At 36.9% G+C, this 144,179-nt stretch overlaps 2 protein-coding genes across 10 annotated transcripts; one reads left to right on the top strand and one right to left on the bottom strand.

Annotated features, from left to right (window-relative positions):
* Positions 1-35,260: 35,260 nt before the first annotated feature.
* On the top strand, positions 35,261-128,575 carry LOC149797824 (galactosylceramide sulfotransferase-like). 8 transcript variants are annotated; one of them, XM_089962842.1, is made up of 3 exons: positions 35,261-35,576; positions 61,259-61,362; positions 126,814-128,575. In XM_089962842.1, the coding sequence occupies exons 2-3, from the start codon at positions 61,298-61,300 to the stop codon at positions 128,000-128,002; spliced, it is 1,254 nt and encodes a 417-aa protein (XP_089818968.1). In that variant the 5' UTR covers positions 35,261-35,576; positions 61,259-61,297; the 3' UTR covers positions 128,003-128,575. The 8 variants fall into 8 exon arrangements, with proteins under 8 accessions (XP_089818968.1, XP_089818964.1, XP_089818966.1 ...); XM_089962838.1 differs by lacking the exon at positions 126,814-128,575 and adding an exon at positions 63,198-68,298 and having other exon boundaries at positions 35,290-35,576; XM_089962840.1 differs by lacking the exon at positions 35,261-35,576 and adding an exon at positions 47,055-47,254.
* On the bottom strand, positions 108,363-119,213 carry LOC149797825 (uncharacterized). 2 transcript variants are annotated; one of them, XM_089962833.1, is made up of 3 exons: positions 118,985-119,213; positions 109,416-109,547; positions 108,363-109,185 (listed from the first exon to the last, which is right to left on the bottom strand). In XM_089962833.1, the coding sequence occupies exons 2-3, from the start codon at positions 109,519-109,521 to the stop codon at positions 108,980-108,982; spliced, it is 312 nt and encodes a 103-aa protein (XP_089818959.1). In that variant the 5' UTR covers positions 109,522-109,547; positions 118,985-119,213; the 3' UTR covers positions 108,363-108,979. The 2 variants fall into 2 exon arrangements, with proteins under 2 accessions (XP_089818959.1, XP_089818960.1); XM_089962834.1 differs by lacking the exon at positions 118,985-119,213 and having other exon boundaries at positions 109,416-109,641.
* Positions 128,576-144,179: the final 15,604 nt, after the last annotated feature.

Here is a 144,179-nt window from a genome sequence, read left to right as displayed (position 1 = left end):
AGTCATATTACGCTTCGCCACTGAAATCGTTTAGACAGATATATACGTAAATACCAATACGCTGAATGCAAAATAGGTTGTATCTCTTAATTTCACAACGATCTTAAGAGTGGAAAGTAAAGACTGAATTTTAGCCTCCAGGCTTTGATCATGCTTGTGATCTTGGCTGTGCTAACGTATTTGACAGTTTAAAGTTAGCTGTAACAGTGTCTGTTGGAAAGCAATTTATATTTTCTTCATGTCTTAATTTATTATAGTATTTATGAGTTTGCAGATATCAATACAAAATGAAACATGCAACGTTTTTCTCCATTCTGATCTATTTTTTGTTGTTGTAATTTGTTTACGATAGAGATAATGTCAACAAAAACACATATTACTGCTACTGTAACTTTAATTTTCAATGTTAAATATGAAAGCTAGGCAACATAAAGATATGGTTGAGATTACAGTTCGTAGCAGTGTATTTCTCAATGTTCTAAGAGCTTATGTATGTATGTATGTATGTATGTGTGTGTATGTATGTATGTATGTATGTATGTATGTATGTATTACAAATCAGACATCGTGCAAAATTTCTTTTTAGGACAAAAAATCATTTTACCTTAAAGTTTTCCAAATATTTTACATCAGTTTCCAACTTAAATTATGTCATGCACTCAAGAATTTCTACCAATAAAATGCTAGCTTTGCGTCTTATGTGGCACTGTAACATCTGCACTGCCCTGTGCTACAGAGTAAGATCATAAAATGGTTTTGTTGAATGAGCCATAGAAACTCATTTATGATACATAATTTATAAATCACACTCATCATTTTGCTTGGATTTCGGATTGTTTACATAACAGAACGCGGTGTGTAGTCGTGGGAGGTAATAGTTCCGACAATGCCCAAGTCTCTTTAAAATGTACGACATAAAACAGTTTTGAGCCAAATTACAGTTGTTCCTTACATCATGGACGGAATACAAAAACAAGAAATAAAGACATATCACTTTCGTTATCAACGTTAAACATTGTGAAGAAAGCACACAATCTTTTCAATGCTTTAGAATATCTTACAACATAATACAGTGAATATCACAAAGTTAGGTCCTGCACGCAGAGGCGTACGTAAAGTTTTGGCACCGTGGGCGGATCCTTCCGTTGGCACGTCCACAAATAATTGTAGAATGTAAGCACACATAAAAATATATTATGTTTGCAAGTAGATTTTTAAACAGTAAAGTAGTGTCATAAGCACAGGGCCGGCCTTAGGCCAATTGGACCCATTTGGCTCAATCGGGCCCAGCGCTCACAGAGGCCCCGCGCGTTAGCAATTTTGAAAAATATATCTATAGAGAGAAAGTAATTTTAAAGCGATGGAAAAGAATTGTAAGTTCAATATGCCCCGCCAAAATGATCCAAATCGGGCCCGCGTTTGCAAAGGCCGTTCCTGCATAAGCAAATTGGAAATAGTTTTTAATTTGGCGAACTTTTCATTTGGTTTGAAAACCTGTACTGGTATATCAGACTCTCCCTATGACCCTCCCCCCTTTTTTTTCTAACTGTCCCCCGGGGCTGACTGTCTCTCTCGTACCCCACTTAGTACGCCACTGCCTACACGTAATGATGACCTAATGGATAATGAACGAATTTTCAGATCAGAGAATCGAGGAATCGGATAAAAATGCTACGAGGTAAAAATCTTTCACACTGAGTATTTTATTATTTTAAGTTCAGTTAATTTTCTCAGAAGATATGCTTTATACCGCTTATGAATTAAAGCCTTAAATATCACAGAACAAAGAAGAAAGGAAAGATGGTCGTAAGAAGTTTAGGCAGAGGTTAAATTGGTACGATACCACCCCATCTTTGCTGGTGAATTTATCCATGTATGTCGCTCGCCTTTGCTGCCTATACAACAACCACCACCACCATATCAATAATGACAATAATAAGAACTGTAAGAATAATGACAATTAGAAAGAAATAAAAACACGGATTTCGTGGAATGCTGTGTCTCTTATGTTAATGGCTTTATGGGAGGAAAAAATCATATCATGGTACAAATTTAGGTAAAAATGTGACAAATATTTGACTTAAAAACCTGAACATATAACACTATGATTCCATCTAATGGCAACTTTATTAAGCATAGACTACTAGTAATATGCATTTTGTCCTTATAGATCGGTAAAATGCGATAGGCTTATTCATGTTTAGTCTCACGGAAAGGAAATTTATGTTTCATGCAATATTATGTGAACGATGGGCTTATGTTCACCAAGACGTTAATGTCTCATTTTTAACATTTGTAAACTGTATACCTTACATCATTTTAATCGCATTATTTTAAAATATTCGGATAAGTACAACATATTCTCCAAACTGCATGTCATAATGCTGGAAGAGAGACAGAGACAGAGAGACAGAGACAGAGAGAGAGTGACAGAGACAGAGAGAGAGAACTATACTAGTCCACATTATAGGAGTGAGTACCAGCCTTTACACGTCGTCTTCTGACAGTGAATATTTTATTATTTTATTATTTTATTGACTCTAGAAAGTCAATAAATAACTTTGAGAAGAACTTGTTTAAATCAGGTCAGCTCAGAATAAGGTCAGCATGGGAATATAATAAATAATTATAATCTTGAATGTTGGCACGCAAAACTATTATAGTCTTGCCAATGACCCAACCTAAACACTTCGTGATTTTCCTTCCAAAATCCATTTCAGAAATAGCTGGATGGAGTGATATAACGTAAATATGGGCGAATTGCTGAACAATGACGGACAACGCATACATATCGTCCTATATCCAAATGCATCATATTGGCAAATGTAATATTCAAAACTTATCTTTCTAAATCAAAATGCCAAAAGTTCGCTTAAATGTTTACATAAAATGAGATGTTGCTGTCACATCTTTTGTCAAAAAAAGATATATTTCTTATATTAATGATGAAACAAATGAACACCGCGGCGTATAAATTAAATCTCTTAAATGTACTTCTCTGGTCATTATTGATAAATCTATAGTATGGTCTTGTAATGTGCACGCAACTTCATGTACACAGCAAGAGGGGACAGAATGGAGGGGGATTACCGCCATGATTATATGCATGTATTTTCTAATCTTCCTTGATGTATTATTGTAAATGGATGCTTTCAAGTGCTTCTTTCATAATTCTATCAATGTATATTGTATTTGCATTGATTTAAATTGTACGTGGCAGTTTGCAAGTGCTACTTTCCTTTTTTATTATTGTCAAATGGCTGCTTGCAAGTGCTACATTCATAATTCTAGTCATGAATTTTCTATTCTTCTTTGATGTAAATGGCTGCTTGAAAGTGCCTAGATCTACTTTCCTTCTGTGTCTTTGTATCTTGCAATTTGCCAACTATTGAATTGATTCTGTAGTTTGTCGTATGGCAAATGCTATGTCAATTATTACACGTTTTAACATTCTATTTAGAAACTTGCTATATCCTAACTTACACAAATTGTACCTTCCAAAATCATGACTATAATGGTAGCATCAAGCACGTTGCAAGTTAGAATCAGGGAAGTTAGCATAAAATAATGCCTCATTATGACAACAGATGGTGCTGTGACACGTCAATTTCTTACAATACGACTACTCCCCTGACCCTAGCAACTAGAGGTTATACCACTTTACGGCATGTTTGGGCGTCTTATTTAAAATATCATTCAAATTAAATTACAGCAGCTGATGTCTCTGAGTATTAACATTCGGAACAGAGGTGGCCGCAGGTAGTTGTAGTTGTTGTTGTAGGGTTTTACGCCATTTTTCAGCACACGATAGGCTATACATGGCGGCCAGTATTAATGGTGGAGGAAGAACCCGGGAAATCCCCGAAAAGAACCACCGACCCTCGAGAAGCTACTGGCAAACTTTCTCACATACCCACATTGGCCGAATCCGAGACTCGAACCCACGCAGACAGAGGTGAGATGGCAGTGATCCGTAACGGAGAGCGCTTTAGACCACTCAGCCACTCATTTCTACCGCTACCAGTAACCAGTTTAATTTGTTTGTATTATTACTGCTACAGTACAGTACTAAAAGTGCTTGATACATTGGGATATCAAATTAATGTAGTAGTTAAAAAGGTCAATACAAATTTATACTTGTATCTTCTACACATGTGATTGTTTTCTGTTAGAAGAATAAGACACACCCCACATACTTTTCTTAAAAACTTGTAAAGTTTTTAAGGCTAGTCACAGCTCAGACTGTTGTATCATCCACCACCCCCACCACCCCACCACCACCACCCACATAAACATCTTCGTTTGTCTGTGATTTTATCATTATATTATCCTGCTTAAAATATAAGTTAATATTGTCATGACACAAAAAATATCTGCACAATACAACTATGAGATAAAGCAAAATAAATAAATAAAAACAATATGCAGTCCTATGTTTAACTTTTCATAGGAAATATAAGAGAATTTTTTTTTTAAACTTTAAACCGGCATTCATAAAAACAATATTGTTAGATGAATTAGTATGAAACAAAAATTATCTTACAGGTATGCAGCTATAAGGAACACATACCTGGATTGTCTTGTTACATTGTTCTTATAGATTTATTTGCCAATCCCTGTTGTTTTTCAGTTTCACATGAATAAAACATGAATGAAGACAAGCTTTTCACACAATCTGGCTTTTGGATTGGAATACACTCATCATTGGCAATTCAGAGGAATTAAAACTGTAAATTCTTGATTGGCCAAGACACATTACCTTTTGTATACCACATACATTTGTAAATTATGAATCAAGATCATTCAAGTTATGTTCCCTAGTGTCTGTTTTAAAAATGTATCCCCAAAAATGCTCACTTTTTGGAGAAGTTATTTTGCGGGCAATACAAAAAGTTGTTTGCACTTGCTATGAGCAAAAACAAAACATGAAAAGGATTATATTTTATTTGCTAATTTGTTAATTCTGATACTTTGGCCTTCACAAAACTATATTTATGAACCTGAGATGAAATTTTATATGTGGCCTCTTATCCATAATGTATGTGCCTTGGAACAATGGATAAGGTAAACTCCATAATTTAAATGTCTTAATCACTCAGCAGAGAGAGAGAGAGAGAGAGAGAGAGAGAGAGAGTCATATGTAAGTTAGTTTCTTCACATAATAATAGAAACCACTAGCCAATTTCTGACTGCAGTTGAAAGATATCCAAGCAGAAAGTAACAGCTACTTGATAAACATGCAAGTCATTTTAATGTGAGTTTTTTGGCCCCCAAGTACTATTCCTCAGAGAAGACACAAGACTGGGTTTTAGAAATTAAAGCCACAAAAGTACCAGTTTGTTACTTTGTGATAAATGGGTTCATTATGAGAAAATGGAGACAACTGATGTACCTGCTGGTGATGAGTGGTCAGTGAGCAATCAAATTGTTGTTCCTAAGCCATATAGGCAGGAAATGTATAGTCTAGCCCATAAAACCCCTTAAGTTGGTCATTTTGGTGACAGTAAGACTTATCACAAGATCCTGAATCATTTTTATTTGCCGAAAATTAAAAGTGATGTTTATAAGTACCTTAGATCTTGTCACGCTTGTCAAATGGTAGGAAATCCTAATCAGAAGATATATAAGGCATATCTGCAACCTATTCCTGCATTTGACCATTTGACAAGCCATTTAACAGAAAAATAATACATCGTCTGTTCTGTACCTAATACCAAGTCAAGTAACCAATACTTGTTGACCATAATGTGTGCGTCTTCAAGATTTCCATAGCCTATTCCTTTGAAGAATATTAAAGCAAAATCTGTTCTAAAAGTTTAGGCAATGTTTTTAACACTTGTTGGCCTCCCCAAATCTGTCCAGCAAATTGTATGTTTGATTATTTCCAACAACTTATGCATGAATTAGACATCCAACAGTGTAATTTTTCTGTATGTTACCCTGAAAGTAATGGGGCTAACTCAAGACTGTCTGGATACACTCTCACCTACCCAGGATACATGTATACCTTTATCTTGAATCAAACCTTAAAAAAGACAGTGATCTGTAAATTTCTACCCTGTATAATTATCGAGTAAGATCAGTAGAGTTTATTCTTTTGTTGATACTTGCTGAAGACTGTCCCAAAACACACTCATGCATACAATTACAATAACTTAATTAAATATGCAGTTTTGGTGTATTATCTCTCTCTCTCTCTCTCTCTCTCTCTCTCTCTCTAGATAATTCACTAAACTACTTTCATATTTGCAAAGAGCAGCACAATTAATAAGTCAGAATCATGCGCCACTACAGTCATATTTCAAAAATTCTTTAAAGATTTTTTAAAAAATCTTTAGCGTGACAAAGAGCAGATGAATAATTAGAATCTAAGGGTGCTATATTTATATTTTTAAAATTCTTGAACCAAATTATTAATTTTAATTAGCTTGATAATGGTAAGAATTACAGTAAATAAAAGTAAAATCTCCTGTACCATCTTTTGTCTCTGATTATTTCCACTTCTAGAGACAAAAGTGTTAAAGGATGCAAACCAGTTTTAAATCTGGCTTTTAGTTGTTTTCTTTTAATAAATACATTCAAAGGTTGAGGTTCTGTACATTAACAATGCAAATTAAGTATTGGAAAACAATCGTACACTAAATCTAATACTTCTAATCGCAAGTAAATATTTTTATCATGATACGGACATGATTTTTCAGTTTGATTATTTCGGTTTTTTCGACAAAATTTGTTCCAAAATGAAGATCGTGATAAGAATAAGAACACGCTTAATGCTTAATTTTTTAATGTCATTTTACCTATAATTTTTTATGTGCTATTGACGTTACTCTGAAATATTTTATTTTCGCGGGAGCTTATGCACAAGCGTATCACAGGAAAAGATAGACGTCTGTGAGGTGCATCAGAATGGGTGATGTACAAAACAATCCTTACAACCAGGGTTCATCTGATGAAAGCTCGTTAAGAAGAGTACGAGGGAAAATATCATTGACATTTCTGATCCTTACTTTGCTAAAATAACTAATGTTTCCAAAGTAAGAGAGATATCACCAAGAAGTAGATTTCTTAAAAATTGAGAAGGTAAATACTTAAGTGCATAAAAACTGGGGTTGAAAAAGATGGACCACCCTGATGTAGGTATGCGTTTTTGTTTTCGTAAGGTGCTTTAAATCAGTTAGATCTTCGCTTACGCTTTTAGAGATGATTAAAACATTGTTGCTAACGTACAGTTTAAAAAAAGGACTGAAAGAGTTATCGACACAAAATAATGTCGTAAATCTCATTGGGGAGCATTCATTATTTTTGGTAAAGGAAAAAACGTTAGAAATTTAGAGCGCCGTCTGTTGTCATAATGCCATGCTAATCTCTAGTATGCCATTATGACGACAGATGGCGACACGAGTTGGACAACAAAGACGATACTGATAAAACTTAGTATTTACATTGTTGCAAGGCCAAATCTGTATGAAAACAGCAGTTGCAATGTTGTAATTGTAAAGTTTGTAAACAGGATATACCAAACTTGTAATAACTTACACAGCGTTTGCCATACGACAAACTACAGAATCAGTTCAGTAGTTGCCAAATCGCAATATACAATGACGCAGAAGGAAAGTAGATCGAAAAACTTGGAAGCAACCATTTACAGCTTGGATCAATGGAAAATAGAAAATTCATGACTAGAATTATGAATGTAGCACTTGCAAGCAGTCATTTACAATAATGCAGAAGAAAAGTAGCACTTGCAAACTGCCACGTACAATTTGCATCAATGAAAATACAATACACATTGATAGAATTATGAAAGTAGCACTTGCAAGCAGCCATTTACAATAATGCATCAAGGAAGATTAGGAAATACACGCATATAATTATGGCGGTAATCCCCCTCCATAGGACAGGTGATATTTCTTTGACTAGGTATTTCGCTTCCAATTTGACAGATGTGTATATAATTTTCCGTGTGTATTGTCATCTGCTCCAAATTGTACTTATAATTAAAGTTTATGTTCGTTTACCTGCTTTAAATTAACAGAGCTCTCATGTTTTCAAAGTCTGTGGTTTTCGTTTTGAATCTGGTGGTGTATTTATTTTTCAGAAACTGGAAGGGTATATTTATTACGCGTTGCTGAAACGGACTTTCCACTAGTGTGAAGTATAAAGAAAATGAAATTCTTAATGACACATGCAGATGTGGACTGAAACCCAAATTACGATCACTGACAAGAGGTGTCAATGCCCTGACATATGAGGTTCTCACCTCTACCTGGATTGAAGGGTACGAGGCTCCAGTAGGAAAATAAAGATATTGATGGGGTCCATCTATATCCATTCTCGCACACCACATCAATAACGAGGGTAATGTAATCAGAACGTGATTATGCTTGCCATAAATGTATTTGTTGAAACAATCCAAATGCTCATTGGAATAGATTTGTCACGTAGACTTATTGTTTCACAGACAGTTCGATATCCATATCTTTTTATATGGAAGGTATGAAAACCAGTCTAGCATCAAAAAAGAATACATGGTGGCGTTAAAGCATAGCCACTTAGCGGATGTTCTAGCAAACTTAAACGTCGTTAAATCGAGTTATACCTGCATGAAATCGATATGAACATTATTTATTTTGTCAGAAATTGCGAGCATTCAATTAGATTCTGACACTCATTATGGAGAAGCAAAGTCGTACGATTTTACGCAAACTCTTGCCATGGCACGAACAAAATAGATAGCCAGAAAGTCCACAGGAGGAAAGGCTCCAGGGAAACAGTTAGCAACCAAGGCTGCTCGTAAGAGAAAAAGATTTGTATTTGATTGCATTTTGCTTATATTTTGTTTTGCATTTGCATTATTTTCACAACTTTTTTCAATACTACCTTTGACTTTGGGGGTCTATCTTTGCACCTTGTGTGATCAAAATACTGATTACATTCTGTTTATATTTTGTTCTGAATTTGCGTTATTTTCAGAACTTTTTTCATTATTACTTCTGATTTTGTTTGGAATTAGTGTTTAATTCAGGTAGATTAGTTATGCCGACTGTCTTGCAGTTTTTGCCTTTCGCTTTCTAATTTAATTGACATTGTAACAGTTTGGAATTACATACTGTTGGGGGGGGGGGGAAGGGCGAGTGGCCGAGTGGTCTAAAGCGCTCTCCGTTACGGATCACTGCCATCTCACCTCTGTCTGCGTGGGTCCGAGTCTCGGATTCGCCCAATGTGGGTATGTGAGAAAGCTTGCCAGTAGCTTCTCGAGGGTCGGTGGTTCTTTCCGGGGATTTCCCGGGTTCTTCCTCCACCATTAATACTGGCCGCCATGTATAGCCTATTGTGTGCTGAAAAATGGCTTTAAACCCTACAACAACAACATACTTGGGTTTTGGTGAACACACTAGCGTGAGACCCACTGAGTGAAATTCGTTTTCACTCAGTGAGCTCTACTTATACAAACCCAATTAAGGTAGAGATTAGTATTAGAAACATAGAGACATCTTTGTTTTTGTTGTTGTTGTGGGGTTTAACGCCATTTATCAGCACACGATAGGCTATACATGGCGGCCAGTATTAATGGTGGAGGAAGAACCCGGGAAAACCCCGGAAAGAACCACCGACCCTCGAGAAGCTACTGGCAAGCTTTCTCACATACCCACATTGGCTGAATCTTAGACTCGAACCGCCGCAGACAGAGGTGAGATGGCAGTGATCCGTAACGAAGAGCGCTTTAGACCACTCGGCCACTCGGGGCCCCTAGAGACGTCTTTAAAAACCCAAAGAGAATGGAATCAACATGTAAGTTATGTATAGAGGAGCGAAGCTAGAAAATGATTTTCATGTCAACTGAAAAAGGGAAATGGAAGAGAGATACTGGTAGCTTATTACCCAACAGGGTGCCATATGTTTGACATAAGGGCAGTTAACGACTGCCCGCGACAGTCCGACATAATTACGGCCATGAAATTGAAAGGGATTGACATAAGCATGATTGAGGGAATTCGGGGGGGGGGGGGGGAGGGCGGGGGAGACATAAGTACATTATCTACCCCAAAGATTTCGATACTGCCATACTGGAAGAAGTGGAAATAGAAATCAAATGATTCAAGGCGGTGGTACCAGGGATATTTTCATATCAGGGCTCCCTCTAGAGGTCTACAACCCAGTTCTAATAGAACACATGTTACATAAGTTTAAGGTTAACACAGAAGGACAAAAGATGGCAACAGTATGGGGATATCAACCCATAAAAAACAAGGGTTAGGATTGTTAACATCGCAAAAGAAGATACAACAAAGGTTCCAACTTTTTCTATGTACTAGGGTTTTTGGTAAATCATGGTACAATGATTGTGAGAAGGAAAGAGCCTGCGCTTGATGCAAATAAGTAGGACATGCGCCAAGAAACTGACAAAATCCCTACGTACCAAAAACTTATGCTAGCTCGGCAGCAGAAGCGCAAGAAGTCAATGAGGGGGAAATGGAAAATTATCCAGAAATATCAAATCAGATTACAGAGCCAACCCTAGGGACAAATATCCAAATCACTACGCCATCAATAATTCATACAACAGAGATCAATAGCACAAATGTGCATCAAAATGACTTTATGGGGGGCGAAGGACCTAGAGTGGAAAGATTTGGCCCCCCCCCCCCAACAAAAATAAAACATGTAAACCAGAGATTATGGAGTATGAGGAATGCAATATTGCAAAAAATCCATACTACCTACTTCAAATTGAGGACGAGAACCCCAATGAAAATTATGAAACAAATGAAGAAGGGCCGGTGGACCTGATAGGGTTAAAACCACTCACGTCAACACCGGCGCATAAAAAGAGGAAACACCATACTTCTTCTCTAAGCTCCTCCCTGGAAGAAGAGTTGAGCTTAGATGATTTCGGCCAAAATAGAATACAAAAGAAACTAATACCACCAGTACGGACGACAATAGAAACCGGAAAAATATGAAAAAACAAACAAACAAATGACATGGAAAATGAAAAGAGGAGACAATGAAAATGACATGAGAATGGGTCAGGACATAAACCTAGGAACGGACAATGAAGAGAGGAAACGACAAAACAAAAAATGAAACAAATATAGATGATGAACAGACATTGAGGAGATAACCGAGGAAGAAATACAAAAAATCAAAAGAGGCTCTGGAAATAGTCCAGAGCCCTACTAACATACAATACATAAATGTTATAAATTAAAACTTGAAATAATATTACATAAATATAAATAGTATAAGTAAAAGTGATGCGGCACCTAGTAAAGTGTAGACCCCAAAAAATGGAAGAAATAAACTTCCTAATTGCGACAATCAATAGCAATGGGATTGACAAAGATAAAGTAGACAAACTATCCAAAGAAATAAACTTAGATGTGATTTTGATACAAGAAACACATAATGATTTTATACCAGAACTGAAATCTCTATTAGAAAACAAATTAGATTCCATAGTTATCTGCAATGATTAAATAAATAAAGATACAAGAGGCGGAGTAGCAACAATCATACAAAATAAACAGGGCTTAAGCTGGGAACGTTTCGAGGAGGGGATTTTTTTTTAAAGGGCGATTATTACACATCAATATTTACAAGCGGCATATAATTAACATATATGTACCAGCAAATAGAAGTCAAAAACAAATATTTATCGAAAATCTTTTTAGATATCTACAGGATTACTCAATGGAGAACTTAATTTTAGGGGGAGATTTTAACTGGGTAAGACATGATATTGACAGAACAACTGAATTGACAGTGAAGGATACACATTTTAAAACGGAAATGACAAATTTAATAAATAAACACAAGCTAAGTGATATATATAGGAAACTAAATTTAATAAGACGGGATTACACTTTTGAATACAAACAGGGACAAGCCAGGAGTATTGATAAGTTTTATGGAATAAATTTTAATCCAATGATATACAAAAATGTAGAAATAACAAATTTTAAGTTGTCTGATCATACAATGGTTGTAATTGAACTAAAAATACAAAGTAGATGTAAATGGCGACCAGGACAGTGGAAAATAAATAAAATTTTAGATGAAGTTGAATTTATAAATATAGTTAAAATGAGATAGAAATTTTTATAAACGAAGAAACCATTGACATAATTAAGGAATGGGATATTTTAAAACAGACAATAAAAAAGAGAACCATACAATATTCAAACATAAGATCAGATAAATTAAAAAAGACAAGAACCAACTAAAAATAAATCTAAATAGATCAACAAATAAAGAAGAAAAGAAACAGCTGATAAGTAAGATAAAGGGAATAGAGGACGAGGAATATGAGGTGTGAACGATTAGAGCTGGTAAGTTTACTGAAATATACAAAAGAGCGCAAGGTTTATATAAACGGGAAGAATTGAGAGGGGGGAGAGATAAAAGTTTGGAAGAAATAAAAGTAAATAATGTTATTTATACAGAAAAATCGGAAATTTTAAACAGCATTTATTTAAACTATAGAGATTTATATACTTCACAATGTATTGAATATAATACAATAGACAACTATCTAAATAATATAGATTGTGAGATGATATCAACAGAACACAGAGACGTGCGTGATGATGTCATCTCAGACGAAGAAATAACGAACAACATTGCTACACTTACAAAAAGATTATCACCAGAGAAAGACGGACTTATCATGCAGTTCTACCAGAAATTCCACGGAGAGTTAAAGCCGATCCTAAATGCCTTGCATAACAATATCTTTTCAAGCAAAAAAATATGTCAAAATCAACGAGGGAGGGGATAATTACAATAATTTATAAAGGTAAAGGGTATAGTGATGGCATAAAAAACTGAAGACCAATATCATTGTTGAATAACAATTATAAAATCTCAAGTAGGATATTAACAAATAGAGTAAAGGGTGGCTTAGGTAAAATAATTAATATAAATCAAACTTGCGGGGGTAAAGGGAGGGATATTCAAAGTAATATTTTAAACATAAAAACTAATAGACTATATTAATGAAACAGGTACGAAGAGGTAATCTTGGACCGAGAAAAAGCCTTTGACCGATTAGAACACAAATAGATACAAAAATTATTAGATCAATTTGGTTTCGGAGATAATTTCCGAAAATGGACTGAAATCCTATACACAGGAATAACCTCATGTGACAGGTAAATGGGAAATGTACGAAAGAATTCGATAAATAACGATCTGTGAGACAAGGTTGCCCACTATCAATGTTATTATACGTAAAAGCAATTGAAATTCAAGGTCACAAAAAAGAAAAATAACCCAGAAATACAAGGTATACAAATTCCAAACTTTAAAGAGGAATTTAAAATGCTCCAGCATGCTGATGATTGTACGAGCTTTATAAGAAATACAAAAATCTTTTACACACTTAGAGGAAGAATTTGAAAATTTCGGTAAAGCGTCAGGCTAAAAATTAAATCATGATAAGACCGCAATTCTGAAAATGAGAAACTGGAGAGGAAATCATCCTGGGCTGTCTCCCCGCCTACTGACAGATACAATGAAAGCACTAGGGGTATACTTTGGAGAAAAAAAAGACATCAGTAGTATATGGGGCCACCCTAGCGACAATGGGAATTAGCATTACAGAACCCCTTGGGCCACTCTAGCGACAAGGGAAATTTAACATAGAGAAAAACCCTGGGTCACTCTAGCGACAAGGGGAATTGAACATGGAAAATGAACATGGGAATGTCACCTGGGGATCAGTGGGAATTAAACATTGGTAACGTCATAGGTTTATAGGGTCAAAACCTTTTATAGGGTGAAATGTATTTGTAGGGACAAAGGGTTGATAGGGACAAACATAGACATACAGAAACAAACAAATACACATTGAAACACACAGAAAAGAGGACAGAAATATTCTAAAGAAAGACTCACAGATAGAATAGAGACTCGATAAAGAAAAGTCTGTTGTATGTGTTCAAAACATTTATTCAAGTACATATATACATGGGCTCTCTGGCCTGTGCTTTGGTCTAAGCACTATCCATTAAATACATAAACATTTGAACATAAAAGAAACATATTTATGAGTTGTTTAGTTATTGACTCTAGTAAACTAATGTTTAAAATTAACGTTCACTCCTTTCTAAAATCACTTCATATGCAACGAATTTACATTAAATGTTCGTTTATAAGAAAAAGTTAAAAACAAAACAAGTAACAAACAATCAAATAAGAGAAAGTTCGTGTTTGTCTCTCTATCCGTTACACACGTTGTTTAAAATCTGGTCAGCTACCACTTGTGTCCCAGCATAGATGTTTCCGATCTCGTATTCCCTGTCAGTCGTAAATCTGCTGTTACGTCCATCGTGCTAGGTACACTTATCGGTAAGCAGATCAAGAGCAGTGATCGTCTTCTTCCCATGGAGGTACAACATAAGCCATATGAATAGTCACTTTTCCATCGGTGATGTCAAATTTTTCTCTCACCGACCGCACGTCTTCAATAGCCCTCAAAAGTTTGGAAGAAGTTATTTCTGCAGGTGTGCTAAATCCGAGACATACAGGCGAGTTCAAACTGTCGTGATACATAGATAGGCTCAAACGACCTTCATCTTTGACTTGGCAATGACATTTGAGTTCCTCTAACAGTGAGTCAAGTAGATCCGTAATGAAACCTGATACTTCCTCGGCTGGAACGTCAGACGCGAAGTCTTTAAATTTCACCGTGTAGGTGTAAGTTGTCGTTCTAAATTTTCTCGAGGTCGCTGTCTGGGTCATTTGGATGCTAAAATACTCCTTTAGGTCTATTGAATCCTTTCCCTTCTTGAACGCACTTTGCTGTGACGGTATGGTGGTGAAAGAGGTCAATGATGTTTGTTCCTTCTCTTTTTTCTTCTGCGTAGAGTTATTCATCTTTCTCGTCGCTTGTCCTCGCAATGAAGTGTCGTTCTTGGAAGTCGTCCCTTTTTATACTGGGTGATATCAGCATGTCCATAAGGTAAAGTTTTGTGGTCTGGAAGTTTCACTGGTTGCACGTAGTTTGTCATGGCATTAGTACATAACAACTAAGATGTGGTATTGCATTGGTGATGTGATCGTGAGGCATAGAATCACACCCGAGTTTCTCGTTGGACTTGAGTCTTACGCTCTATACTTGCTGTTTGAAAGGATTCATTTTTGTCGATTGGTCTTGGTAGTGACAATGAACTATTGGTCTTGGACGTTGTCCTTTTTTATATGCTGACCAATATCGATGTGACCGTACGGCAACGTAAAGTGATTGGGAAGTCTCACTCGCTTCTGGTACACGATTTGATAGATTTTTTCCAGGGGTCGACTGACGATGTGGTGAGTGGGTAAACGTACAATCTTGTTCGGTTGGTGAGTGGTCACTTTAAAGTTAACATCCTCTCCCGATTGCAAGGCTTCTTTCAATACCCCAAAGTTGACCACTCGACTGGTACGATAATTCAGAGTCAGTCCTTTCACTTTGCACTCCGTGTGCACTTCTCCTTGTTTGTCCCGGTATTGGTAGCCGTAATTTTTAGGACCGCCACTCGCGAAACTTAGAATCTTGTCGTCGGGGTGTTCGTCTGTCCAGGCTCCTAAACGGTTTTCTTCGATGTTAGGGTGTTGCTGACCCGGTCGATCGATGTAGATGCAACTGTCCGTGTCAAAGTACAGGACGCGTTCCCCTAACAGTTCTAAAGCTTCGTACAATTTTAAGCGAGCATGAGCTGTCACGTAAGCCGCAATGATGACATTTCCAAAAGGGTCGTCTTGTACAAAGTCCAGATCTTCTTCGTAATTGACTAAGATCAAATTCTCTCGAACGACGTCCACGTGTTTCATGTATTTGGTTTTGTCGTGAATCATCTGGAAGTAGCGGGAAGGTTCCGTCAAATATTCCGTCTTGGGTAAACACGGTCGTTGTGCCATTTTACCCCACAAGCAATTTAACATCACTTTGGCAAACGATCGCCTGCCTTCGTTTTTCTCGATGTGGTCTAAAGAGATGCCTTCTTGTTCATAGTATTTCTCTTTGAATTGTATTTGGTCTTCGGGAGTGTGACACCAGGAAGGATAGCCGCTGGCTTCTTGTTTCAGTTTCAGAAAGGCATCCACGTAGTCAGCGAAAATGCCTTTCTGACTGGGATCACCCTTGTGGTATTGTTGTGTCTTGGGAAAGTGGCAAATTTCGTACACTTCTAACAGTTGGTATCCCATGTCCAGAGCTTTGAACAATTCTACGCTGACCCAGGTTCCCGTCAAGGCACGTTCTTCCTGGGTGTGCTGACAAGGTTGGTCTTGGTTGCACGTTTCGGCACAAGTACGGCACAATGGAAACATCAGTTTGCCTTGACAATGGTGAGGTAAGACGGGATGGTATAGGTTCGTGGGTGGCAAAACTTTACACTTGATCAAGCCTTCGTATTGTCGAATGTTTTTCAGGTCGATGTGTTCCGTTAACAATTGCGGGTGCCCTACAGGAAAGCGACAATATTTGCACACGTAGGGATACAGCGAACACACGTCCAAGTATTTGATTTCTTCTCCTTTCTCTTCGTCGGCTTGGTACAGCAAACAGGTGGCATTGGTCCTTCCTCCGTACAAACTATCCCTCGGGTTCAGCGGGTCCATGAACTGGTAACTTTCCACGAGGCGTTTAAACTCGGGATCGGTTTTCATACGGTGATCGTACTCGTGTTCCCACATTTCCACCACTTGGTATCCTTCCTGTTCCAACTTTAGGCGCCGCTGACAAGTGTCCTGGTACAAGTCTTCCATGGTTCGTTGTAAAAACTGATTTTTAGTGCTACGATCAGGGTAACAGACGGGACATCCGTGAAATAAGCAACCGTTAAACTCGTACACGATCTTTGGGTTTTCTAAGTCCCAGCCATCTACCGAATACGTTCCGATGGTCTTTTCACCCCCTCCGTTGCGGGCATGCTGAATCCATTTGTTTTCCTTGTCGCACAATTAATGTAACCAACGTAGGGCTTTGACCGAGTATTGACGTTTGACAAAGTTGGTCGTTTGAGGGCTGATGACAGCCACGGTGTTTTCAGGCATGAATCGTTGTCGATACACTAAGGAACACGCTTTGGCAATGGTGCAAGCTTCTTTCAAAGGATCGACCCCTCCGTGTTCCATGAACAGTTCTCGAAATTTTCCACAGCAACGCCGTAAAATGTCCACGTCGGAACGACAATACTTTAGCATTTCTTCCTGAAAGTCGAAAGGGTCCGAGGCGTGAGCCTGGTACCAAGCGTAAAAAGCTTCTCGTTGTTCGGTACGCATGTTGTCGGGGTCGTAATAGTGAGCCTCAGGTAAATGGGGTAGAACGGCGTGTTGATTGGCTTCCGTATTGAAAAAGTGTGGAAAGTACCCTTTAGCCATTTCTGTCATTCCAAACGTTTTAGGCGTTCGACTCAAAGGCATGGCCAAATAGCTCATCGAATCTTTAAACTGTACTTGTCCCACTTGCATGAAAATGATTTTGGCTCCGTTCAAAGTCACTTTAGGACGTTCGGTGCCATGTTCCGTATAGTATCTGAGAAGAAACTGTCCATCGTATCCGGAGAAATTGTGAGCCATCACCGTGGCATGACGATGACAATCTCCGTAACGTTCGATGTCCTCTTGGCTCCACGTCTTGTCGATGGGGTCTAAGACCCATCGAGCGAAATCGGCTAGCGTGTTCGGTCCCCGAAAGATTTTTTCACGTCCTCCAGGAATCTTGCTGCAGTGAGGGCAATGACTGAAGATAGGTTCTTGAATGCACTTCTCGCACGCTCGATGAGCCACGCAGAAATTAGGAATGTGAATGCCAGTCTCTTGCATGCATTCGAAATCGAAAAAGATGAAATTGCTTTTCTTCTTGTGACCATCCTCTTTCTCTGGTTGGGGTTGTTATTTTTGCACGTAGCATTGGTGTTTCAAGTCCACGATGTGATGACAAATGTGACATTTTTTTTCCTTAACATACGTGTGCCTTGGTACTATTGGTACGTATGCCTTGTCCACACGTAGGGCACAATCTCAGGAGTTGACAAGCACATTTCTGCTGTGAACCTTGCGTCTTCAGATGTTGTTGGTAACAGGCAGGGCTGACAAACGTGCGCAGACAAGCAGGACAATGCAATGGTTTTTGCCCTTCGCTCAGACAGGGTGGAGAGGCCAAACATCCTCGGCATTTCGATCCACAATGTTTGTGTTGCTCTCGATTATTATAACCACGGTCACATTTCTCACAGTAATATCTGTATCCCAGGAATCCGGGGATGGCGGTAATGGTATCGAAATGTTCATCGTGATAATAGACATGAATGTATTTTCCGTCCTTAAAGTCTTGGCCTCGAAACAACAGAGGTCCGCGCACTTCTTGAGGGTGCACTTTCAAGGTGTATCGTGGAGCTAGGGCATCTTGCAATTTTTGCATCTCAGGAATGCCACAGGGTGTGTCTTTGGACAGTCCGGCTTGTTGTAACAGGAGTTCTGCTTCATTTCGTTGTTTGGCTCGATCGGATCGTTGAATAGTTTTCCAGGTTCTTTTCCATTCTACCGTGTCGTTCTTGTTGGCATAGGTTCGTCCCACCACGATGGCACGGGCTAAACACATCTGGTCTTGAGGGTTGTTAATTCGGACGAGACTTGTTTTGGTGTTGCGAAGGTCGTCCACCAATAAGACCTTTTTGCGTCCAGTCCCTTGAGGAGGAGAGACGTGGGCCATTTTCAGTGTGGCTTTACCATCGGTGATGTCAAACTGATCATTAGATTGTTGTACGTGTTGAATCTTGTCCATGACTTTGGAAGGGGTTAGTTCTGCGGGTCTGCTAAACTCGATCCAAACAGGGGATTTCAAGCTGTCGTGATCTATGGATAGTGTCAAGAAATCGGCTTCTTTGGGTTGACATTGTCGCTTTAGTGTGGTGAGCAAAGAATCCCACATCTCGGTGATAAACCCTTCTGCTTTTTCCAATGGTACGTCGGACTTGAAATCTTTAAACTTCACCGTGTAGGTGTAAGTCGTGGTTCTAAATTTTCTAGAGGGTCGCTTTTCCGTCTCTCGAATGTGATAGTACTTTTCAGGGTTAACTGGTGGACTTTGGTTTGGAGTGGGCTCTCTATGTCTGGTCGCAGACGTGGAAGGTGTTGGTTCAGGTTTGCTCATGTCTTCGTTTTGAGCGAACACTTCTTTTCGTGTGTGAGGCGATACGTCACTTCGCTGCCTCTTACGTTCTTCTTCTCTCTTACTGAAATCGTGCGATCGTTTCATCTCGATTGCTGATTCAGAAATGATTTAACCAAGTTCATTCTCTCCATATATACCCTCTCTACCTCTTGTTGTCACAATGACTTGGTATATTTCACAAGGGCAAGTGAAAGCCAAGCATATAGGAGCCCAACGACAGCGGTGCGTCTTAAACACCTCATGCATCTTGATGACCCTTCGATTCAAACCCTACCACGAAAGAAAAAAGTTGCAAGAAAAAACCCAGACAGTTGGTGTCTTCAAGAGAGCTAGAGACGCCGGCACTGTGTCGCTGGGACACGTACGTACTCCAGAAAACTACGCCTCTCGACAACGTTGTCTCCTTCTCTCAGTCACTTCTACTTTGTCGCTGAATACATTCTACCAACCCTGTTTTAACACACGTTTCTTCATCTGATATTTTTAAAAAATATACTAAACGTATTTTTAAAAGAACTATCCTTTTTCGACAGCAGTGACGGCGTCTCCTCCTGCTGTTACCACTGTTGCTGCACAAAGATGATCTTTCCTTAAGATCAAAATATGAGACAGAACAAGTAAGTTGTGAAGTTGAGCGGAGGTGTCTAAACAACAACTGTCAAGCCCCTATGTTCCATTTCTGTTTGTGATAATAATTTGTGATACTTCACATTTTCTAAAGTGGAAATCTTTACAAACCGTACAAAAGTTATATGACTTTGGCTTCTGACAGTTGTACAGACTCTTCACTTTATAAGTGTCACGAGAAAATAGTGTATCCAAGTTTTACCATTTTCCAAAACACCCACACACTTGCAACGTGACCAGAATCTGTACTTCTTTATTTGTGGATATCCAACAGACCCGTCCCAGCATATATAGCTGGTTAAGAACTGTAGGAATATCACCTCATTTTTTTCAGAAATATCAAAGCTTTTATGTGTATCTTCCCTGTTGCACCCTTTATTAGTGCTTAGGTATATTCCCTAAAAAACACAAACAATTTGGAACAAAGTTAAATTTTGAATTAAGGTTTCTCTCTGTTTATACATTTTTTTTCAAGTTGTTGGTACATGGCATATGACATCCAAATACTTTCTCAAACTGAGAGGCATTTCTACACATGTCATTGCCTTTGTTAAATTCGGTTTTGTTGGTTAGTCATCGTTAATCTTTAATTCTATTTTTATGATGTATTTCTTTTTTGCTAGAAGATTTAATTTATTTATGTTGTTTAGTCTGTTGCTGCAAAAAAGAAAATGCATGTATCTATAGCAAAGTGTTTAAGTTTGTTCAGTTTTTTATTTCAAGCTCTACAAAAGGTACCAAGTTTGTCTTGCAAGGGGATTGAAACTTTAAGTTACGCGGACGTGAAGGAAAACATACATTTGTTACTACAATTTGCTGTCTTTGTGTTCGTTCTAATCATGCTTGCCTTATATCTTTTTGTTTTAGGATCATATTTCTTCTGATGTTAATACATACATCAATGGATAGACAGCTTGGGTTATCATCCTTGAGGTTCACTGTACTTTTAGTTTCTTTACTTCATACAAACCCCAAAATCACTAGCTTGAAGGGAAAAAAAATAACAAAAAACTGACACCTGGTACTGTAACACATCTGTCTCTGTTGATGTGAGTGTGCTTGACAAAATGTTTGAGTAAGATTAAAAATGTTTGTCAGTTTCAAAACTCGAACCAGTACTGTGGCCGTTTAATATTTTCATGTGGCAAGAAGAAATGGTACAATACGCAACAAAGGGATTGTACATTTACACTCCAATCTGTCTGCACTGCAATGGTAACAACGCTCTTGCGTTGACATTATTTTGCCACACTACCTAAGAAAAAACAATTCATCACTCATCATAAACGATTTCATTGGCTATACATATTTTCTTACCGCTTTCGCTTCGAATTGACTTCAGTACCTTTTCGCACAGTGACAAGATCGGACTTGTTTTTTGCTTTTTTTTTTTATTCTGCGGCTGGTCGCTACATCACTTGCTCTGAATTTACAACCAAACATTGTGTTACGCATTGTAAGTGACTTCATTGGGCCAACCGATATTTTACACTTCTGTCTCTATTCATGTGAGTGTGCTTGTCAAAATGTTTGAGTAAGATTAAAAATGTTTGTCAGTTTCAAAACGCGAACCAGTACTGTGGCCGTTTAGTATTTGATCTGGCAAGAAGAAATGGTACAATACGCAATAAAGGGTTTGTACGTTTACACTCCAATCTGTCTGCACTGCAATGGTAACAACGCTCTTGCGTTGGCATTATTTTGCCACACTACCTAAGAAAAAAACAATGCATCACTCATCATAAACGATTTCATTGGCTATACATATGTTCTTACCGCTTTCGCTTCGAATTGACTTCAGTACCGTTTCGCACAGTGACAAGATCGGACGTGGTTTTTTTGTTTTTTATTCTGCGGCTGGTCGCTACTCTACTTGCCCTGAATTTACAACCAAACAATGTGTTGCACATTGTAAGTGACTTCATTGGTCAGTCGATATGTTCCACCGCCTTAGCTTCAGATTGGTTTCACTTGTTATTCCCACCGCGAGATGATCAGACGCGTTTTTCTGTACCTGACCATTAGTCACTTCACAAACAATAAAACTAACACAAATGATCACGCCATGGGCGACTCATGGAAATTATGTTAGTCATGTTACGAAATATATCACGACTTGTTTGGATGTACTTTTCTGTGGTCACTCTTTAATCACATGCGTCTTCAGTTCACTCTTGTGATATTTTTTAAAGGGTGTATTTTTTCTATGGATGTGATTGTTATGTTCTATATGTTCTTTTATGTTTTCAGTGATTTTACTTTATATCTGTATTTTAATTTAGATGTATAGACTATGTAGTCTGAAATAAAAAATTCTTATCTTATCTTATGTAAGTGGAATGAGTGTTTCTTTGAAACTTTCATAAGGAAAATATACCGTAAAAAAACAAACGTACGTGTCGTGATATTTTTAAAGTAGGAATACATGCTTTCTCTCTCTCTCTCTCTCTGTGGTTTTGATTTATACCCTAATGAAATATGTTCCCGTTTGAAGATACCTCTCCAAAATTGTGATCAGTGGTCACCATAATTACGCGAACTGTTCCGTTTGTCATCTTATTTTTTTCAAAAGTTTACACTCTAAAAAATTGTAGAACGATTTTTTTTCTTCCATCAGTAAATGTTTGGATAAAATAAAAGCTTGAGTTTGCACAATTCTGGTATCTTAACTTTATCCTATTTTGGAACTGCAACATGTCACGGAATTTTTTTTCTTCTAACATTAGATTTACAGTTTTTCAGAAAAAAAGACAATCACACGGCTTTTTCAAGAATGAAGCAAGCGACATTGCACTGTATAACCCTGCCTATGGTTAACTCTGAATTCTAAAGTCAAAACATGGGTTCAGGAAAAAATGTAACAATGTTCGTCTTAGGAGGATAGGAACATATTTCATTAGGGTATAAATCAAAACCACAGAGAGAGAGAGAGAGAGAGAGAGAGAGAGAGAAAGCATGTATTCCTACTTTAAAAATATCACGACACGTACGTTTGTTTTTTTACGGTATATTTTCCTTATGAAAGTTTCAAAGAAACACTCATTCCACTTACATAAGATAAGATAAGAATTTTTTATTTCAGACTACATAGTCTATACATCTAAATTAAAATACAGATATAAAGTAAAATCACTGAAAACATAAAAGAACATATAGAACATAACAATCACATCCATAGACAAAATACACCCTTTAAAAAATATCACAAGAGTGAACTGAAGACGCATGTGATTAAAGAGTGACCACAGAAAAGTACATCCAAACAAGTCGTGATATATTTCGTAACATGACTAACATAATTTCCATGAGTCGCCCATGGCGTGATCATTTGTGTGTTAGCTTTATTGTTTGTGAAGTGACTAATGGTCAGGTACAGAAAAACGCGTCTGATCATCTCGCGGTGGGAATAACAAGTGAAACCAATTTGAAGCTAAGGCGGTGAAACATATCGACTGACCAATGAAGTCACTTACAATGTGCAACACATTGTTTGGTTGTAAATTCAGGGCAAGTAGAGTAGCGACCAGCCGCACAATAAAAATATAAAAAAAACACGTCCGATCTTGTCACTGTGCGAAACGGTACTGAAGTCAATTCGAAGCGAAAGCGGTAAGAAAATATGTATAGCCAATGAAATCGTTTATGATGAGTGATGCATTGTTTTTTTCTTAGGTAGTGTGGCAAAATAATGCCAACGCAAGAGCGTTGTTACCATTGCAGTGCAGACAGATTGGAGAGTGTAAACGTACAAACCCTTTATTGCGTATTGTACCATTTCTTCTTGCCAGATCAAATACTAAACGGCCACAGTACTGGTTCGCGTTTTGAAACTGACAAACATTTTTAATCTTACTCAAACATTTTGACAAGCACACTCACATGAATAGAGACAGAAGTGTAAAATATCGGTTGGCCCAATGAAGTCACTTACAATGCGTAACACAATGTTTGGTTGTTAATTCAGAGCAAGTAATGTAGCGACCAGCCGCAGAATAAAAAAAAAAGCAAAAAACAAGTCCGATCTTGTCACTGTGCGAAAAGGTACTGAAGTCAATTCGAAGCGAAAGCGGTAAGAAAATATGTATAGCCAATGAAATCGTTTATGATGAGTGATGAATTGTTTTTTCTTAGGTAGTGTGGCAAAATAATGTCAACGCAAGAGCGTTGTTACCATTGCAGTGCAGACAGATTGGAGTGTAAATGTACAATCCCTTTGTTGCGTATTGTACCATTTCTTCTTGCCACATGAAAATATTAAACGGCCACAGTACTGGTTCGAGTTTTGAAACTGACAAACATTTTTAATCTTACTCAAACATTTTGTCAAGCACACTCACATCAACAGAGACAGATGTGTTACAGTACCAGGTGTCAGTTTTTTGTTATTTTTTTCCCTTCAAGCTAGTGATTTTGGGGTTTGTATGAAGTAAAGAAACTAAAAGTACAGTGAACCTCAAGGATGATAACCCAAGCTGTCTATCCATTGATGTATGTATTAACATCAGAAGAAATATGATCCTAAAACAAAAAGATATAAGGCAAGCATGATTAGAACGAACACAAAGACAGCAAATTGTAGTAACAAAGGTATGTTTTCCTTCACGTCCGCGTAACTTAAAGTTTCAATCCCCTTGCAAGACAAACTTGGTACCTTTTGTAGAGCTTGAAATAAAAAACTGAACAAACTTAAACACTTTGCTATAGATACATGCATTTTCTTTTTTGCAGCAACAGACTAAACAACATAAATAAATTAAATCTTCTAGCAAAAAAGAAATACATCATAAAAATAGAATTAAAGATTAACGATGACTAACCAACAAAACCGAATTTAACAAAGGCAATGACATGTGTAGAAATGCCTCTCAGTTTGAGAAAGTATTTGGATGTCATATGCCATGTACCAACAACTTGAAAAAAAATGTATAAACAGAGAGAAACCTTAATTCAAAATTTAACTTTGTTCCAAATTGTTTGTGTTTTTTAGGGAATATACCTAAGCACTAATAAAGGGTGCAACAGGGAAGATACACATAAAAGCTTTGATATTTCTGAAAAAAACGAGGTGATATTCCTACAGTTCTTAACCAGCTATATATGCTGGGACGGGTCTGTTGGATATCCACAAATAAAGAAGTACAAATTCTGGTCACGTTGCAAGTGTGTGGGTGTTTTGGAAAATGGTAAAACTTGGATACACTATTTTCTCGTGACACTTATAAAGTGAAGAGTCTGTACAACTGTCAGAAGCCAAAGTCATATAACTTTTGTACGGTTTGTAAAGATTTCCACTTTAGAAAATGTGAAGTATCACAAGTTATTATCACAAACAGAAATGGAACATAGGGGCTTGACGGATGTTGTTTAGACACCTCCGCTCAACTTCACAACTTACTTGTTCTGTCTCATATTTTGATCTTAAGGAAAGATCATCTTTGTGCAGCAACAGTGGTAACAGCAGGAGGAGACGCCGTCACTGCTGTCGAGAAAGGGTAGTTCTTTTAAAAATGCGTTTAGTATATTTTTTAAAAATATCAGATGAAGAAACGTGTGTTAAAACAGGGTTGGTAGAATGTATTCAGCGACAAAGTAGAAGTGACTGAGAGAAGGAGACAACGTTGTCGAGAGGCGTAGTTTTCTGGAGTACGTACGTGTCCCAGCGACACAGTGCCAGCGTCTCTAGCTCTCTTGAAGACACCAACTGTCTGGGTTTTTTCTTGCAACTTTTTTCTTTCGTGGTAGGGTTTGAATCGAAGGGTCATCAAGATGCATGAGGTGTTTAAGACGCACCGCTGTCGTTGGGCTCCTATATGCTTGGCTTTCACTTGCCCTTGTGAAATATACCAAGTCATTGTGACAACAAGAGGTAGAGAGGGTATATATGGAGAGAATGAACTTGGTTAAATCATTTCTGAATCAGCAATCGAGATGAAACGATCGCACGATTTCAGTGAGAGAGAAGAAGAACGTAAGAGGCAGCGAAGTGACGTATCGCCTCACACACGAAAAGAAGTGTTCGCTCAAAACGAAGACATGAGCAAACCTGAACCAACACCTTCCACGTCTGCGACCAGACATAGAGAGCCCACTCCAAACCAAAGTCCACCAGTTAACCCTGAAAAGTACTATCACATTCGAGAGACGGAAAAGCGACCCTCTAGAAAATTTAGAACCACGACTTACACCTACACGGTGAAGTTTAAAGATTTCAAGTCCGACGTACCATTGGAGAAAGCAGAAGGGTTTATCACCGAGATGTAGGATTCTTTGCTCACCACACTAAAGCGACAATGTCAACCCAAAGAAGCCGATTTCTTGACACTATCCATAGATCACGACAGCTTGAAATCCCCTGTTTGGATCGAGTTTAGCAGACCCGCAGAACTAACCCCTTCCAAAGTCATGGACAAGATTCAACACGTACAACAAACTAATGATCAGTTTGACATCACCGATGGTAAAGCCACACTGAAAATGGCCCACGTCTCTCCTCCTCAAGGGACTGGACGCAAAAAGGTCTTATTGGTGGACGACCTTCGCAACACCAAAACAAGTCTCGTCCGAATTAACAACCCTCAAGACCAGATGTGTTTAGCCCGTGCCATCGTGGTGGGACGAACCTATGCCAACAAGAACGACACGGTAGAATGGAAAAGAACCTGGAAAACTATTCAACGATCCGATCGAGCCAAACAACGAAATGAAGCAGAACTCCTGTTACAACAAGCCGGACTGTCCAAAGACACACCCTGTGGCATTCCTGAGATGCAAAAATTGCAAGATGCCCTAGCTCCACGATACACCTTGAAAGTGCACCCTCAAGAAGTGCGCGGACCTCTGTTGTTTCGAGGCCAAGACTTTAAGGACGGAAAATACATTCATGTCTATTATCACGATGAACATTTCGATACCATTACCGCCATCTCCGGATTTCTGGGATACAGATATTACTGTGAGAAATGTGACCGTGGTTATAATAATCGAGAGCAACACAAACATTGTGGATCGAAATGCCGAGGATGTTTGACCTCTCCACCCTGTCTGAGCGAAGGGCAAAAACCACTGCATTGTCCTGCTTGTCTGCGCATGTTTGTCAGCCCTGCCTGTTACCAACAACATCTGAAGACGCAAGGTTCACAGCAGAAATGTGCTTGTCAACTCCTGAGATTGTGCCCTACGTGTGGACAAGGCATACGTACCAATAGTACCAAGGCACACGTATGTTAAGGAAAAAAAATGTCACATTTGTCATCACATCGTGGACTTGAAACACCAATGCTACGTGCAAAAATAACAACCCCAACCAGAGAAAGAGGATGGTCACAAGAAGAAAAGCAATTTCATCTTTTTCGATTTCGAATGCATGCAAGAGACTGGCATTCACATTCCTAATTTCTGCGTGGCTCATCGAGCGTGCGAGAAGTGCATTCAAGAACCTATCTTCAGTCATTGCCCTCACTGCAGCAAGATTCCTGGAGGACGTGAAAAAATCTTTCGGGGACCGAACACGCTAGCCGATTTCGCTCGATGGGTCTTAGACCCCATCGACAAGACGTGGAGCCAAGAGGACATCGAACGTTACGGAGATTGTCATCGTCATGCCACGGTGATGGCTCACAATTTCTCCGGATACGATGGACAGTTTCTTCTCAGATACTATACGGAACATGGCACCGAACGTCCTAAAGTGACTTTGAACGGAGCCAAAATCATTTTCATGCAAGTGGGACAAGTACAGTTTAAAGATTCGATGAGCTATTTGGCCATGCCTTTGAGTCGAATGCCTAAAACGTTTGGAATGACAGAAATGGCTAAAGGGTACTTTCCACACTTTTTCAATACGGAAGCCAATCAACACGCCGTTCTACCCCATTTACCTGAGGCTCACTATTACGACCCCGACAACATGCGTACCGAACAACGAGAAGCTTTTTACGCTTGGTACCAGGCTCACGCCTCGGACCCTTTCGACTTTCAGGAAGAAATGCTAAAGTATTGTCGTTCCGACGTGGACATTTTACGGCGTTGCTGTGGAAAATTTCGAGAACTGTTCATGGAACACGGAGGGGTCGATCCTTTGAAAGAAGCTTGCACCATTGCCAAAGCGTGTTCCTTAGTGTATCGACAACGATTCATGCCTGAAAACACCGTGGCTGTCATCAGCCCTCAAACGACCAACTTTGTCAAACGTCAGTACTCGGTCAAAGCCCTACGTTGGTTACATTACTTGTGCGACAAGGAAAACAAATGGATTCAGCATGCCCGCAACGGAGGGGGTGAAAAGACCATCGGAACGTATTCGGTAGATGGCTGGGACTTAGAAAACCCAAAGATCGTGTACGAGTTTAACGGTTGCTTATTTCACGGATGTCCCGTCTGTTACCCTGATCGTAGCACTAAAAATCAGTTTTTACAACGAACCATGGAAGACTTGTACCAGGACACTTGTCAGCGCCGCCTAAAGTTGGAACAGGAAGGATACCAAGTGGTGGAAATGTGGGAACACGAGTACGATCACCGTATGAAAACCGATCCCGAGTTTAAACGCCTCGTGGAAAGTTACCAGTTCATGGACCCGCTGAACCCGAGGGATAGTTTGTACGGAGGAAGGACCAATGCCACCTGTTTGCTGTACCAAGCCGACGAAGAGAAAGGAGAAGAAATCAAATACTTGGACGTGTGTTCGCTGTATCCCTACGTGTGCAAATATTGTCGCTTTCCTGTAGGGCACCCGCAATTGTTAACGGAACACATCGACCTGAAAAACATTCGACAATACGAAGGCTTGATCAAGTGTAAAGTTTTGCCACCCACGAACCTATACCATCCCGTCTTACCTCACCATTGTCAAGGCAAACTGATGTTTCCATTGTGCCGTACTTGTGCCGAAACGTGCAACCAAGACCAACCTTGTCAGCACACCCAGGAAGAACGTGCCTTGACGGGAACCTGGGTCAGCGTAGAATTGTTCAAAGCTCTGGACATGGGATACCAACTGTTAGAAGTGTACGAAATTTGCCACTTTCCCAAGACACAACAATACCACAAGGGTGATCCCAGTCAGAAAGGCATTTTCGCTGACTACGTGGATGCCTTTCTGAAACTGAAACAAGAAGCCAGCGGCTATCCTTCCTGGTGTCACACTCCCGAAGACCAAATACAATTCAAAGAGAAATACTATGAACAAGAAGGCATCTCTTTAGACCACATCGAGAAAAACGAAGGCAGGCGATCGTTTGCCAAAGTGATGTTAAATTGCTTGTGGGGTAAAATGGCACAACGACCGTGTTTACCCAAGACGGAATATTTGACAGAACCTTCCCGCTACTTCCAGATGATTCACGACAAAACCAAATACATGAAACACGTGGACGTCGTTCGAGAGAATTTGATCTTAGTCAATTACGAAGAAGATCTGGACTTTGTACAAGACGACCCTTTTGGAAATGTCATCATTGCGGCTTACGTGACAGCTCATGCTCGCTTAAAATTGTACGAAGCTTTAGAACTGTTAGGGGAACGCGTCCTGTACTTTGACACGGACAGTTGCATCTACATCGATCGACCGGGTCAGCAACACCCTAACATCGAAGAAAACCGTTTAGGAGCCTGGACAGACGAACACCCCGACGACAAGATTCTAAGTTTCGCGAGTGGCGGTCCTAAAAATTACGGCTACCAATACCGGGACAAACAAGGAGAAGTGCACACGGAGTGCAAAGTGAAAGGACTGACTCTGAATTATCGTACCAGTCGAGTGGTCAACTTTGGGGTATTGAAAGAAGCCTTGCAATCGGGAGAGGATGTTAACTTTAAAGTGACCACTCACCAACCGAACAAGATTGTACGTTTACCCACTCACCACATCGTCAGTCGACCCCTGGAAAAAATCTATCAAATCGTGTACCAGAAGCGAGTGAGACTTCCCAATCACTTTACGTTGCCGTACGGTCACATCGATATTGGTCAGCATATAAAAAGGGACAACGTCCAAGACCAATAGTTCATTGTCACTACCAAGACCAATCGACAAAAATGAATCCTTTCAAACAGCAAGTATAGAGCGTAAGACTCAAGTCCAACGAGAAACTCGGGTGTGATTCTATGCCTCACGATCACATCACCAATGCAATACCACATCTTAGTTGTTATGTACTAATGCCATGACAAACTACGTGCAACCAGTGAAACTTCCAGACCACAAAACTTTACCTTATGGACATGCTGATATCACCCAGTATAAAAAGGGACGACTTCCAAGAACGACACTTCATTGCGAGGACAAGCGACGAGAAAGATGAATAACTCTACGCAGAAGAAAAAAGAGAAGGAACAAACATCATTGACCTCTTTCACCACCATACCGTCACAGCAAAGTGCGTTCAAGAAGGGAAAGGATTCAATAGACCTAAAGGAGTATTTTAGCATCCAAATGACCCAGACAGCGACCTCGAGAAAATTTAGAACGACAACTTACACCTACACGGTGAAATTTAAAGACTTCGCGTCTGACGTTCCAGCCGAGGAAGTATCAGGTTTCATTACGGATCTACTTGACTCACTGTTAGAGGAACTCAAATGTCATTGCCAAGTCAAAGATGAAGGTCGTTTGAGCCTATCTATGTATCACGACAGTTTGAACTCGCCTGTATGTCTCGGATTTAGCACACCTGCAGAAATAACTTCTTCCAAACTTTTGAGGGCTATTGAAGACGTGCGGTCGGTGAGAGAAAAATTTGACATCACCGATGGAAAAGTGACTATTCATATGGCATATGTTGTACCTCCATGGGAAGAAGACGATCACTGCTCTTGATCTGCTTACCGATAAGTGTACCTAGCACGATGGACGTAACAGCAGATTTACGACTGACAGGGAATACGAGATCGGAAACATCTATGCTGGGACACAAGTGGTAGCTGACCAGATTTTAAACAACGTGTGTAACGGATAGAGAGACAAACACGAACTTTCTCTTATTTGATTGTTTGTTACTTGTTTTGTTTTAACTTTTTCTTATAAACGAACATTTAATGTAAATTCGTTGCATATGAAGTGATTTTAGAAAGGAGTGAACGTTAATTTTAAACATTAGTTTACTAGAGTCAATAACTAAACAACTCATAAATATGTTTCTTTTATGTTCAAATGTTTATGTATTTAATGGATAGTGCTTAGACCAAAGCACAGGCCAGAGAGCCCATGTATATATGTACTTGAATAAATGTTTTAAACCCATACAACAGACTTTTCTTTATCGAGTCTCTATTCTATCTGTGAGTCTTTCTTTAGAATATTTCTGTCCTCTTTTCTGTGTTTCAATGTGTATTTGTTTGTTTCTGTATGTCTATGTTTGTCCCTATCAACCCTTTGTCCCTACAAATACATTTCACCCTATAAAAGGTTTTGACCCTATAAACCTATGACGTTACCAATGTTTAATTCCCACTGATCCCCAGGTGACATTCCCATGTTCATTTTCCATGTTCAATTCCCCTTGTCGCTAGAGTGACCCAGGGTTTTTCTCCATGTTAAATTTCCCTTGTCGCTAGAGTGGCCCAAGGGGTTCTGTAATGCTAATTCCCATTGTCGCTAGGGTGGCCCCATATACTACTGACATCATAGAAAACTACAAACACATAATCCAAAAACTCAGAGAAAATGAACAAATCTGGGCCCTAATCTCACTATGTATAATGGAGCGGGCCCAAGTGGCTAAAACATACTTGTATTCTAATATAAATTACATAATTAGATCCATTAATATGGAAAACAAAATTTTAAATAAGTTAGATAATGAAATTATTGACTATATTTGGAATTACAAGACCCATTATATAATCAAAGAGACTCTGTATATAGAGCAAAAAGTAGAGGGGGGTTGGGACTGCCAAGCCCCCTACTGCTAAAGCTATCAAATTTAATAAATAGAAGGAAAAACGTGCAACCCTGTACAGGGACAGCATGGGATGCACTATATATCTACTGTTTCGGCTTCACCATGAAGAACCGACCAGAGATATATAGAAATAATAAACTTATGAAGAAACTTGAAGTGCCAAGGAAATTGAAAAACATAAATGAAATACTTTTAAAATATAGAGATAAAACAGAGCTATGGCAACTTGATATAGGCAATGCGTATGAGTGGAGAGAAGATGTAACAAAAATAATAAGATGTAGAGTAGAAGAAAACAACTGGGGGATAAAATGGGAAAGAATTTGGGAAAACTGGGAGAAAGATAAGATCTGTCAAAATTCAAAGTATAATTTTTAAATATCTGCACAACGCCTAGTTCACAGGTGAAGAAGCTGTTAGACGTCGTATGAATATAATAACACCGAAATGTATATTATGGAAAGCAGCAAATTTTACAAAACTTCATACGATTGCCCAATGTGACCACAAAAAAAAAAGATTTATGTTGATAATGGAAATATGTAAGAAGTATAAATATCACAGAAACTATTTTATATATAGATATAAATTTTGAAAATAGGGCAGTTTTAAAAATATTTTACTATATTACCACAGTTATGCTATCATGTGGCCAGGTAACAAGAATAACAAAATAAATTTATTACGGATGTCTTTAAACATTGAATAATTAATATATTTTGTTTATATAACACCAAACCGGGGCGGGGGGAGAGAGAGATTGGGAGGGGGCTCTGGATTACCACCCACGTAGGGGTGTGTACCGTCAAGCACGGGATGGAACCTCAATTTCATCTCTCACCTCACGGAAGTTTTACTAAACATTAAACTAAATTATTTTTATATTACAAAGCAATGTGTTTTAAATACTTAGACAAACAACATGACATAGCATGATACTATACCAGTGGAGGAGGAGATGGGAAGAGGGCTCAGGTTTACCGCCCGCGTAGGGGTGTGTACCGTCAAGTGCGGGTTGGAGCCTCGGTCTCATCTCTCATCTCATGGGAACTGTCAAACAGAACGAACGGACAAACAAAAGACAGCCAGATTCAGCCATAATATTCTCCTCCAACCCGAGAAACACAGGATTACCAAATATTTCTTTCTTAAATAACTTATAGGGTCATATGGATGTCCTTTAAGTTTTTGTTTTGTTTTAGATTATACTTAAAAACTTTGAATAAAAGATATAAAATTGAAATACCTAATAAAATAATGGATAATATCATAAAACCCCGCTTTTGAACAATAAACGGAAGGGTTTTTAAATAAATTACCCCCCACCCACCGTTTTCTCCTCGACTTCCCCCTCCATAAATTTGTAGAAAAAGTATAGGGATACAGAGACCTGCATGTTGGATAAGTAAGAGACACAGACGTCGCAAGGCTATACCACACAGTGCCACTCGAAGTGGCCAGGCCTGCGAAAGAGCCTCAGAAAATCCATCATGCAAGAAACATAACATACAAATGAGGAATAGGAAATAGTACCATAGGGTATCTACTGAAATTGAAAGGGCAAATAGACCCCTGATATATCTAGCCAATAACAAACAATAGACTAGATGTACTAATCATGTTTTACAGACTTTGTCTTTACCTTTGGAAGAGAAATAATTTGACTCCGATACTTTCCTAACACACACACACACACACACACACACACACACACATATATATATATATATATATATATATATATATATATATATATATATATAGCACACATACAATATAGCAAATATTCGCATAGCAGACAGGACGTAGAGGACCTTGGCAAAGGTCACTAATACCAAACAAGGGAAACGACTCCGACTAGGATAAACTTTGATCAGACGAACAACCCTTTGGAGAACACTATGGGGAAAAAAAAATACCCCATCAAAAATTTGCTGATAATTTTTTGTAAATATTCTTTTATATAAAATAATACAAGCACATGCACTTTTGGGGAAAACACAAACACAAAAAACCCACTTATTTTGGAGGGAAATTGGGGGAGGGGGCATCTGTCTGGTGCCCCCCTCCCAAAGTGATTACTGCATGTACGAAATAAGGCTTTGAATGTGAAAAACGTAGTTCTACCTAAAAACCAGTGGAAATATTAAGCTGAAAGCTGGATTAAGTCAAAATGGAGGGAGAGGCCTGGCATTTAAAAATTGTATTCAAGCTTAATGTTCTAATGTTTTTAACACATAGTAAGAGTAAGATAAGTCACTCACTCAGGCACGCTCTAATAAGTTGACTTTAATATGCACATAAGCGCAACTAAGAGAGAGAGAGAGAGAGAGACAGAGAGAGAGACAGAGAGAGAGAGACAAGAGACAGAGACAAAGAGAGACACAGAGACACAGAGAGAGAGAGAGAGAGAGACAGAAACAGAGACACGCAGAGACAGACATACACGCAGAGACAGAGAGACATACACGCAGAGACACACACAGAGACACAGATAGAGACACACACACAGACACACAGAGAGAGACACACACAGAGACAGAGAGAGACACACACACAGACACGGAGAGAGAGACACGCATATATATATGAGAGAGAGAGAGAGAGAGGAGTCGATGACAGGAAGCAGGAGATGAGAGGCGTGTGTGTATGCTATGCCCTTGCTTACAAACAAAAATACAAGTCCAGTTGAAGTCAGGTAGGGACTAATTATCGCTCAAATGATCACCTGAAATATTAGATACTATGATGTTTGTTGCATGTGTGGAAAGATGTCAGGTATTTGACTGATATCGCACAAAACATGTATCTCATACATTGTTAAACAAAGTGTGCTCCTCTAGCTTTGAAGCCGCCGCTAATTCAAATGATTCATATGAATAACTAGATCAACAGATATAGCGAAATTCAGTTATGTGGCCTTGTTTTGAAGAGAATACAGCACAAATGAAGAATGAATATAGGAGAGATGTTACTAAGCACTCTGCAAAATAAAATAAGAGAGAATATATACTGTATCATATTCTCTCCTATTTTATTTTGCAGGTTGCTTAATAATATCTCTCCTTTTTTCATTCTTCATTTGTGCCACTGTATGTGCATCCCGTGATGCTGATGTAGCTAAGGTTTCAAACTTTTTAAGAGTACGATTTTTATCGAGATTTTGATTTCTGTTTTAAAGAATGTGCTTTTTATCCTGTTTTATGTGCTTTTTGGAAGCCATGCACCGATGTTACTAAGCACCCTGTAAAATGTAATAAGTCTTTGTTGTAGGTCAAGATACTGTTATCTCTGTACCCCCCCCCTCTCTCTCTCTCTCTCTCTCTCTCTCTCTTTTAAATGTAACTCAAAACAACATGTATTCCCTATATTTGGTAATATTACAACTACCCCCACCTCTCTCTCTCTCTCTCTCTCTCTCTCTCATACACACCCGTACATACAAAATCAATAAATTTCTTGTTTCTCTGTCTCTGAACCCATCTGTATTCTCTGCATAGAATGGCCCTTAATGCTTGTCAGGATTCACCGGATCGATGACGTACTGGTGGTAACAAGACGTACGAGGCATAGAAGTTGAAAAACAAATCCTTGGTGCTTCCATCAATCGATCCAGTCATGTACAAGTCAATATGCTGAGTTTGAGAAAGAAACGTGAATTATTTATGTTACATGAATCGTACAACAGTGTGATGCACGTTTGATGCCTCTAATCCAATACGAGTTATGTGGACCAGCCTTGCGCCATGGTTTGTACAAAACCACTCATTAAATGGACACAGTATTTAGGTTTTAGTAGCTGAGCTGATTGAATCTTCTCAAATTGCTTGAAAACCAATGGGTCGATGGAAACCTGATGCAGACCGAAAGAATAAACCTACGTAAGTATATATTCCTTTAAAAAAAATGAGAAATGGATTATAAATACAACTGTCAGGTCTGCAAGACATATATGGTACTGAGTACACGTCATACGTTTTTCCTCAGTTTTAATTTTTTTTTTATTTCCTGAGATCATTTGTACTATATTAGTAGTATTTGATTTTCAAAATTGTTTTTACAAGCAATGCCCAGTGACAAGAGTGTTGTCATAGCTCTACTGTTGGTTATGTTCATTTCCTTGCTTTTTGTCAGGGTTAGGTGTGATAGAGTACTTAGCAGTTGAACGTCTGGGACACATTGTTTCTCGTGATCATCGTGGAAAATAAATAGTCATGTACAAATTAAGTTGAGCGACATTACAGTATAGGGCACTGATAAACATCTCAAACAATATAATTTTCTTTTGAGCTTTTAACGGATAATTGATAATTAATTCTAATTTTGAGTTGTCACATGACTTCACCGTTATATATGTTAATGACACGTCATAATTTCTGGATATGTACCCAATGTGGTCAGAATGACTTATAAAGGGGTAACTAACGGGGGATGCCGACGTCATTTCGCTACATTATTCTTCAGTTTGGTTAAAAATAAGATCAGAATTTTTCATCATGTGAAAATAGAATCTTATATTTGAGTTAAATTAAAATCATGAACTCTGAATAATTTTGGTTTTGTGGATTTGTTAGTTTAACACCATTTTTCATCATACAAATACGGCTATGAATGGTAGCCAGTATATCATGTGGAAGAAAGACCCAGGAAAAACCCTAGGTGTGCCATCGACCAACGGGAAGCTGTTTTCTCACATACTCACAATGGCCGAGCCCGAGACTCGAACACACCAAATAGAGGTGAGTTGTCAGTGATCTGTAAAGGTGAGCGCCATAGACCACTCTGCCACCCTGGCCAGAATAATGAAGCGAAATGACTTAGGCTTCCTCCGTTAGGTAGCGCGAGCAAGGAGACAAGTAACCTCCATTGTAGTTATTATATTGTATTATATGGTACATGTATGACAGGTAAATTGTAGGCAACGATACGAGCCCCTGTTGCCAGTCCAGGGCGGCTGCCTTGGTGTGTCCTTTTGTCTTGAACCACGTGTTCTCTGTTATATAAGAGCTAATGAACCATTTATATCCTTTATATTAGCTAAAATAATTATCTTGATTGAAAAGAAAATAAATTTATCCTGGAATGAAACACACTCCCCACCTCCGCCCAATGGTTTGGAACCGAAACTAAACTTTCGTAGGTGGGGGTACTGGAATTTAATTTTTAAAACAAATCAGGCTCTTGCTTGACAGAAATATTCTTCTTCTGATTTATAGCACGAACTATATTCCACAATATCCATTGCATTAGGTAAAAAATAACTTATTTTAAGCCCAACGAAAATATTGTCCAGGCTCTAAAGAATTCCTACCCACCCACTCAAAAAAAGAGAAAACAACGACAAGAACTTAACTGTAAGCCCCTTAGTCCATTTGCATGTCTGCATCGTCAGATCGGCCCCTGTCGGCTACCGCTGTTTTGTAATTGAGGTAAGGCACTTTACTCAAGCTGTTACAGCACAGGATAATCATAAACTACAAATGTCCGTCTAGAAAAATCTTTGGGGACCTTGCATTTCTTTTATCGACTTTTTTCGTTGTAATAAGTAATTGCTCTCTTGATTATCAACTTGAAACGATGACATAGCTGATCATCACAAAGGTACAATATATCGTAAACACGCATATATTCGATAATTAACACAAAATAACAACAAATATATTGAATGTGTGATGTGATGTGATTTTGGATTTTAACATAGCTTTAACAATTTTTCAGTCATATTGCTACGATGTCTAGCACTGGGGCATCATGCCGCAGACATGTAGCATAATGTCCCACCCAGTCACATTATTCTGACACAAGGCCGACCAGTCCTAACACTAACCTCTTAATGCTGAGCGCCAAGCGAGGCAGCTGTTAGTACCATTTTTGTAAGTCTTTGGTATGATTCGGTCGGGGATCGAACCCACGACCTCCCGCATCCGAAGCAGACCCTCTAACCACTAGGTCACTGGAACATTTCACTTATTTCACCTTCTAAATATTGCGATGTTTCTTTTCGCCTTGAATGAGTGTCATAAAATAACATTATTTGTTGAACGGGGTTGGGGATCGTTTGTTTTACTTTTAGAAACAAATCCTTCTAATTAAATTATGTATTGATTTTGGGCAAGATACTGTTTCATTTATGTTAATCTATTATGAGATAACTAAATTATGATTGGAATAGATATTAGATTTTTCGAACCATATTCTAAAGAGAGAGAGAGAGAGGAATAACTTGAGCCTGTTTTTTAATGAATATTTTTCATTAGCACACATGCATAAATGTCATCTTTTATATAATTATCCTTCGATAAAATTATGAGAAATCAACTATAACGGGTACATTTAAGTATTATTATCCATTATGTATATAGATGCTACCTATATGCTCGGATATAGGGTTGTTATTCGATGTTGATTTACATTTTGTCAAAAATATGACATGATATGGAAATATTTTGTACTGTAAAGCAAAACCAACGACAAACACCGGTGTTATATATATATAGATTAAAGGAAGTTGTAGAAAGAACGTTTACCTAGATAACATTGGTCCTTGATAGGAAGTTGTAGAAAGAACGTTTTCATAGATAACATTGGTCCATGAATGGAAGTTGTAGAAAGAACGTTTACCTAGATAACATTGGTCCTTGATAGGAAGTTGTAGAAAGAACGTTTTCATAGATAACATTGGTCCTTGATAGGAAGTTGTAGAAAGAACGTTTTCATACATAACATTGGTCCATGAATGGAAGTTGTAGAAAGAACGTTTTCTTAGATAACATTGGTCCATGATAGGAAGTTGTAAACATGTTTACCTAGCACGAGTACAAGGCTAGTCTTTGATGCACCTAGACTAAGTTTTTCCGTTTGGAAATGTTTACATATTATTATGCCAAGAGAAAATGTGTATAAATATGGATTCCATAAACAAATAATTCATTCCTGCTTTATATCAGTCTTCAGATATAATTTGATCGGAATTAATTTTTTGAAATATTCATAACGTGCTCATTGGCCATCTTTTGATTATTGTAAACTCATTCAGCAAGTTCTTGACTACATCATTTTGTACATTATGACACTGAAGACTCATTCCGAACATTGCATATGTTTGAATGTGATAGAACATTTACGATTATTGTGAGATTTAATTCACAATACTGTTAAGTTTCTCTTTAATATTTCTTTGTAAAGTGCTTGTTGATTTTACTTAAATTGTTTGTTTCACTTCATTCACACATTTAAGGCCAAGAATCGTAACAGAAATTGGCGGCTCGTTCGGGATCTGAATTTCTTAAATACATTTCAGAGATATTTAAAAAAAGTTAAATTGATTTTTTTTCGGAAGTTTTATTGACGCTGGTAAAGAATTTAATTTCACACATTTGATAATTCTTTTGTGAAACTAGTAAGTTTTCACAATGTCATCTAATGTCTAGAACGTTGTGTCAAACCCTACGCAAGTTTGGTTATAATCTATTAACAGGACGACTTGCTTGAGCTTGACAGACATTATGATCCTTCTGAAGCAAAACATCTTTAAAGAAGGCAAGATATGTATAATATTTTGATTCAGTATTAGATGGGAAAGACAATTTTCGATGACAGCTCGTAGGGTTTCATTGGTATATGGCTTCATAGGAAATTTTATGAATTAGACGTTAAGTAAATTAGTTGGAATTGGAATTAAGAAAACTTCAACTTAAGACAGAAATAATGAAAATACAGATTGAGAGAGAGAGAGAGAGAGAGAGAGAGAGAGAGACTTGTATTTTTAACGTAGCTTTAACAATTTTTCAGTAATATCGCTACAATGTCTGCCGTGCGGCAATTTATAGTGATGTCTAGCGCAGAGGCTTCATGCCTCAGACATGTTGCATAATGTCCCACCCAGTCATATTATCCTGACACAAGGCCGACCAGTCCTATTACTAACCTCTTAATGCTGAGCGCCAAGCGAGGCAGCTGTTAGTACCATTTTTGTAAGCCTTTGTTATGACTCTGCTGGGGATCGAACCCACGACCTCCCGCATCCGCCACAGGAGCGGTTGATATATATATATATATATATATATATATATATATATATATATATATATATATATATATATGCAAATTCAGAGAGGGATAAAGTGGAGAAGGAAATGCAAATGAAAGCGCAGAGAAAAGATGCAACATAGATTGAAAGAATTAGATCTGGCAGACGGAGCATTCCACCCCACCCCATCCCATTACTCTTTTCAGAAAAAAAGAAGTTGATAAATACTTTTCTTCCCTTTGAGAAAATTACTGAGCACTTGAAACGGCCAAGTGAGTAGTGTACTGTATTGCGTAGTTATTGGCAAAGCACACGAAGTCTACACCTTACTGTGGATTTCACATTATGCTTATTATGATGTAGTTAATGAACATATCTCGAAGAGTTAGTATTTGGTACCCAACGAATATTGACAAAGCTAAAGGAATAGACAAGAAATTGGACAAATGAATGCCGAATTTGCAAAGGATAAGAAGCCAGTTATTTGATAGGTGGTGTACATCCAAGAATTCTGATAAAGAGTAACCTCAGACAGCTCATGTTAATTGAAGAGTTCAAGAACTGTATACATGGTGATGCGTAAACCTGTCTTGATATGCAATGTGTAGGGACTTTGAAAAATGTCACCCGCTGGCTGATAACTATTCCTTGAATCGGAAACTTTCATTTGTTACTAAGACTTCTTTTCGGCAGTTTATGTTGTAAAATTCATCCCAGTCTCATGCGAGAACTTCCAAGAAATCTCGATCCGGCACTTTAAGAATTTAAACATCTTTTGAGACTGGTCAGAAATCATTCGTGTCAGAAGGTTCTATTTCACTTATTGGTGATTCTGCAGAAACGTTAGTTGTCAAAGGCTTGTGAAGTAGCAAGAGTAATCTTCACTCTACTCAGTCGAGAATGAAATTAATGTATGACAGAAATACACAGGAAACGAGTCAAGTTTTTAGCCTGGAAGATAAAGTTCTGGCTCTCTGCTCCATATCTCACTATCCACTTCGGGCTACTTTCTATGGTCCTTATACAATTGAAAAGAAAGCTAATAACGTAAATTATTCAATTGACGCACCTGGAAGGCGGAAACAGAAACATTTTTGTCAGGACAATATCTTAAACGAGTATGTTGATATAGATAGATAGTTTAATTATTTAATAAAATTTGCTGTACCAATCCAACACGTTGAGGATGTAAATGATGGCATGCAATCTGACATTAGTGACTTTGCTTTAACCAATCTTCAGACTTCAGAAGTATTAAACAATCTGGACTAGAATCTCTCACATTTTCAACAACATAAATGGACTAAACTAAAACAGCTATAATATTATTATGAGAAATTGTTTCCTGATATTCCAACACGAACAAAAAAAATCCATCATGATACCGAGATTGGAGATTTTAAACTGAATAAATACCCTTATAGGATGAATACCCTCAAGCAGGAATATTTGAAAAGGGAAATTAAATATTTACTGGAGAATGCTTTTATAAAACCAAGTGAAAGGAACTTGTATTCAAGGGAAATTAAATATTTACTGGAGAATGATTTTATAAAACCAAGTGAAAGGAACTTGTATTCAAGGGAAATTAAATATTTACTGGAGAATGATTTTATAAAACCAAGTGAAAGGAACTTGTATTCAAGGGAAATTAAATATTTCCTGGAGAATGATTTTATAAAACCAAGTGAAAGGAACTTGTATTCAAGGGAAATTAAATATTTACTGGAGAATGATTTTATAAAACCAAGTGAAAGGAACTTGTATTCAAGAGAAATTAAATATTTACTGGAGAATGATTTAATAAAATCAAGTGAAAGGAACTTAAACCATGTATTCTTTCATCTAAACCATGTCATAGAAAAGTGAACAGTATCACCAAACTGGATTTATTTTCTCTGCCAAGAATAGATGAATGCGTCGCGAAAATTAGAAATTAGAAATATTTCACCGAGTTTGGTACTTTAAAAGGATACTGATAGATTCAACTAGCGGAAAGAGTAAAACAAAGTTAAGTATTTGCACAGGTAGGCTTTTTTAAAGTATAAAATGATGCCCTTTTTATTAAATAATTGTGATGCTCGCCTCCATGAAATCATCATCTACGAGGACACCTTGGTAGATAACTTGAAAACATGCGGAAATTTTTCGTTCGACTCCGTGAAGCAATCTGACAATTATTTTAAATAATTTAATAATGCGTTTGGTCGTGCTAGTGTATCGTTTTTAGGACATTTTCTGGGACAAGGTTATGTTAAATCTGTAGAACTTAAGGCCAAGGTTTTCTCTGAATTTCCAGTGCTTTTTAGTATATATATATATATATATATATATATATATATATATATATATATATATATATATATATATATATATATATATATATAAACTGATGCGGTTTGTGGTTATGACTGCATATTATTGGAACCTTGACTCCAAGTTTTCTATAATTGTCAAATCTACGAAAACGTTAGAGTAAGAAATCCTAGATTCTTTGGTCTGACAAATGTGAAGAATCTTATGACAAATTAAAGGTCATACTTTTAAGTGCGCGGGTTCTTTCGGCACCAACTTCCCGGCCATTAAGTTGTATGATGATGGAAGTAATGTTGGGGTAGCTGGTGTACTGGTTCAAAAAGATAGAAATTGTGTTGGTCGTTCATTGTGCTTTTCGTATAAAAGATGTAAACAAGCATCATAAAAAGTATTCCACAATCGAGAATGATTGTTTGGCTTTGATATTGGCTTTGCGACATTTGGAAGTGTATATTAGTTCGGCTCCTTCTCCAATTAGAAATCACAGTCCTATTACTTTCATTAACAAAATAAAAAAACAAAACTCAGAGATTGTCGAGGCTGAGTTTGATGCTGAAGAATGCAACGTTGACATTAGATACACCATGATAATATATAATGCGTTTGCATATGCCCTCTCACGAGTATCGAATAATTATAGTGCTTTGGGAGTTTTGTAATTAAGCTGAGTATCATACATAAGAACTTTCTATGTAATTTTAACCATTGCGGTGTCATGTACATAACTTTCAAACAGGTAAACGAAAGGTTTATTTTTTCTTTATGAGGGGATGTGTTATGTATATTTGGTTTATGTTGTGTGCTTAGCTTCGTCCATGATTGTAAGTTGTAAATATAATGTTGACGTAGCTAAGCTTTGTCCATGATTGTTAGTTGGAAGAACATATGTAGCATGAATTCAATGCTAGTCTTATGCAGAGGTAGGCAGGTTTTTCTGTTGGAAATCGCCACAGTCTATTTCAATGTAGGTCAAGCGAAAATGTTATAAATAGGGATTTGAAAAGCAAATCATTCATACTTTGTTTTAGAATCAGTCTGTTAGATATAATTCGAGAGGAATTATTAGGTTAATTGTACTCATTGCCTTTTTGGATCCATGCGCACTATTTTTGGATTATTGTAAACTCATTCAAAGACATCGTGGATTGCATCATCGTGTTTGATCTGGGTACTCCAGACTATAGGAATTCATTCGGAACAGTCTACATTTTTTACTTGTGATATGACATTTAGGATTATTTGAGATTTAATTCACAATACTGTATAGTTCTCCTGAAATGTTAAATTTGTATTGTAGAAAAAAAATTGCTTGTTGATTTTCCTGTTTTGCATATATTAAGACCTAATATTTAACACTTGTAATATATGGATTTAGTACGTACAGTCGAGATGAAGAGTGCACTAAAGTCACATGAATTGATCCAATTCCAACATCACTGCTGCTTGAGTGCATAGATCCAGAATTGCCTTCACTAACTGATGTTATTAATTCCTCTCTCTCATCCGGGGAATTCCCATTATTTTTCAAAACTGCCATTGTAAAGCCTCTGCTGAAGAAACTAACACTCGACCATAACGATTTAAAGAACTACCGCCCAGTTTCTAATCTCCCATTTATATAAAAAAAATCCTTGAAAAGGTTGTTCTATCCCAGCTTGTATCTCATCTGAATTCAAACAGTCATTTTAGCAATGTACAATCTGCATATCGCCCTTGCCACAGTACTGAAACTACTCTTTGAAAAGTAGTTAATGACCTGTTTGCTTTGGATAATGGAAAGATTACAGTCTTCATCCTCCTTGATTTGTCTGCAGTATTTTACACAATATACCATTATATATTACTTCATCGCCTCCAGTACTTATTTTTACTGCAAGAACAAATTTAAAGACCTAATAATGTTTCCTACCATAAATATTTTCAGCATGTTTTTTATGTTTTCTAATTTCATGGTGTTTCTTTTTGTAATCATATCATTATGTTTTTTTTATCTTATAGGTGTTGTCTAATGTTGTAAAGCGCTTAGAGCTACTAAAGATTAGGCGCTATACAAAGTCCTCACTATTATTATTATTATTATTATTATTATTATTTACACTGATGTGTTGCAGATAAATTTGTCTGCACAAGTTTCTTGATTTAAGGAATATGCGAGATCAGACTCAAACCATTCATTAGTATTTACACAGTAAACGGAAACATGATTTTACATTAACTAAGGCATCTTAGCATTTATTCATAAATACAAATGGCTGTCTTTTCACTCATACTTATTCAAATCTTCTCATCGCCCGAGATAGAAAAGAGACGTCGAGAGTACATGCTACAACTTGATGTGGCATAACATAAATTAAGGTCTGGATAACCCTAGCCGTGGGAAAACGTCTAAATACGCAGGTAAATACGGATAGGAACTCATTAAAGTGTGCAGCCAAGACGTCTGGGGAGCTTGTCTTTACATGGCGAGAAACATTTGGTGCTCCAGTAGAGACAATACTGCAATAAGTGTTGCTCACGTCTATATCGGCTTTAATTGCTTTCAAGCAGAATTCACAGTTGACTTTTTCACTGACAATAAGCACAATGATACTTGAATGATGAATTTCATCAAAGTGATGATCCCAAGATCCTACCATAGTAGGTAATTAGTTCACACTAAGATTCTTTGTTTTGATTAGGTCATTTTACTAAATGAAAGTATCATGGGGTAGCTTCTCATTTGGCTAAGTAAAATCTCGGTCTTTATCCTTGGTGCTATCATCAAATTTACAAATTTAATGTACATATTACAGAAAATATTTTGTTAAAACAATTTGACACGGTTCCCGAAATCAGTTAAGCAGAATACTTTAATTTTCCGTCGTAATAGTGGTGCATATACCAGCACAGACCTGCAAGTTATTCACTGCATCGATGACCTGAAATTTGTTTCTTCAAATAATCTCCATTACATACACACGCGCACACACATACACACACAAACCATTTGGAGACCATTTTAGAGTTACTTAAATACATGTAGTGGACCACTCTAATTACAAGCATACATTTTACTTTTATTCCAATGGTTAACTTTTTTAATAAATTACATTTTGTGTGAAGTTTTTGTGATTTTGTTAAATATGATATGGATATTACAATTACATAATTAATATGGCAATTTTCTTTTATATCCAAACTTTATAGATTTATATGTTCCATGAGGATTTGTTACTTCATTTTTATGTCCGTTCGTACATTCATGCACCCATCTATATTATTTAAAGATGTCTTTATTTGTAACTCTGGGATATAACAAATATTTAAAAAATTAAAGTTTGTTTTTCAGACTATTAGAACGGTTTCCCATTGGTTAATTTTGAAATCAAAATTGTCATTAAAATAGTTTTAATCTAATGCATGTCAATATATGTTTTCATACACATGTACGAGTTTAGAATACAACTCAGTTTCAAAAACAATCACGTGGAAAGACAAAGCCACAAAAGCAAATTACAAACATGAGGACTAAGCTTGGACCTCCCATAAGCCTCGATAACTTGGGAACACGGTCCTTTATTACCTTTTCAGACTTGTTAGATGTTGGATTATTCTGTCATTTATGCATCAGGTGGAGTTGTTTGCTTTTTTTGGCGGGGGGGGGGGGTTCGTCGTTGTTAACATAAGGTACAACCTTTGTCATTAGCGCTGTTTCATATTTCATACAAATCTTAAAGCTACTACGGGTAAAGTAATTGTAGCTTTAGATGGCATTTCAGCTATAAACAATTATAATATTTCACCTTAAAACATGTTTAAAAATTATCGTTGAATAAACATTTACACACAACCTCATCTGATAACCATCCAATTCAGTCGGAGACGCAGTAGTCTACCAAGTAGCTTTCAATGCAGGTCTGTAAAGATGTCATTTACTCAGCTATGGCTGTGGAACCACTTAACCGATCGAAATGTCGATACCTATTAAGACACATACATAGGACCAATAGAAATATCACCCGATCTAAGGCACAAAATTCCCATAAATAAAAGCACCCGATCTCAAGAACAATTTTCCCATAAATAAAATCGTTTGGGCTAGTAGAGCCATTTACGTTCAGTTAACATATGCATGGAGTGTTTAACGTTAAATCGATATTGTAAATAATGATTATCCTTCTCGTTTCTATCGTAATTGATCAATGTGGAAATAAATCAGCAACATTTAGAACGAGTTTTCAACATTTTATAAAAACTTTCCAATGATTCGCTATAAATATTTATAACAGACCACAAAACAATTATACTGCTTTTCAGTTTTGTCTGATAGTCTCTTTTATATATTATTTAACTCTTTACTTTAGGTATCAACAGTCATTATTCCTCGTGTGTGTGTGTGTGTGTGTGTGTGAAACAAATGTAAAATCATTAATGGCCACGGGCTGACCGATGACAAAATTTATGACTAAGGCAGACTGGAGAAAAAAAAATTGTTTCAGAAACATTTTTTTCTTCGTATCAGATTAAATCCGAATGGTAACAGTGATATCCACCTGCATGTCCACATTCTGTGCCATTTAGACGGGTCTGCTATTCAAATCTTAGCAGTCTATTTTTAATCCTAACGTGCACAAGAAACAAAGCCTGGTTACGCTTTTGTGGCTAGAATAATCAAGTATTGGACATGTTTTTTTTTCTTCTTCTAATTACCATAAATTGTGACAAAGATTACGTACAACGGGTGGAGTCTGTTTACGTTTAGCCCATGTTTTACATAGGTAACTAAAGCATAGCTAAGAAAATATACTATCTGGGTATTAAAATGTATTAGTCATTCGGTTTATGTGAAAACGCGGTCTTTATCCTTTATTAATTCATACAGTTTAGGGTGATATTTTAAATTCTGACGACATTATGTGCACAATTAATGTTCTTAAGAGACAAGTGAAAGCTTATATAATTCAAGATTCATATGTCAATATTAGCTGGCAATAACTGCACGTATTTTATTTCGAAACAGCGGTGTGCCTAGCATAAAAGAGTCACTGACGCATTCAGTCAGGTAGTCTGTGCAAGTGGGACAACACACAAAGGGGCGATATGCGTCATATCAAAACCAACATCTATTCAGGGCAGGTTTGATGAGCATCATCATAAGAAATCATCACCTCTTTTTAATTCTGTGCCTATTATGACCAGCATTGTGTTGGTTATTAACGTTGGACGCGCTTTCAAGTAAGTGACTTTAAAATGGACTTAGTATAATAACAAATTCGGTGTATTCGATGTATCGTCTCGCTGAACATTGCCTTGATATTGTTTTTGTTACAGTATCCTTGTAATTGTTGTACAGCTTTCACAAGTTTTAGGCATAGGTGGAGTCTGTCTCGACTTCCTTTCTGTGTAATGTTATGGACCTAGCTTCCTCTTTATCTCGTTGGTTTGTGTGTGTGCATTAACTACATACGATATAAATCTCACCCGATCTCAGGTTAAGAAGTCGTATCAAATTCCATTTGACCAGTAAAGTTCTCCACATTCTGTTCTGTACAAGAAGGTTGGATGTTAAGGGTTATTGGTAACGCACAGTTCATTACAGGTGAGTAGGGGATTGTTATTCTACCACAACTCGTGATTCAGTTTTTATACTTTATTAATTATTGCGGTTTGAGTTCAAATCTCTAACCACATTCTTGGTATCATTGTGATGGGTTCGAGGAAAAATATACAACATGTAAGACTTGGGTATAATATTTACCACGTACGTACACTACAAGGTACATTAAACTGTCTGGTTGTATCTTGCTTTCTAAAACATCCAATGTATTTGCAAATGACTACACTGTACAACGATACAATCTAATCTATCTAGTGTTCAAATGTCACACACAAAACAATATTGTCAAGTATATCTATATTTTTGTAACTCTGGTACACTATTGTGTCTATAATATGTATGCCTTTTAGTCTTTACTTTAAATCGTAATGATCATCTACGGTCAAGATATTATTGTTTTATACACGGGTGTAAAATTCTATTTTAAGATATTAGGGTGAAGGTTGCGCAGGATCTATAAATAGTGTTGATGTAAGGGTTTACAATCATTAATAAAACTGTTAATAATAAGCACCTGTTTGCTAGTTGGGGGTTATTTCCTACTGCAGGGTTTAGGTTAGGATGTGGGTTACCAGAAGAATCAAGCTATTTCCCATTGGTTGGGTTTAGTCATATGATAAGGTATTCTGAAAAGTCTGTCACATGGGGTATATTGCAACATATAATAATAATATGCTCTTGATGGTGTGTATTAAGAGACTACTGGGCAATCAGATTCCTTCCCATTTTCGATTATTTCTTATTTCGGATCCTTAATTATATGATAAAATCAGTATGCATATGTGTTTAATGTTGTGTTTAGACAATTGGAGAGGAGACGTATGATATGACTATTCGTTGGAGTTACAAACCCTTCATTGGACTAGAATATTATTCTAACTCACTGTGAATTATCCAGAGGAATTTCTGTCAATGCCATTATGACACGTAAATTTGAGAATCTAAATTCATTCGGAACCTTTGATTCTTTTAAACTCAAATACAATGTTTTCAGATTAGTTTGGATTCAGTTCATAATACTGTAAGTTCCACTTACATTTTCATTTATAACGTTTATAATTGAACTATTCAGTACGTTTTATAAAACTTGTAGGCTTTTCTCGTTTCTTATGCTTGGTTTATGACCCTATAATCGTAACAATATTAATAACTATTTACCAGAAATACAGATAAAAGGGTAACTAAGTTACCACTAATATGTATATAATTAATTGCATAAACAAGCGTTCCGTATTAGACAAAGAGTAGAACACACTGTAGAAACTCACATGAATATATACATGAATACATGACGTATGCATCGCCACCAAGCAAGCTGTACTATACTTAAGTTTGACATTCATGATTAGTGACGATCGTAACATCCAACAGAAGTAGAGGAAGTACATTCTTCTAAAGTATCCACCTGCTCATAAATCGTACCTGATCAGTTTGTAATTTTATTAAAATTTGTATTTATTTTATACAATTTAAACCCCACTCTTGCTTGCTTGAAGTTATTCTGACACTGGCGGAAACATGTACCACCACAGCAGCAACTATCATATTTACAATCAAGTTTATTATATGCTCCATTTATGCATACATATAAGGTTTATTTAAGGATAATTAGCTAAAGTCAAGTACTTTTTATTATCTTTAGACGGGTATAAAGAACGTTTCAGTAATAATGACCAAAAATGTAAACTTCGGTGTATTATTACTTACAATACCAGATGTGGTGAAAGAAAAGAGGAAAATAAATAAAACGTAAACAAGCACATAAGTCATTTCAAAGCGGACATTTCAGCCATGGTTAGGAATTTTCTCCACAATTAAGAGTACCGACCATAACTACTTTCAATATGGAAAGATTTGACAGCTATAGGGTTACAGGTATACGTGAAAAAAAGACCAATATGGCAGACTAGAATACAATATATAAAACACCTAACTCTCGTTACATCTTGTCTAGTCCTCATGCAATATGTAAATTACAATACAATAGCTTAATCCACTCTCATTGTTGTGATCTACTACTGCACGCACGATGTAATATCAATTTGCCTACTTTAACTCGTAAAAAATTCCTCAGATTGGCGCTGCAAATTTAATAATTTAGCACTTTTACTTATTACGTATAATGCGTAATATTTGGCGATACCACATCTACCCACTCTTTTAGGGATATTTCATTTCCATTATCCCATAAATCTATATGTTAAAGAACTTTCTCTCTCTCTCTCTCTGGATGGATGATAGTCATATAATTGCACCCATGTCAGATGTTTAAAATTAATTTAAGCCTTCCCAATGGTTTGTTTACTTCAAAAATAATATATCTGCCGTATAAGGCGGTTTAGGCCTAATGAAATAAAGGATCAATGAACACAAATACTAAATCTCGATTAATGTCAGCAGCAATCCTAACTTTGATATTGGTGTACATGTCCTTCTTCAGTGCAAATATATTTATTGCGTTGCTGTCGAAATTCCTGCTTTGACATTTTTTATAACCCAAATAGTGTATAACTGATTTCGCTTTTGTAAACGTAACACTCAAGGTATCTTTTGTGTCCGGGATAGTATAAAATTCAATACAGTTTCCTTTGTGTCTCTTGCTACAAGCAAAACGTTTAACGTGACTAAACAGACCTAAAAGTGTAAGATTACCAACAGTCGTGATTATCTCCTCACCAAATAGGTGTCACAATGTATAAATTTCAAGTCACCTATTGCAGAATGCTGTCACAATGTTTTGTCAGAGGTGAAGTCAGTCAGCTTCTTGTGACGCCCTGAGTAATGCATTGTGCAAGTGGAAATCGACAATCCAATTATATTATTCGTGCGCGCATGCGTGTGCGTAGTCTCCTAACCTGCGGCTGAAACAGTTATTGTTTTTGTTGTGGGGTTTAACGCCATTTTTCAGCACACGATAGGCTATACATGGCGGCCAGTATTAATGGTGGAGGAAGAATCCAAGAAAAGCCCGGAAACAACCACCGACCCATGAGAAGCTACTGGTAAGCTTTCTCACATACCCACATTGGCCGAATCCGAGACTCGAACCCACACAGACAGAGGTCAGATGGCAGTGATCCGTAACGGAGAGCGCTTTAGACCACTAGGCCACTCGGGGCCCCCGAGACAGTTGAATAGCTTTCATATTTTCAATAAAGACTGTCATATTTCATGATAAATAGTTATCATTTATAATTTATTTTTAAACTTTCAAATAGTAGAGCGGGTTATGTTAAATTCGTTCTAATTCTGTATAGCAACTTTTAGAACATGTCATTTAATGTTTCAGTTGGGTTTTGTTTTCTCTGTTTTTTTTTAGGGAGAATAAAATTTTCATTTTCTGAGGTTTTGGGGGTGGGCGGTCTAAAATTGCCATTTTGGATGACAACTTGGCATCATTTTGTTCAAAATTAAACGCCTTTGATGCTAGAATGCTTTTTGTCAAAAGTTAGTATAATTCTCTTGAGTGCTGTCTGAGAAAAGACGTTTAATGTTTTTTTTATTGTTCCATTTATATTTATTCCGACCCTATTTGTCGACAAAAAACTACACGATTTGTAAAATTGAAAAAGTGCCGGAGGTCGCGGATTCGAACCCCGATCGAGTTATACCAAAGACTAATAAAAATGGTAGTAACAGCTTCCTCGCTAGGCGCTCAGCATTAATAAGTTAGTGTTAGGACTAGTCGGCCGGGTGATAGGATAATGTGACTGGGTGGGACATCATGCTACAGGTGTGCGGCATATTGTCCCAGTGCTAAGCATCACTCTAAACTGCCAAAGTACAGACATCGTAGCGATATGGGTGAAAATATGTAAAATTCTACGTTTCAAATCCAAATCACAGATATATATCATTTGAAAAATGTTGAAAGACCTATGTGTGAGGAAACTTTCCGTAAAATTTTTCCTGCTTTGTTTTTGAGCAAAAGTACTTTGAAAATTTGTATATTCTTAACGATGACGGTCCATCGGCATCACTGGTATAAATTTCAAGTCACCTATTGCTTTGTTGTTGTTGTTGTTCTTGTTGTTGTTGTAGGGTTTAACGCCATTTTCAGCACACGATAGGCTATACATGGCGTCCGGTATTAATGGTGGAGGAAGGACCCGGGAAACCACGGAAAGAACCACCAACCCACGAGAAGCTACTGGCAAGCTTCTTCACATACCCACATTAGCCGAATCCGAGAATCGAATCCACGCGGACAGAGGTGAGATGGCAGTGATCCGTAACGGTGAGCGCTTTAGACCACTTGGCCACTCGGGGCTCCCAGTCACCTATTGCAGAATGCTCTCTGACAAATTTGGTCTAATTCTATTAGGTGGATTTTTTAAAAGCATTTTTGGGTGTTCTGTTTAAAGTAACATTTGGCCTTTTATAGAACTGAAAACGTGTCAAGATGCTTTCTGCTACATTTATGCAAATTTTATTGAGTGGATTGGAAAAATTATTGATGACTTTTTATATTTTTATGGCGGACATATTTGATGGTGTATCAGCATCGGTTGTAAAACATGGAAAATCCGCTGTGCCAGACTACCATTTGTAAAATTTGGTCAAATTATGTTATGCGGTTATTCAGAACTTTGCTGTTTAAATGCTATTCTATGTTTAGTAACGACAACCATATTTAACAGCAGATTTGCATCATTCATTTATGTAAATTGAAAGCCCTCATATTCAAGATACTTTCAGTAAACTTTTGGTCAATTTACGTCAAAAAATTTATGAGAAATCAATGAAAATATTTCTTCTATATATAGTACCGGCAGCCATTTTGGATGAGAGGTTAGTATCTTTTGAACAAAAATGAAAGGGCCTTGTGTCACCGAATAATTTCTAGAAAGTCACGTGGAAGCGTTCTTTTGAGAATAACTTGTGAAACTTGTGGACAGACAACGTCCGATGTGCAAAGGACCATTATCATTTGACTTCACGTCTCTGCTTGATTCAATAAATAGGTTAAGGCTAATATCCTTTTACGGTTGTTAAATCGTCTCAGTACTAGAATTACCCTCCGACAAGGAAGTTATGGGGTTCTCCAGCATTCATAATGAATATTGGATCGTCGCCAAACAAACCGGCGAAGACATTGAACATGATTCACAAGAGTGTGACTGATAAACCATACTTTAAAGACAGCAGCCATGTCAGCAGAGGTACTGTTTTCACTTTTGTTTGTTGCATAATCGGTATGATTGCAAATGAATTTTTTTCTGATTTGATATCGTGGACAAGTTTACAGTCTTCTGCCGCGTGACATAAGTAAGGAACAACAATCTTGACAGCTGCCTATAAACATCGGCTTTAACCTTATGACAGTATTAAAGATCGGATTTGGATAATGCCAAAACTTACTAGAAAACATAAATTACCTCATTTACTGGCTAGAACCCTACACAAAGGATGCCCAAAGGATCTGATTTCGTAAGTTAAAAATATAGTTACAATGGGAAATATAAATTACCTTCAATTCAAAGGTTAGCAGGTCTTTAAACATATAAAGTTATATATATCATTTTCTCCTCTCTCTCTCTCTCTCTCTCTCTCTCTCTCTCTCTCTCTCTCTTTGCGAAATTAACGTTAGTCGTCCTGATTATTGACATTGTTTTTAAATCGATTACAAATAAAAAATCTTTAGCAGACAATCGTATCTAATTCGAGACCACGTGGGTATTGTACATTCCTCTGTTTGCGTCATGCATGATAATGACGAATACCTTTGTCCACAACACGTATATTTACTGTTTGTAAACGCTGAAAGCTATTTTGGGATTGAAGTACTAAGATTACTTCGGGTTAGAAGAAATCCTGCATTCAAAATATTCCTGACAAACAGCTTTTTATCATGGAAGCAAACGAAATCTTCTATTTCAGGTATAATTAGACAGAAATGTTTTTTTTTTTTTTATACGGCTATTGCACATGTAACACGCTTACTTGTTCAACTGCGAACATTGTAGATCTATATCTACCGTCGCTTAACACTCCGGTTGCTCAGGGTCTATGCTTTTTTATCGTAGAGGATAGCGTATAGCTCAGTGTCCAATCCGTTTATGGTAGCGAATAACTTATTGTTCAGGGTCCAATCTGTTTATTATAGCGAATAGCGTAAAGTTCAGGGCCCAATCCGTTTATTCTAGCAAATTGTGTATAATCCGTTTATTGTAGGGAATAGCCTATAGCACAGTGTCCAATCCGTTTATTGTAGCGAACAGCGTATAGTTCAGGATCGATTCCGTTTATTATAGCGAATAGCGTATAGCTTAAAGTCTAATCCGTTTATTGTAGCGAATAGCTTATAGCACAGTGTCCAATCTGTTTACTGTAGCGAAAAGCGTACGGTCAGGTTCCACTCCGTTCAGCTCATGGTGCAGTCCGTTTATTGTGGCGAATAGCGTTTAGCTCATGGTCTAATCCGTTTATTGTAGCGAATAGCGTATAGCACAGTGTCCAATCCGTTTTTTGTAGCGAATAGCATGCGACTCAGGGTACAATCCGTTTATTGTGGCGAATAGCGTTTAGCTCATGGTCTGATCCATTTATTGTAGCGAATAGCGTATAACACAGTGTCCAATCCGTTTATTGTAGCAAATAAGTATAGTTCAGGGTCTAAGCTCTTCATTGTAGCCAATAGCGTAGATCCTAACCTGGACATCATAAAACTATGAGCAGGAATTTGATATTGAAATTTTTCTCTCAGCCAATCAAAAGTAGCTATAAAAATATAAAGCTCCGTATGAAAGGATTGCATAAAATATCAAGCTCAGACACAAAATCAGGAGTTGATGATTTCTCCCCGCGTGAAATCCGACTGGATAACCGCTAAATCCTATGCGTGCAAAGACACCATCGATATATTTAAAGTTTTGTAGACAAGTGGGACATAAACATTTTGAATCTCCATTTTAATTTATTTTGCATAATAAAGGTTTGGTTATTATAAGCTGATAACTAATGCCCCAATACACAACTCGCCAGGTGCTGGCGAAAGACGGATCAAAGAAAACAGTGAACACACTTTTACTCTTATTGGTTAGCTTAAGCCGTGCAATTTTATAAATTGATATAAATTTAAACAGTTCTAATTTGTCATTAATAAGGAAACTTCAAAATTCAAATGATTTTTAGAAAGATTGACGTGCATTCATTTCAAAGCAATTCTGAGTTTTTTAATGTTGTCTCTATGCGAAGACACATTTTATTTCGCCTCATTCAAAAGTTAGGGTTGAAAATATTATATAAGTAATCCAGGATGACGTCTAATGTTACCTTTACCACAGAGTTGTATTAATTAAAGAACCCATATGTAATTTATTGAATTAAGGAATGTAATTATCTAAACATTTTACCTTATTAGACGAAGATCGAAACTCGATATAAATCAAGGTTGATCTCAAATTAGTCCTACATTAAAAGTGAAGAAATCAAAATATATATGGCCACATTTAAATAATGATGAACGAACGAATGTAATACAATACAAGATCTCGGTCTGTCTGGGATATAGCCACTGTGACAATATCATCTTTCTTCTCTTATGTATATCTGTACTACGTGTGTTAATTTTCATGATTATTGAATGTAAGAGTCATTTATTATATAATACTAAATATTAATTTTCTTTACTTTTATGGATTTATACATTAAGATGATTCATTTTTAATCAACATATTTCAAGGTTTCAGGAGAGAAGTATACATGTAGATGATATATGAGCTCAGGTCACGGGTTTTCTTGAAATACCAGGTACAACTAGTTACCGATTAGCTAGTTGATAAAGTACTTAACCTTGGGGGCCCCGAGTGGCCGAGTGGTCTAAAGCACTCTTCGTTACGGATCACTGCCATCTCACCTCTGTCTGCGTGGGTTCGAGTCTCGGATTCGGATAATGTGGGTATGTGGGTTGATGGTTCTTTCCGGGGTTTTCCCAGGTTCTTCCTCCACCATTAATACTAGCCGCCATGTACAGCCTATCGTGTGCTGCAAAATGGCGTTAAACCCTACAACAACAACTTAACATTGTTACCTTGGTTGGAATGATTTCGAAATGATTGGTCGACATTCATTCTGCTTTTGGATTGATGTCTTAGTTTGTTTATTTATTTTTCATAGGGGATGATTTTTTCGAGAATGAGTTACTCTTAGCATAAGCATCCGTCGGAGAGGCGTCAAATAGTTTCGTTCAATTCAGTTGTGTGGACTTTTTATTTTTTATAATTATTCATTTGAATTACAAAATGCTCCGACTTTAGGATTTAGTATCTGTTTTGGATTGCATGTGAATTTAAATTTATTTAAAGACATTTTGGATTATATCATTGTGATGCTCCAAGACTATCGGCATATCAACACAATATATTGAACTACATGCTGAATCATCATCATCATCATCATCATCATCAGTCTCATGACCTAGTCTGGTCGTCGAGGCACTGTGCTGCTGAACATCTGACCAGTTCCCTCAACTTGTCTCGATCATGTGCCAATGCCTGTGTCTCAGCAAAACTTTTCCTGGTCCATTCTGTGATGTTGTCAGTCCACTTTTTTCTGTTGTGGATAGACTTTTTGTCTCAGCAAAACTTTTCCTGGTCCATTCTGTGATGTTGTCAGTCCACTTTTTTCTGTTGTGGATAGACTTTTGGTTCTAGTGACATGGCAATACCATTTCAGCTTTCTCTTTTTGACGGTGGTGAGGGGGTCCTCATATTGGCCTACTTCGCGCCTGATGGTGTTACGCACTTCTTCATTTGTGATGTGGTCCATGTAAGAGATGCCAAGGATGGTTCTGTAGCATCTCATTTCAAATGGCTGGATTCTTCGTTGTTATTCTGCTATCAGGGTCCATGCCTCACATGAGTACAAAAAGACTGAGATGACTAGAGCTCGCAATAGTCTGATTTTAGTTTTCAGACAGATATTCTTGTCTCTCCAGATGGGTCTTAGCTTTGACATAGCTGCCATTTGTGCTGCTCTTGACAAAATTTCCGCTCTTGATCCCTCTTCGGTGATTATGGAACCAACATATTTGAACTGGCTCACTGTTTCCAGTTCATGTCCTCTGACTTTAATCTTGGCTGAGATTTGTTTGCCACTATTTGTCATCAGCTTTGTCTTCTCAGCGCTTATCTCCATGTCAAATCTGGAAGATGTTTCATCCACGTTCTTCACTAAGGTGGCAAGCTCGTCTTCACTGCCTGCCAGCCCATCAATGTCGTCTGCAAAGCGGAGGTTGGTGATGTTACGCCATCCAATGCTGACTGTCCCACAGTGGTTTTCCAGGGCTTCGCTCATGATGCACTCTAAGTAGATGTTAAAAAGCGTGGGTGACAGGAGACAGCCTTGACGCACTCCCACTGTTGTCTGGAACCAGTCCCCCACAGAACCTTGGGCAATTACTGCACTGGTAGCCTTGGCGTACAGCTGCTTGATGGTATTGGTTAACTTTTGACCCATGTTATACTTCTTCATTGTGGCCCACAATGTCTCATGCCACACTCTGTCAAAGGCCTTTTTGAAATCTATGAACACATGATAGATATCTTGTTGGTGTTGCGAGTACTTTTCGCACAGAACCCTGAGATTGAATATTTGTTCTGTTGTGCTTCTTCCACTCCGGAACCCGGCCTGTTCTTCAGCGATTATTTCTTCTGCTTGTGGTTTCAGTCTGTTCAAGATGATCTTTAGCATTACCTTACTAACATGGCTGATCAAACTGATAGTTCTGTAATTTTGGCACAGCTGGAAGTGTTATAATCAATGACTGGGTCCGTTGTGTTGGCCATTCACCTGTCTGCCAGATCTTGTTGCAGATTTTTGTTAGTAGCTCTTTCACTGATTCTCCCCCATTCTTGATAAGTTCAGCTGGGATGTTGTCTACTCCAGCTGCCTTCCTATTCTTCAGTGCTCTTATTGCTGACTCCACGTCTTCTTTGAGAATGGGAAAATCATCATCATTTGAGGAGTTTGGAACTTCAAGCACCTCTGGGTCTCCTGTGGACTGATAGTTGCAGAGTTCTTTGCAGTACTCAGTCCATCTTTCTGCAATGTCACTCGCTTCTGTGAGGCACTTTCCATTTTTGTCTTGAATGGTACTGACTCTTGGTTGTTTCTGTCTGGTGAGGTCTTTCACAATTCGGAATGCCTTTTTGCTGTTATTCTTTATCAGACTGTTCTCCATTTCTGTGCACTTTTGTCCAATCCAATTTTCTTTTGCTTTGCTCAAGTTTTTTCTGATATTCTTGTTTATTTCTCGGTACTCCATTGCCCTTGTTGTGTGTCTGCTGTTTTTGATTCTCTTCGGGCATCACACAACTTCAGAATCTCTTCTGTAACCCAGGGTTTTTTCTTCGGGCGATGAAGGCCAATGATGTCCTTGGCAGCTGCTGTCATGACTGTGTTGAAGGTGTCTGTCATTTCATTGATATCACCATCCATCACAAGGAGTGGAGCAAATTTTCCTCCAATTGTGGCTTGGAATGACGTGCAGATGTTAGGGTCTTTCAGTTGTTCAAGGTTGAATTTGAGCCTGATGTTCTTTGCCTTGTTAATTTTCTTCAGCCTCACTCGAAAGTTCATAATCACGAGGTCGTGATCACTCCCAACATCAGCACCTGGGAATGTTCTTGTTTTTGCTCTATTGATGCCAGATGGTAACGGTTTTGGACCAGTATGTAGTCGATCTGGTTGTGATGGGTTCCATTTGGAGAGTGCCATGTCCAGCATCGTGAAGCGTTATGTTATCCCAGGGTGTTGGCTAGTACCAAGTTGTTGTAGCTTGCGAGCTCGAGCAGCCGTCTCCCTCTTTCATTGGTAAGCTCATTGCAAGAAGGTCCACAATGTTCTTCCCAGTCTTTTAGAGCATCTTTGCCAACTTTGGCGTTCCAGTCTCCTTGGACGACGAGGATGTCTTTTTTACTGACCATGTTTAGAATACCCTGTAGTTTGTTGTAAAACTCCTCTATTTCTTCATCATCATGATCGGTAGTTGGAGCATAGACTTGGATAATTGTGATGTTAAAGGGAGATGCTTTCAGACGAATGTAAATTATTCTGCTAGATATGGGGCAGCATTCAAGCACAGATCCCTTGATGGCTTTGTTTACAAGGAAGCCTACTCCATTTATGGACTTGTCACACTCTCCACTATAGTATAATATATACCCATCTTCGGTCTGGTGTTCTCCTAGGGCTTTCCGTCTAACTTCACAGAGTCCCAGAATGTGCCATGTGTAGTGTTCCAGCTCATGTGTCAACTCTTGGAGTCTTCCAATTTGCGCCAGAGTTCTAATGTTCCAGGTGGCGATGGCAATGCTGTCTCTCGCTCTGATTTTATTCATGCTGAATACTACTGGAATTTCATGTTGAATAATCGATACTTTTGCACTTGTGATAGAGTATTTAGGGCGATTAAGGATTTCATTCACCACATTGTTAGTTATTTTTAAAATTTTTAATTTTCTCTTTAAGGTAAATAAAATAGTTTGTTTAAATTGTTTTGTTTGTTTTTGCTTTTGTCTGCTATTTACTTTGAGACAATTGTCAGAACACTTCCATTTAATATATTTTAATGTCTCAGTATTATGTATAATACATTAAATAAAGTACACGCAATTTAATGTTGCAACGTGGACGTTTGTCCTCTTGTACAATTAAAATTAAAATTCGAGGTCGTATATCTAGTTTGAGTTAAGGGCAAACGTATTCTCTAATATTAAAGAATGATAAATTATATAAATTTACAAACTTCGTACTAGAAATTGTGCTTGAATAGCTCGACGGACATTTGAAACTAATATCTATCACCTAGCCGACTGGCACAATATATCATACGAATTTAAAAGGCATAACAGTTTCATTTTTGATAACATTTGTGGCATTTCGGATATAAACGTTTGGTTCATAATAGTTCATAGATGCGTAATTATTAAAAGATATAAAATGTATTTTGTAGTTGTGTCATACTAATGATTGTGCGTAGTTAACTTTTCCTCTATTGACAAGTCAGTTGGTTGGCTTTATTAGACTCTCTTCGCTACTGATATAGCAGATATTATCAGGTATCGGTCTTTTCTCTATTAATAGGCCAGTTAGTATGAGATATCCGACTCTTAGTTAGCAATATGATATGAGATATCAATCTCTTTACCAGCGATATGTACGTTAGTATAAAATATCAGAACCCAAGCTGAGACATGATCATTTTTGTCGATCTGAGTAATTGGCGTTGTGAAAATGGTTTTGAGGTAAACTATTAAAATAAAGTAAGGGTCTCAGAACCAATAGGAGAAGATGAAGAATTCTTTTATTTCAGCTGGATGAATGGATTGTCACACACCAGCTGCTTTTCATTTTTCCGCGTTAACGCCGTTGATGCAATGTTTCGGATTTAGGCTAGCTATAGACGTCATACAAACCATAACATGGCTGGGTCCCTACAAAGAGTATGCAAGTAAATATGAAGAAACGTCTCTTCTTTAGCTAGCAGTACGAATGGCAAAAATATACTTACTTTTTTGCATCTTAAATTTCCTCAAAATATACTTTCTTAGTTCTTCAAATTTGAATTATATGAACTATGTCATGGATTCTAAAGCTTGATTACACATTCGAAATTGTCGCTTAATTTCGACTACATTCCAAGTGCAATAATAGTCGCCTTACTGCACCCAAAATGAACTTGATATCCCATAAGAGTCTTCTTTGATAATTACAATTGCAAGAGTTCATATTTGCCCCACATTAAGATTCCAAGCATTCAGTGACAGAACAGAATCACGGAGCCAAGTCCCTAATCATCGGAATGAAGTAGAATTGACAATAATAAAGTGTAAAAAGAGCCATTCCTTCCAGACCAACTAGAAAAGCTGCTGCAATGAGCATCCATTCACAGCTTGACTCTAAATTTCAATTTTAAGTTAACCAAAACGACAGTTCATTTTGAAACTGATGTCTAGAGCCTGAGTAAGTTTAAATTTCTCTGTGCGGAGTTACGTGCGCATTAATATTGTTATTGTGTATTGATGAATCTGCGGTTGTGTATTTATTTTGAAAAACAATAATAAATTCAACTTTTTGTTTCTTGTAGTATACATTTTATATAATTAAGCCGTGGGTAGAATAAGAAAATGAGTGTATAATAAACAGGTTACAGCATTTGTATTGTGTAAATATGCACTCGTTTTCTCAAATTGATTTTGTACTCCCACGGGTTGAGCAGTATCCATCCGAAAAAGTACCTTGTTCATATTTTCCCATAAATGCAGTAAACAATTTTATCCGCATGATATCGTAGTATAGTCGCCTTATTTATCACAAAAAGAGCACAGAGCGTGGAATTTTTTTTTCGAAATTGAATACGTTATTAAATTAATTTAGAATCTTCAAAACCAATTAGCCGAGATAAAAGTACAATACAAATGCAAATATCACGATTTTAACGTGTTATGGATAACTTGTTGCAGTTTCTAGGACACCGTTGGTTGTCCCCAAGAATCAAAATACAGATTTTTTAAAATCCATTTTCAGACTAAATAGGCATAAAGTTTACGCTGTCATATCATAACCTACATTATTACTTGATGAAACCGTTTTAATTATACAGGCTTTTTTTGTTTCAGGAATTCCAATAACCAGGCACGTTTTGACTGAAACGTGAAATGCACCGTTTTCATCTTACTATCTGGCTATTCGACATGTTTAAGAAGAAGTTTAAATTCTTATTGTAAGTACACCGATATAACAAAATATATGGCCAAACTTTGACACAATCGAAGCTCTTGTACGGCTACACTTTGACAGCATCCAAACTGATGTATGGCTACACCTTTACAGCATTCACACTCTTATGTGGCAACATTGCGACAGCATCCAAGCTTTTGTACTAACCAATGCGAAAGACATTGACTTATTTTGAATGTTGACTTCTTAAGACTTCAATCTTTTCACTTGATTCTTAAGTAAATGTCTGGAACATTAAAACATTATTTTTGCAGATTGGTACCTAATGGATTGATTTATACATTGAATTAAACGGTACATTTAACGCATTATTGGCTATACCTTGCCAAGAAAATGGGAGGCTAGTGCTTTTTCCAAGAATTTTCCGACGTTACCATTTCGGATCGGCTTGGACTGCGAGTTTGGCGCTATAACACTAAATATCCCATCATTTAGTGCATCTTGGAACCGTAACCTATATATGAAAAACTGGGATGGGGTCGATTATCAAACTGATCAGTCGATTATTGTTTGCAAAATTATCAATGATGTTAGATTTAGTTGATTAATATTTTCCAAAATCGTACTGAATGACGGACGCAGACCAAAGGGTTATTTATTTATTTTGTGTAATCACTTAGTAAAAACTGAGAAATTAAAAAACTATTTATTAACGAAAATGAATAAAATGCTGGAACTCTGAAAAGGAAAGATATTTAATAATTTCAACAAAGAAAGAAACAGCCAAAGATATTTTTTTTAAATGAAATTTTAATAACTCATTAATTACCAATTTAATCAATTTATCGGTTCGGCCATAAATCCAAACGATTTACCTACTATAATATAATACTAATATCAATGCCGCTGAATATTTGATGACTGATCACTGCGGTAACATAGGGGTGGGTGGGTGGTGGGTTGGTGCTGAAATTTTTCCTTCTTTGGATGAAATTTCAGACATTATTTTGCTGGGTGAAATTCTTTTTCCCCTTCTACCCATTTATCCCATGTTATTTCAAATTGTCATCAAAAACAACAAATATCAGTCTGAAAGGAAAATACAGGCATTTAACCACTCTCCTTTTGAAAGATAAAATATTCCATTCTTAAGTGTAACCAATTGAAAAATTGCTTACAAGTATGTTTGGTTTTCATAAAAGTTAATCAAACCGGTCCAAGAACAATTGGTTTAGAATCGCGATATTTTATTATCATCTAAATGTTTTTGCAGCAAAGTTTCGCGGCTGTTTCTTTAATTTGTTACCATTCTTAAATTTTGTTACAAAGTGTCAGCATTAATTGTTCAAATTGTTACACTATCTTTTAATTTAGAAATATATTTATATACTTTCTTCTGCCAGTTATCATTGTTAGACCTTTATGGTCTATTATTGCACACATCTGACTCAAAAACACTAGCCACTTTTGATGATGCTTTTTTGTATAACTTGAACATATTTTCATCGCTCCAGTCCTTTCATCTGTCAATCTGTTTTTAACTTTCTTTTCCTAAACCACTGTGTGGAAATTTATAAACTAGTTTAATAGCCATAGGTTGTCCGTATGACACACAGCTGCGAGAGGGTTATGATTTTAAGGATAAACCTTTTGAAGTGTCTGGGCAGGGATCATCCAAAATTCATGCAAAAGTTGCAATTTTTAAAGCCAAACTTTACACATGCATTTTGAGCATGAGGCCATATATCAGTCGTTTCAGATAGATAGATAGATAGATAGATAGATAGATAGATAGATAGATAGATATGTTGTGAAGTTGCTGCATTGTTGCCATGGCCAAGTCACATTAATTGGTTTGCTTTTGTTTATCTCTTCCAGATTACTGGTAGCGACAACGATCTCGCTGGGATTTATTATGAAATATTTGGACCGCTACCAGACACGTATTGTTCCCTGTTTTCAAGTAATAACACAAAAAGTTGTCAGCACAACCACTGATAGTACTTCACGTGTTTCTACTACGTCTGGCCATACATTTGAGAACAAAAGACCAGGCAGTTGCAATAAACACAATCATGTTGCATTTTTAAAGGTGCACAAGGCAGGAAGCACAACTGTGATGGATATATTTTTACGTTATGCAGTTCAAAATAAACTGAATATAGTATTACCGAAGAGATCCACTGGTTTTGGATTTAACTATTTAGGTTATGAACAAACAGTGTTGAGAGAGAATTTAGTACCCCTACAAAAAAACCAGACTTATGATATTCTGTGTAACCACGTGATCTACAACAGAACAGCATTCCGTGCAATTCTTCCAAACGATACAATGTATATTGCAATTCTACGTGAGCCAATAAGGCATTTTATTTCTGGTGGGATTTATTATTACTTTTTTGACGAACTTTGTAAGATTTATAATACAACCAACTCATCGAAAGCCATTTCAACATTCTTAAATGATCCATCTGCATTAGACATGGCGACAAATTATTTTCATAACAAAATGTCTTTTGATTTGGGACTACCGTCTTCTCAGTTTGAGAATATCACTTATATTGATAACTACATACAGGAACTTAATAAGGACTTTGCACTAGTCATGATGTTGGAGTATTTTGATGAATCGCTTGTTTTGATGAAAAGATATCTTTGTTGGGATTTACAAGACATTATATATTTACCCCTAAATTCCATAGGTGAAGTAAAATATCCTATGCTCACATTTGAAGACGAGAAAAATTTAAGAAAATTCAATCTTGCAGATTTTCAGCTCTATGAGTATTTTCAAAACATTTTTTGGCAAAATGTACAAGCAGAAGGGCCGTTGTTCTTTCAAGAAGTCAAACACTTTAAGCTTGTACAAGAGAAGGTGAAGCATTTCTGCAATACGACCTTGCGGTCAAATAAGAGTTATCACTTTTTAATGGTTCCCCGTTCAACATGGAACAATGAGTTTTTTATTACACAATCCGATTGTAAATTCATGTCACAGGATGAACTTATTTTAATGCACGATCTTATTGAAGAAGCGTGGGGCAGGTACAATCAGTCATTAAAAATCAAGGGATAAATACTCCTATCAGAACTCTGTGTGTGTGTGTGTGTGTGTGTGAGAGAGAGAGAGAGAGAGAGAGAAAAGGAGGAGAGAGAAAGGAGTATGTTGCAATTATCTTTTCAGTACATTAAGTGGTAGTCATCAACTTTTTTCTCATTTTATGTGCAGACTAAGTCATTTACAATAAAACAATCATTGTAGTATTTACGTTATTGTGTTGAAATATCCTAACCTAAATACAAGTTTCAAATTTAAAAAAAAAAGACTGGAAAAGGAAGTTCATAAGTTCATATTATTAGGGATCCGCGGCAGCTGAGTTGGTAGAGTGTTGGTTATGTCATACAATGGTCTTGAGTTAAATACAAGCCCAGGTCGATTACCCTAGCGTGTCTGTGTTTTTTTCGGGGGAGGGTTGTTTGTTTTTATTTAGCCTTTTTTGTTGTTTGTTTGTTATTTTAATCGGATCAACGTGAGATTTTTATTTTAATATAAAGTTTACCCTTCACTTATCAAACTCAGTGATATTGAAAAGCGTAACTCCGTTGACTCTGACCTCACAGGAATATATTGCATAAAATTAACACTGTATACAAATTGCATAATAAAATTACATATACTGTAGTATGATTATACTTTAAAATGGCACAAACAGTAATTCGGTTATGCTTTGAAATGGCACAAACAGTATAATCAGATTACAGATTGAAATAGCACACCGAGTAATCCGATTGCAGATTAAAATAGCACAGAGTACTCTGATTACAGATTGACATAGCACAAATAGTAGTCAGATTACAGATTGAAATAGCACACAGAGCACTTTGATTACAGATTGAAATAGCACACAGAGTACTCTGATTACAGATTGAAATAGCACACAGAGTGCTCTGACTACAGATTGAAATAGCACAGAGTAGTCAGATTACAGACTGAAATAGCACAACGTAGTCATATTACAGACTGAAATAACATATTCCCACCACTTAAACCAAACTTTACTTGGTTTGGTATTTTACGACACAGCAACACAAACTGGTTATTTAGGATACAACAGCGTGGCCATCCCAGGCTGATTCGTAGGTAGGATTCCAATCCGCATCATTTCGGTTGCGGCTCACTTATGTGAGTTCTAATCTCGAGCTAGGCCATTGTGGGTAGGTAAGAAAGCTTGTCAGTAACCTTTATTGGTCGGTGTTCTTCCGGGAATTTCTTTACACTTATACTGATCACAATGTGCTGGAAAAGATAGCTTTAAACCCACAACAACCAACATCTTATCGGTTAGGTGTCATTAAGCATAAAGGACTCCTCCAGGCATTTTGTACAGAGCAATGATGCAAAATGGTAGTGACCAATAATATGATATGATTTCTTGGCATTTATATATCTTCAATCTTGAATGTTTTAAAGGAAACAACTCGGCTTTTACCGCTTGTAAATGAACTACCCCCGGTTTCTTAAACATACTGTGTGTTGCCGATGGTTTTCCATTTCCGCCAGCACGGTTTAGACCTTTCACACCAAGGTCAGGGTGTCTGGCGCTAGGACTCCACAAATAGCGCCTGCGACCATACACAAGTGTTTGTATGTCAAGCGGAGTAGCGCGGCGCTCTTTGTGGTTTAATCCAGCAGTTATTATTTCAACTGGATAATATTCTCATGCCAGTAAATTAGAGGGTTTAATAATAGTTCTTCGATTAATATTGTCATCGGAGATACCAAGTGCTCAACAGCTGACATTGTTCAGCTACAACAAGTGTGCACTTCCAACAAAGCACTCCTTTTTACCTGCACAGCATGATACAATCATATAAAATATCTTCCGGATAAATATTTAAATAGCCGCCGATTGTGCGTTCCTGAGGTTTTCCACCACGTTAATTTAGAAACAAACTGATTGCGCCTTTTACGTTTGCCTCTTACGACCACCCCCCTCTAACAACTGTTACGTGGACGTCATTCCTTGTCCAATAACAGTTGAAATTGTTCTCTTTTTAGTGCAGTCAATATTGGTTTAAGATATTCGATGAGAAATATACTCGGGTGGGTTCAGCAGTGTATTTAATTTCTTCGGTGTTGAAACAGTCGTTGGCTGATTTTCGCCATTTTGTCTGGTGTCATCGCCAATTAATGATATGACTCCGATCTGATCTCGAGTGGCAGTGGTACATCAGAGTACATCAGGGTGACCTCAAAGGTCGGTATCTATCTTACCATCACTTCGATTTTATTTGAGCTTAATCGAAGGCCTCGTAACGCCACTCTAAATTAAAGAGAGTTATTCATCAACAAGTGAGAAATAAATACTGTCGATATTAGAATCCGCTGTCAGCTGGTCTTGATTCCGAAACCTTATTACGGCGGTCTGAATCCATCGTGTATATGCAATAAAAAATCTGAAACACGAACAAAGAAGACAGTAAAGTAGCCCTTTGGACGAATATTGATTCCTAAGATTCGAATTTTATCTTTGGGATTAATGATGATGATATGGTGAAAAATACAGCACGAACATAATTGCTTGTCCTTTTCAAATATAACAAATTTTTTACGATACAAAGATGCCTCTGATCGTTTATTAAGCTCATACATTGATTTCACCCGCCATTATTTCCGTTTATGATCAACAAGTATGATCCGGGCTGGCTCGCGCGTGTTTAAGATGAGACGTTTAGGTCTATCAAATCGATTCTCAAGAGAACTGGAATCAAGTTGACCATTTGCTGTATTGACGAAGTATATGGATAAACGCAACAGACACAAGAGAGTTTCTGATTACCCCACTTGCATAGATTCCGACCAGAAACTTTGCAACCCCATAACGAGTTTAAAAAATGTGTACTGGTGATAGTAACACTTGCCATATTTTCCAGGAGAGAAAATATCTGAGAAATTCATGAATAAAAAGTTTCATGATGTCACTACACACTTTGTTAGAACTGTACCCATTAGACATATTGTACTGCGCCGTATCGTAAAGTCGCCTACCATAAAACGTTTTCCAAACTAGAACTGATACAAGTTAAAACCTAGGCTTATACAAGATATTATTTATTTATTGTCAATTTCATTTGACATCCATCAATTAAATATGATAAAACAGTAATAATATCAAATAATTTTATATTTCTATTTTGTCGTGTGTAGAACTTGTGTACTCCGGGTCGACAGGTCACCCCATTACCTTCATTAAAATTTTCGTCTTAATGTGCAGTACATAAGCCTGGAAAAACTAAAGCAAGTAACTCAAGAAGCTCATTACCTAATATTTCCAACACTTAACAAGTATAGTTTTTGTTCTTGATTTCTTTTTCATTTCTAAGAGCGTTATTTATAGCTAGATTCTACTTAGATAAATACTCCGATTTTCATAAAAGAGTAGAAAACCTGATAAGTTTATATAGTGCGAAGCAAAATTAGTATCTCATTAATACTGTTCTGAAGCTGCTAACTAAATTGCAAGGGTGCAGGCTATTATAATTTAGGTGTAAATAATTGAGTGAGAAAAATAATCTGTCGGTGTCTGCACCAAGACAAGAAATCCAAGTCGCGGAGTTACGTTATTATTTCCCCACGAGCCTTGTGGGAAGACAAAAAGGATATAACCACTTGAATGGGATTTCTTTTCACTGGTCCAAACCCCATCATAGGTTATAGTAATCTTTGCAGTACCTATAAACATGGTTTATTTGTCTCTTATGAATTTTTACTAATGTCTGCAATTTCACTTTTCACGTCCTCGATATCCGAGAATTTGATCAGAGTGTGATGTGTAAAGCTTGCAAGTAACGACTTGTTCCATGACAAAGATACAATTTTTATTAGAAATTCCTCGTCATGAATTCATACAATACGTGGAACTCTGTTAGGAAGAATGCTCACTGCTCTTAAATGAAAAAGAAATAAATGGTATTAATTAATTTTTGTTTAAATGTATGTTTAAATATGGGCCAGGAAAATTCATATATTTACTCGCCCAATTACACGTTTTACTTTCCCACTTATCCTTTTTAATAATATTACAAGCATTATCAAATGTTTCTCTTTTTCATCAGGTTACTACATCTGTATATTTCATTGCCTATGTCTAAATTAACTTGTCCTGTAATTGTTATCTATAGCACTTTCAATATTCACCACCGCAAATGACAATGCTTTTTACTGAATATTCCCAACCCCCTCCAACCCCAATACCCTACCATGTTACCGTAAACAGTGACCCGGAGGACAGAATGCAAAATCCATCGTACATAGCTTGTAACTTCCATCTATGACTGCACATATGAAGTTTGCTCAGCAAATAGTTTAAAATTATCAACAAACTGAAATATGTAAATGTTTGTACATCAAAGCTTTGATCCTCTCCAAAGGAGTTGATGCCATTCCATCATAAAATTTGCTCGAAATTTTGTAAACCGCAATATCGTCCTAAATCGTGACAAATACAGCATTTTGAATGGTCACAATACTTTTAGTTGCATTTAGATAAAGTCAATTTTGATGATGGAGTTGCGATAGGTGGGACTTTAAAATAATAACTGCTTGCAGATGGTTAAAAGAGGGGCAACAGACGATATGAATATACAAGAATTTGTTCTCCTCACCTTGGGACTGAAAGTAGTGATCAGTGTAACAGACGTTCCAGATCTGTGGTACACCGGAAAATTTGTTTTCAGAAAAAGAATTGCATTATATTCATCCAGTACGTGAATGCCCCACCACGCCCCTTTTTCTATGACCCTGAAGTCAAACGTACGTGGGAAACAAACGTATGTGCAGATTTTATCAAGGTCACTGAAACATGAAAATATTGGTCAAAGTGACTTACCTTTGGTAATATAGTGCTATACTCACCAATATGCATTCACAAAGCTAACTTACTGCAGCTAACAATGTCCTATACTGACCTGAATGCAAAACTTAACCAATGTAAATGGACCACATGGCGACCTACTATTGGAATGGTGGAACTGAAAAACAGATACATCAACGTGTATAGCTGCATACCTCTGTGGCTGATAATATCCAAGACACTAACCTAAACACAAATATGAACTGAAAGTCACTGAAGCATTAACTGAGGCCACACTGACATGCTTTTAAAAATGGTGTTGTACTTAACAATATGCATCTGAATTCAGGCTTGTATGACTGCCGGGCTAATATTACCTGAAAATAGATATATATACAAAACTTAGCTGAAGTCACCAAAGCCCACAGCATAGGTCACAGTGACGTGTTTTATTTAAATGAATATTTTAACCATTAAGAATGATGGACTAGCTAGACTGGTTACCCTACCTTATTCGATTAAATTAATATTTACGTACCGATAAACGATAACCAATCACACCACATTCAAACAAATATCTTCATAAGAGGTGATTCACGAACATGTTGGTAACCATTTTGCGGAAAACGGTCAAAATTAATCATGAAATAAAAATGGATTCAAATTTGCTGTTTTATCTTTTTGTCTAAGTAAATGAAAAACAATTAATATTGATCACAACATACTAGCTGATTCAGTAATAAAGCACCTTATGAAATCTATTTAAATATGGTTCTTCCCTTTATTACGTCTATCGTCCACAAGCTAATTTTGCTATGAATTACTAATAATAGTGGATAGGTCCGTTCACTGAAAGTGGAGAAAAGTCTGACTGAAATATGGAAAGAATTCGTTTGTTGATTTTTTACATTCATTATAATGAATTGCTTTATGCATAATTACTAAAGATGGGGCTGCTTAGTGAATATTTGTTCCTTGAATACCATGCTGAAGTCATTATCCCTTAATCCCGAAAGACTATAAAATGATGGAGTGGAATGAAAAGTACAATTAAAAATGAAAGAGCTGAGCTGTAACCTTGGCCTTGATGATAGTACCCCTAATGTGGTATGAAAAACACGTTCCAGTGCCGTTGAATGATTACACCAAGTTTCTTAACCTCAGACAGATTTAATGTAACATGACAGAAGGGAAAATGTAATGGAAAACTTAAAACACGGAGCCTTGACTCTCACCCTGAATGCAGTACCCTCGATGTCGCACACTACACACCTTCTAGTGATGATTTACCAGTATACTCAGCTGCATGTTTTAACCTCAAATGACTTTAAAGTTATGGAGAAGAAGGAGGTAATGGGTCATCGTAGACTCAATATACTGTACCATGATCTTGACCTTGAAAATAGTACTTCCAGAGTGGGAAGTGATACACGTTCTTGTGATGATGAAATAGTATACCAAGTTCCAATGTGGTAAGTGGTACACGTTCTTGTGATGATGAAATAGTATACCAAGTTCCAAAGTGGGAAGTGATACACGTTCTTGTGATGATGAAATAGTATACCAAGTTCCAAAGTGGGAAGTGGTACACGTTCTTGTGATGATGAAATAGTATACCAAGTTCCAATGTGGTAAGTGGTACACGTTCTTGTGATGATGAAATAGTATACCAAGTTCCAATGTGGTAAGTGGTACAAGTTCTTGTGATGATGAAATAGTATACCAAGTTCCAATGTGGTAAGTGATACACGTTCTTGTGATGATGAAATAGTATACCAAGTTCCAATGTGGTAAGTGGTACACGTTCTTGTGATGATGAAATAGTATACCAAGTTCCAATGTGGTAAGTGGTACAAGTTCTTGTGAAGTTGAAATAGTATACCAAGTTCCAATGTGGTAAGTGATACACGTTCTTGTGATGATGAAATAGTATACCAAGTTCCAAAGTGGGAAGTGATACACGTTCTTGTGATGATGAAATAGTATACCAAGTTCCAATGTGGTAAGTGGTACACGTTCTTGTGATGATGAAATAGTATACCAAGTTCCAATGTGGTAAGTGGTACACGTTCTTGTGATGATGAAATAGTATACCAAGTTCCAAAGTGGGAAGTGATACACGTTCTTGTGATGATGAAATAGTATACCAAGTTCCAATGTGGGAAGTGATACACGTTCTTGTGATGATGAAATAGTATACCAAGTTCCAGTGTGGTAAGTGGTACACGTTCTTGTGATGATGAAATAGTATACCAAGTTCCAATGTGGTAAGTGGTACACGTTCTTGTGATGATGAAATAGTATACCAAGTTCCAATGTGGTAAGTGGTACAAGTTCTTGTGATGATGAAATAGTATACCAAGTTTCAATGTGGTAAGTGATACACGTTCTTGTGATGATGAAATAGTATACCAAGTTCCAAAGTGGGAAGTGATACACGTTCTTGTGATGATGAAATAGTATACCAAGTTCCAAAGTGGGAAGTGATACACGTTCTTGTGATGATGAAATAGTATACCAAGTTCCAATGTGGTAAGTGGTACACGTTCTTGTGATGATGAAATAGTATACTAAGTTCCAAAGTGGGAAGTGATACACGTTCTTGTGATGATGAAATAGTATACCAAGTTCCAATGTGGTAAGTGGTACACGTTCTTGTGATGATGAAATAGTATACCAAGTTCCAATGTGGTAAGTGGTACAAGTTCTTGTGATGATGAAATAGTATACCAAGTTCCAAAGTGGGAAGTGATACACGTTCTTGTGATGATGAAATAGTATACCAAGTTCCAATGTGGTAAGTGGTACACGTTCTTGTGATGATGAAATAGTATACCAAGTTCCAATGTGGTAAGTGGTACACGTTCTTGTGATGATGAAATAGTATACCAAGTTCCAAAGTGGGAAGTGATACACGTTCTTGTGATGATGAAATAGTATACCAAGTTCCAATGTGGGAAGTGATACACGTTCTTGTGATGATGAAATAGTATACCAAGTTCCAATGTGGTAAGTGGTACACGTTCTTGTGATGATGAAATAGTATACCAAGTTCCAATGTGGTAAGTGGTACAAGTTCTTGTGATGATGAAATAGTATACCAAGTTCCAATGTGGTAAGTGATACACGTTCTTGTGATGATGAAATAGTATACCAAGTTCCAAAGTGGGAAGTGATACACGTTCTTGTGATGATGAAATAGTATACCAAGTTCCAATGTGGTAAGTGGTACACGTTCTTGTGATGATGAAATAGTATACCAAGTTCCAAAGTGGGAAGTGATACACGTTCTTGTGATGATGAAATAGTATACCAAGTTCCAATGTGGTAAGTGGTACACGTTCTTGTGATGATGAAATAGTATACCAAGTTCCAATGTGGTAAGTGGTACAAGTTCTTGTGATGATGAAATAGTATACCAAGTTCCAATGTGGTAAGTGATACACGTTCTTGTGATGATGAAATAGTATACCAAGTTCCAATGTGGTAAGTGGTACACGTTCTTGTGATGATGAAATAGTATACCAAGTTCCAATGTGGTAAGTGATACACGTTCTTGTGATGATGAAATAGTATACCAAGTTCCAAAGTGGTAAGTGATACACGTTCTTGTGATGATGAAATAGTATACCAAGTTCCAATGTGGTAAGTGATACACATTCTTGTGATGATGAAATAGTATACCAAGTTCCAAAGTGGGAAGTGATACACGTTCTTGTGATGATGAAATAGTATACCAAGTTCCAAAGTAGGAAGTGATACACGTTCTTGTGATGATGAAATAGTATGCCAAGTTCCAAAGTGGGAAGTGATACACGTTCTTGTGATGATGAAATAGTATACCAAGTTCCAAAGTGGGAAGTGATACACGTTCTTGTGATGATGAAATAGTATACCAAGTTCCAATGTGGGAAGTGATACACGTTCTTGTGATGATGAAATAGTATACCAAGTTCCAATGTGGGAAGTGATACACTTTCTTGTGATGATGAAATAGTATACCAAGTTCCAATGTGGTAAGTGATACACTTTCTTGTGATGATGAAATAGTATACCAAGTTCCAATGTGGGAAGTGGTACACGTTCTTGTGATGATGAAATAGTATACCAAGTTCCAAAGTGGGAAGTGATACACGTTCTTGTGATGATGAAATAGTATACCAAGTTCCAATGTGGTAAGTGATACACGTTCTTGTGATGATGAAATAGTATACCAAGTTCCAATGTGGTAAGTGATACACGTTCTTGTGATGATGAAATAGTATACCAAGTTCCAATGTGGTAAGTGATACACATTCTTGTGATGATGAAATAGTATACTAAGTTCCAAAGTGGGAAGTGATACACGTTCTTGTGATGATGAAATAGTATACCAAGTTCCAAAGTGGGAAGTGATACACGTTCTTGTGATGATGAAATAGTATGCCAAGTTCCAAAGTGGGAAGTGATACACGTTCTTGTGATGATGAAATAGTATACCAAGTTCCAAAGTGGGAAGTGATACACGTTCTTGTGATGATGAAATAGTATACCAAGTTCCAATGTGGGAAGTGATACACGTTCTTGTGATGATGAAATAGTATACCAAGTTCCAATGTGGGAAGTGATACACTTTCTTGTGATGATGAAATAGTATACCAAGTTCCAATGCGGTAAGTGATACACTTTCTTGTGATGATGAAATAGTATACCAAGTTCCAATGTGGTAAGTGATACATGTTCTTGTGATGATGAAATAGTATACCAAGTTCCAATCCTTAATCTCAAACATATTTAAAGTTACAGATCAGAGGACGAAGTGATATAAACGAAATATTGAACTATTACTTTGACCTTGAAGATACAAACCCCATTTGGAATGGAACACGTCTTCTAATGATGTATAAGTATGCAAAGTTTCATTCATTAATCTCAAATGATATTAATGTTACGAAGCAGACAGGAAAGTGTGATGAAATTGTAACATTCTGACTTCTGACCGAGACCTTAAAGATAGTAACCCCAATCTAGCACGTGCCACACCTTGTAGTATATGAAGGGTCAGAATATATCAAGTTCCATCCCTTGATCTCAAATTGTTCAGCGTTATAAAGTGTAAGGGAAAGTGTGATGTAAAACATAACAACTAAGTCACATGCTTCACAAGGAAGAAGGGAATCCTATTGTGGTATGAAAAACGCATTCTCTGGATAATAAATGTCCATGAATTACCCTGATAATATTTCCTCCTCATCTTAGACCAACAATCGTTACTGTGGCCAAAAATCCCTGAAATATGTCATTCCCTGAAGATTTGTATATATGGATGATGTATAAGTATCCAAACTTTTACCTACTAATATAAAACGGCATTAAAGTGGAATGAAGAGGGCGATGAAAGACTGAAAATAGTGACCCGTCACCTTAATCTTGAAGACACGAATTCCAATGTGGCACACAACACGCGTTCTAATGATTGCGTCTAAGTATACCAGCATATATTCCTTAATTTCAATTGGCTTCAATGTTTCAGAGCAGAAGGGAAAGTGTGAGAACAGATGGTGGGAAGGAATGAGGATAACATAAAGCATATTTTAATTGCAAAAATCCACATCAAACCCTCCCAAAATTTTGACCTATCAAAATCTTACATGACCCCTGTAAAAATATAAAGAGGACGTTGGTCACATATATATAAATCCTATGTTGAACCCTGGTCATAACAAACTGTATTTAATCATCTAAATCTGATTAATTAGTTTCTTTATATTGAAACTGAAAGCATATACCATGTTGAATTGAAACCTTAGTAAATGCATCATTCCCTAGTTATTCTATGCCCGAATAAATTATGAACCCAGTCACAATGCAATACAATTAACAGATCCCAATTTCAGGTGGCAAATTTTGGTACCAAAAATAGCAAACCAACGGTGACAAGCAAGACTCTGTATTTCATATAACCATTCATTCTGATAATCCCAATATACCTGCATTTTAATGATTAGAAAGTCTGATGTTTGATACTAATAGAGAATAAAAGGTAAATACATAGACATATAAGCATTTGAATATGAACATTTACAAAACAGATAGCTGAGCATCGTGTCTGATGAAATATTTCATCAGGGAAATTTTGAAATTAACAAAACAAACAAGATTACTAATGTTATTTCCATTCTCTTACAGCCATATGGATATGAAAGGCATTATTTACATACAAAGAGAAGGTGTAAATCAATGCTAAAGTACGTGGATATTTTTGTATGACGAATGCAATACGAATAATACTGAATGTCATGAACAGGACTGCCACATTAAAAGCTGCACATGTTGAAAAGAAAATCGTACTACCCTGATATTTGTTTATGACAGACCCAACGCCCTCTTTTCATGTTTCAGTTTAGTACCTGACCACCAGTGTAACAGTCTTTTAGTCCAAACTCAAAGATCAATATGACCATACATCTAAGGGGAATAGTGACAGCAAGATCGTCAAGACAGCTTTCATGACAGCTATAATGGACTTGTATTGGTACTATGTTCAGTTAGAATCAATTAGGCATCGTAAGACGTCTATGATTGAAAAACAAGTCTTGATATAAGCATCCGTTTGAGAGGAGTAGATATCACAATATTTTCAGGATGGCCACCATAGTGGCAAGAATGAGATAGAATGTGTATCAGTTTTATTAAGGACAAACAAAATCCCATAGGAATTATTTTATTGAAAACACCATGTTAAACTGAATTTCCATAGAGAGAAGTAGAATTTATTTTTAAGATGGCTACCCTAGTAGCAGTACTGAATGTCAGATCAGCTCTTTTTTCATTTAGGAACCACAAGAAAGTCTACTGTTGGAAACCCCATGTTCATATCGCTTTTCGTTCTGGATGGAAAACAACAAGAGTTTCAAGATGGCTGTCATGGTGGCCATATTGGATATCAGAGGCACACCATTTCCATTTAGGACCCACTAGATATCATAAGAAATCTTCAGGTCAAAGTATAATATGATCAACCATTTAAGAAAACTATCTTTAATAAGATGTCTAAGACGGCTGCTGTGGTGGTCATACTGACACCTTTTTTATCATTACCAACAAAACATCATATGAAGTCTTTCAGCGTAAAGTCCATAGTGTTATAATAATTTATTATGAAGAAATAGTGAAAACATATTTTAAAGATGGTTACTGATGGACATACTGCATGTCCAAGTGGTACCATTTTCCTGTAGGATCAACTAGAGATAAATAGTGTTTTTAAAAAAATAAAAATAAAACAAATTTATGTGCTTATCCTTTCAAATGCAGTAGCAATAAAAAAAAATTCACAAGATGGCAGTTATATTATATGTGGTAGCCGCACCACTTTCCTTTAGGTCCAGCTAGTTCATTTTTGTGTCATAGATGAAAAGAAAACAAGTTTCAGAAATAGTTGGAGGACTGCTGATGTCATTCTTCATGGTGACGTAAGTCTGTTTATACATCGTTTGTGAGACAAGAAAGTCTAATTTAGGGCCTGCTATTTACTTCTCAGGGTGGGGGGATTGAGGGCTGGAATCGGGGCATGGAGTGTCCCGACAATTATTTACAAAAAAATTCGGCCCACAAATATCTGGAACACATTGCTTTATTATATAGAACAAAAAGAGTCAGTTGTAACAATTACGGTAGTTGAAAAGGTGTCTTTAAATAAAGAAATCAAAATGCATCCAGTGAACAGGTACTGAAATAACTTTTTTTTTATAAATAAAAATCAGGCCTTTAAATAGCATCAATCAGGACCTTAAACAGCTAGAAACAAAAAGTATTGTTATGATTTACAGCAACCAACACTAACTCTTTATTATATCCATAATAATAGTTAAATTAAAACAACATACAATTGTCTTGAGATAATTATTATCCCAGTTCGAAAAAATAACCCCACTTTTAACAAATTCTAAGCGTTTAATTGTCAGTCCTTTTGTCCGTTTTCATGTCTGCACCGACTGATCAGCCCCTTACGTCTACTGATGTGTTCAATTCGGCAATGCACTTGACTCAAGTTGCTTCAAAACTAGATAATCATGATCGTCCAATGACGGATAATCTTTTATTTCCTTAATAGACTGGTTCCAGTGTAAAACGATGACATCGTTTATGATCAAACATTTCCAAGTTATCTTAAACACGCTTAAATTCAGTTCTTCACACAACGTAAAAACTATTTTAACATTGCAAATACGTTGAATGTGACTGTTTCATTTTGTTCACTCCTAAATACTAGGATGATTCCTTCTGCATGGGATGAGTGTCACATAATAACATTATTTGTTAATTATGGTCGGAGGTCGTTTGCTTTGCTTTTAATTAACAAACACGATTTCTTCAAATTAAATTATATCTTAATCTTGTACACTATGCTGTTTTATTTATCTTGATTTATTGTATGAAAACTAAATCATGATGGGATTAGTAGTTAGAAGTTTCAAATTATATACTAAATGGAAGTGTCAACTGATTGATCCTGAGAGAGAGAGAGAGAGAGAGATATAGAGAGAGAGAGAGGGAGGGAGAGATTAGAATAACTTGATCCATTCCTTTATGAATATTTGTTTTGAACACATACTCGACAAATATCATCCACTATTGTTTTCTTTGTAATCTAATCACATTTTAAATCAAATGAATGATAAATCCACTTTCACGTGCACATAAACAAGATGGCCGCTATCGCTTAACCGGCTTGAAACAGCTGTTCCGTTTTTTATTGCAGTTTTCATTATATTTGTGCTTGTTGCCTGTCTTCATCATTATGTATTGGCTGTTCTATTCGTATGTGTTTCTTCATCTCCTTGTTTTGGAAATGAGAACTGTTAGACTTTTTCTCAGCTGTCGCGCTCCACTCTTTTTGAACACACCGCCATCACGTGATAACCGCCAGTCAACCCGTTTATGCTATGATGGACACTCATTAATTGCTTTAAATGACCACTCTTTGGCTCGTCACACTACATTGTGCTCGAGACTAAACGAACTGGGACTACATTCGTCATTACCTAAATGTAATCAGAAGGGAAAAAAGAAACCTTGTTTCAAAGCTGGCTGGCGTAGAACAAGAAGGAGAATTCCAGATGTCTCCCTTATTTCGGCTCAACAATTTAATAACAAATCGACCGTTAATTTAGATAACCTAATTCAAATCCCTATTAATTCGTCAACCTTTGTGTCAACTATCCAAAAGAGACATCTGCGTATTGTATTATTCAATAGCCAGTCAGTAGGACCACCGGATAAGCGCACAGAAATAGTTAATTTTATCAACGACCAGAATATTGACCTCTTTTTCCTGACAGAAACATGGCTAAAAAGATCAGGCGATCAGCCCAAGTGTGCGGATCTAACACCCACTGGTTACTCCATCAAGTCGTTCCCTCGTAATTCTCGCGGAGGTGGAATTGCTGTCGTCACAAAGAACACCATGATAAAACGTCTTAACCACACCACAACATTCCATTTCGACCACACATCGTTTGAACTAGTCCAAACCACACTCACACTGGCGCAAAGGTCAGTCCACTTTTTCTGCCTATACCGCCCTCCTCCTAGTAGAAAAAACAAGCTTGCTGACTCTCTCTTTTTGGAGCAGTTTCCGAATCTCCTGGACTATGGAAATTGGATAAGTGGCAGCCTGGTTATTCTTGGAGATTTCAACTTTCACTTTGACTGTCCCGGAAACTCAAATACATCAAAACTCTTAGATTTCATTAATGTTTTTAACCTGAAACAGTCAATTAACCAACCCACCCATAAACACGGTCACATTTTAGACTGGATTCTTCATAGACCTGATGATAACATTCTACAGTCCTCCCTGGTATCCCATGACCTTGCATCAGATCACCTCTGCATTATATGCCATCTTGACGTATCAGTCACTAACCCTCCACCTTTATCTGCTACGAAGAGAAATTTCCGTATGATAAATAGAACCAAATTAATGCACGACATCCATGCTAAGTTAACAACTTGCTTACCTCCTACCGCAGAGCAACTCGATAACTGCCTGTGTTCATTGCTTGACAAACATGAACCAGCTACGAAGTGCAGAGTATCAATTCAAAGCGTTCTCCATGGTAAAGCAGTGTTAGGGACCAGCTTCGCGCTGCTAAAAGAGACCGCCGTAAAGCTGAGAGGCTTTGGCTTTCCACCAGACTCACTATTCATAAGCAAATCTATGAAGCCTCTAAGAAGAATGTCACAAATATAGTCCATGCAGCGAAATCAGCCCACTACACTACTAAGATCATGGAAAGTTCCAACTGCAAAGAGCTCTTCGAGATTACTAACAAGCTAATGTCAAGGAACAAATCTACACCACTTCCAACTACCTTCTCTCCAGTCGAACTTCCTGACATGTTTGCAAATTTCTTCTGCGACAAAGTTCAAACCATTAGAGATAAGCTTGACACCACAATTTCAATTGACTCGTCGTCACCATTCAGTTGGGATGCAGAATTTGAGCGGCAATCATTAGCAGCATTGAACCTGTCTCTATGGTTTTCGTACGCAAAATCCTGATGAAGAGTGCACTAAAGTCATGTGAATTTGATCCAATTCAAACATCACTGCTGCTTCAGTGCTTAGATCCAGTATTGTCTTTACTAACTGATGTTACAAATACCTCTCTCATCAGGGGAATTCCCATCATGTTTCAAAGCTGCCATTGTAAAGCCTGTGCTGAAGAAACCAACACTAGACCATAACGATTTAAAGAACTACCGTCCAGTTTCTAATCTCCCATACATATCAAAAATCTTAGAAAAGGTTGTTCTATTCCAGCTTGTAACTCATCTAAATTCAAACAGTCTTTTTAGTAATGTACAATCTGCAAATCGCCCTTGCCATAGTACTGAGAGAAACAAATCAACCGTTAATTTAGATAACCTAATTCAAATCTCTATTAATTCGTCAACCTTTGTGTCAACTATCCAGGAGATACATGTGCGTATTGCATTATTGAATATCCAGTCAGTAGGACCACCGAAAAAGCGCACAGAAATAGTTAATTTTATCAACGACCAGAATTTTGACCTCTTTTTCCTGAAAGAAACATGGCTAAAAAGATCAGGCGATCAGCCCAAGTGTGCGGATCTAACACCCTCTGGTTACTCCATCAAGTCGTTCCCCCGTAATTATTGCGGAGGTGGAATTGCTATCATCACAAAGAACACCATGATAAAACGTCTTAACCACACCACAACATTCAATTTCGACCACACATCATTTGAACTAGTCCAAACCACACGTACACTGGAAAAAAGTCAGTACATTTTTCTGCCTATACCGCCCTCCTCCTAGTAGAAAAAACAAGCTTGCTGACTCTCTCTTTTTGGAGCAGTTTCCGAATCTCCTGGACTATGGAAATTCGATAGGTGGCAGGCTAGTTATCCTTGGAGATTTCAACTTTCAATTTGACTGTCCCGGAAACTCAAATACATCAAAAGTTATAGATTCCATTAATGTTTTCAACCTGAAACATTCAGTTAACCAACCCACCCATAAACACGGTCACATTTTAGACTGGATTCTTCATAGACCTGATGACAACATTCTACGGTCCTCCCTGGTATCCCATGACCTTGCATCAGATCACCTCTGCATTATATGCCATCTTGACGTACCAGTCTCTAACCCTCCACCTTTATCTGCTACAAAGAGAAATTTCCGTATGATAAATAGAACCAAATTAATGCACGACATCCATGCTAAGTTAACAACTTGCTTACCTCCTACGGCAGAACAAATCGATAACTGCCTGTGTTCATTGCTTGAAAAACATGAACCAGCTACGAAGTGCAGAGTATCAATTCAAAGCGTTCTCCATGGTAAAGCAGTGTTAGGGACCAGCTTTGCACTGCTAAAAGAGACCGCCGTAAAGCTGAGAGGCTTTGGCTTTCCACCAGACTCACTATTCATAAGCAAATCTATGAAGCCGCTAAAAAGAATGACACAAATATAGTCCATGCAGCGAAATCAGCCCACTACACTACTAAGATCATGGAAAGTTCCAACTGCAAAGAGCTCTTCGAGATTACTAACAAGCTAATATCAAGGAACACATCTACACCACTTCCAACTACCATCTCTCCAGTCGGCCTTTCCATGACATGTTTGCAGATTTCTTCCGTGACAACGTACAAACAATTAGAGACAAACCTGACATCACAATTTCAATTGACACGTCGTCATCATACAGTTGGGATACAGAATTTGAGCGGCAACCATTAGCAGCATTTGAACCTGTCTCTATGGATCTCGTACGTACAAACCTAATGAATAGTGCACCAAAGTCATGTGAATTTGATTCAATTCAAACATCACTGCTGCTTGAGTGCTTAGATCGAGTATTGCCTTCACTAACTGATGTTATTAATGCCTCTCTCATCAGGGGAATTCCCATCACTTTTCAAAGCTGCCATCGTAAAGCCTCTGATGAAGAAACCAACATTAGACCATAACAATTTAAAGAACTACCGCCCAGTTTCTAATCTCCCATTCATGTAAAAAATCTTAGAAAAGGTTGTTCTATTCCAGCTTGTATCTCATCTAAATTCATATAGTCTTTTTAGCAATGTACAATCTGCTAATAGCCCTTGTCATAGTACTGAAATTACTCTTCTAAAAATAGTTAATGACATTCTCTCTGCGTTGGATAGCGGAGAGATTACAGTCCTCATCCTCCTTGATTTGTCTGCAGCATTTGACACAATAGACCATGATATATTACTTCACCGTCTCCAGCATGTACTTGGCATTCATTAGACAGCCTTACTGTGGTTCAAGTCCTACTTGGTCAACAGGACACAAATTGTATTTGCAAATGGAATACACTCCAGCCCAGTTGATCTATGCTGTGGTGTTCCATAGGGGTCTGTTCTTGGACCTGTTCTCTTCATTCTGTACACTCAGTCGCTCTCAAGTGTCATAGATCATCATCCAGTGTCTCACCAAATGTACGCTAATGACACCCATATATACAAATCTAGCCCAACTGAAGTTGATGCTACCATCCAAGGTGTAGAGAGGTGCATTTCTGATGTGAAATCATGGATGACATGTAACAAGCTGCAGATGAATGATGATAATTGAGGCCATTCTGATCCCAACACAAAGACTTTCTCATTCACATCCTTTACCTCAAACAATAAATATCAGCAACACCAACATTAAATTCACACTATCAGTACGAAACCTAGGTGTTACTCTGGACAGTACTCTCACATTGCACCAACATGTCATGAACATATGCAGGGCTGCATATCTTGAGCTAAGACGCATCAGCTCAATTCGCAAATATCTTTCTGTTGATGCCACTAAAACACTTGTGTGTTCATTAGTACTTTCAAGACTGGACTGTTGTAACTCAGTTCTGTCTGGTTCATCCCAATATCTACTCCATAAACTTCAAAAAGTTCAAAACACAGCTGCTCGGATCATACTTAGAGTACCACGATCAGAGCACACCTCCCCGCTGCTCTGTACCCTACACTGGCTATCCATTCGATCCAGAATCAAACACCAAATTTGTTCTCTGTGCTACATTTCACTGTCGAACTCTAGTCCAACATACCTATCCGACCTCACCGATGTGTACACACCAGCAAGATACTTAAACGCTCCTCTTCTGACAATCGTATACTCATTACTCCAAGTATGAAAACAAAGTCACATGGACAGCGTTCTTTTGCATACCAGGGCCCAGCAACGTGAAATGAATTGTCCACTGAACTTAGACAAAAAGACACAGTGATCACATTCAAGAGGGCCCTCAAAACTCACTTATTTCGACTGCAAGAACAAGCATAAATCCTAATAATGTTTCCTACCTTAAATATTCTCAGCATGTTTTTTTAATGTTTTCTAATTTCATGGTGTTTGCTTTTGTAGTCATATCATTATATGTTTTTATCTTATAGGTGTTGTCTGATGTTGTAAAGCGCTTAAAGCTTTTAAAGATTAGGCGCTATACAAAGTCCTCATTATTATTATTATTATTATTATTATTATTATTATTATTATTAAATGCAGTGACAAATCCACTGCGTACGGTTGTTATTCCAAGAGACATGAGATTTGATCCGGAAAGATTCTGTACATATCGCCAAAATGATCCTTCAAACGACAGTAAAGGAAAACCAGCGACACGCAATGGCGTTAGTTTTTATTTAATTTGCATGTTGTGCTTAAGTTTTATCCATGATTTTAAGTTTTAGCATGAACGTTTATATAGCTAACGTTTGTCGATGATTGTAAGTTTTATAAGACATGTTAAACTAGCATGAGTTCAAGACCTGTCTTGTATCAAGTTAGTCTTTGTCTTTCCGTTGGAAATCCTCAAATACTATGCCTACGCAGAACAAGATAAAATGTGTAGATATAGGAATTTGGATAAAAACATCATTTATGTTTAATATTATTCTATCAGACATGATTTGAGCGGATTTCTTTAAAATATTCATCAGAAATACTATATACTTATTGACCATTTGGATTATACACTGTTGCAACTCCATGGTCACAAACTACATAAAGAAATAAAACCAATGAAAACCAAAATATTTTGTAAAACTTAACAAAGAATTTAATAACCACAGCTATAAATGAAAATGTGAGAGGTACGTACAGTACTATGAACTTAATCCCGAACCAATCCTTATAACGGTCTATGAAAGTCCTAAATGAAAGAAAAGTTCCTAATACATTTTAAAACCGGAAATATACTGGTTCTCTAAGAACGTTGTCAAGATGACGTTGTCCAAAATTACTTAGAATAATTTATAACAGTTCCAGAATAATATTATAATGCAAATAATGGGCACCTTTTATTACCACGGAACAGTCCGAACAGACGTTTGTCCTCTCGAAACAAATATAAGTACAACGTAGAACACGTATGCCGACTTACAACAGGAATACAAGAAATGTGAATGACTCCAATATCGCAATGAATCTGATCGTTCAGTTCTCTCGCTACATACACTGCCTATTGCGACTGCATTTCACATTAAACCCCACGTGATAAATAACACTACTCATTTTGCGTCGAATTTGGCCTATTCATTTGAACTAGCCCAGCTAATGGGAAGTTATAAAAGTATTCCAGAAACGTCCAAGCCCCGTCAGCCACTCAGAAATTAAGGCATAGGCACCATTTAGTCTTAGTATTAAGATTATTATTAATAATTGTCAACAGATACATAAGCATCTATTTATAGATCCTATATAATTACTACACTCTTAACATACCCAGGTCACGTATGCGTTATTGAATTTGAGATATTCTGTAGAATTTACAGCCATGAATAAAATATTATAAAAATTAGATACAATCATGTACCAGAAATTCCAAAAATATAGATACGCATAACAATACACTATTGATAGGTTACTGCATTTGTATAGGAAAATATGAACGAGTTTTTTGGCTGGAATACTGCACGACCTTGGGAGTGAAGTATATCCATCCGACAAAACGAGTTCATATTTTCCCATACAAATGCAGTAACCTTTTTATTATATGCTCATTTTCTTATTCTACCTAAGGCTTACTTATATAAACAAAATACACTACAAGAAACAACGTAAATGAATGCCGTATTCCAAACTAAATACACAAGCGCAGATTTATCATTGCACAACAACATCAGTATTAATGCGCACATAACTCCGCCCATATAAATTTGAACTTAACTTTCGAAAGAAAATGGCGTGTCCAGTTAAAATTGAAATTTGCAGTCATGTTGTGAATGAATGCGCATTCGACGAAAGTTTGTGACTTTGGACTGGATTTATCTGTGCAAATTATACATGAAACTAATGACAATTGCATTATCTTTGGTAATATTTTCTTAAACATTTTAACCTTTCTAAATCTGAAAAATGGTAAAATGTTTGAACCTTTTCCAAAAAGTTATTCATGAATCAGACTTCCAACAGTCTAAAGCTGCTTATCACCTCAATAGTCAAGGTTCTTTTATAAAGATTTGAATTAACTTTGAAGAACATAATTCGTTCAATTTGTTTCGATACAGGAAAGGATTGGGATGAGGGTATTCATTTGCTGTTAGGGAATCAGTTCAAGAATAATTAGGTTTTATCTTTTCGAACTGGGCTATGGACATAATGTCCATGGACCACTGAAGTTATTAAAAGAAAAACTTCTTTCAAATGAAGATTGCAAGATTAATCGTTTGATTATGTCACTGATTTCAAATAGAAATTGCAAAAGACCCGTGCAGTAGCAAGAGCGACTCTAGATAATACTCAGTCATACATGAAATTAAGATATGAAAGAAATACACAAGAGAGGATTTTGAGCTTGGTGATAATATTCTTACTCTTTTGCCCATATCTCGAAATCCTAATACAACTAAATGATACGGTCCTTATACAATTGAATAGAAAGTTAATGACTTTAAAATTATAACAGTAATACTTTTAGAATGTGGAAATGGTCATGATTCTGTCATACAAATGTGTTAAAGGAGCATATTGATAAAGACAGTACAGTTCATTTTTCAATATTTTAGATGTACCTGACCCACAATGAGAGGATGTAAACGATGGCATCAAGTGTGACTGTATGGACTTCGGACTAAACAACTGTCTCAGGTCAGAAATATTTAAAAATCGGATAATAATCTCTCACATCAACAAGAACAGAAATGGAGTGAACTAAAACAAAACAGCTTTCATATGAATATGAACATTGTTTCCTGATGTTCCAACACGAAGAAATAAAACCTTGCATGATGATGAGATTGGAGATTTTATACCCTTGCAACCAAATCCTTGTATGAATATTTGAAAATCTAGATTTAGTATTTACTTGAGAATGATTTTATAGAACCATGGTCTGACACATGTCAAGAATCTTTTGACAAATTAAAGGCCATACTTTAAATTTCACAGGTTCTGTTGACACCTAATTCCCGTCAATATTTATATGTTGATGCAGGTGATGTAAGGGTTGGTGGATAATTGACTGAAGAAGATGGAAATTGTGTGGCTCGTCAGTAGTGAATTGTTTCTATAAATAAAACAAAACAAGCACTACAAAGAGTATTCTACAATCGAGAAGGAATGTTTACAGATTGCAGATGCCCTTTCACGTGTATATAAGTAATATGTTGCTGTGTTTTGTGTAATCAGGCTGAGTGCCATCGATAATACATTTCTGATATGCTTTATGTTATAACCTTTCGTTTTCTTTATGATGGGAGGTGTTATGTATATTTGGTATGTATTGCATGCTTAATTCTGGTCTATAATGGTTAACATAGCATAAACTGGAAACAACATGTTTACGTAGCATGGGATCATTGCTAGTGTTGTGCATATTTCGACGTGTTTCTTCCGATGGAATTCGTTACAGTCTTTTACGATATAGGTAAGGTGAAAATGTTTATAAATAATGATTTGGTACACAAATCATTCAATCTATTTTTAAATCAGTCTATCAGATATAATTCAAAAGGAATTATTTAAAACATTCATTGGAAATACTAAAGTACTCATTGCCTTTCTGGATTAATTCACAGTATTTTAGATTATCGTAAACTCATTCAAAGACATTCTTGACTGCATTATGGTGTTACATTTTGGAATTCAAGATTATAGGAATTCATTCGGAACATTCTATATAATATTTTACTTGTGATAGGTCATTAAGGATTATTTGGGATTTAATTAACAGTACACATTTTTACTTTGTAATCCAGTTAAAAGTCTGCTTGTTGATAATACCATGTTACATATTTTAAGAACTAATGTCTGTCTGTAGCACTTTCATGATTTACTATATGGGTGAGATCAGACTAAAATCGTTCGTTAGTATTTACACAAGATTGGAGACTGATTTATCTCGCCAAGTAAAGGGAAGCATGATTTAACATTAACTATATTAGCATAGAACTTATTCATAAAAACAAATAGTTGTAGCCTTATCGTGAATATTTACTCAAATTGTTATCATCACCGGACCGAAAAACAGACCAATAACACGGATACGTCGAGAATACCTGCTAGAAATTATTGTTACATACATAAATTAAGATTTGTATGACCCTATCCGTGGGATAATAACTCTGTCTATAAATATGGCTTACATTTATCTTGGTTTTTTATTGCTATAAAGTAGAACTCAAAGCTCACTTTCTCAATGACAATCAAAATATCACAATTATATTTGAATTACGAATTTCGTCGGTTTGATGACCGCTTAAGACTATTTGTTTTAATTAGGTTAGTTGCTTAAATCAGGATAGTTGGGATTAAGTCGAGATAAAAACTCGGTTTTAACCTTCGCGCAGTCATCACCGTTACGACCTTTTTGTGTCTTGCTGTATTACTATGATAATAATTTAGCGAACTCTCGGAAATTATTTAAACAGTGTTTTAATTTTCTGTCAAACTAGTGATGCAAATACCACTTCAGACCGCCAAGTTATTAGCCACATTGAAGCCTGAAAGTGTTTTCTTCAACAATGTTCAGTCTCCTTCACACACACAGATACACACACATACAAACACTCACACCATTAAATGATTGATCCCTTACCGGGATAGTGATTTCGAAAATGTGGAAAGAATCAGTATTAATATGCATGTAAAGAGTAAATGCGGAAAAAGGATGGTCCTACTTTAATATGGAGATCATTTTAGAATTAATTCAATGTATGCAGTGTACCACTGTAATTACAAACATATATTTTCCGAAGGTTAAATAAAAAAAATATATTTTATATTAAGAATTCTTTTTTGTGCTTTTTGAAATTTCATATTCGTATTACTAGGGCACTTTTCATTTAAATTCATACTTTAGAGATGAATATATTTCTACATTCAATAGGCATTTATTATTTATTTCATTTGTCTGTCTTTTCCCCATCTATCTGCCCGGCTGTACATCACGCAATCCATCAATATTATTTAAAGGTATATTCTGTTTAATTCTGGGATAAATAAAGTATAAATGATTTAGAGTTTTGATTATCAGACTATCAGAACGTTTTACCATTGGATGACTTTGAAATCAAAAACTTTCATCAAATTGTTTTAATGTAATGCATGTCAATATATTTCTTCATACACATGAAAGAGTCTAGAATACAACTCAGCTCCAAAAACAAACACATGGAAGGACAGCGTGGCAAACAAGTCCACAAAAACAAATTACAAATATGAGGACTAAGCAATGACCTCCCATGAGCCTAAACCACTTGGAAACACGGTCCTTTATTACCTTTTCACGCTTGTTTGGTGTTGGATTAATCTCCCATTTATCAGGTGAAGTTTTTCCAGGGAATGGAGGGTAGGTGGTCGTCTTCGATGACATAAGGTACAACACTTGTCAATAACCTTATTTCATATTTCATATGAGATCTTCAAGTTACTACGAGTAAAGTAATGCTGGCTTTAGATGTCATTTCAACTATAAACAATTATCATATTTCACCCTAAAATTCCTAAAACATGTTTAAAATTATTCAATGTTTAAACATTGAATAAACATTTACACATCACCTCATCTAATGCCCTAATTCAGTAGGATATTCATGAAGTCTACCCCGTGTATTGCAATACAGGTCTGTAAAGATGTCATTTACACAGCTATGGTTGTGCAACCACTTAACCGATCGAAATGTCGATACCTATTCAGGCACAGACATAGGAACAATAGAAATATCACCCGATCTCAGGCAGAAAAGTCCCATAAATAAAAGCACCCGGTTTCAGGAACAACATTCCCATAAATAAAATCGTTTGGACTAGTGGAGCCATTTACATTCAATCAACATGTACATGGGCGTTTAACGTTAAATCGATATCATAAATAAAGATTATCCTTCTCGTTTTCTTTTCCTCTTTCGTAATGGATGGATGTGGAAGTAAATCAATCGCAATTAGAACGAGTTTTCAAAACTTTCTTAAACTTTTTCATTGATACGCTATACATATTTTATAACAGGCCACAAAACATTTATACTGCTTTTCAGTTTTGTCTGTGTGTATGTTTCATATTATTTAACTCTTTACTTGTAGGTATCAACAGTCATTAGTCTTCTTCTGTGTGTATGTGTGTGTGTGAGAGAGAGAGAGAGAGAGAGAGAAACAAATGTAATTCATTGATGGCCACAGGCTGACTGATGACAAAATTTAAGATTAAGGCAGACTAGTGAATATTTATAAAAAAAAATTGTTTCAGAAACATTTTCTCCGCATCAGGTTCAATCCAAATTTAACAATGATATCCACCTGCATGTCCACATTCTGTGCCATATAGACGGGTTTCCTATTGAAATCCCAGCAGTTTATTTTTAACCCTAAACGTGCACTATAAGCAAAATCTGGCTACGCTTTTAAGGCTAGAATAATATAATATTGGACATATTTTGTTTTCGTCTTTTAATTACCATAAATTGTGACAAAAATCACGTACATTGGATGGAGTCTGTTTACGTTGAGCCCATGTTTCACTTAGCTAACTAAAGCATAGCTCAGAAAGTATAGTATCTGGATATATAATGTTTTAGTCATTTGGTTCATGTGAAAACGCGGTCTTTATCCTTTATTAATTCATACAGTTAAGGCCATATTTTTAAGTTCTGACGACATTATGTGCACAATTAATGTTCTTAAGAGACATTTGAAAGTTTATATAATTAAAGATTCTTATGTCAGTATTAACTGGCAATAACTGCACGTATTTTATTTCAAAACTGCGGTGTGCCTAGTATAAAAGAGTCACTGACGCATTCAGTCAGGTAGTCTGTGCAAGTGGGACAACACACAAAGGGCGATACACGTCATATCAAAACCAACATATGTTCAGGGCAGGTTTGATGCGTATCATCATAAGAAATCATCACTGCTTTTTAGTTATGTGCCTATTATGACCAACATCATGTTGGTTATGAACGCGCTTTCAAGTAAGTGATTTTAAAATGGACTTAAGTTACAGGATACTAAAAATTTCGATGTATTCAATGTATCGACTCGCTACTGCTGAAAATTGCCTTGATATTGTTTTTCTTATAACATCCTTGTAACTGAGGTATAGGTGGAGTATGTCTCTACTTCTTTGCAGTTCTGTGTATGGACCTAGCTTCCTCTTTATCTTATTGCTGTGTGTGTGTGTGTGTGTGTGTGTGTGTGTGTGTGTGCATTAGCTACATATTATATAAATATCACCCGATCTCAGTTTAAGAGCTGACGTATCAAACTCCACTTGAGCAGTAAAGTTCTCCACATTCAGTGAACTGAACAAGAAGGCTGGATATTAAGGGTTGTTGGTAACGCACAGTTCAGAACAGGTGAAATGGGGATAGTATCCGTTAAGAAATGGCTAAAACTTAACGGTCGTGGTATTGTCCTAGACCTTTCAATTAAGTATCATGCAGCATTTAGCAGTTAATTGTTTGTGAAATGAGAACGTATAATAAAGCTCCACACTTTTCCCTCATAATTTGATACATTGTATAGCAGTATGGGGTTTATATGTAATGAAAATGAAACGTCACTGACACTTATAAACAATCCATGTGGTGTCAAGAGAAGCTGATTTTGTATAAAAGTCGGAGAAATTGAACAGGAGCTGTGTTTTTCATATACAGATACTGCTTGTAAATCAAATAGATTTTTATCAATGCTGATAGTACTACTATTTCCTAAAGAATGGTATGGAGGCCTGTACTGGCCATATGCAGCATTTTATGACGAAGACAATACAAAACTGCTACATTTATTTTGGTAAGAAGAATAATGATAAAAGTTTTAGTCCCAAATACTATGATGATCACTAAAATGAAATTTATCTTTATATTCATCGCTCACGCAGCTTTCTGTACATACTGTAATCATCCCATTTATTCTACCACAACTGGTGACTCAGTTTTCTTTACTTTATTAATTATTGCGTTTTTAGTTCAAATCTCTAACCACTTTCTTGCTATCATTGCAATGGGTTCGAGGAATAATATACAACATGCAAGACTTGGGTATAATATTTTCCACTTACGTACACTACAAGATACATTAAACTGTCTCATTGTATCGTGCTTTCTAAAACATCCCATGTATTTGCAAATGACTACACTGTGCAACGTTAACAGCTAATATATCCAGTGTTCAAATGTCACACTCAAATCAGTATTGTCGTGTATATCTATATTTTTGTAACGCTGGTACACTATTGTGTATATAATATATGTGCATTTTATTCTTTACTATAAATTGTAATTATCATCTACGGTCAAAATATTAGTTATTGTTTTATACACGGGTGTACAATTTTACTTTAAGATATTAAGGTGCAGGATCTATAAATAGTGTTGATGTAAGGGTTTACGATCATTAATAGAAATGTTAATAATAAAGCCTATTTACTAGTTGGGAGTTATTTCCTACTGCAGGTTTTAGGTTAGGAGGTGGGTTCCCAGAAGAATCAAGCTATTTCCCATTGGTCATATGAATAGGAATTCTGAAATATTATATTGAATAGTAACGTTTGTCACGTGGGGTATATATGAACATATAATTAGTATACGCTCTTGAGGGTGTATATTAGGAGACTACTGAGCAATCAGATTCATTCCTATTTGGGATTATTTCTTATATTGGATTCTTGATTATATGATAAAATCAGTATGCAGAGGAATTTTTGACAATGCCATTGTGACACGTACATTCGAGGATCTAAAATTCATTCGGAACATTTAATTCTTTTAAACTCGAATACAACATTTTCAGATTAATTTGGAGTCAGCTCATACCACTGTAAGTTCCATTTACATTTTCATTTTTAACGTTAATAATTAAATTATTTGGTAAGTTTTATAAAACTTGTAGGAATTGCTTGTTTCTGTTGCTTGGTTTATGACCATAGAAACGTCACTATATTAATACCTATTTACCACAAGTACAGAAAAAGCGTAACTAAGTTAGCACTAATATATATATCTATATATATATATATATATATATATATATATATATATATATATATATATATATATATATATATATATATATATATATATATATATATATATATATATATATATATATATATATATATAACTATTTACATAAACATTTGTTCCGAATTTGACAAAGTATGGAATACACTGTATAAACTCACATGAATATATGAATATATACACGTATTTATCGTCACCAAGGAAGCTGCACTATACTTAAGTTTAACATTCATGATTAGTGACGATCGTAACATCCAAAAGAAGCAGAGGAAGTACATTCTTCTAAAGTATCCACCTGCTCATACATCGTACCTGATCAGTTTATAATTTTATTAAATTTGAATTAATTTCTTTTTAAAGCCCACTCGTGTTGTCTTGAAGTCCTTCTGACACTGGCGGAAACATGTACCACAACAACAACTCTCATACTTACAATCAAGTTTATTATATACTCAATTTATGCATACATATAAAGTCATAACGACTTTCAATATGGAAAAAATTGATAGGCATTGGGTTACAGGTACACGTGTAACATAACGTTAAGTCATGCGACCAGATGACTGGAAAAAGACCAATATGGCAGACTCCAATACAATGTATAAAACACCTAAATCTCGTTACATCTTGCCTAATCCTCATGCAATATGTAAATTACAATGCAATAGCTTAATGAGCAGCAGAGGGGGCGAATCGGACATTTTGTCCAATCGTTATTTTGCTTAATTATTACTTTCTGCACTCAACGATCTAGTGTCGTCAGCGCCTGGTAAAAAAAAACGACGACGTCGTTGGGGGATCGTCGCGTCGTCATTTGGTTTAATTAACACCTTCTGCGCGCTGATCCCCAGCGTCGTCAGCGTCCGGTAAGCACATCGACGACCGCGTCGATGTCATTGCCCCCTCTGCTGCTAAGTGGTTATTTACAATGAAAATTATTTACAACTAACCGAATATTTGGTCAAGTCCGATACGATATCGTGTCCGAGGATCATGTAAATTTATCGTTACGAATCCATGTGGGGTCGACTGAGCATGACTAAAAAAGTTTCGAAAAACATTAAAGTCCATGTCACCGCCGCACCATGTCTGCCAAATATTTCGTAGCGTGTGTGTATCAACGCCGTTGAACACAGCAAGAATATTACAGTTGTCTCTAATTACTTTTGGAATCTGAGTGTATCGTTGAGTGACATATATCACGTCAGTGTTTTTATGCCTGCCTCTGGAAAATATCCTAGCTGGGTTTTTTTGATTGTCTAACATAACATCATCATACACGACCAGATTGTTAACGTCGCCATCAATATCATCAATACCCGGTGTATCATTGATATCCGTAATAAACTCAATAACATTTTTTTTAGCGATCGCTGATGCATTCTCGTTGAAATCTTTCAACACCTCGTAGCATCGTTGATCATCTACGCTAGGAGCAACCAAATACAACTTATCCCACTTCATCCATCTCATTATTAAATTGAGTAACAATTGCGTCTTGCCGGATCCAGATGGTCCGATGATAATCATCCGGATAGAGTTTGGTAACGCTGCAACATGCTTAACTGGTTCTCTTGTTTTAGTCGCCGAAAAATCAATTATATTCATATCTCTATACATAAATTATGGATCTATATTGTGTGAAGTGTAGAGTGCGTACTGGCACAAATGATATGACAACCGTTACAACAAGAAATAATAGATCGGCCCTTACTGGCAAGTGTGTACAATGCGGTACAAAGAAATTTAGATTTATTTCTATTAGACCCGGAGATGTTTTAAAAAAAAGCGAGGAGGTGACATCGCAGCCAAATTGGCAAAACTCCCCGGAACACCGTGGGCAAAGTATCCAGGAGAAAAACACCTCCCAGGATATAACTACTGTGGCCCCGGAACACGATTAGATATTAGACTCGATGATCAAAATCAGCCCAAACCCGGTGAGTATCCAATAAACGCTATCGATAAGGCGTGTCATGCTCATGATGTTGCTTACAAAAGTAGCGATCTTCAACAGCGTCATATCGCGGACGTAAAATTAATTCACGCGCTAAATGCTATTCCTGATAAATCCGTCAAAGAAAAATTGGCCTCATGGTTGGTAAAATCGGCTATGAAAGGTAAATTAATGATTGGAAGCGGAGCTTCTGGCGCTGGTAATTGAAAACGATAGCGTTTATAATAACAACATGGAATCCATCTATTATTCTCCGAGAGGATACTGGAAGGGGAAGGCCGCAATTGGTAAGCTTGCAAGCGCTGCAAAGGTAACAAAGACCACTGCGGCTAATTGGTTATCCAAACAGGCTATATGGCAAATCTATCTACCACCGCCTAAACAAATCAACTTCTCGCGCTTTGATGTCAGCGTACCTAATGAAGTTCATCAGGCTGATATACTATTTTTGCCGCATGACAACGGTTACAAATACGCGCTAACCGTAGTTGATGTTGCGAGTCGATACAAACAAGCGGAGCCGTTAAAAACAAAGTCGGCAACTGAAGTAGCCGCTGCGTTTGAAAGAATTTATCGAAGAGGCCCTCTGCGCTGGCCAAATCTATTACAAGTTGATCCCGGTAGTGAATTTCGCGGCGCTGTTTTATCAACGCTGAAACATCATAGCGTCGCGATACGACGAGGTCATACTGCGTTACATCGTGATCAGGCAATTGTTGAACGATTCAATCGGACTCTTGCTGAACGGTTATTTGGATATCAATACGCGAAGGAATTCATCCAAGAAAAACGATCTCGTGAATGGGTCAAAAGGTTGCCAGGTGTAATTGCCGCGTTAAATAACGAGATTACCCGAGCAATCAACATGAAGCCCAGCGACGCGATTAAATACGAGTATATACCCGGAAGATCAAAAATAAATAGCGTTTCCAAGCCGATTCTTGGCGATGTCACCGTGAGATATCTATATGAACCAGGAGAGCTTGAAGGCGGTAAAAAAAGAGCTACTGATCCTATTTGGAGTGTTACCATACATAACATATCAACGATAACACGATCAACTGGTAGACCACCGATCTATAGACTGGATTCAACTGCTCCTCAGCGCGGATTTACACGCGAGCAACTACAAGTGATACCTAACGATACTCAATTACCCCCGCGTGGTCTTAACTAGCGCCGTTGCGTCTATTGCACTCAAGACATGTCAACCTCACATTGTTTTTGACATGACCGAGACTGTTATCGATCCTGTCCACGGTAAATTGGCGAGCGTCTTTATCCGAATAACGCCAACTCATTATACAATTGCAACTCGCGCAGTGATTATTCTGTTGTTGTCGTAGCGAGATTATTAATTCGGCATCAATATCAAAACGCCGCTGTTTTTTTTTATCCTGTTGGCGGTAACCCGAGAGTTTTCTATCAATGACGCTTGCATCGATGGTGACTTTGTCGCCGGCTTCGTCAGTGACTCCGTCACCGGCTCCGTCAACAACAATTCTTCGAAGCTGATTTATCCTTCGTACTCGGGACACTGCAAGATAGACTAGATTCGACCATTCGATGCGATTATCAACTATCCAAACAATTGTGTCCGTGATGGTTAGTCCCTGCGAGGAATGTATTGTTGTTGCGTATCCTAGCGTCCACGGGGATTTATCAGCACGTAGCGCGTCCTCGACGACGCTGATATCAACGAGCACGATATCATTCAGCACGAGAATTTGTTTTTTTGTCCCCGACGCTGTCCGGCCTGGAATTTCAACTTCAATGTTCTGCCGCCGTGTGTCCGCGGGTCTATAACATAACGGCACTGGACGCGTTGGAAACTTTTCCTTATGCAACGCAAACAACCTCCGCTGAAGTGTGTCTCTGACTATCTTTCTACTCGCTACAATTAAATCATTTGGTCTCCATGTTTCCCAGAATTCATTTAACGGCGTTTCCGGAATCACCTCGCGGATTATTTCACACTGAACTCTATCCGGCTGTAATCTGATTAGTTTTTTAACCTCGCGCAGTTGTTCATCAAGTGCTCGGTAATCAGTATCGGTTTCTTCATAATAGTCCACGAACCCGCTCAACCAATCATGTGGACCCTCGCCGACAAATGGTGGTGGTTGGCCATGGTCCCCACACATGATCACCGCTGTATTCGCGCGCAGCAACCACTCAAGAAACATTTGTAAAGTATCTAACGAAACAGTACATATCTCATCCCAGATGATAATGTCGGGAATAAATTTTTCACCCATTCGATCAGGAGTCCACTCACCGCCGCTGTATCGAAAAAAGCTGTGATAAGTAACGGCGTCAACATTTCGTTGTTTTATCTCTCGCGCTAGTCTATGGGTCGGTGTAAGCACGATTATACTTGCCCGCGTTTGAAATAATTCAATTGCCCGAGTCGTCTTTCCAGACCCGCCACAGCCGCTTAAATAAACCGTCTTGTGTCTACAAATTGGATCAGAACACGGTGGTGCATTAGACCATTCTGACAATTTATCACCGCGTAGGTAATTGTTCTCAACGATGACATTTGCTGACGGGGAATAATCGCGTCGTATTTCATTTTTAATTCTCCATGTACCCCAACTCTCGTCCGGACTAGTAAACTCGGCTACGTTTTTCTTATACTTCGCGTCTATATAAAATGAATCAACGGCTACTCTAACCGCGGTATCGGGAAATCTATTTATCATCGAGAATAAATTGATAGCGGCGTAACCCAGCATAGACGCCCTCAAATGTGGATATGCTGGGCTGTCTCCATCGCTGTAGGAAACAACTGTACCCAACTTTGTTCCATTGGACAAGAAAGCTGTTTTGCAGTTCACGTATCTATTTTTTGCCACTGCGTCCTTGATTACGAAATCATATTCTGCGTCATCTATAATCAGTCGTGAGCAATATCGTTTGTAGTCGCAGTTTTTTCCACCTTGTGTGAACTTACCAATTATTCTTCTACCGAGATCTTTTGCCTCGCGGTTTCGTTGGTTAAATATCCTCCTGGACCATTCGATGATATATTCCTCGTCGGCATCAATGTGTTTTCTGGATTCATCAATTATGCTATCTAGACGCTCTGGTTCTGGTAACCAGACTTCAGTCTGCGCCCGGTATGATATAATCGCGTCGCTGACAATCAACGAAACTAGCATGCTACAATCAATCATATATCGTAGCAGCGCTATTGGCAGCCACTTCTTTTCAGCCATGTGTCTACCGATCCAAATATAGCAACAGCGATGAAGTCCTGCCGCGAACTCAAATGATACTATGCGAGCGAATCCGGTTAAATCAAAATCAGGCAGTGGTCCATTAATAGCAACACGAGTCATTTCATGTCTGGGGTGTCCAAATCGTTTGAAATACTCAGCGGCGGATCCATACCCGAGAAAACTCGCTGGATAACAGGCAACCATATCAACCGAGATCATAGCGTCGCGGTTGTATTCAGTGTTCCATAGTCCACCGTGATAGTATTCCAAACAACTGGATTGTACATCTGGTAGAAATTCCCTGCGCGTTGGTCTCCACGCATTTTTCCTTGCTGCAACATGAGCTACAACCGATGGAATCGTAAAACAATTTGTTAGCAGTTGTTCATCATGCTCCTCAAATTCTATGGCGGTTTTTTTCATCCTGTTGTGAAATGCTTCAGTGCGATATAATTCGCCGTTTGGTCTTACAAACTGATCAAAGGTATCCGCATCGTTTTCAGCGCTGCGAAGTAACCACACTGATACAGGGTCGTTTTTACACAAACAAGCAATAGCATCAAATAGTTTCCTCTCCGCGAGAAAACCTTCCCGGGAGAATTCTTCTCTCAAAAATTCTTCGGGTATATACTTTACTGTTCTATCCCGTGGAAATATTGTGATCGCGGGCGTCCATGCGTGTTCGTTATGATCAATAATTTTGATTGGGGCTCCCTTCGATTTATACTTTGATTCGTATAATACTTCACCGGTTATCGTTGTAACGGTTATTGGAAATCTCAGCGATGTTTCTAATCTCGCTATGTCGCTGATGGTCGCTCCACGCTCTTTTACGGTTAGTTCCCACTGGTTGATTTTGCTACGTCGTAAATCAGTCAATTTGTTTCCTCGACACGCATTTGTAAAATGCTCTATTATTCGTTCTGCTACACAATTTATCCCGGTTGACTGTTTCATCGGTTTCAGTTTTCCGATATCAGGTTTCTTATTTAACGGGTATATTCCATAAACAACTGCTGTTTCAGGATACGCTCGTTCATAGTATGGTCTGTCAATTCCGGTTAACAACCCCGGCTTGGAGTCGCGGCTGACAATGACTGTTTTCTTGTCGCTGAGAACCGGTTCAAATTTATCACGTATGATCCAATCGCCTGATTTCACCCGGACAATGAATTTTACTCTGAAGAAATATCTTTTACCGTCAAGTTGTGATATTATCGTTGCTGCGCGGTTGTCGTTCATGATAGCATCAACAACACCATCAATTCGAAATGTTGACCAACTGTGAGATGCGCCATCACGCTTGAATTCATTGATACAATCGCGTATTTTATTCAACAGGGTTTTATCGTTTATTAACGCTTTTGGTGTGTCCTTGAGGACTCTATCGAGATTGAATTTAATATTTTTCCGGGGCTTAATTGCTGCCAATCTCTCAAACTCATCCATATAATTAAAACAAGTATTTAAATGAAAGAATATAGTATAATGAATCACTGCAAATGGTTGATGATTGGGTCGACAACCCCGTGCAATAAATCATGTAGAGGTGAATTCTGCGGATACCATTTACAAAGCGTTCGTAATGGTTCTCTTGGCCCTCTCCCGTGCTTGGTTTGTCACGTCGGTGTAAGAGGAAAATCGCAGTTGTGTATTAATTGTGGCGGAAAGCGATACAGGGAACTAAAACGCTATTATGACAAGCGAATTAAAAACGCCGTCATTGACCCCACCGCCGACTTCGTCATCAAAACCCCCCAAGACTACATTGAAAGATTTATAATTAAACCAAATAATAAATTAGACAAATAGTATTATTATACAAATGGACCAAGAATTTCAGCCGCATCCTGTGCTCGTCAGTTACGAGGCATCTCGCGACGGCATTGTTAGAAACCGCAAACTGAAGAAGCCGGTTGGTACCGTGAATAATCGGGGGTATTTGCAATTTAGTGCTGGAAAGAAGACGTATTTTGTTCACAGGGTGGTATATGAAGCGTTTAACGGATTGATCAAAGATGGCCTCGTTATTGATCACATTAATTCTAATTGTCAAGATAACAGACTGTGTAATCTGCAAGCTATCTCTCAGAGCGAAAATATTAAAAAAGGCCAAACTGGTAAGTGTTCAAATCAAGCAAGAGGTGTCAAATCGCTTAATACATCAACGCACGAGGAAAAAACATTTCACTCCATGCATGCGGCAGGAAAATATTTCGACATTTGTAGGGCCTCAGTACGATTTGTTGCAGAACGAGTATATCAAACAGCGATCTCAAAAAGGACCGGACACAGAATTCGATTTTCATATGTAAATATCAGCGAGTGACGAAGTCACCGGCGCCTATGGCGCTGACAAGGCCACCGGCGCTGACAATAAATTGTCCGTTCCGGAAGAAAACAAAGTATGAACACCTCGGAATTGATACACGGGGTTTCATTTTTTTTTATTTAAAAACAAGATGTTTTATAAGAATAATGAATATCGAAGACATCAATAATATATTAGCCGAGATTTCAAAATTAAAAAATCAAGGAATTGAATTATCTGATGGTCTTGACAGTGAAAAAATATTATCCGATTATGAGATTATTAACGAACAGTCGAAACGGGGACGTTTTACCCTGGCCCGCGAGTACTTTTTTATAAAACGATTACAACATACGATCAATGAAAACTTGTACCACAATGACGCAAATGCATTCATTGGACTATTCACTGCCGTTGAAATAATACGAAAAAAACTCGGACGTGTTTATGAACGACGCCGGGAGATTTCTAGTAAGATCAAAAACATTAGAAGGATCATAGACGAAAACTCCGGCGAGAAATTAGAAATTGCTTCGCAATTGCAATAATGGTAGGCGAATCACTTACTACTCGGCTAGCCAGAGAGCGGCTAGCAGCGCTTAAAAAGTTTATACCGTTACGAGACAGGGTCCGAGAACAACTTCAAACGCGGCAGCAACTACAAACCGATTTTACTGTTGGAAGCGAACAACTCTTTGCCCCGGTAACTAAAGCGACGAAAGATGTTACGGCGGCAACTGTACCCGTTCTTGGTGCGCTTGAAAAGATAGCGGCTCAGACCGAACAAACAAAAAAGTCTTTAGAAACACTCCCTGCGAAAATAGCGGCTGCTACAACACGGAGGCCACCACCACTCGCTATAACCGAACCACAAGAACCTTATGTTACAATGGCCGATGAAGAAGAACTAGGCGCCACCGCAAGAGAACCAGAAGAAGAAATACCAGAAGAGGAAATACCAGAAGAAGAAATACCGGAAGAAAAAGAGGGGAATATACCCCGTATTGTACTCAAGAAGAGCACAATAGATAAAATTAGAGGCTTCAGCAACAGGGAAGAATTAATTAATTTTACTGCCAACAATTTTGCTAAGAGCATACGAGATAAGAAGCATATCAATAGCGGTTACGAGAAAAATATAAAGTCGTTAAAGGACTGGGCAAGAATAGTGTATTTAGCGAGTAAACATAAAGATGCATTACCACATCGTGGTGATCCCGATTACGATAAATTCCACAAGGAAGTTAAGAGTATAACACCAAAAAAAGGAAAAGGATACTCTGTTGGTAAAGAATCCTACGGCGTTACCTGCCCTGGTAGTGTTCTCAGTGATATATCACGGCTAGAGGTACTAATTGGAGGAAAACGAGCCGGAAATAACTCTCCGGAAATAATCAATGAGGCCGCTGATATTTGCAAGCGTTTATTTGCAGGCGGTATTATGGACATTAATGCATATCGAACGCTCATAGACGAACTCGTGGATGATTAATTGGAAAACTGGTGTTTTTAATAAGGATGATCATACACTACAACCATGATAAACCAGTACTCGTCTACGTGGTAAACTCGCGATTGCCTGTTTACCGCGCGTACTATGGAGATGGTCTCGGTAGCACCATTGCGGGGTTATTTACAAGAATGGCTCCAAAAGTAGCGCCGTTAGCCAAACAATTAGGAATGAAGGCTATTGATGTTATTCGTGATAAGGGTATTAGTGCTATTGGAGACGTTGCCGGAAAGGCGCTTTCAGCCGCGCGGGACAAACTAATGTCATTGGTGAAATTCAGGAGAAAAAAACAGAAACCACCGGTAATGCCATCAACGACAGTGATGCCTGCAAATGTCAGTAAAGTAATAAATAACGCCGTGGAAGAAAAACTAGAGTCGTTGGCGGCGACTCAGTCGTTGGCGACGACTCCGTCGTTGGCGACTTCGCCATCCGCCGATGCGGCAACCAACGCACTCATGAACGCGATAGCGGGAAGTGGTTTAAATTCAAAGAATTTACGACGAAAAAATCGCAATTGAAAACATCAACATGATAAATAATAAAATGTTTGCGCGAACCGCTGATCCCGCGTTTGATATGGACGCCCCAGTGCACAGGGATGATTCTGTCCGTGATTATCAATATTATTCTTATCATGCAGCGCAACCTGACCTACGATCGCGAATTGAACTTCAAGTCCAAGATACCAGTAAATATTTTTTGCCGTGTGAAGCGTTTATCGAAATCGAGGGAGAACTCGTGACAAATGCCGCCGATAATGCACCATACGCAGATGACCATCGTGTTCGAGTTGGCTTCGTCAACAACGGTATCATGGCGTTATTTGAGAGCGCTAGATATCTTATTGACGGGCGAGAAATTGAATCAATAGAACGCGAGGTTGATGTTGCAACGACGATAATTGGGTTGGCGAGATACTCGGATGATTATACAAGATCGGCGGGCCCATCTATAATGTTCGCAAAGGACACCACTAATAACGCTGACCATTTTCAGTACGTTAACGTGCTAATAAAAGAAAATACCACAATTGACCAGGATGAAGCAACCAATCCAGATCGCAGAGCAAAACCAGGCGCTAATTTCACTGTTATAAAAAGTCTTAACGATAATTACAATCTAGGATTCGCAGCACGAGTAGGAATGTTGCAAGGACCACGCCGAAAGTTTTCATGCGCGATTCCACTCCATCATATATTTGGATTCTGCAGAAATGTCAGAAAAGTTATCTATGGGGCTAAGCATACAATTGCCCTGACGCGAAGGGGCGATGATAACAATGCAATATGGCATGCTGCTGACGTCGCTGCCGGTAAGGTTGTTTTAACTAAAATGGCATTGTGGATGCCGGTGCTGACTCCATCAGTTACCACGGAAGCACGATTGTTAGCATTTATGGAACAGGGAGGGAAATCGCTGTTGAGTTGGCTAGCGGTAACAACTGATGCTAAAGAGGATAACGTCGCCGATACGTTTACATGGCACCTAGCATCAAAACAGGGTGTTTCAGCCCCGCGTCATATATTCATAGCGCTACAGAATAGGGAACGATTGGGCAGTCAAGAACGCAGCCATATGATATTTGATCAATTAGGAGTCAGGGATGTTTCGCTGAGAATAAACGGACAACAGGAACCATCCGAGGATATACAACTTAATTACGGCGACAACCATATCGCACGTGTGTACCATCGATTGCTGTCGTATATGGGTCGTGATCAAAACGTCGACACTGGTTTGCAAATATCACAACTTGATTTTAAAAACCTGTATCCGATTTATTATTTTTCGCTGGAACATCTTGATTTAACGAGACAATCCGTCGTTGATATACACTTCCGAGCTCGTATAGCCCCGGCTGGTGCCAATTATAGAGCGGTTGCTGTCATTCTCAGCGATAAATCAATGCTGCTAGAAGGCGTTGGTGGACGAATGAGAATCGTTGATGCGCCAGTGGAAAACATGTAATTGAAAGCACAAAACGCGTTTACAATAAAATGTCGTATAGTGTCGTCAGTGTAGAGTTGACTGATGGTCAAGTCAAGAAATTACGATCAAAGTCGGCTAAACAATGCGGGACCACAATAACGCTGAAGCCGTCGCAGATGGCAGGTGGTAATCATAAGATATCGTTGACGGCGCGTCAAATAAAACATTTCAATGATGCGATGAAGAATAAAAAGGGAGTTCAAATAGATTTTTCAGCCGCAGCAATTAAAAACATGGAAAAGACCGGTGGGATATTTCCGCTGTTAGCTGCGATTCCGGCATTGATTGCCGCGGCGGCCCCAGCAGTGGCTAAGGCGGCGGCGTTAGGAGCCGTTGGTACCGCGGCGGGGATGGCATTGAAGAAGGCAACCGGGAAAGGCTACAAAAAAAAACGACCCGTGGCCGGAAAGGGTCTAAGACTACCGGGAACCCCGTATTCATGGTACTCGGGAAAGGGTCTAAGACTACCGGGAACCGTTTATTGACTCGGGAGTCAATGACTCCTGAGTCTATGACTCCAATGTCTAATTTTGATTTAATAGACGCCGCAAACGCGCTAGCGATAAAAAACTTCAGAGGTGTTTTTATGAGGGATCAATTGCCGGCGGCACCAAGGAATATTGAAACCGGCATAATTAACCTCGATGGGTCCTCCGGAGCGGGAACTCATTGGGTTGCGTACGCGATTGATCCGCGCGCGATCGTCTATTTTGATTCATACGGGTTAGCCCCGCCGAAAGAGTTCATGCGGTATATCCGGGCGTGTTCAGCCCGGGTGTGTTCAGCCCGGGTTTTTTATTCCACGCTGCCAACACAGCAGTTAAGTGACCCACCGATATGTGGCCGTGAGGTATTGAACGTACTTGCGGCGATTTCATCATCGCGGAAACCACCTCATGTGGTTGTAAACGAATACACTAGTGGGGTCGTAGAAGCTCAACGGATTTTAGAGAATAACATTTACAATAATAATGATTGATATTTGGGGACGACCGGTTTCGGCGCTGAAAAAGCCCACGGAAACGCCCGCCACCGATGACATAAAAAAACTAATTGAGGATGAAATCGCTGATACGTTGAATTTAACCAGTGTTGACCCAGATGAAATAGTTGTATTTCAAGACCGCCAGGGTAAATTGAAATCCGGTAATGTGTCACTGAATGACGTTTTAATACGACAGCGCGATGCCGCCGAGGACACTATCGCGCTGTATACCAGCGACGGACGACTCAAACCGGGTGAATCCATCTTGACGATAAATGGAAAAATAAGTACACTTGGCGACAATTATATAACCATGTCAAATTCGTTAAAAGGTTTACGTAGTGAAATTAAATCGTATGAAGAACGGATCGTGTTGACGCTAACGCATTTCGACGATGTGCGACACATTGTCGATAGTTTTTTTCGGGGGCCCCCGACGGCAACCGAACCGAATTTTATAATAATAACAAATGCTATTTCGGATCTTATGACGCTGCCGGGCCAATTTACCTCGTTACGAAAAAATGTTAACAGGATCGATGACAACTTTGATAAATTCTTTGGTAAAAAAAATACCAAGCCGGATGAGATCACAATAACTATAAATGATATCACTGCGTATAGACAGGAAATAGAAACAATCAAAACTGATGTTGCAACAAACAAAAGGAGTGTAGACGCGCATGAACGGGAAATAGAAATAATCGGCGCTAATGTTGCAACGATCATAAATAATGTAGACTCGCATGGACGGAAAATAGAAACAATCAAAACTGATGTTACAACGATCATAAATAATATGGACACGCATACACAGGAAATAGGAACAATCAAAACTGATATTGAAGCGAACAAAAAAAATATAGACGCGTATTGGCGGGGAATAGGATTAATCAAAACTGATGTTGCAGCGAACAAAAAAGGTATAGACGTGCATACATATGAAATAGAAACAATCAAACTTGATGTTGCAGCGAACAAAAAAAGTATGACCGAGAATACACGGGAAATAGAAACAATCAAAACTAATGTTGCAGCGAACAAGAATAATATAGACGCGAGTTGGCGGGGAGTAGGAATAGTTATAACTGATGTTGAAGCGATTAAAGACAGACTACCGAGAATGGCAGAGCAACTCGAAAAAATAAAAACCCCTCATGAGAACATCATCAACACAGTATACACAATTCGGCATGGATCATTCGATTGGACTCCTACACAGAATACAGTAAATATCACCGCAACTGTTAAGGGTATTTATCGACTGACACTGGTTTCAATGATGCAGTTTAATATATTATCGTCGAGTTCATCCGGGTTTAACAATACAATATCAACAATTATAGACAAGAACGCAACTGAACAGTTTACAATTTATGCCGTTGATGGAAATCTAGCCGGGGCAAACATTACATGGTATGTGGAATTTGCAGCGAATCTAAGTAATTAAAAACACTAGCTCTTTTAAAATAAAAATGACCACCAAGGAAATTGAATCAGAGGTATCACCGACGTCACATCAATATCGATTCGATACCGCAAAAGAATTCTCCGCGAACTTAAAAACGCTTTCCGAACAATACCGTGCAAAAATAAAAAAATACCGCAGAAAAATAACCACCATCGACGCGGTCGTGTACTCAGTGTCGGGCATAGTAGCCGGTACCGGTGTTATTTTATCCACGGTGACCACGATAGCCCCGATCGCTGTTCCAATCGCTATCTCCGCGATGACAACAATTGCTGGAGTCGCCAACGCAATCACTAGGAAGATATCATCGTGTTTTCAGAAAAAACTCAACGAGTATACAGTAAAACATCAAATAGTATCCGATGCGTACTCGAAATTATCCGGGTTGATCTCGTTATCGATTGATAATTTGTTCGTATCCGATGTTGAATTCTCCACGATGGTCCAGTTGTATAGCTCCGCGATGTCAAAAATCGAGGATTTTCAACTGGAAGCCGGAACCACCTGGTTGTTGAAATTAGACACTAAAAACAACGAATAATAATAATGTCGCTGAACCCCGAAGGGTCTCAATTACTTCAGCGGATCGCGGAGAATACCACTCCGGTACAAACAAATATGATATCGATAACATCAACGAAACCCGAATTCAGTGTAAACTTTCCATCACCGGTTCCAGTAAAGGAAATAGCGCTGGCAAAATTGCGAATATATCACAGTTGGCCTAATATCCGAGCGGACGCATTTAACGGACAACAACCTAATAACTCGCTGGTTTTTGCACGGACAAATAAACCCGATGGGACCCCAGACTGGGAGGAGGTTACAATACCAACTGGGTCATACCAAATAGAACAAATCAATAAAGAATTTCAACGCAGGATAAAATCGATCACAGGAAAGGAATCAAAAATCGATATTACGGTTCATGAACCGACGTTATCGTCGACGATTGAAATAAGCACACCGGGGTATATGGTTGATATCTATAACAGTTCAATAAGAACCATACTAGGATGGCCTGAGAATCCACCCGCGGACACCCCCCCATCAACTATCCTCAGACACGATAACGGAGATGGTGGTAGGCATATTGCTCCATACAACGTAAATATCGCATCAGTGATAGCGATTAATCTAGTGTGTGATGCTATCGAAGGAAGTTACCAGGTAGATACCAAGCAATCAAATCAGGCTCAACAGGGATATATCCTTTATTCGTTTTCACCAACAGCCCCTCCGGGATTTTTGATCATTGAGAGTCCGATTAATCCGGTCTATATGCGATGCCATGATCGGTTTTTAACGAGAATTAATTTCAGACTTACCGATCAGTCAAATAACCTAATTGATCTGCAAGAGGAGGAGTTAGTGATCACTCTGTTTGTAAGATCATAGCAGCAGAGGGGGCAATGACATCGACGCGGTCGTCGATGTGCTTACCGGACGCTGACGACGCTGGGGATCAGCGCGCAGAAGGTGTTAATTAAACCAAATGACGACGCGACGATCCCCCAACGACGTCGTCGTTTTTTTTTACCAGGCGCTGACGACACTAGATCGTTGAGTGCAGAAAGTAATAATTAAGCAAAATAACGATTGGACAAAATGTCCGATTCGCCCCCTCTGCTGCTTAATGATGTATAATTACCGTGATCTACTGCACATAAAATGTAATATCACATTGCCTACTTTAACTCGTAAAATTACCTTTTCCACAAAACAGATTGTCCCTGCAAATGTAATAATTTAGCACTTCTCACTTATTACGTATAATGCGTAATATCTGGCAATACCATCACTTATTACGTATAATGCGTAATATCTGGCAATACCATCACTTATTACGTATAATGCGTAATATCTGGCAACACCACATTACGTTACCACATAAATCGATATGTGAAAGAACTCTCTCTCTCTCTCTCTCTCTCTCTTGACCGATGGTAGTCATACGGTTGCACCCATTTCAGATATTTAAAATTTATATTAACCTTCCCAATGGTTTGAAAAGAAATGTATCTGTTGTATTGGCGATTTAGGTCTAATGAAAGGAAGGATCAATGAACACAAACACTAAATCGCAATTAATCTCAGCAACAATCCTAACTCTGATATTGGTGTACATGTCCTTATTCAGTGCAAATATGTTTACTGGGTAGACCATCAAGTTGTTCTCCACCTTTTTTTTTTTTTGACTGGCGGCGGAGACGAACGTTATTCTGCACCAATCGTGCTGAGCCGTCCGCACTATGTATCTTCGGATGATCGGACTGCGCGCTGTTAATTAATAAATTTATTTAGACTAACCTTTGTATCCAGACGGTAAGTATAATCCCTCTTCTAATGATCCACAGCGTTAAATCCTTTAGAACACACACTCTTTTAGTATAAAACCCTGTTAGAACAGAACACCTGTTTATTCATCGGCTGTTGACCTCAGATTTGAACTACCCACGCATGCGTGTAAAGCAGCATCACCACATGGTAAGAGTAACGCGTGAAAACCGTCTTGCGAGGCATATATCATTGGGAACTTGCTGATGCTTGGGTAGGAGCTGTGTCGTTACATACATACATACATACATACATACATACATACATACATATTAATACTTAACATTAATTATAACATGATCAGTATGATGAACTTTATTAATAACATTTACAGTGGTATTTATGAATACAAACATACATGCATACATACATATATACGTATGTTATAATTTTACACCATAACTTATAACATGGATAATGTTATATTTTAATCAAAAGCAATAGTTTCTTCTTCCCTTGTGACCACGGGTCTTCAAAATTCCTTAATAATTATGTCCTGTGTCTCTTTATCTGTGGAGGAATGATACATTTCAATCAAACGTGTCTTTGCTGATTTTTTGCCTCAGTATACTTGGTCTCCCTATTCTTCAATCAACCAGGACCAAACATTAAAAACAGCACTGCATGTTCTGAAATAATAATAATAATAACGATCCTTTTCATATGAAATATTCCCCCGCACTGCTGGTATCAGACAATGTACATCCGACTCACTTTCCCATCTCCTGTTTTGACTGCAAATATAAACTTTCTCCTTCATATTTTAATCCCTCGTGAAAGAAATCGTTACTTATAACATGATTAGTATGATGAACTACATACATACATACATACATACATACATACATACATACATTATAAATTGACATGTGAGTAAGCGATAATTTTGTTGCTTTTGTCAAATTTGCGTGACAATTTGTTTATGTGCGAGATGTATATGTCTGTGTTCTTTATTCTTGCTTCTGAGCGGAAATTCTGATAAGCTCTGTGATATCTTCCATGGATTTCTCTTTAGAGTTCCTCATCCTTCAGTACTCTGATAAAAGTTTCAATATCCTTTCTTCGTGAAAATGTTGATTTTCCTGTCTGGAAACTTTCCAATTCGGAGACTGTTGTAGAATATATTTTGTCTAGAACGAGGCCAACCCCACCAGCCAACTTGCAATGCCTGTCCAAAGTGGCGTCACTCAGCTGATGACTGGCCGATCGTAAGCTTTCTATAAAGATAATAAAAAGTCAGCATTAATATTTTAACCTCCAAAATTAACATTATGTGGTAGTTTTCAAATTAATGAACACATAATATATTAGACACAAAGAACATCATGTTAAAGTCGTATTTCCACGAATTACAAAATACTGCATATACTAAGACTTCATATATTTATAAAACACAATTCTTCCAATTTAAAACCATTAATAATAATTCCGTTATCAAATGATTTACCTTTGAACTCCTTGTTCAAAAAGTCATTGACTATGTCAACCTCATCATTGTTTCCGGCACTTCCTCGACGATTAACTGTTCTGTTCCACACCAAGTCTTGCTGCATTCTCTCTGATACGCACCCAGACAAGTCTGCAAGAATTTAATTTGCTTTGTTACTAAGGACTGTTTTCTCATTGTTTAACTGATTCTTATACAAATTTACTGTTACTGACCCACAAATGAAATAAAGATGTTATATGGGCCATTTTCAAAAAAACGCGAAATTTCAGACTAGGCCGTGGACAAAAATAAATTATTTGATAAAGACTTTTTATTTTTTTCAATCAAACAAACCAACATCAAATACCACTAATAAAAAATATGCAACCTTAACTCAAACAGTAAATATATTTTTTTTCAAAATATTCAAATACAGGTTACAAAAAATGTCAATTGCATAACGATAACAAAAATCTTTATATTTTTTTTCTGAGTTAATATAGTAATCAAAACCATAAACCAAATAATGTGTTATACGATTACAAACATATCCCACCTATTTTATCCTCCATTTTTTCAACTAACTTATTATATTGTTGAAACATGTAGTTATTGTTAAAAAATGTTTAAAAAACAATCGAAAAAAATTATTTTACATGAACAACAAATAAACAATCCCCATTTGAAGAGATTGATGTTATACACATGATGAAAACAACATTAAATAATTAGATAACAAGCATTGAATGGTGTTAGAATTTGCAAAAAATGTTATATTAAGCATGTTATGCAATTGACATTACCGTTATACAATTGACACTCTCGTTATGCAGTTGACAATATCCTGTCAAGAATTAATATAAACTTTAAATTAAAAAGTCAAAACAGAAGAAACATATTTACTAAAAAAACATATTGGTATGGTCAATTAATATAAAGGCAAAAGTCTCTAAGTATCTTACTTGATGACCATTGAAACAAAATTTAAAATATGCAAATTTTAACTATCATAACTAACTTTTATCAAACTACACTAACATTTTACCCTAATTTTATCACGTCAAAAATCTTAACTACACAGAAATACAAATTCAAACAGTGTTTCTTTTCATCTTTACATCTTGATACACAGTTAAAATGTAAGTGCAGGTTTAGGGTCTTTTAGCATCTTCCCACTCAGACTGTTTTACCGCAAAGTGGTTTGTACCCTCAATAGGTTCTGGTTCAGAAATCATGCATCTAATCTCATCAAGTTCATACCAGTTCTTGTCGTGAATTTTCTTTGGCCAGAAAAAGCAGTTTTCGTTTTTGGATCCAATTGTGACCATACATTCGATAAACACCATTTGAGATTCAAAATCAATGTCATTAACCAATCCAGGATAATACTGGTCATTGTATGTTATTAAAACATACTTTCCTAGGTAACCATCTATACTCACTTCAGTAGATTTGGTTTGTTCGCAAAATTTATGATATAGTTCTTTGATTTCTGCATTAGTGTTTCTTTCTGTTTTTTTCTCAATCTCATTGACACTGGTGTTGCAGGTTTCTGGTAAAATGGGGACAAAATGGTTCGGTATCCAGTTTTGATTTTGCATGTCTGATCTAGTAGTTGTCCAAAAAATTTGTCCAACACATGACCTTTTCTCATTAATTCTTGGTTCAACTGTTCTATTCAAATGTCGTCTAACTACTGGATTTCCAAGTTCAGGGTAAATAGATCGAAGTGACATTCCTAGAACCGATGAAAGGGCATGGATTTGCCAGATTCCCATGTAAACTTTTTCTTTAGTTATCTTCAGAACTTCTCTTTCATAAATATCTCTGATTTTATCTGATGTTAGTTTCCCATCATGCATGTATTCTTCGGAATACATTGCATATGCTTTTATCAGTGATCCAACCTTTTCAGTGTTTGCTACCTCGCCTTTGATAAGATTAGTTTCATTTAGATAGTATTCCTCATTTAATGTCAGTTCTGCTACTATTCGTGTTCTCATCTCAAATACATGTAAGTCGTTCCCATATGCAAAAACACTTCCACACGCAGGAAGACAATCTCCGTCTGCTTTGACCTTCACTGCCGTGTCACCATTAACAGAAATGTTGTTTGGTAGAATTGATTGTGAAATAGGCTCAGCTTGAAAGTTATGATAAGACCTTGGTGTTCCATGTGTATACCCAATCTGATTTTTTATTATGGCACATTGCTTTTTCAGATTAATGAATGTGTCTCTAGCCTGTAATGACTTTAGAATTCTTCTAAATGTTCCTTCTTTTCTTCTGACTTCCTGTAGATCCTCATTCGTTCGACCGTTCAAGGTAGTCTGTTTCTTTTTCTCATCTGTAATCGGTATATCCTTGAAGCTGTTATCTTGTTTCTGATTTGTTTCACTTTTGCCTTTGCTGAACACCCTTTTTGATTCTTCTGCTTTTGTACCTGGTAACAATGAGAACGTTTGAAGTTGATGGTCCTTGCAACATTGTTTATAACATACACAACTAACATCTCTATATTTGATAACATCTGGTTTATCAATAAAAATCTGATGGAGTTTTGTTGTCCCTGGAACTGTTAACAGTGGGTTCTTGTATTTTGCCTCCATACTGTGAATATCAACATCTCTGACAAGATACACCTGTATCAAAGTGTTTGTAGTCTTCATTTCTTTTAAGAAGCTGTCAGCATTAAGAATATCTGCTCCATGTTTTACTTTCTGATCTGCAGATCTCTTAAGAGCTGCCCCTATTCCGTCTGGTATCCCTTTGCCATGCCCTGCAGCATGAAAATTCCATTGAGCTTGTGTAAAGCCGTAACTAAAAATTTCATTACTAAGAATGTGAAAGTTCAACTTCTGCTTATATTGTGTCGTTGGACCATCACTGTAAAAGTGTACAGTGTCTACCTCTGGATATTTCTCTCTAATTTCACTCAACACTGGATTCAAGTGAGCCCAAATAGAATATGGATCATGTTGGAGGCTATCTGAAATTCCACAAAAAGATTGAAGCTTGTTCATTGTTCCAGTGATATAATAACCTGTGTGTAGTGTTATTTGATTCTGTGAAGCTCCAAAGTGAACACTTTGAATCTCTTTTTCCATCTTTCCTACATAATTCTCTGCAAAATCCACGTGGAGAAGACATTCATTTGGGCCTAGTGATTCCTTAAGTTTTCTGTAGTGATTCATTTGGTTTTTAACAATGAAAAGGTGCTTTCTTCCTTTTATCCATAGGTCATCGTGAAATCTGTCCATAAGATGTCCAAGTGATCCATTTTCCTGGGTTTTTTTCGTGACAGTTACTTCTTTTATTTCTCCGTTTTTAAATGTTCTCTTTTCCTTCTCTGTTTTCCACTGATTCCAACTGATCTCAGTGTTGAAATCTTCGATGTTTGTTTCTACTTGTTTTTCCTTGCAACTACTACAATTCCCAAACATGCAGTCTTTGTTATTAGGATTGCAAACCACTTGTGTTACTAGGACTTCAATATTAAATGTTTTTATTGCCTTGTGTTTGTACAGGGCAGTGGCCATAAAAGTAAGATTTTCGCAAGTCTTACACAGACATGTCTCCCTCTCTTTTTCTGTCTTTTGTTTCACCCAAAATGGTTTGAGACGCCAAAATGTGGTAAAACTTATGGCTTCCTTAGCTTCCCTTCGATACTTTTCATAAAGATTCTCAATCGTATCTAGCAATAAACGTTTCTGCCTTTTATCCTTGAGTTTAGTTACAGTTTGACGAACTCCTGTTGTAATTCGGGAATTGTCATCTCTTTCAAAAAACTGCTGAACATCAACACGCAGACGCTTGATTTTAGTTCCTTTCTTCTTCTTCCTGTCATCTTTTGATGGATTCCTTATTCCAATTTCTGATCGAATATAGCTTAGGGCTTTATATTTTCGAATCACACTACCAATTACAGCATGACTAACCTTTTTCTTATTCTCTTTTAACTTGTATTTAAGTCTAAGTTGTTTGATTAAAGCATAGTGAAACTCTAGGGACCTTCTTACTTTATTGATCGATGAGTTGTTGCCTGCCAGATGTCTCAGTAATTTCTTTGTTTTAGTTTTTGGTGAATCCTTACTTAGTGCATCTTTCATTCTTTGTATTCTCTTCCTGTACATAGCCAGCTTTTTGTTGGCACTATCAAGTTTCATTTGTAGGGAGTTCTTGTCTCTGTAGCACTTTGCATCCTTTCTTTTTCTTTCACGTTTACTTTGTTCCTTTTGTCTAGATGGTTGTGGTCTTGACGGTGCTGGAGGTTCTTGATCTTTACTTGCGGGTGTAGATGGCGAAGATGGCGGTGTAAGTTCTTTTTCCAAGTCTTTCTGTCTTGATCTCTGTTTCCTCTTCTGTTGTCTCCAATATTTTCTCTGACTTCTTTTATTTCTTTCGGATTTGGTGTCAATTAAGGTAATTTTGCCAGCTGCTTTCTGGTCATGATACCGTTGTCTCATTTTCTGTTTAAATTCTTCATATCTTTCTGGATCTTGTTTTAATCTTTCACGAAACCTCCTTTGTCTTTCTTTTGTTGTCAAAACCATGATATTTTAGGTTTATCTGTGGATAATAAAAAGAAGATATTTTTCAAATGGACATGTCGCCAAATATAGCCTTAAATTCACTTTTTTGTCATGTCTTGTTACAGGAATTAGTCAGATTTTTAACTAATGCACAGACTATTTTATCGTTGTTTTTTTCAATATAAAATCTACCACATTCTTAGATAAATGATGTGCCACTTTACTGCCATACTAAAATAAGCAATATATTTTTGTCCACTTCATCACGAGGACGTTTTGTATGATGCTGTGAGTCTACATGAACCTTGAAGGGCTTTGAATAAATGCAATAAAAACTGGTTTAATTCGCAAACACTTTAAAAATGTTTGTGAGGGTAGTGTATTATTTTGCTGAATGTTTTTATTTCATTGTTGCATGTTTTGTCAATTGCATAACGAATCATGTCCATCAGCTAACGGCATTTGTCAATTGCATAACGGACTATGTCCATTGCATAACGATATTCGGCGTTATATCATGGACTGTTATGCAATGGACATATTCACATGCTTTTCTATTTTTACTCGTCACTACTTAAAGGTCAATGATAATTTTCTGTTAATAACATCTGCACAGGAAATGCAATTATTAGAATAATTTCTTGTTTTCCAAAGATTGCAGCAAATGCTATTTGTATGAGTTACTTACTGGACATGTTTAAAATATATGCCACTAATCGGACTTACCTTATCAATGTTTTCTTTGTAAAATGTCTTTTGTTGTCTCAATCACCCCGCCATTTTAACTTTATGAAAGTAGAGTTAGTGACAAGTAGTACAAGGGGAAATAACACATAAAGGGGGGTAATGCAAAATAAAAAAAATGTGTATGCGTTATGCAATGGACATTTTTTCTGTGACAAAAGTGAAATTGAAAAAAAAAAAAAAATACTATAATATTTGAATGTTAGTGACAAAGAAGTAAAGAAATCATGTTAAAGTTTATAGTTGAGCTATAAAAAGTTAAAAATTGTATGTTTTAAGTAACATAGTTTTATCACAAATATTAAAATTTGTTTTTGTGACATGCAAAAATGTCAATTTTGAGGATATAAATCATGATCACGAGACAATAAGATATGTAGGTGTATAGTTTTTTTGTGTGCTCCTATTTAGAATATGTATTAACATACCTTGTAAACTATTTTTTTAATGCTCTAATTGTGTATCTTGAAAAAAAAATGAGTGTGACATAAATTTCGAGTTTTTTTGAAAATGTCCCATATACTACCGCAGAATGATCACACTAAATTAAAACTATTTTCTTCAGAATATTTTTTGTATGCATCTGATGATTCTGATATAGTCCTAATGGGTATTCAGCTGTCACGTCCTTGATGTTCCAAAATTATATTAAATATAGGTGACTTTTTATAAATGAACCGATATAATCTTTACTGCGGAACTTTTGTAACATCCAATTAAACACTTGTCATAACTTTTATAATTTATTTTGACTTGCTTTTTTAATACTTTTTGTACAGTAACCCTAAAGCAAACACTAAGTGCCGCAAAAAACGGACCAAAAAAGTATAATGCAGGAATTTTTTAAAACTACTTTATGAACAAGCAAGCATTTAGTGGATTTTTCTTGTATGTGTTTTATCATGGATAACCATTTTGTTCTTTATAGTCGCAGGGAGAATGAACTAATAAAGAATAATTACAGTAATAAAAGGCTTCAATGTAGGTTGTTCCTTCATAGATGTTAGATGGAGTTAGCTTGACCTAATTGACATATAAATACATTAATGCTCTGAAACAAATATAACATGGCTTACTTGTAATTAGATTGTGCCCTAGGATAAAGTATTTTATGTAGTTATTGTTGTGAAATTTGACCATGTCTTGCTTCCAAAAGGACACCATTGATGGGCCATCATTTTTTCTGACAGCATCTCTTCTTACTTTATCTTCCATCACTCTGATGAGAATTGTCTTTGTATACTCGAATTTTCGGTCGACAGCCTTTTCACTTACAGAGTCTTTCTTGCTCTTCCCTTTCTTAGAAGAGGGATTATACTTACCGTCTGGATACAAAGGTTAGTCTAAATAAATTTATTAATTAATAGCGCGCGGTCCGATCATCCGAAGATACATAGTGCGGACTGCTCAGTACGAGTGGTGCAGAATAACGTTGGTCTCCGCCGCCAGTAAAAAAAAAAAAAAAAAGTTGGAGAACAACTTGCTGGCCTAGTATACTGGGTTGCTGTTGAAATTCCTGCTGTGACATTTTTATAACCCAAATAGTGTAGAACTGATTTCGCTTTTGTAAATGTAACACTCAGGTTATGTTTTGTGTCTGGGGTCGTATAAAATTCTATAGAGTTGCGTCTGTGTCTCTTGTTACAGACAAAAGGTTTTGACGTGACCAAACAGACTAAATAGTGCAAGAGTACCAACAATCGTGATCATCGCCTCACCAGCTCTTATTCATAGACCGATATAGCTGTCACAATGTTTTGTCAGAGGTGAAGTCAGTCTCAGCTTCTTGTGACGCCCTGAGTAGTGCATTGTATAAGTGCAAATCGACAATCCCATTGTTTCACTCGCGCGCGTGCGTGTGTGCATTTTTCTAACCTGCGGCTGAAACAGTTGAATAGATTTCATATTTTCAATAAAGACTCATATTTCATGATAGATCGGTATAATTTATATAAATTTAAAAGGCTTTCAAATAGTAGAGCTGGTTGTGTCAAATTCGGTCTAATTCTGTTTAGCAGCTTTTACAATATGTTATTTAATGTTAAAAAGTTGGTTTTCTTTTTCTGTTTTATTGGGAGGGGTAAAGTTGTCATTTTCTGGGGTTTTAGGAGTGGGTGGGTGGGTGGATTTGCAGATGTACTGAGTATTGCAAAGAACTCTAAAACCATTAGTCCACAGGAGACCCAAATGTGCTTGAAGTTCCAAACTCTTCAAAGGAAGGATTAGACAGTTGAATAGCTTTCATATTTTCAATAAAGGCTTCATATTTCATGAGAGATTGGTATTATTTACATAAATTTGAAAGGCTTTCAAATAGAAGAGGGGTTATATGAAATGCGGTCTAATTCTGATTAGCAACATTTAGAATATGTTATTTAATGTTTACAGTTGGTTTCCGTTTTCGCTATTTTTTTTGGGGGGGGAGGGGTAAAATTGTCATTTTTAGGGTTTTATGGGGTGGGTTTGTTTAAATTTGCCTTACTGGATGATCAATTGGCATCATTTTGTTCAAGATTAAACGCCTTTCATGCTTCAGTGCTTTCTGTCAAAGTTAGTAGAATTCCCTTGAGTGCTGTCCGAGAAGAGTCGTTTAAAGTTTTTTTTTTGTTCCATTTATACTTTTTCTGGCCCTATTTGTCGACAATCTACATAATTTGTAAAAACGAATAAAGTGTTCTAGAACGCGGGTTCGAAACCCTATCGAGTCATACCAAAGACGTATAAAAATGGTAGTAACAGCTGCCTCTCTAGGCGCTCAGCATTAAGAGCTAAGTGTTAGGTTTAGTCGGCCTGGTGTCAGGATAATGTGACTGTGTGGGACATCATGTTACAGGTCTGCGGCATATTGTCCCAGTGCTAGGCATCATTCTAAACTGCCAAAGTACAGACATCATAGCGATAGAACTGAAAATATGTAACAGCTAAGTTAAAAATCCAAATCACAGACACACACCATTTGTAAAAATGTTGAAAGTCCTATATGTGAGGACACTTTCCGTCAATTTTTTGCTGAGTTATTTTGGAGCAAAAGTCGTTTAAAGGTTTGTATATTCTTAATGATGACGGTCGATCGGCATCACTGGTGTAAATTTCACGTCACCTATGCGAGAATCCTCTCTGACAAATTTGGTCTAATTCTATTAGGTGGATCTTTTTAAAGCATTTTGAGGTGTTCTGCTTATAGCAAGATTTTGGCTTTTTATAGAACGGAAAACGTGTTTAGATGCTTTTTGCTAAATTTATGTAAATTCATTTGATGACGTTTCATAGTTTTTTATGGCGGACATATTTAAAAGTGCATCACTGTATCAGCATCGCTTGTAAAGCATGGGAAATCCGCTGTGCCAGACTACCATTTGTAAAATTGAGTCAAATTATGTTAAGTGGTTATTCAGAACTTTGCTGTTTAAAGGCTATTCTATGTTTAGTAACGACGACCATATTTAACAGCAGATTTGCATCATTTATTTGTGTAAATTGAAAGCCCCCAAATCCAGGATACTGTCAGTAAACTTGTGGTCAATTTATGTCGAACAATTTATGATAAGTCATTGAAAGTTTCCTCTATATTTAGTACCGGCAGCCATTTTGGATGACGGGTAAGTATCGTTTGAGCAAAAATGAAAGGGCCTTATACCCTCGAATGTTTCTATAAAGTCACGTGGAAGCGTTATTTTTTTTAGAACAAGTTGTGAAACTTGTGGACAGAAAACGTACGATGTGCAAAGGATCATGATCACTTGACTTCACGTCCAGATGAAATAAAATTGTATCTGCCTGATTCAGTAAATAGGTTAAGGCTAATATCCTTAAACGGCTGTGTAATCTTCTCAGTTGCAGAATTACCCACCGACAAGGAATTAATGCGTTCCTCTAGCATTCCTAATGAATACGGGATCGTCGCCAAGCAAACCGGCGAAGACAATGAACATGATTCACAAGAGTGTGACTGATAAACCATATTTTAAAGACAGCAGCCACGTCAACAGAAGTACTTTTTTAACTTTTGTTTGTTGTATAATCGATGTAACTACAAATGAATTTCTTTTTTCTGATTTGATATCGTGGACAAGTTTACAGTCTTCTACCGCGTGACGTAAAAAAAGTAACAACAATATTGAAAGCTGCCTATAAACATCGGCTTTAACCTGATGACAGTATTAAAGATCGGATTTGGCTAATGTCAAAACTTAGTGGAAAACATAAATTACCTTATTTACTGGCTTAAACCCTACACAAAGGATGCCCAAAGGATCTGAGTTCGTGAGTTGAAAATATTGTTACAGTGGAAAATATAAAAATATAAATTACCTTTGATTTTCACAGGTTAGCGGGTCCTTAAACATACAAAGTTATCCTCTCTGTCTGTCTGTCTCTCTTCACGACTTGCCAGGTGTTAGCGAAAGACGGATAAAAGAAAATAGTTAACAAAATTATACTCTTATTGGTTAGCTATCATTTCAAAGAAATCCTGAGTTTTATAATTTTGTCTCTATGGGAAGACACTTTTTAGTTTCGCCTCATTCAAAAGTTAGGGTTGAAAAAAGTTAGGATTGAAAAAATTATATAAGCAATCCTGGATGACGTTTAAAGTTATATTTATCCCACAATTGTATTACTTAAAGAAACTATATGTAATTTATTGAATTAAGGAATATAATTATGTAAACATTTTACCTTATTAGATGAAGATGGAAACTCGACACAAATCGGTTGATCTATCCGGGGTTATCCGGGGTTCTTCCTCCACCATTATTACTGACCACCATGTATAGCCTGTTTTATGCTGAAAAATTGCGTAAAACCCTACAACAACAACAACAACAACAGCAAATTTTATCAAAGGAAAATGGAACGAATTTTATGTTCGCATCGATACAGTGAACATCGTGAGAGTGGGATTTCTGTAGAAACTTGACATAGCGGTCACATCCGACCAATTTTGGAGCGCAGCATCTACTTCTGTGGATTTTGGATCTTCATTTTGTCAACTTCTGCATTCAACCATGAATTTTTGGCCTTGGAAAGGATGCAGTTTTGTTTGGTAACAGATGTTCTGCCAGAATTTGACTATCACTCAGTTTTGCTTTGCAATCAAAACGCATCAATGTCCCATTTGTCCATCACTTTCAAAAATGATTACGACTTGGTTGAGAGTTAACATCGCTACAAAAATAATTTTATTACTATTTGAATGAAGAGTTTTTTCAAAAAATTCTTGCGTTATTTGCTGTGTGAGTCTGCAACTGACAGTTTATACCACGATAATCTCAGAAAAAACAACATCAAACTCTTAAATATCAAGACAGATGGATTTTTTGACTGGAGTAAAATAGATTAGTTCCAAAAGGGATATAGCCACTGTTATGTATATCTGTAATACGTGTGTTAATGTTCATGATTATTGATTGTAAGGGTCATTTAATGTATAATATTAAATATTAATTTTCTTTATTTTTGTGACCTTGTTACCTTAGATGGAATGATTTCGAAATGATTGTTCGATATTCATTCTGCTTTTGAAATTATGTCTTAGTTTTATTTCCTCAATAGGGATGATTTACTGAAAATGAGTTACTCTTAGGATAAGCATCAGTAGTAGAGGCGTCAAATAGTTGTGTTCAATTCAGATGTGTGGACTTAATTTATCTGTTATAATTATTCATTGGAATTAAAAAGTGCTCAGACTTTAGGATTTAGCATCTGTTTTTGATTTCATGTGAATTCGAATTCATTTAAAGACATTTTGGGTTATATCATTGTGATACTTCAAGATTATCGGCATATCAGATATATTGAAGCAAATGATGAATACCACTGGAATTTTATTTTGAATACTCGATACTTTTCCACTTGTGATAAAGCATTTAGGGGTATTTAAGATTTCATTCACCATACTGTAAGTTATGTTTAATTTTTACTTTTCTCTTTAAGGGAAATAAAATCTTGGTTGAAACTTGTTGGCTTTTGCTTTTTTCTGTTATTTACTCTCAGAGAATATAGTCATAACACTCCCATTTATATAGTTCATAATGTCACTATGATAAATAACACTGGTCAACAGTGAAATCATTACTGACTTGAAAAGGCCCTAATCTGTAGTATTTTGGTGTGCCGAACACGAATATAACCGTGAAAAATTTGTATTGGCTCTCGTTTTGAAGATATTCATATACCTCATTTTCTATGTTTCACTGTGTAAATTTCTCCAGTAGGACTGCAGCAACATCCGGAATAATGATGTAACATTGCATAATACCATCATGCTCACATCATCCACAGTTGATTGCATCATTTTCTGATGCAATGCAATACTAATGCCATGCGGCTGCTGAAGTAAGTTGACGTCAGCAGTGTACTATACATGTGTAGGCCTATTATACTAATGCCAGGCGGCTGCTGAAGCTGACGTAAGCAGTGTACTATATAAAGCCCAATCAGATAGGTTCAGCATTTAAAATATTTTAGACGTTGTGCGAGACAGTTCAAGCTACTGTTACATAAAACTTATTATTTTATCCATTTACGTACAATAAAGAACAGTAATGCCTCGAAAGTGTGTTAATACCGCAGACAATTTTTGCTATATTTGTGGGGAAGTGACATTTGCCAACCAGAAGAAAAGTATCAATTCTCAAGTGAAGAAGGCATATCATCTTTACTTCGGATGCAAGGTTGGTGACCAAGACAAGCCTTGGGCTCCGCATATATGCTGTGCTACATGTACAACACAGCTTTCACAGTGGTTGAATTGCAAAAGGTCATCAATGCCGTTTGCAGTCCCAATGGTGTGGAGAGAGCCAAGCAACCACCTAAATGACTGTTACTTCTGCTTGGTTCCTCCTCTTTCCGGTGGAATAACGAAGCGAAAGAAGTCGAGAATAGTCTACCCAAACATTCCGTCTGCATTGAGACCAGTTCCACATGGTGAGGGACTTCCTATTCCAGAACCTCCAGCAGAATATTCTCTTGATTCATCTGACGAAGACAAAGGTGAGTCGACCTGTTCTTCTCCTGGTCCATCAGCATGCAGTGATCCAGATTTTCACTGTGATGCATCATCAACCCCACACAGAATAACACAGGAAGAACTAAATGACCTGATTCGTGATTTGGACTTATCAAAGAACAAGGCAGAATTGCTAGGATCAAGACTCCAACAATGGAATCTTCTAGAAGAAGATGTCACAATTACTGCATATCGAAAGCGCCACCAGCAATTGGAGCCTTTCTTCAGAAAGGAAAGTAATCTGATATTCTGTTCCGATATTGAGGGCCTCATGAATGCTTTAAAAATCACTCATGACCCACAAGAATGGAGACTATTTGTGGACTCTTCGAAACTGAGTCTCAAGGCTGTGCTTTTGCACAATGGAAACATTCTTCCATCTATTCCAGTAGCGTATGCTGTCCACATGAAAGAGACATACGATAACTTAAGGCAGCTACTGAATTCCATTGAGTATAACAAGTACAGCTGGCACCTCTGTGGTGATTTGAAGGTAGTTGCCCTTTTAATGGGACTGCAGCAAGGATATACAAAATACATGTGTTTCTTAGGCGAGTGGGATAGCCGAGCAAGGGAAATGCACTACATGAGGAAGGAATGGACTCACAGGCAGAATGTAGCCATTGGAGAGAAGAATATCCAACACCCAGCTCTGGTTGAGGCTCAGAAAATCTTGCTACCACCCCTTCACATCAAACTAGGTTTGATGAAGAACTTCGTGAAAGCCATTGACCGGACTTTGCCAGCATTCCGATACCTGCATGAAAAATTCCCTCGACTCAGCGAAGCAAAGATTAAAGAGGGAGTTTTTGTGGGTCCTCAGATTCGAGAGCTTTTCAAAGATGACCGGTTCAACAACTTGCTGGAAGGTGACGCGAAACAAGCATGGAATGCTTTTCGCCTAGTTTCTACAAACTTCCTCGGAAATGTTAGGGCAGAAAACTATAAGGAACTAGTAGAAGACATGTTGATGAAGTGTAAGAAACTTGGCTGCAATATGTCTCTAAAGATTCACTTCCTTCATTCCCATTTGGATTTCTTTCCTAGCAACTGTGGTATTGTTAGTGATGAACACGGCGAACGTTTTCATCAAGATATCGCAACAATGGAACAAAGATACCAGGGAAAATGGTCCACTACAATGCTGGCTGACTACTGCTGGACACTCCTCAGAGATGCTCCCGAACAGCTGTACAAGAGACAGGCGAAGAAATCTAAGATGTAGTCAATGACTTGATTTTTTATAGGTAGGCTATTACAGTTGACCTTTTACTATTGGAATGCATTTCGTTATGTAAACATTAATTTCTTGCAGATTACAAAAAAACTAGAGCCAATTTTGCAATTTGACTGTCATATTCGTGTTCAGCACATAAAAATTGATAAGAATTGACTAATTTTATTTCAGTAACATGACTTTTGTAAAAATTTGTTGTCCAGTGTAATAAATTAAATAAAGTACAAGCATTTTAATGTTGCTATGTGAACGTTTGTCCGCTTATACAATTAAAACTCGATGTCGTATATCCAGTTTGAGTTAAGGACAAACTTATTCTAAAATATTAAAGAATAATAAATTATATAAATTTACACAATTTCATACTAGAAATTTTGCTTGAATAGAAAAGGTATTATGCCCCATGTTATTAAATGCATAATGGTCAGCTCGATGAATATTTGGACCTAATGTCTATCACCTAGCCGACTGGCCTCATATATCATACACATTTAAAAGGCCATAACAGTTTCCTTTTTTTAAATTGTGTGGCATTTCGGGTATAAACGTTGGTTCATAATAGTTCATAGATGCGTAATTATCAAAAGAAAGAAATTTTATTTTGTAGTTGGGTTATGCTAATGATTGGGTGTGGTTATATTTCCCTCTATTGACATGTCAGCTGGTTGGATTTATTAGACTCTCTTCTCTACTGATATATCAGATTATCAAATATCAGTCTTTTCTCTATTGATATGCCAGTAAGTATGATATACCCGACTCTTAGTTAGCAGTATGATATGAGATATCAGTCTTTTTACCAGAGATATGTACGTTATTATAAATAACAGACCCCAAGCTGAGACATGAACATTTTTGTCGATCTGGGTACTTTGCGTGGTGAAAATGGTTTTGAGGTAGATTATTAATATAAATCACTTTTGCCAGTCAATATTCTCTATTATTAAAGACTCCTTTTCTCCGTTAACTTTAAATTGTCAGAATAGTGAAATATTATATGATGCTGAACACATTGATATTGCATGCACGTATGCGATACGTGTACCTAAAAATAGTATACTGTATTAGGAACTGGTTTTGGAAACAAACCATGTACACTCATGTAGTAGACCTTAGGTTTCAGTTTAATAGATTTGTTTGTGGATGAACTAAAGCAGCTGTTTCTTCTATTTGAAATTAGAGATGATGCAATGAACAATGTGGACGAGTTTACTCAGTCACAAAGGAAACTTTCAGGCAAGCAAATGAATCAACATGATATTTGCAGCAATGTCCACAACAAGCATGAGAGGCGCAATATTGAAAATACCATTCTGATTATTTAAAGAGTTAGGAGAAACTGCTTGTAAATTTTCAGACTATTGCCATTGCTCTCTGGGGTATATAAAAATAGAGACGTACCATGTTATAAATTAAGGTACAAAATTCGTCGGACAAATTGCAAATGAATGTTTTGGTACAAATGCAAGGGCCTTAGAGCCAATAAGCGAATACGACGATTTCTTATATTTCCGCTGGATGAATGGATTGTAACACACCATGTGCTTTGCAATTTTCCACGTTAACGATGTTGATACAATGTTCCGGATTTAGGCTAGAGATAGACGTCAAACAGGTCATAACATAGCTGGGTCTCAACAAAGAGCATGCAAGTGACCAGGCATAAACATCTCTTCTTTAGCTAGCAATACGAATGGCAAAAATATACTTACATTTTTGCATCTTGAATTTCTTCACAATATACTCAGTTAGTTCTGCAAATCCGAATTACATGAACTATATCATGGATTCTAAAGATTGATTACACGTTTCTAAACTGTAACTTAATTTCGACTACATTCCAAGTGCAATAACATTCTCTTTACTGCACTCAAAATGATATCACATAGCGTCTTTTTTGATAATTACAATTACAAGAGTTAATATTTGTCCCATATTAAGATTCCAACCATTCAATGACAGAACTTAAACACACTTTCACCTGAGGCAAGTCCCTAATCATCGGAATTGAGTAGAATCAACAATAACAAAATGTAAATAATCCATTCATTTCAGACCAACTAGAAAAGCTGTTGCAATGCGCATCCATTCAGAAATTGACTCTAAATTTCAATTTTAAGTAGACCAAAACGACAGTTCATTTTGAAATTGATGTCTAGAGCATGACTAAGTTTAAATTTCTCTGTGCAGAGATGTGTGCGCATTAATATTGTATTGTGTATTGATGAATCTGCGTTAGTGTTTTTGTTTTTTGTTCTTTGGAAAGCAGCATAAATTAAATTTCTTTGTTTCTTGTAGTGTACATTTTATATAGTTAAGCCGTAGGTAGAATAAGAAAATAAGTATATAATAAAAAGGTTACAGCATTTGTGTGTGAAAATACGCACTCGTCCTCTCAAATTGATGTTGTACTCCCACGGTTCGTGGAGTATCCACCCGAAAAAGGACCTCGTTCATATTTTCCCTTAAATGCAGTAACCGATGTTATCCGCATCATATCGTAGTATAATTACCTTATTTATCACAAAATGATCACAAAGAACTGAATTTTATTGAAATTGAATATATTCTTAAACTAATTTAGAATCATCGAGGCCAATTAGCCGAGATAAAGGTACAATGAAAATGCAAACATCACGAATTTAACGTGTTATGGATAATTTATTGCTGTTTCTAGGTCGCTGTTGATTGTCTCTGAGCATTAAAATACAAGAGTTGTTTATCCATTTTCAGACTAAACTGGCATAACGTTTGCCCTGTCATAACCTACATTATTACTTGATGAACCCTTTTTAATTTCACAGTATTTTTTGTTTGTTTCAGGTATTCCAATATCCAGGCACATTTTGACTGAAACATTGAAATGCACCGTTTTCATATTACTACCTGGCTATTCGACATGTTTAGGAAGAAGTTTAAATTCTTAATAATGTAAGTGCACCGAATTTGCAAAATATATGGCCACACTTTGACAGAATAGAAGGTCTTGTACGGCTGCACTTTGACATCATCCAAACTGATGTATGGCTACACCTTTACAGAATCCACACTGATATAAGGATTCACCTTTACAGAATCCACACTGATATAAGGATTCACTTTGACAGCATCCACGCTCTGATATGGCTACATTGCGACAGCATCCAAGCTTTTGTACTAACCAATGCGAAATATATTAACTTCTGAATGTTGACTTCTTATGACTTGTGTCTTTTCACTTAATTCTAAAGTTAAGGTAAATGTAGTTTGCAGATTTGTACTTCATGGACTGATTGATACATTGACTTAAACGGTACATTTAACACCGAGGAAATGGGAGACAAGTGTTTTTTTTTTCCCCAAGAACTTTCAGACGTTACCATTTCGATGCGGCTTGGACTGCGAGTTTGGCGCTCTAGCACTAAATATCCAATCATTTAGTGCAACTTGGAACTAACCGTTCCTGGTAAAACTGTAGCCTATATATGTAAATACTGGGATGGGATCGATTATCAAACTGATCAGTGGATTGTTGTGTGCAAAATTATCAATGATGTTAGATTTCGTTGATTAATATTTTCCAAAAACGTACTGAATGACGGACGCAGAGCAAAGGGTACGCCCCATTTATTTATTTTGTGTAATCGTTTAGTACAAACTGAGAAAGTTTATATAAAAAACTGTTTAGTAACGAAAATATGGGTATGATTTTAAGGATGCACCTTTTAGGGTGTCTGGAAAGGGATCATCCAAAATTGATGCAAAAGTTGCTATTTTTACAGCCAAACTTTACACATGCATTTTGGGCATGAAGCCATAAATCAACCGATAGATAGATAGATATGTTGTGCGGTTGCTGCATTGTTGCCATGGCCAAGTCACAAAAATCGGTTTGTTTTCGTTTATCTTTTCCAGATTACTGATAGCGACAACGATCTCGCTGGGAGTTATTATGACATATTTGGACCGCTACCAGCCGCGTATTGTTCAAGAAACAACACAAAACGCTGTCAGCACAACCACTGATAGTACTTTACGTGTTTCTACTACATCTGGCCATACACTTGAGAAAAGAAGACCAGGCAGTTGCAATAAACACAATCATGTTGCATTTTTAAAGGTGCACAAGGCAGGAAGCACAACTGTGATGAATATATTTTTACGTTATGCAGTTCAAAACAAACTGAATATAGTATTACCGAAGAGATCCACTGGTTTTGGATTTAACTATTTAGGTTATGAACAAACGGTGTTGAGAGAGAATTTAGTACCCCTACAAAAAAACCAGACTTATGATATTCTGTGTAACCACGTGATCTACAACAGAACAGCATTCCGTGCAATTCTTCCAAACGATACAATGTATATTGCAATTCTACGTGAGCCAATAAGGCAATTTATTTCTGGTGGGATTTATTATCACTTTTTTGACGAACTTTGTAAGATTTATAATACAACCAACTCATCGAAAGCCATTTCAACATTCTTAAATAATCCATCTGCTTTAGACATGGCGACAAACTATTTTCATTACAAAATGTCTTTTGATTTGGGACTACCGTCTTCTCAGTTTAAGAATATCACTTACATTGATAACTACATACAGGAACTTAATAAGGACTTTGCACTAGTCATGATCTTGGAGTATTTTGATGAATCGCTTGTTCTGATGAAAAGATATCTTTGTTGGGATTTACAAGACATTATATATTTACCCCTAAATTCCATAGGTGAAGTAGAATATCCTATGCTCACATTTGAAGACGAGAAAAATTTAAGAAAATTCAATCTTGCAGATTTTCAGCTTTATGAGTATTTTCAAAACATTTTTTGGCAAAATGTACAAGCAGAAGGGCCGTTGTTCTTTCAAGAAGTCAAACACTTTAAGCTTATACAAGAGAAGGTGAAGCATTTCTGCAATACGACCTTACGGTCAAATAAGAGTTATCACTTTTTAATGGTTCCCCGTTCAACATGGAACAATGAGCTTTTTATTACACAATCCGATTGTAAATTCATGTCACAGGATGAACTTATTTTAATGCACGATCTTATTGAAGAAGCGTGGGGCAGGTACAATCAGTCATTAAAAATCAGGAGATAAATACTCGTACCAGAGCTGTGCGTGTGTATGTGTATGTGTGTGTGTGTGTGTGTGAGAGAGAGAGAGAGAGACAGAGAGAGAGACAGAGAGAGAGCCGGAGTAGAGAGAAAGGAGTATGTTGTGTATTATCTTTTCAGTACATTAAGTGGTAGTCCTCAACTTTTTTCTCATCTAATGTGCATTCTAAATCATTTACAATGCAACAACCCTTGTAACATTTTAATGTTATTGTGTTAAAATGTCCTAACCTAAATACAAGTTTCAATTTTGTTTTTTAAAAAAGACTGGAAAAGGAAGTTCATATTATTAGAGATCCGCGGTAGCTCAGTTGGTAGTGTTGGTTATGTCATCCAATGGTCTTGAGTTAATTACACGCCCGGGGTCGACTACTCTTGCGAGTCTGTATTTTTTCTGTTTTTGTTTTTTATTTTTATATTTTAATCGGCGTAAATGTGAGATTGTTATTTTAATATAAATTTACCCTTCACTTATCAAAGGCAAACAGCTTCTCTCGGTGAGATGTAACAAAAGTATTTCCTGACTAAAAGTGTGCCACATTTGAAAACATTGTGTTCAGTGATATTGTATAGCGTTACTCCTTTGATTATGACGTCACAAGAATATAGTGCATAAAATTAACACTATATACAAGCTGCATCTGAAATAATATAAACTGTAATCTGATTAAACTATGAAATGGACAAAACAGTAATGTGGTTATACTTTGAAATGGCACAAACAGTAACCCGAATGCGGATTAAAATAGCAAGGAGTACACTGATTACAGAATGAAATAACATATTCCCACCACTTAAACAAGCCTTTAATTGGTTTGGTGTTTTACGACACAGCAACACAAACTAGTTATTTAGGATACAACAGCGTGGCCATCCCAGGCTGATTCGTAGGTAGGATTCCAATCCGCATCATTTCGGTTGCGGATCATTGACCAAATGGTCTACTGCGCTCACCTTTACCGATTACTACCTTCCCGCTCTGTCCAAGTGAGTTCTAATCTCGAGCTCGGTCATTGTGGGTATGTAAGAAAGCTTGTCAGTAACCTTTATTAGTCGGTGTTCTTACGTGAATTTCTTTATACTTATACTGGTCACCATGTGCTGAATAAATGGTTTTAAACCCACAACAACCAACATCCTGTCGGTCAGGTGTTATTAATATACGATAACTCCTTCAAGCATTTTGTATAGCAATGTTGTGCAATGGTAGTGACCAATAATATGAGATGATTGCTTGGCATTTATATATCTTCAATGTTTTAAAGGAGATTACTCAACCTTTACTGCTTGTAAATGAACTACTCCTGGTTTCTTAAATGTGCTGTGTGGTTTTCCATTTCGGCCAGCACGGTTTCGACCGACACACTAAGGTCACGGTGTCCAGCGCTACGATTCAGCAAGGGGTCCCGAGTGGCCGATTGGTCTAAAGCGCTCTCCGTTACGGATCACTGCCATTTCACCTCTGTCTGTGTGGGTTCGAGTCTCGGATTCAGCCAATGTGGGTATGTGAGAAAGCTTGCCAATAGCTTCTCATGGGTCGGTGGTTCTTTCCAGGGTTTTCGCGGGTTCTTCCTCCACCATTAATACTGGGCGTAATGTATAGCTTATGGTGCGCTAGAAAAAGGCGTTGAACCCTATAACAACAATAACAACGATTCTGCAAATAAGCGTTTGCATTTTACGCTGAGTAGCTCGGCGCTCTTTGTGGTTTAATCTAGCAGTTTTTTATTCAATTTGATCATTTTCTCATTCCAGTAAACTTGAGGGTTTAATAATATTTCTATTAATATTAATACTGTCATCGGAGATAGTAAGTGCTCAACAGGCTGACATTGTTCAGCTACAACAAGTGTATGCACTTCCAGCCAAATCACTGTTTCACCTGCACAACAGCCATACAATCATAGAAAATATCTTCCGGATAAATATTTAAGTATCCTCGAATTGTGCGTTCCGGGTGTCTTCGCCTCCTCCAAGAACTGTTACGTTGACGTCATTCCTTGTCCAATAACAGTTGAAATTGTTCTCTTTTTAGTGCGGTCAATATTGGTTTAAAATAGATGGGGTATATACCCGGCTGGGTTCAGCAGTGCATTTAATTTCTTCGCTGTTGAAACAGTCGTTGGTTGATTTTCGCCAAACAGGGACGTTTCATTTTGTCTGGTTTCATCGCCTATTAATGCTATGACTCAGATATGATCTCGAGTGGCAGTGATGATACATCAGAGTACATCAGAATAACCTCAAATGTCGATAACTATCTTACCTTCACTTCGATTTTATTTGAGCGTAATTGAAGGCCTCGTAACGCCACTCTAAATTAAAAAAGAGTTATTCATCAACAAGTGGGAAAAACATAATATCGATGCTAGCATCCGCTGTCAGCTGGTCTAAATTCCGAAACCTCATCACCGCCGTCTGTATCCATCGTGTATATGCAACAAAAAATCTGAAACACTAAGACTGAAGACAGTAAAGTAGCCCTTTGAACGAATATTGATTCCTAAGATTCGAACTTCATCTCTGGGATTGATCATGATGATATGGTGAAAAATACAGCACGAACACGATTGTTTGTCTTCTTGAAATATAACAAATTTGTTACGATACCAAGATGCCTCTGATCGTTTATTATGAGCATACATTGATTTCACCCTCCATTATTTCCGTTTATGATCAACAAGTATGATCCGGGCAGGCTCGCGCATGTTTAAGATGAGACGGTTATGTCTATCAAGTCGATTCTCAAAAGAACTGGAATCCAGATGACCATTTGCAGTATTGACGTAGTATTGAATAAACGCAAATGACACAAGCAAGTCTCTAATTACCCCACTTGCATTGATTTCGACCAGAAACTTTGCAACGCCACTACGAGCAAAAAAGATGTGCACTGGTGATAATAGCACTTGCCATACTTCCAGGTTATAAAATATAAATTTCCTAGAAATTCATGAATAAAAACTGTACCCATTAGACATATTGTACTGCACCGTATTGTATAATTGCCTACCGTAGAACTTTTTCCAAACTTGAACTGTTAAAATTTAAAAATTAGCGCTATAAAATATATTAATTATTTATTGTCAATTTCATGTGACATCCATCAATTAAATGTGTCAATACAGTAATAATATCAAATAATTTTATATTTCTATTTTCTCGTGTGTAGAACTTGTGTACTTCGAGTCGACAGGTCACCCCATTACCTTCATTAAAATTTTCGTCTTAATGTGCAGTACATATGCTTGGAAACACTAAAGCAAGTAACTCAAGAAGCTAATTACCTAATACTTCCAACACTTAACAAGTATAGCTTTTGTTCTTGATTTCTTTTTCTTTTCTAAGAGCGTTATATATAGCTAGATTCTACTTAGATAAATAGATTTTCATAAAAGAGTACAATACCTGATGGGTTCATATAGAGTGCGAAAGAAAAATAGTACCTGATTAATACTGTTTTGAATCTGCTAACTAAAAAGCAAGGGTGCATGATATTATAATTTAAGTGTAAGCAATTGAGTGAGAAAAATAATCTGTTGATGTTTGCTCCAAGACAGGAAGTCTCAGTTGCGGGGTTACATTATTTATCGCCCCACGAGCATTGTGGGGAGACCAAAAAATATAACCACTTGACTGGGATTTCTTTGTCACCGGTCCAAACCCCAACCTAAATTAAATTAATCTTTGTAGAACTAATAAACATGGTCTATTTGTCTTTTATGTCCTTTTACTAATGTCTGCAGTTTGACTTTTCGCGTCCTCGATATCCCAAAATTGATCAGGGTGTCATGTGAACAGATTTCAAGTATTGACTTGTTCCATGGCAAGGATATAATTTTTATTAGAAATTCCTCTTCATGAATTCCAACAATATCTGGAACTATGTTAGGAAGAATGTTCAATGCTCTTAAATGAAAAGGAAATAAACGGTATTAAATAAGTTTTGTTTGAATGTATGCTTGCATAAGGACCAGGAAAATTCATATATTTATTCGCCCAATTACAAGTTTTACTTTCCCACTCTCCCTGTTTAAGGATGTTACAGGCATTATCAAATTTTTCTCTTTTTATCAGGTTACTACATCTGGATATTTCTTGCCTATGTCTAAATTAACTTGTCCTGTAATTTGTATCTATAGCACTTGCAATATTCACCACCGCAAATGACCATGCTTTTTACTAAATATTCCAAACCCCCTTCCTCCAAACCAAATACCCTACCATGTTACCGTAAACAGTTACCAATCTTACATAAAGCAAAATCCATCGTACATAGTTTTAAATTATCAACACAACTGAAATATGTTCATGTTTATACATCATAGCTATGATCCTCTTGATGTCATTCTATCATAAAATTTGCTCGACATTTTGAGTAATAATGTAATTGTAAACCGCTATGTCTTCCTAAATCTTCACAAATGCAGCATTTTGATTGGTCACAATATTTTTAGTTACATTTAGGTAAAGTCACGTTTGATGATGGAGTTGCGATAGGTGGTACTTTAAAATGATAACTGCTTGCAGATGGCTAAAAGTAGGACAACAGACGATATGAATATACAAGAATTTGTTCTCCTCACCCAGGGACTGAATGTAATGATCATTGTAACGGCTAATCCAGATATGTGGTACACCGGAAAAAATTGTTTTCAGAAAAAGAAATGCATTATATTCATCCAGCACATGAATGCCCCACCACGCCTCTTTTTCTAGGACCCTGAAGTCAAACATACATGGGAAACAAACCTACGTGCAAGATTTATCAAGGTCATGAAACATGAAAATATTGGTCTATACTACTTTTGGTAGTATAGTACTATACTCACCAAGATACATTCACAAAGTTGACTTACTGCAGCTAACAATGTCCTATATTGACCTGAATGCAAAACTTAACCAATGTCAATGGACCACACGGATACCTACTATTGGAATGGTGGAACTGAAAAACAAATACATCAACGTGTATTGCTGCATAGCTCTGTGGCTGATAACATTCAAGAAACATACCTAAACACAAATATAAACTGAAAGTCACTGAAGCATTAAATAAGGCCACATGGAAAGGCTTTTAAAAATGGTATTGCACTTAAAAATATGCCTCTTAATTCAAGCTTGTATGACTCCCGGGCCAATATCACCTGAAAAGAGACACATACACAAAACTTAGCTGAAGTCTCTGAAGCCTACAGAATAGGTCACAGTGACTAACTTTATGTAAAATTGTGTCTCACCAAGACAGATCTACAAACAATCTTCATTTCACTGGTGCTTAATGTATCTGAGAAACTGATCTAAATACAAAACTAAAAGTCACTCAGCTTGAACTTTTGGTCACAGCATCCAGCGTTTGCTAAACTAGCATTATATTAACTAAAATGCTATCTACACACGAAGCTGCATTACTCTCGAGTTCAATGTATCGGAAAAAGGACTTAGAGGCAAAACTTAACCAAAGTCACAGGGTATGAAGTTTAGACCTCAGGGATTAACGTTTTGACAGAATCACATTGCTATAATCTGGACACAACACAACTACATATATTCAAAGCCCCACGTCACTAGTAATCAATGTGATAGATGATAGGACAAAGGTAAAATATTTATGATAGGGCACCGGAGTTGAATGTAAGCTCTGGTTTTGTGCCAATAGCATAAAATAATTATCAATTCGCCCATTCAAATACGTAAGACACTGGTTTAGGGTCTTAGGTCAAAATAATTGGCACAAAGTGTGATGTCTCCTTGGTCATCACGTTCCTGCATATGCGAATCAACCTTTTACATGTGACGTGTTTTAAATAAATGAATATTTTAATAATTAAGACTGATGGCCTAGCTAGACTGATTACACTACCTTATTCCAGTAAATTAATATTTACATACCAATAGACGATAACCAATCACACCACATGCGAACAAATGACTTCACAAGAGGTGATTCACGAACATGTTGGTGACCATTTTGCGGAAAACTGTCAGAATTAATCATGAAAGTAAAATGGATTCAGGATTGCTGTTTTCATCATTTTTTCTAAGTAAATGAACAACAATTAATACTGATCACAACATGCTGGCTGACTCAGTAGTAAAACAATTTATGAAACTTAATTAAATATGGTTCTTCTCTTCATCACGTCAATCTTACACAAGCTAATTTTGCTATGAATTACTAGTAATAGTGGATAGTTCCGTTCACTGAAAGTGGAGAAATGTGTGACTGAAATATGGAATGAATTCGTCCGTTGATTCTTTACATTAATTATTATAAATTGCATTATGCATAATTACTGAAGAATAGGCTACTTCAATGAATATTTGTCATTTGACTACCAAGTTGAAGACATTATCCCTTAATCCCGAAAGACTATACAAGTATGGAGTAGAATGGAAAGTACAATTAAAAATGAAAGAGCTGAGCTGTAACCTTGGCCTTGATGATAGTACCCCTAATGTGGTATGCAAAACACGTTCCAGTGCCGTTCAATGATTACACCAAGTTTCTTAACCTCAGACAGATTTAATGTAACATGACAGAAGGGAAAATGTAATGGAAAACTTAAAACACTGAGCCTTGGCTCTCACCCTGAATGCAGTAACCTCGATGTCGCATGCAACACACCTTCTAGTGATGATTTACCAGAATACTCAGCTGCATGTTTTAATCTCAAATGACTTTAAAGTTATGGAGAAGAAGGAGGTAATGGGTGATTGTACTGTACCATGATCTTGACCTTGAAGATAGTACTTCCAGAGTGGGAAGTGATACACGTTCTTGTGATGATGAAATAGTATACCAAGTTCCAATGTGGTAAGTGATACACGTTCATGTGATGATGAAATAGTATACCAAGTTCCAATGTGGTAAGTGATACACGTTCTTGTGATGATGAAATAGTATACCAAGTTCCAATGTGGTAAGTGATACACGTTCTTGTGATGATGAAATAGTATACCAAATTCCAATGTGGTAAGTGATACACGTTCTTGTGATGATGAAATAGTATACCAAGTTCCAATGTGGTAAGTGATACACTTTCTTGTGATGATGAAATAGTATACCAAGTTCCAATGTGGTAAGTGATACACGTTCTTGTGATGATGAAATAGTATACCAAGTTCCAATGTGGTAAGTGATACACGTTCTTGTGATGATGAAATAGTATACCAAGTTCCAATGTGGTAAGTGATACACGTTCTTGTGATGATGAAATAGTATACCAAGTTCCAATGTGGTAAGTGATACACGTTCTTGTGATGATGAAATAGTATACCAAGTTCCAATGTGGTAACTGATACATGTTCTTGTGATGATGAAATAATATACCAAGTTCCAATGTGGTAAGTGATACACGTTCTTGTGATGATGAAATAGTATACCAAGTTCCAATCCTTAATCTCAAACATATTTAAAGTTACAGATCAGAGGACTAAGTGATATAAACGAAATATTGAGCTATTACTTTGACTATGAAGCTACAAACCCCATTTGGAATGGAACACGTCTTCTAATGATGAATAAGTATGTAAATGCTCTTTCATTAATCTCAAATGATATTAATGTTATGAAGCAGACAGGAAAGTGTGATGAAATTGTAACATTTTGACTTCTGACCTAGACCTTGAAGATAGTAACCCCAATCAAGCAAGTAGCACACCTTGTAGTATGAGAAGGAATATATCAATTTCCATCCATTGATCTCAACTTGTTTAGCGCTATAAAGTGTAAGGGAATGTGTGATGTAAAACATAACAACTAAGTCACGTGCTTTACAAGGAAGAAAGGAAACCTATTATGACACGCAATACGCATTCTAGGCATGATAAATGTCGACGAATTCCCCAGATATTATTTCCTCCTCATCCTAGACCAACTATGAGCGGTTTACAATCTTTACTGAGGCTAAAAATCCATGAAATAGGGCATTATCTGCAGTTTCTTATGAGGTTTAAGTATTCCGACTTTCATCTACTAATATCAAACGGCGTTAAAGTTATAGAGTGGAATGAAGAGGGCGATGAAATACTTTAATCTTGAACAAAAGGAATTCCAATGTGGCACACAACACACGTTATAATGATTGCGTATAAGTATACCAACATATATTCCTTAATCGCAAACGGCTTCAATGTTTTAGGGCAGAAGGGAAAGTCTGAGGACAGATGGAGGGAATGTGGATAACAAGAAGCATATTTTAATTACAAAAATATCCATTACCCAAAATAACCCTATTGACCTATCAAACTCTTACCTAACCCGTTTACAAATATAAAGAAGATTAGTTTCTTTATTTTGAAACCGATAGCATATGCCATATTGAATTGAAACCTTAGTACTTGCACCAATCCCCTGTTATTTCATGCCCGAATAAATTATGAACCCAGACACGATGCAATAGAATTAATAGATGCAAATTTTAGGTGGCAAATGTTAGTAAAAAATAGGAAACCAACGGTGACAAGCAAGACTCTGCATTTCAAATAGCCATTCATTCTGATAATCCCAATAGCCCTGTATTTTAATGATTAGAAAGTCTGATGTTTGATACTAATAGAGAATTAAAGGGAAATACCTGGACATATAAGCATTTAAATATGAATGTTTACAAAACAGATAGAGCAGCATCATGTCTGATGAACTAATGCATCAAGGACATTGTGAAATTAACAGTATAAAGAAGATTATTAATTTTATTTCCATACTCTTACATCCATATGCATTTGAAATTCATTATTCACATACTCTGAGAACGTGTAAAACAATGCTAAAGTACGTGGAATTTTTGGATGACGAGTGCAGAACGAATAAAAATGAACGTCATGAACTGGGCTGCCACATTAAAAGCTGCACATGTTGAAAAGTAAATGGTACTACCCTGTTATTTGTTAATGACAGACCCAATGCCCTCTTTTCATGATTCAGTTTAATACCTGGTCACCATGGTAAAAGTCATTTTCTCCAAAGGCCAAGATCAATATGACCATCCGTCTAAGGGCAATAGTGAAAGCAATTTTTTCAAGACATCTCTCATAACAGCCATAATGGACTTTTTGGGGAATTTTTTCAGTTAGAACCAATTAAGCATCGTAAGACGTCTATGGTTAAAACCCAAGTCTTGATATAAGCATCCATTTGAGAGGAGTAGATATCACATTATTTTCAGGATGGCCACCATATTGGCAATATTAAGATAAAATCTGTATCAGTTTTATTAAGGACCAACAAAATCCCATAGGAATTATTTTATTGAAAACACCATGTTAAACTGAATTTCCATAGAGAGAAGTAGAATTTATTTTTAAGATGGCTACCTTAGTAACAGTACTGAAAGTCCTATCAGCACTTTTTTAATTTAGGAACCACAAGAGAATCTACTATTGGAAACCCTATGTTCATATCACTTTTCGTTCTGGATAAAAAATAACAACAAGAGTTTCAGGGTGACTGTCATGGTGGCCATATTGGATATCAAATACACACCATTTCCATTTAGGACCAACTAGATATCATAAGAAATCTTCTGGTGAAAGTATAATATGATCAACCATAATGGAGAACTATATTTAATAAGATGTTTTAGACGGCTGCTGTGGTGGCCATATTGGAGCTAAGACTGGCACCTATTTTAATCATTACCAACAAAACATCATATGAAGTCTTTATAGTAAAATACATGGTTTTATAATCATTCAATATGAAGAAATAGTGGAAAAAATGATTTAAAAGATGACTTCTGATGGCCACACTTAACGTCCAAGTGGTACAATTTTCATGTAGGATCGACTAGAGATAAGTAGTGTTTTTAAACAAAAATCAAACATGTCTATGTGCTTATCCTTTCAAATGTAGTAGCTACAAAAAAAATCACAAGATGGCAGCTATACTGTATGTGCAAGCAGCACCACTTTCCTTTAGGACCAGCTAGTTCATTTTCGTGTCATAGATGAACAGAAAACAAGTTTCAGAAATAGTTGGAGGACTGCTGATATCATTCTTCACGGTGACGTAAGTGTGTCTTAAAAACAGGATTCACACGGGTAGTAGACGTGATATAGTATCTTTATGGAAAATATTTTGCTAAAGTTCGCATGAAAATTAAAAACTACAATATGTGGTAGAAGCTAGCAATGCCTACTAAGAATAACAGAACAAATTGGAAATTTTATTAAACTGTTTTATTTGACAAATTAATTGGCTACCGAGTTGGTATTTATTTTTCCATAACAATTGTATTCTCTTTTTAGTGTAAGTGTAGAGTTTATACATTGTTTGTGAGAAAAGAAAGTCTAATTTAGGGCCTGCCATTTAATTTTCAGGGTGGGGATGATGGAAGTCTAGAATCGGAGAATGTAGTGTCACGAAAATTATTTAGAAAACAAATCGGCCCACAAATAGCTAGAACAAATTGCTTTATTATATAGAAAAAAGAGTCTCAGTAGTATCAATTAAGGTCGTTGAAAAACATCTTTAAATAAAGAAATCAAAATACATCTCGTGAGTGAGTACTGAAATGGTTTTTAAAACAAAATCAGGCTCTTTAATAGCTTGAATCAGGGCCTTAAATAGCTTGAATCAGGTCCTAGAAAGCTTGAATAAGGTCCATAAAAAGCTTGAATAAGGCCTTTCAATAGCTTGAATCAGGCCCTTAAATAGCTTGAATCAGTCCTTTAAATAACTTGAAACAAAGATTATTGTTATGATTTACAGCAGCCAACCCTAACTCTTTATTATATCCATTGTAATATTTAAAGAAAAACAACATACAATTGTATTGAGATAGTTATTATCCAGGTTCGAAAAAATAATCCCACTTAAAACAAATTCTAAGCGTTTAATTGTCATTCCCTTTGTCCGTTTGCATGTCTGCACCGACAGATTATCTTAAACACGCGTATATTCAGTCATTCACACAACGTAATAATCAGTGACATTGCAAATACGTTGAATGTAATCGTTTCATTTTTTTTTCTTTACTCCTAAATACTAGGATGATTCCTTCTGCATGGGATGAGTGTCACATAATAACATGAATTGTTAATCAAGGTCGGAGGTCGTTTGTTTTGCTTTTATTTAAACAACCACAATTTCTTCAAATTAATTTATATCTTAATCTCAGACACCATGCTGTTTGATTTATCTTGATCTATTGTATGAAAACTAAATCTTGATGGGATTAGTGGATAGAAGTTCCAAATTATATGCTAAATGGAAGTGTAAATTGATCGATACTTCGAGAGAGCGAGCGAGAGAGAGAGAGAGATTACAATAACTTGAGCGATTCCTTTAAGAGTATTTGTTATGAACACATACTCGATAAATATCTTCCGTCATTGTTTTCTTTTTAAACTAATCACATTTTAAATGAAATGAATGAGAAATCCACTGTAAAGTGTACATTTAAATCGTATTATTCATTGTGTACAAATGCTTGTTATCTAAATGAACTGACAAATCCACTACGTACGGTTGTTATTCCACGAGGATTTAGAATTTATCAGACATGGGATTTGATCTGGAAAGGATCCTTCAAACGACAGTAAAGGAAAACACGCGACACGCAACAGCGTTAATGTACATTTAATTTGCATGTTGTGCTTACGTTTTGTCCATGGTTTTAAGTTTTAACATGAACGTTTACATAGCTAACGTTTGTCGATGATTGTAAGTTGTACAAGACATGTTAAACTAGCATGAGTTCAAGACCTGTCTTGTATCAAGTTAGTCTTTGTCTTTCCGTTGGAAATCTTCAAATACTATGCCTACGCAGAACAAGATAAAATGTGTAGATATAGGAATTTGGATAAAAACATCATTTATGTTTAATATTATTCTATCAGGCATGATTTGAGCGGATTTCTTTAAAATATTCATTAAACGTACTATATGCTTATTGGCCATTATGATTATATACTGTTACGACTCCATGTTCACAAACTACAAAAAGAAATAAAAGGAATCAAAAGCAAAACATTTTGTTAAACGTAACAAAGAATTTAATTATCAAAGTTATAAATGAAAATGTGCGAGGTACGTACAGTGTTATGAAGTGAATCCCAAACCAATCCTTATAAAGGTATATGAAAGTCCTAAATGAAAGAAAAGTTCCTAATAAATTTTAAAACCGGAAATGTACTTGTTCTCCAAGAACGTTGTCAACATGATGTTGTCCTGAATTCCTTATAATAACTCATAACAGTTCCAGAATTAGATTATAATGCAAATAATGAGCACTTTTATCTCACGGAACAGTCTGAACAAACGGTTCTCTCTCGAATAAAATCTAAGTACAACATAAAACACGTCTGCCGACTTACAACAGGAATACAAGAAATGTGAATGACTCCAATATCGGAATGAATCTGATCGTTCAGTTCTCTCCCTACATACACTGCCTATTGCGACTGTATTTCATATTAAACCCCACGTGATAAATAACACTACTCATTTTGCGTCGAATTTGGCCTATTCATTTGAACTAGCCCAGCTAATGGGAAGTTATAAAAGTATTCCAGAAACGTCCAAGCCCCGTCAGCCACTCAGAAATTAAGGCATAGGCGCCATTAGGTCTTAATATTAAGATTATTATTAATAATTGTCAACAGATACATAAGCATCTATTTATAGATCCTGTATAACTACTACACTCTTGACAGAATCAGGTCACGTATGCATTATTTAATTTGAGATATTCTGTACGATTTACAGCCATGAATAAAATATTATAAAAATTAGATATAATCATGTGCCACGAAATATAGATACACATAACAATACACTATGTTAGAATACTGTGATGTCATACAAAGATATTCTAGATTTCAACATTGTGTACATCAGGACATAGAAAGCTACTAATACATTCTATAGGATATTTAGGATTATCTGGCACTTAATTCACAATACTGTAAGTATATCTTGAATTTTCACTTCGAATATTGCTTGTTATCTTTTCGTATCTTAAAAACCGAAGTCGTATTAAAAATTGGATGTTCGTCCTGCATCTTATCACACTGTCAAATAATAGTAAAACCCAAGCAGAGGATATCAAAAGCTCATATGCAACCCATTCCTGCATTTGACGAACCATGTAGTAGAATAGTGGTACCTTACCTAAAACAAATTCAGGAACTAATACATGTCTACCATAATGTGTGATTCCAAAATAATTTCAGACTAAATTACTTTGAGAAATATTAAAACTAATGAAAATTGCATCATCTTTGGTAATATTTTAAAAACTTTTAACCTTTATAAATCTAAACAATGGTAAAATGCCTGGACATTCCAAAAAGTTATTCATAAATCAGGCCTCCAACAGTTTAAAGCTACTTATCACCTTAATAGTCAAGGTGCTTTTATAAATATTTGATGTAACTTTGAAGAACATAATTCGTTCAATTTGTTTCGATACAGGAAAGGATTGGGATGAGGGTATTCATTTGCTGTTAGGGAATTAGTTCAAGAATAATTAGGTTTTATCTTTTCGAACTGGGCTATGGACACAACGTCCGCGGACCACTGAAGTTATTAAAAGAAAAACTTCTTTCAAATGAAGATTGCAAGATTAATCGTTTGATTATGTCGCTGATTTCAAATAGAAATTGCAAAAGACCCGTGCAGTAGCAAGAGCGACTCTAGGTAATACTCAGTCATACATGAAATTAAGATATGAAAGAAATACACAAGAGAGGATTTTGAGCTTAGTGATAATATTCTTACTCTTTTGCCTATATCACAAAATCCTAATACAGCTAAATGATACGGTCCTTATACAATTGAATAGAAAGTTAATGACTTTAAAATTATAACAGTAATACTTTTAGAATGTGGAAATGGTCATGATTCTGTCATACAAATGTGTTAAAGGAGCATATTGATAAAGACAGTACAGTTCTTTTTTCAATATTATAGATGTACCTGACCCACAATGCGAGGATGTAAACGATGGCATCAAGTGTGACTGTATGGACTTCGGACTAAACAACCGTCTCAGGTCAGAAATATTTAAAAATCGGATAATAATCTCTCACATCAACAAGAACAGAAATGGAGTGAACTAAAACAAAACAGTTTTCATATGAATATGAGCATTGTTTCCTGATGTTCAAAAAGGAAGACATACAATCTTCCATGAGATTGGAGATTCTACACCTTTGAAATAAAATCCTTATATGAATATTTGAAAATCTAGATTCAGTATTTACTATAGAATGATTTATTAGAACCATGTAAACAAAATTGTATCTACCGTGCATTCATTAGTCTGACAAATGTCATGACAAATTAAAGGACATACTTTAAATTTCACAGGTTCTTTCGACACCTAATTTCCGTCAATATTTATATGTTGATGCAGGTGATGTAAGGGTTGGTTGAGTATTGACTGAAGAAGATAGAAATGTTGTGGCTCGTCAGTAGTGAATTGTTGCTATAAATAAAACAAAACAAGCACTACATACAGTAGTATTCTACAATCGAGAAGAAATGTTTGCACATTGCAGATGCCCTCTCAAGTGTATAGAAGTACTATACTGCTGTGTTTTGTTTAATCAGGCTAAGTGTCATCGATAATACATTTTGGTATAGCGCATTATGCATAACTGACAAGTATGTAAGAGATGCTTTATTTTATAACCTTTCTTTTCCTTTATGATGGGAGGTGTTATTTATATTTGGTGTGTATTGCATGCTTAATTCTGGTCAGTAATGGTTAACGTAGGAATAAACTGGAAACAACATGTTTACGAAGTATGGGATCATTGCTAGTCTTGTTCATATTTCGATTTGTTTCTCCCGTTGGAATTCGTTACAGTCATTTACGATGTAGGTAGGGTTACAATGTGTATAAATAGGGATTTGATACACAAATTATTCATTTTAATTTTAAATCGTGTTACATCTGGGAATTCAAGATTATTGGAATTCATTTGGAACATTCAAAATAATATTTTACTTGTGACAGGTCATTAAGGATTATTTGGGATTTAATTCACAGTACTAATTTTTACTTTGTACTGCAGCTAAAAAATTGCTTGCGGATAATACCATGTTTCATATTTTAAGATCTAGTGTCCTAACGAAATTAAGCTCGAAAGTGTGCACTTTCATGATTTACTCAATGGGTGAGATTAGACTCGAACCGTTCGTTAGTATTTAAACCAGTTTGGAGACTCATTTATCTCGCCAATTAAAGGGAAGCATGATTTAACATTAACTATATTAGCATGGAATTTATTCATAAAAACAAATGGTTGTAGTCTTCTCATGAATATTTACTCAAATTGTTATCATTATCGGACCGAAAAACAGACCAATAACACGGATACGTTGGAATACCTGTTAGAAGCTGTTGTTACATACATAAATTAGATAGGGTATCCGTGGGATAATAACTCTGTCTAAATACACAAGTACATACGGATTGGAACCAGTTGAAGTGTGCAGCCCTGACACATTATAAGTTTTCCTTTAACTGGCGAGAAATATTTGGGGCTCCAATAGGGACAATAATGCAATAAATCTGGCTTACATTTATCTTGGCTTTTATTGCTATAAAGCAGTACTCAAAGTTGACTTCTTCAGTGACAATCAAAATAACACAATTATATTTGAATTATGAACTTCATCGGTTTGATGATCGCTTAAGACTCTTTGTTTTAACTAGGTCAGTTGCGTAAATCAGGATAGTTGTGATTAGGCCGAGATAAAAACTCGTGGGATAATTATATCTGTAACCTTCGCGCAGTCATCACCGTTATGACCTTTTGTGTCTTGACCGAATTACTATGCACGTTTTGTTCAATAATTTGACGCGCTCTCGGAAATTAATTAAACAGTGATTTAATTTTCTCTAAAACTAGTAATGCAAATATAATACCATTTCAGACCGCCAAGTTATTAACCGCATCGAAGCCTGAAAGTGTTTTCATCACACACACACACACATACACACACACACACACACACACACCATTTAATGATTGATCCCTTACCGGGATAGTGATTTCGAAATTATGGAAAATGTGCAAAGGATCAGTATTAATATGCATGTAGAGAGAAAACGCGGAAATAAAGATGGTCCTACTTTTATAAGGAGATCATTTTAGAATTAATTAAATATATGCAGTGTACCACTGTAACTGCAAACATATAT

This window comes from Sinohyriopsis cumingii, chromosome 6 (genome assembly GCF_028554795.1).
Source record: "Sinohyriopsis cumingii isolate HCF-2022 chromosome 6, ASM2855479v2, whole genome shotgun sequence".
Lineage (NCBI taxonomy): Eukaryota > Metazoa > Mollusca > Bivalvia > Unionida > Unionidae > Sinohyriopsis > Sinohyriopsis cumingii.
This window is presented reverse-complemented; position numbering and strand designations above follow the sequence as displayed.

Excerpts from the sequence above, each read along its gene's own strand:
- LOC149797824 (XM_089962838.1), top strand. The coding sequence starts at position 61,298 with ATGCACCGTTTTCATCTTACTATCTGGCTATTCGACATGTTTAAGAAG. Across the intron at positions 61,363-63,197 it reads AAGAAGTTTAAATTCTTATT|ATTACTGGTAGCGACAACGA; the intron begins GTAAGTACACCG and ends TATCTCTTCCAG.
- LOC149797825 (XM_089962833.1), bottom strand. The coding sequence starts at position 109,521 with ATGCAGCAAGACTTGGTGTGGAACAGAACAGTTAATCGTCGAGGAAGT. Across the intron at positions 109,186-109,415 it reads TTTGAACAAGGAGTTCAAAG|AAAGCTTACGATCGGCCAGT; the intron begins GTAAATCATTTG and ends TTATCTTTATAG.